Here is a 121,896-nt window from a genome sequence, read left to right on the forward strand (position 1 = left end):
AAAGGCACAAACATACACATAAATAAAAATAAATAAATGTTAACAGAGAGCTGGAGAGATGGCTCAGCAGTTAAGAGTGCTAGCTCTCATTCCAGAGGACACTGCTTTGGCTCCTAGCACCCACGTGGCTAACATCAGACAATAACTCCAGTTCTAGAGGATTCTACACCTTCTGAACTCCTCAGAACCTGCACATGCATGGTCCACACACAAACATGCAGGGGAATCAACCATACACATAAAATAAAAATAAATTTTAAAAATGATAAATAAATGAAATAAAATCTCAAAAAAATCTTTGTTTTACATGTATGCATGTTTTGCCTGCACAAATTTCTTCTGTGCGCTCTGGTGTGTGTGCAGTGCCCACAGAGGCTGACAGATCTCTCAGGACTGGAGTTAGAGATGGCTGTGAAGCATCATGTAGATGCTGGGAATCAAACCTGGATGCTTAGAAGAGCAGCCAGTATTCTTAACTACTGAGCCATCTCTCCAGGCCCACAAAAATTTTTAAATAGAATGACATATGATCACTCTCATTACTGAGTGAGATTCCAAAGGACAGGAAAACAGTACATCAAAGAGATATGTGCATTCTTCTCTTTGCTGCAGAATTATTCACAAATCACCAAGATATGGAATTGTGGCAGCATAGAAGAAAATGGTCCCCAAAGAGAGAGGCACTAATGGGAGATGTGGCCTTGTTGGAGTGGGTGTGGCCTTGTTGGAAGAAGTGTGTCACTGTGAGGGTGGGCTTTGAGGTCTCCTTTGCCCAAGCTTCACTCAGTGTGACACTCAGACAATTTCTTGCTGCCTGTGCAAGACGTAGAACTCTCAACTACCTCTCCAGAGCCATGTCTGCCTGCACACTGCCATGTCCCTCCATGATGATAATAGACTAAACTTCTGAAACTGTTAACCGCCACCTGAACTAAACGTTTTTGTTTATAAGAGTTGCCATGGTCATGGTGTCTCTTCACAGCAATAGAAACCCTAAGACAGGCATCAATATCAGAGCCCATCAAGAGACTGCTGGAGAGCTGGCAAAATGGTTCAGAGGGTAAAGGTGATTGCTGCTAAGGCTAATGATCTGAGTTTAATGCCCAGAACCCACATGGTAGAAGAAGAGATCTTAATCCCACAAGTTGCCCTCTCACCTCCACATGCATGCTGTGGCATACACACACACACACACACACACACACACACACAACACACACTTCTCAGAGACCACATGCTAAGTATTTTCCTGTGAGGTGATGCATGTTAAATCTCTTGACTCAGCCTTCCACAGTGCATAAATGTACCAAAACATTGTGTCATACACCATAAATGAACACAATTTGTACTTGTCATTCAAATAAAGTTAACGGGACATAGTAGTACACATCTGTAATGTTATCACTTGGCAGGTAAAAGACAGGAGATCAGGAGCTCAAAGTCATACTCAGCTACATAAGGAGTTTGACACTTAAAATAGACGCAGTCTCAAAATAAAGGAATAAAACAAGAAAAGTCATAGACACTGAAAAGAAAGTTACAGAAATTATTGGCAATTTGATCATTTTAGTCAGAATAAGCTTCATTTTGGACCTTTGTTTATTTGGTTATTTGTTTAATAAGTGTATATATTCCTTTTACAATCAACAAGAAAGCCTGGGTGACACAGTAAGACATGGATTACAAACTCTGTAGAATCCTAGGAGCACAGAAAGACCCAGTACAAAAGATGCTGTCACAAATTCACGCCAGCCTTGGGAACATGAGTGAGGCCATGTCTCAAAACATAGACAGGTAGCAGGGCATGATGGTACACACCTTTAATCCAGCACTTTTGAGACAGAGGCAAGCAGATCTTAGTGAATCCAAGGCCAGCATGACAAGTGCGAGGGAGGGAACTCTGCGGTCACTATGGCCAGCAGAGTAAGGAACAATCCTCAGAAGGCAAGAAAGTATTTCAGTTCAACACAACTAAATAGCCCATGTTGGTCCTTCTGGTCTGGGGATTATGCTCATTGTTAATAAAACGCTGATTGACTGATAGCCAAGCAAAGAGCATAGGCAGGGTGATCAGATTGAGGACGCTGGGGGAAAGAAGAGTGGAGTCAGGGAGGTGCAGGCAAAGTAAGCAGAGCATGTAGAAAATGAGGTAGTAAGACACAAGCCACATGTCAAAACATAGATTAAAAGAAATGGGTTAATTTAAATTGTAAGAGCTAGTTAGTAATAAGCCTGAGCTATCAACCAAGAATTTATAAATAATATAAGCTTCAGTGCGGTAATTTGGAAGTGGCTACTGAGACAGTAGAACTCAGTCTACACTTCTGGGTGAATTACAGCGTGTGCATCCCTTCCTTTAAAGGAAAAACCCTGAGCATTGAATATTCCAGGTTCCCCTACAGGGAAGGAGTGGCAACAAATCACTGGAGGCCTAGTGGTTAAAAGTACTCACTGCTCTTGCAGAAGGCCTTGGTCAGTTCCCAGAATCTGTATTGGGCTGCTAACAACCAACTATAACTCTAGTCTAGGGATCCAACACCATCTCCTGGTCTACACAGAGAGTTCCAGAACAGCTGGAGTACAAAGTAAGACCCTGTCTCAAGAGATAGATAGATAGATAGATAGATAGATAGATAGATAGATAGATAGATAGATGACAGAAGATAGAAAATAATGCTGTCAGTAAGTTACCTAAGAATATCTCTAAATTTCTAATGCATTGCTGAAAATATTTTAATTTTTAAAAATGAGAAATTTGCAGCTCTGGAGACAACTCAGTAGTTAAGAGGCCAGGGTGATTACCAGAACCTGCATGGTAGCTCACATCCATGTTTCACTCCAGTTCTAGGGGATCCAAATCCCTCTTTTGAACTCATACACATAAAATTAAATAAATGTAAATATTTTAATAAATAAAATTGGGAAATTAGAATTTGAATTATGAGCTTTCCTGTTTAAAATCCAATAGAACAAGTCATGTCTCAAATTGTTTTAAAGAAAAGCTAAGTGTATTTATTCAACTCTCCCTCCCTCTCTCTCAACAAGTGTCCTCGTTTGTCTTCTGACACTGTGATAACCATCAATTTCAGACAGTTAAGAGTTTATTTGGCTTACAAGTCTGAATCACAGTTCATCACTGAGGGTGGCCAGAACAGGAACTCAAAACAGGAACCCAAGTCAAGGACTGAAGCAGAGGCCATGGAGAGATGTTGCTTATTGACTTGCTCCCCATGGCTTACTCATAGTATAGTACCCAGAACCGTCTGCCCAAGGGTGACCCTGCCCAGTGTGGACTGGGCCCTCCCACTTCAATCATTAATCAAGAAAATGCCCCCATAGACTTGCCTACAGACTAATCTAATGGAGCCAATTCTTTAACTGAAGTTCCTTCTCTAACAACTCTAATGTGTATCAAGTTAACAAAAACGAACCAACACAAGGGGATTTCCTTTCTTCCTTTTATTTTTTTTATTTTTGATTGTGCTAATTTTTTAATTTTTATTTATGGATTTCCTTTCGTCCTAATTTTCTTAATTTTTATCTACACGTGTGTCTATGTGCAGCTTCTTGTAGAGGTCATATGAAGGAATCAGTTGCCCTGGAGTTAGAATTATAGGCAATTGTGATCTACCTGACGTAGGTGCTGGGAACTACAGGATCCTCTTAAACACTGAGACATCTCTACAACCTATCAGTTTCTTTAAAGCCAGGATCACCACTGACACCAACACTGGTGTCAAGGGGGTGAATTACGCTGTTAACCCTCCCAAAGAAGCAAAACCAAAGAGAAAAGGTCTGAGCCAGGTGTGATTTCCTGCATTGGTAATCCCAACACTTGGAAGTTGAAGCATCAGGAGTTCTAAGCCAGCCTCAGCTCCATAGCAAGTTCAAGGTCACCCTGAGCTACAGAGCCTGACTTAAAAATATAAAATAAATAAAGCAAAGGACCTACCCATTCTAAAGAAAAAATGGAAGCCCTCAAGAAGAGACACATATGTCCTATGTGTTCTTAAATTAGGATCCCCGCCCTTAATTCCATCTTATTGCTTAGTTTCTTTTTGCATTAACAAAGAAGATATCTTTGTAAGCCTTTGGCACCCTCTTTTGGACAACCTGGTTATTGCAAAACTGAAATGTTTCATTTCAGACTATTCTGCCTGCAAATTGAAATTAGGCACCTGGAGACAGATATAGTTGTAGATGATATAGATAGTGTAGATATAGATGATATTATAGTTATAGATTTGGGGGGTTTTATTAAACTTATATTTACAAGAGTTTTAGATTTGCAGAAAAAAAAACAAATAAAGATTATAGCCAGGCAGTGGTGGTGCATGCCTCTAATCCCAGCACTCGGAAGGCAGAGGCATGTAAATCTCTGTAAGTTCAAGACCAGCCTGGTATACAGAGTGAGTTCCAGGACAGCCATGGCTACACAGAGAAACCCTATCTCAAAAAAAATAGATTTGTAGAAAGACTAAACAGTACAAGGCCCATCTATTTCTCTCCCTCAAGTAATTTCCCCTATTATTATTTTTTTATTTTAGAAGTACTCTTATTTACATATCAATCCCCCCATTCCCTCTTTCTTGTATCTGGGCTGCAATAGTATCCCTCCATAGGGAATGTGCTACCAAAGTCCATTTGTGCTCTAGGGATAAACACTGGCTCCCCTGTTAGAGGTCCCATAGACTGCCCTGGCCTCCTAGCTGGCACTCACATTCAGAGGGCTTGGTTCGGTCCCAACTTTACGACTTGGGTCTCCGTGCTCTCACTAAGTCAGGTCAACTGTTTCTATGGGTTTCTCCAGCACAGTCTTGGCTCCTTTGCTCATCCCTCATCCCTCTCTGCAACTGTATTCCAGGAGTATGGCTCAGTGCTGAACTGTGGGTGCCTGTTTCTGCCTCGATCAGCTACTGGATGAAGGCTCTAGGAATGGCAACCAAGGTAGTCGTCAATCTCATTACAGGGGAAGGGCTTCAAAGGCAGACTTTCCACCACTGCCTACATTCTTAGTTGGGGTCATCCCTGTGGGTCCCCTAACTTTTCCCCTGTGCCAGACCTCTCTCCAAACCTATACTGGCTCCCTCAACCAAGGCATCTCCTTTCTTGCTCTTCTCTATTCCTGGCCTGCCTGGGACCTCCTGTTCTTTCCTGTTCTCTCCAGTTCACATCCCCCATCCCCTTCTGCCCCACTCCCTTTCCCACCTCCCTCCTCTCACCCCCACATGCTCCCAGTTTGCTTATGGGTTCTTGTCCCCTCCCCTACTTTGTGAGATCATGCGTTCTTCTCCTAGGGTCCTCTTGTTTCCTAGTTTCTATGGTGGTGTGGATTTTAGGCTGGTAGTCCTTTGTTCTATGTCTAAAATCCATATATGAGTGAGTCTTTCACACTGATGTCTTTCTGTGGCTGGGTTACCTCACTCCAGATGTTTTCTTCCAGTTCCATCCATTTGCCTGTGAATGTCAAGATTCCACTGCCCCTCCCCCCCAGTAATACTCCATTGTGTAAATGTACCACATTTTCTCCATCCATTCTTTGGTTGAGGGACATTTAAGTTGCTTCCAGGTTCTGGCTATTACGAACATAGTTGAATATATGTCCTTTTTGTGTGAATGTGCATTGTTTGGGTATATGCCCAAGAGAGGAATTGCTGGATCTTGTGGTAGACTGATTCCCCTTTTCCTGAGAAACCGCCATACTGATTTCCTAAGTGATCATACAAGTTTGCACTCCCACCAGCAATGGAGTAGTGTACCTCTTTCTCCATATCCTCTCCAGCATAGACTGTCATTAGTGTTTTTGATTTTACCTATTCTGGCCGTTGTAAGATGGTATCTCAGGGTTGTTTTGAGTTGCATTTCCCGGATGGCTAAGGATGTTGGGCACTTTCTAAAGTGTCTTTTAGTCATTTTAGATTCCTCTATTGAGAATTCTCTGTTTAGTTCTGCACCCCACTTCTTAATTGGATTTTGTGGTGGTTTGGTGGCTAGCTTCATGAATCTTTGTATGTTTTGGAAATCAGCCCTCTGTCAGATGTGGGGTTGGTGAAGATCTTTTCCCATTCTGTGGGCTGCCTTTTTGTCTTGCTGACTGTGTCCTTTGCCTTACAGAAGTTTCTCAGTTTCAGGAGGTCCCATTTATTAATAGTCAATCTCAGTGTCTGTGTTACTGGTGGTATGTTCAGGAAGCTGTCTCCTGTACCAATTTGTTCAAGGGTACCTCCCACTTTCTCTTCTAAGAGGTTCAGTGTGGCTGGATTTATGTTGAGGTCTTTGATCCATTTGGACTTAAGTTTTGTGCATGGTGATAGATATGGATCTATCTGCAGTCTTCTACATGTCGGAATACAGTTATGCCAGCACCATTTGTTGAAGATGCTTTCTTTTTTTCATTGTATAACATTAGCTTCTTTGTCAAAAAATCAGGTATTAGTAGGTGTGTGAATTAATTTCAGGGTTTTCAATTTGATTCCTTGGTCTGCTTGTCTGTTTTTGTGCCAATGCCAAGCTGTTTTCAGGACAATGGTTCTATAATAGAGCTTGAAGTCAGGAATGGTGATGCCTCCAGAAGTTCCTTTGTTGTACAGGGATGTTTTGGTTATACTGGGTTTTTTGTTTTTCCATATAAAGTTGAGTATTGTTCTTTCAAAGTCTGTGAAGAATTGTGTTGAGATTTTGATAGGGATTGCATTGAATTTGTAGATTGCTTTTGACAGGATTGCCATTTTTACTATATTGATCCTATCTATCCAAGAGCATGGGGAGATCTTTCCATATTATGGTTTCTTCTTTAATTTATTTCTTTAAATACTCAAAGTTTTTCCTATAGAGGTCTTTCACTTGTTTGGTTAGCATTACCCCAGGGTATTTTATACTGTTTTGTGGCAATTGTAAAGGGTGATGTTTCTCTGACTTCTTTCTCAGCCCATTTATGGTCTGTATATAGTAGGGCTACTGATTTTATTTTTAGTTAATTTTGTATCCTGTCACTTTGCTGAAGGTGTTTATCAGCTGTAGGAGTTCCCTGGTAGAGTTTTTTGGGTCACTTATGTAAGCTATCATGTCATCTGCAAATAGTGAAAATTTGACTTCTTTCTTTCCAATTTGTATCCCCTTGATCTCCTTTTGTTGTCTTATTGCTCTTGCTGGAACTTCAAGTACACTATTGAAGAGATATGGAGATAGTAAAGAGCCTTGTAAGGAATCCCCCTTGAATTTCTCTCCATTTAGTTGGATGTTGGCTGTTGGTTTGCTATTTATTGCTTTTCTTATGTTTAGGTATGTTCCTGTTATTCCTGATCTCTCCAAGACCTTTATCATAAAGGGGTGTTGGATTTTGTCAAAGGCTTTTTCAGCATCTAGAGAGATGAATTTTCTTTTTCAGTTTGTTTATATGGTGGATTACATTGATAAATTTTCATATGTTGAACCATCTCTGCATCCCTGGGATGATGTCTACTTGATCATGGTGGATAATGGTTTTGTGTTCTTGGATTCGATTTGCCAGTATTTTGTTGAGTATTTTTTGTATTAATGTCCATGAGGGATATTGGTCTGTAGTTCTCTTTCTTAGTTATGTCTTTGTGTGGCTTGGGTACCAAGGTAATTGTAGCCTCATAAAAAGAGTTTGGCAACATCCCTACTGCTTCTATTGTGTGGAACAGTTTGAGGAGTACTGGTATTAGCTCTTCTTTGAATTTCTGGTAGAATTCTGCACTGAAACCATCTGGCCCTGAACTTTTTTTGGTTAGGAAACTTTTGATGACTGCTTCTATTTCCTTGGGGTTATAGGTTTATATACGTTGCTTATCTGTTCTTGATTTAATTTTGGTAAGTGATATCTATCCAGAAAATTGTCCATTTCCTTTAGATTTTCCAATTTTGTGGAGTACAGGTTTTCAAAGTATGCCCTGATGATTCTCTGGATTTTCTCAGTGTATGTTGTTAGGTCCCCCTTTTCATTTCTGATTTTGTTAATTAGCATGCACCCTCTCTGACTTTTGTTTGTCTATCTTGTTGATTTTCTCTCATTGATTCTTTGTAATGTTTTCCAGGTTTCTACTTTATTGATTTCAGCCCTCAACTCGATTATTTCCTGGAGTCTACTCCTCCAGGGTGGGTTTGCTTCTTTTGTTCTAGAGCTTTCAGTTGTGCTCTTAATTCTCTAGTGTAACTATTCTCCAGTTTCTTCGTGTGGGCACTTAGTGCTATGAACTTTCCTCTTAGCACTGCTTTCAAAGTGTTCCATAACTTTGGGTATGTTGTATCTTTATTCTAATTAAATTCCAGAAGTCTCTAATTTCTTTTTATTTCTTCCTTGACCCAGGAATGGTGCAATTGTGCACCATGAGTTTGTAGGGTTTCTGCTATTTGTGTTGATGGTGAATTCTAACTTTAAAGTATGGTGGTCTGATAAGATACAAGGGGTTAATGTTTTTGTATCTGTGGAGGTTTGCTATGTTTCTGGGAATGTGCTCAATTTTAGAGAAGGTTCCATGTGGAGCTGAGAAGAAGATATATTCTTTTTTGTTTGAATGGGATGCTGTAAAGATGTCTGTTAATCCCAGTTGGGCCGTAACTTCTGTTAGTTCCTTTGTTTCTTTGTTAAGTTTCTGTCTGGCAGTCCTGTCTAGTGGTGAGAGTGTGAGGTTTTATGTATAATTTGAGCTTTAGTAATGTTTCTTTTACGAATGTGGGTGCCTTTGTATTTGGGGCATAGATGTTCAGAATTGAGACTTCATCTTGATGGACTTTTCCTGTGATGAATACGAAATATCCTTCATCATCTCTTTTGATTAATTTTAGTTTGAAGTCTAATTTGTTAGATACTAGGATTGCTACCCCCGCTTGTTTCTTGGGTCCATTTGATTGGAAAATCTTTTCCCAACCCTTTACTCTGAGGTAACGTCTGTCTTTGAAGTTCAGGTGTGTTTCTTGTATGCAGCAGAAGGATGGATTCTGTCTTTGTATCAATTCTGTAAGCCTGTGTCTTTTTATAGGCAAGTTGAAACCATTGATATTGAGGGATATTAATGACCATTGATTGTTGATTCTTGTTTGTTTTGGATTTATTGGTGGTGGTGTTATTGTGTGTGGATTCCCCACCCCTTTTTTTCTTTTGGTGTTTGGTAAAGTGGGATTATCTATTGCCTTTGTTTTTGTGAGTGTAGTTATCTTCGTTAGGTTGGAGTTTTCCTTCCAGTACTTGCTGTAGGACTGGATTTGTGGATATGTATTGTTTAAATCTGGTTTTGTCATGGAATATCTTGCTTCTTCCATCTATAGTAATTGAAAGCTTTGCTGGGTACAGTTGTCTGAGCTGACATCCATGTTCCCTTAGGGTTTGTAGAACATCTATCCAGGACCTTCCGGTCTTCATAGTTTCCATTGAGAAGTTGGGTGTAATTCAGATAGATCTGCCTTTATATTTTACTTGGCCTTTTTCTTTTGCTGCTCTTAATATTTTCTCTTTATTTTGTAGGTTTGGTGTTTTGATTATTCTGTGGCAAGGGGGCTTCTTTTTGTGGTCCAGTCTATTTGGTGTTCTGTGAGCTTCTTGTACTTTCATAGGCATATCCTTCTAAGTTTTCTTCTATGATTTTGTTGAATATGTTTTCTGTACCTTTGAGCTGTATTTCTTCAGCTTCTTCTATATCTATTATCCCCCTATTATTAATACCTTCCCATATGGTCATATGTGTTAAAGTTAATGAAACAATTCTAACCCATTATTATTGACCAAAGTCAATAGTATATATAGTATAAAGTTGCATGCTTTCATGAGTAGTAAAGAATTTCATGTATCCACCATTATAGTATCATAGAGAAGAGTTCCACTGCCTTAAAAATCACCTCCCTTAGGCTGTAGAGATGATTAAGTCAGTAAAGGCACTTACCATGCAAGTCTGGGGTCCCCAGAGCCCACATAAAGGTGGAAGAAGAGAACAAACCTACAACATTGTACTCCAAAAGCCACACATGCACACATATGCATTTTCATACACAATAATAATAAAGTTTCAAAACAATTAGTCACCCATTTTATGTCTTCACTGTCTCTTATTTCTCCAGAAGCTGACAATCATCACTTTTTACTATCTTTTTAATTTTGCCTTTCAAATTTTCATGTTGTATAATAACAAAATATATCTTTATAAAATTCATTTCACTTAACAAATCCATTTAAGAGTCCTTCATGAGAAGACAACCATCACTTCACAGCATGGGTAAGCAAATATGTGGTAGTAAGAAGGGAGTTCACTGTGCAAGCACTGTGGAGAGAGACAAAGCTGGAGACATGAGAGCAATGAGGAGCAGGCTGATCTGAGTGGCCTGCACTGCTACCTGAGGCCATGATGACATCCGGGCCCATGCTGCTATGAAGGTTTATGTCTGGGTCCCTGGTTTTGCCGCATCAGGAATCTGTGTTGGTGTCCATGTCTCATGTTCCCACGGAAGTCCATGTGGATGTCTCTGGTCTGGGCTGCTGCCTAAAGCCATGTTGATGTCCATAGGCAGTGCTACCCCCAAGGAACCATATTAATATGAGTGAAAAGTGATACCACCTGGGGCCAGGTTGGTGTCTGTGGTCTGGGCTGCCTCCAAGGGTCTTGTCTGAGTCAATGGTCCCACTGATGCATAGGGCTGTGTTTGTGGTCTTTTCTGTTACCAGAAAACATGTGGAAGCCCACAATCCATGTTTCCACTGATGCACAATTGAGAAAGAAGTACATGGAAGATTCCCATGACAACCCCTACACCCACATTTTGTGGTCTCCAAGGCAATCCAGGCTTCACATTCACAGCTTCATGAAATGGCCTCTCTGGGCTTCCATTCAGGGACACCCCTAACACATGCCTGACCTCAACAGCTTTCCTTAGTCTTGTATGGAGATCCCATAATCCCTTTCTTTTATTCTTGACTCTAAAGCCAGAACCACATGGCTTAAGCTGCCAAGTTCTGATGCTGTTTTTGTCCAGAACATGGCCCTCTCACTCAATTAAATCTTCATTGTATTTCTGTTTTTGATGGTTTCCCTCACTGCCTAATCTTGGCTGTCCTGAAACTCAATCTGTAGGTTAGACTGGCCTTGAATTCAGAGAATCATTTGCCTCCACCTATGGCATGCTGGGGTTAAAGGCATGCACCACCACACCTGGCTCTGAGCTTTCCTTTAATCCCTTCTCACAAATTGGAAACTTGACGGCGTAGGATCTTGCCTTGAGGTCTCCACTCCCTTTATTCCATTTCTTAATCTGTTTATCTCCTTGAACACAGGTTTTAGCTCCATTCCACTTCTTGGTGCCCCTTTCTCCCCAGTCTGTACATTTTGTATTTTTACTTGTTCAGCTTGCTCCTTTTCATTATATATCTGCGTAAGAATGACCGCTAATAACCACCTGACAAAGTCTATAGTTGGCTGTTTTGAGATTTCCTTTGCCAAAGCAATTAATCCAAAGCTCTCTGCTTTAGCCTCAGGAAGACTTTTCAGACAAGGTCAAAAAGCAGTAACAGTCTTTGACAAAATATGACAATAAAGATTTCTAAGCAGCATTCTAAAATTTTTCTCCTCCGAAACCTCTTGAGTCTGGCCCCCACAGTTGAGTTCACACTCAGCACATCTGTCTTCCATGCTCCTACTAGCATGGCCCATCAAGCAGTGCTTAAAGCATTCCACAGTTTTCCTAACCCAAACTTCCAAAGTCCAGATTCCTCCAAACAAAAGTGTGATCAGGCCTATCAGAGCAATACCCCAGTCCCTGGTACCAACTTCTATCTTAGGGTTTCTATTGCTGTGAAATGATGCCATGACCATGGCAACTCTTATAAAAGGAAAAATGTTTTCCTTGGCTAGCTTACAGTTTTGGAGGGTTAGTCCATTATCATCGTAGTGGTAGCATGCAGGCAAGACATTGTGCTGGAGGAGGCAAGAGTGTTACATCTTGATTCACAGGCAGCAGGAAGTGAACTGTGTACCACACTGGGCATAGCTTGAGTATGTAAGACATCAAAGCCCACTCCCACAGTGACACACTGCCTCCAACAAGGCCACACCCAATCCAACAAGGCAACACCTCCTCATAGTGCCACTCCCTATAGGCCAAGCATTCAAACACATGAGTGTATACCTATTCAAATCTCCATATAAACAGCATAGTAGTAAATAAATAGAGAAGCCGGCTGTGGTGGCACAAGCCGGTAGGATTTGCTGTAGAGGCAGAGGCAGGCGGATTTCCAAAGAGAAACCCTGTCTCAGAGAAAAAATAAATAAAGTAAAAGAAATAAAGTAATAATAATAGATAAATAAATAAGCCACGTAAAGATGGAAAATACAGAGAAAGTCTGGATACTGTATGCTATTGTGTTTTTCAGTTTTTTGATTGCTCAGGAAGGAACAACTGCTAAAGTACACTTGATTATAAATGCTGCTAAATTAATTCAACTTATATCTTTTGAAAATGCCTTGACTTCAAAATTTAAGTATAAGGATATGTTACTTTTGAAAGGAGTTATTGTTTATGTTTCTACAGAAAATGAAAAGCTGAGGATTCCTTCCAGGCTTCTGTGGTTTGATGAACCAAGACCCCCGGAAGCAGTGGACCAGGTGTTCCAACAATTGAAAATTGAAACAGCTAAGATGATGCAGTCTTTTTTTTTTTTTTGGTTTTACGAGACAGGGTTTCTCTGTTTTGGAGGCTGTCGGTCCAGCCTGGCCTCGAACTCACAGAGATCCGCCTGCCTCTGCCTCCCGAGTGCTGGGATTAAAGGCGTGCACCACCAACGCCCGGCACTTTTTTTTTTTTTTTTTGGTTTTACAAGACAGGGTTTCTCTGTATTGTTTTGGAGGCTGTCAGTCCAGCCTGGCCTCGAACAAGATGATGCCATCTTACAGACCCGAAAATATGGACTTGTACAGGTTTCTGAGTTTTGTCATGATCCCCATGGTATGAACAGTGCCCTCTTCCAGCATGAAGCAGTTTGGAATGAGCGACGTCCTAATTCCCATCTTGTTTATAAATCTTTGTTTTCATTTAAACGGGGTTGTTTATAATTGGCTAATGATCACAGCCAATCTCTTTTTAATGGTAAAAAGGGGAATTATGGTATGGGTATGGTTTTTCATTTATTGATACAAATTCAAGGTCAATTTTGTGATGCATATATTTCTTCTCTTGATTAAGTATTGTGTTTATACTAATCTTTTAAAACAATGCATAATTAAATACAGATTATAGTTACTTATAATAGTCAGAACTTGTAGTTAGGTAAGTTATGTTTTCTAGATATACAGAGATATATTTGAGATAGATAGACAGTCTTCAAACCTTTCAAAGACCTTCAGAAAATGGCATTTAAAATGGTTTAGGGTTTTTCTTGACAATGAGAAATGTCTACTCCTGGCAGCACTAATTATGTCTGAGAGGAAGATGGGCATTGAAGAAACTCATTATGGAGTTTGCTTTCAACATGGCAAGATTAGCCATTTGGGCAAGAAACTGCTCTTTCCTAGACTGCTTGACTGTTGCTGTATAAACTGGACATGCAGGACCCACAGGAAAGTGACTACTAAACTCAAACAGTCCTTCAGGGTTCCTGACTCATGGAAGAGTCTACGAGACTTTCTGCAGGACACGGAAAAATGACTGACAGACTGCTGATGCAGATGGACAGTTTGAAATTTCCTGCTTTGCTGAGAAATCTTCCAGACACACTGTGGACTATGGGCTGAAGATGGATGCCCCGACAATACAGAGGAACTTCAGGTGACTCTACAGGTAGCAAGATGTCTGTCAATTCTAGTGTTTATATATTATCCTTCTGTGGTCTTTGATGGAGTTGAAGACAGATAATTATAGATTTCCTTAGTTATGATAAAAGATAAGCTACATATAGAACTTTGGACTCACAAGGATAGGATGGATGATATTTTCTTTAAATCTTACTGAATGTTGATAGACAAAGTATTGTAACTGTGTTCTTGCTTGATAGCTGTTCTGTTATATATAATTTGACTATGTTAAAGTTAAGACCTTTCTTAACAGAAAAAAGGAGATGATGGGGGAAGTCCTGTGTATATGTCAATAAAGCACTGTTGGCCAATAGGGAACCAAGATAGGTGGGACTAGGAGTCCAGGAGGACTCTGGGAAGGAGAAACACAGAAGTCAAGATGTAACGCCATGGGGTAGGAAGCCCGGAAACCTCTCCGGTAAGAGAAATGCTTAGAGTAGCAATTATGGGATAAATACTTAAGTCAGAGCTAGCCAGTAAGAAACAATTAATATAGCCTCCTGTGTGTTATTTGGGACTGATGTGGCGCTGGAACCAGGCTGGCGGGAAGGCTTCTCTTTACAGATATGAATGGAGACCATCGCATAATCAATTAAGTCAGTCTCAGAAAGACAAATATCGTATGTTGTTGTGGGATTCCCTCCCAGGTCCCATCGCCACTTTAGCCCCCAAAATGACTCTATTAGTTACAATGCCAATGTCCAGTACCTTTTCTCCCTTGGGGAGCTCCTTGACTTTTTTACAGATACATAAAAGTGTGTGTGTGTGTGTGTGTGTGTGTGTGTGTGTGTGTGTGTGTGTGTGTGTGTGTGCTCACCCATGCATACATATCTGGAAGATACAGGTCAATATTGAGTATCTCCCTGTATTTATTCTTATTTTTTTGAGATAGGATTTCTCACTGAACCTGAAGTCCACAAAATTGGCTAGACTGGATGGCCAATATATTCCAGGATCTGCCCAATTCTGTCCCCAACACTACTAGAGTTACAGTTGGTTGCTGCCACACTCAGTCTTTACAAGGGTGTTAAATATCTAAACCCGGGTCCTGGTGATTATGCAACAAGTCTTTTATCCACTGAGCCATCTGCCCAGCCCTATCTCTGTTTCATTACTATTCCACTGTGTGGGCATACCAAAGTTTATTGATCTGTTGAAGAACATCTTAGTTGCCTCCAATTTGGAGCAATTATGATTAATGCTGCTATGAACATTTGTGTTACGGTGTTTTGTGAACAAAATTTTCAATTCATTTGGATAATCAGGAGTGTAGTTTCTGCACCATATGAGAACACTATATTCATCTTCATAAAAAAACTGCCTGTCCTGGTTTGATTTCTGCTGCCGTGATAAAACGCTGACCAAACCAGCTTGAAAGAGGAAAGATTTTGTCTAACATTTCCACATCACAGCCCATCCCATCACTGAGGGCAGCCACAGTAGGACTCATGAAGGAACCTGGAAGCAGAGGCTGAAGCATAGAGAGACCATGGAGGAAAGTTGCTTAGTGACTTCCTCCCCTGTCTGCTGCTACCTTTCCTATGTAGCCTAGGACCACCTACCTAGGGCTGGCACTACCCACAATGGGCTGAGCCCTCCCACATCAATTAGCAATCAAGAATGCCTCCCTGACACGCCCACAGGCAACCTGATGGAGGCATTTCCTCAGTTGTGATTCCCTCTTCCTGGGTATGTCTAGTTGACAGCCAAGACTGACCGTCACACTGCCAAAACAAAGGTTCCACCACAATGAATGAGAAGCTCTGTTCCATATCCTCACCAATGTTTACTCTCCTGGGATTTTAGCCATTCTGAGACGTGCATACTGGTATCCGTCTGTCTTAATTTATAATTCCCAATGCCATAGGCTGTGTGTGCTCATAGGCTCATTGCCATCTTCGCATCTGTGTGGTGTCTGCCCAGGTCGTGGCGCATCTTTTTTAACCGAGTTGTTTACTTTCTTTACGTTAAAAATTCTCTGCTTATTTGGAAGCAAGTCCTTTCTTCGGCCTGGGAGCTGCAAATATTTTCTCTCAATGTGTGGCTTCTCTTAGTCTTTTACATCGTTTTACATTTATGCACTGGAGGAGTGGGCACATGCATGCCATGGATGCAGCACGGAGTTCAGAGGACAGCTTACAGCAGTCAGTTCTCTCCTTCCACCATGTGGGACCAGGGATCAAACTCAGGTCATCAGGCTTGGCAGCAAGCACCGTTACCCACTAAGCCATCTCATCGGCCCGAGGCCTCTTTTTGTTCTCCTTGGGATGTATTATGTGAGAGAAGAATAAAAAGAAAGGAAAAGAAAAGAAAATGTTTTTAACAAAAGAGAGAATTTTAAACAAGTCCAATTTGCTTTCAGTGACCATACTTGTACCGTTGTATTTAAAGACTTGGTGTCAAATGCAAGCTCTCCTATGTACTCTATTAGAAGGCTTAGAGTTTTACATTTAGGTCTCTCACCTGGTTCAATTTCTGTTACAGTGGTCTAGAGAGATGGCTCAACCATTATTGCCCTTCCAGAGACCCAGGTTTGGTTGCCAGCACCTATATTGGATGGCTCACAACATCCAAGACTTCAGCTCCAGAGGATCTGATGCCCTCTGCTACTCTTCTAACCGCTACAGGCAGACAGACAGAGAGGGAGAGGGAGAGATAGAGGAAGAAAGAGAGAAAGAACATATAGACATATAAGCATACACAAAAATAATTTTTAAAAATTAAAAGAAACCAAAGTCTTGCAGAATGAGACAGTGTCTTACTACATAGCCATGGCTAGCCTGGAAATCACAACAGTCCTTTTGCCCCTACCTCTCAAGTGACAGGACTACAAACATGTACACTAACACTGGCTATTAATTGCAAAACTACTTCAAATCTTACATGTCTGTCTGTCTGTCTGTCTGTCTGTCTCTCTCTCTCTCTCTCACACACACACACACACACACACACACACACGAAACACATTTTAAACACACAGTCTCGTTCTCTGCACTCAGTTCTGGTCTCTTTCTTGCTGCTGCTATTATTCCGTTTGAAGTGACTATTGGGAGCGTGGACCTACACACCAAGAGCAGCTTCAGTCTTCATTAGGATTTCACAACCTCCTGCTCTTCCGCGGCACAGATGAGCAGCGAGCCGTGGTCCATCTTAGTCCGTTGATTGACACCGAGGCAGTCTCCGTCGGCGGTGTGTGCACACCTGCGGCGTGAAAACCAACGGCACCCTCCAGAAGCTCATGCAAAGCTTTGGCTCTACGGGAGTCTGACCCTGGAACCTACTTTGCGTCTTCATAGGGGTGTGCTTTGCTTTGGTTTGCTTTTCTTGCCTTCCAGCATGGCTGCTAGACTTTTGTTGATGGAACCGAGACAACCAGGCTTTCAGCATGAGGTTTTATGATGATCAGACCAGGAGTTGGACTGTGGGTTGTGTCCACTGTAACCACGCATGTCGCACTCGGGGCCTTCATTTCCTCAGACTTTTCTGCTCTGTTGTTCACATCTCCCCTGTGTCTTGGGGTTTCCACGAAGAACATCTTTTTAAATAGAGTGTGTGCCTCGAGGCTCTGGCTGTCGCTATGCTTGGAGCCCTGGTGATGGCAGCAAGGTGCTGAGGTTGGAAAGCCTCTGTCATCATATCCGTCGGTTCTGAGAGCCTGAGTCCCAGGACTGTGATGACCAGAAGCATTGCTTTAGCCTTTGCTTCTGTCTTTATGTGGGGCAAAATGGCTAGAAAGCCAGGGTCATTTAATGACCCTTCCAAGACAGGCAAGGCGCTGGTCTAGTAGTGTTCTTTGGATGACAGGTCCTTGTACAGAATGTTCTAGATGTGTTTCGACATGGTCAGTTTCCTTTTCCCTATGCAGGAAGCACTAGAAATTTTCCTCCAGCTGACAACCTGGATGGAGCCTTGGAGGCAAAACTCACCAGCATGTGCCCTGCTCCCGAGGACTTAGTCATCAGGAATGTTGGGTTGGTTTTTGTTTGTTTGAGATATGGTCTCTTGTAGCTCTGGATGACCTGGAGCTTGCTACTTAGACCATGTTGACCTCAAACTCACAGAGATCTGCCCCTGCCCCTGCCCCTGCCCCTGCCCCTGCCCCTGCCCCTGCCCCTGCCCCTGCCCCTGCCCCTGCCTTTTGAATGCTGGGCTTAAAAGCATGTACCACCATGCCCAGCTACCATGAAGTTTTTGACTCTTAAACTAGTCCACATTCGGCCTCTAAGTAATTGGCTAATTATGCAAGCAGCCCTACTGGTTAGCAGCTCTCTTTGAATCAGATATTGGCTGGGTTTCCTGTAATCGCCTGCCTCTGTGGGTTGTGAATATGCCATGGAAGCAGCCGTGAACTTGGCTGTCACAGGTATGATCTGCGACATGGCTGGGTAGACAGATGCTCCTGTACTATTTAATTATTCATCGATCCTTCCCATTCTAACACTGTTAAGAACTAAAATGTATCTCCCAAAATTCGTATTACAATCCTAACTTCTGGAGCTACGTAAGTGCTTTTGGAGATAGAGCCTTTAAAGAGGTGGTATAAGACCTGGGAGGGGAAAGCAAGGTCATCGGTTCAGGGGCATCCTCAGCTACACAGGCTGAGGGCAGCCTAGGCTAAAGAGACCCCATCTCAAAACAAACAAAAGAGGAATGTTCACATTGAAATGAGGCTATTGGGGTTAGTATAATCCAGCATGGCTGGTATCCTTGTAATAAAAACAAATCGGAGCCCAGTGGGGATGGCGGCACACACACCTTTAATGCCAGCATTCTGGAGGCAGACACAGGTGGATCTCTGTGAGTTTGAGGCCAACCTGGTCTACAAAGTGAGTTCCAGGACAGCTAGGGCTACACAGAGAAACCCTGTCTCAGGGGGAAAAAGAAGAAGAAGAAGAAATTTGGACACACTTTGTTATAGAGAGAAGGTTTTGCAAAGACAGTTTGAGAAAATGGCCAGCTACAAGCCAAGGAGAAAGGCCTCAGAAGGAACTAATGTGATACTTGGATATTGAGTTTTAACCTCAGAATTACAAAAAAAAAAAGATATATTTTTGTTACTCAGGCAACCAGTATGCAGAATTTGGGTTTGGTTTCCTTAGCTTGGGTTTGGTGGCGGAATTGAGACAAGAACTCACTTTGAAGCCTTGGCTGGCCTGGAGCTTGCTTTGCAGACCTGGCTGGCCTTCACCTCTCAGTCATTCTCCAGCCTTCACAAATTACAGTCAGAAAACGTGCCTAAGGGCTTGCAAGTGAGTGCTTCCAAATGTTCACTTTCAATTTCAGTTCAAGACTTTAGGGTGTGTGTGTGTGTGTGTGTGTGTGTGTGTATGTGTGTGTCTGCCTGTCTGTCTGTCTCTGTGTGTGTTTGTGTCTGTCTCTCTGTGTGTGTGTGTGTGTGTGTGTGTGTGTGTGTGTGTGGTGAACATGTATACTCTAGCTTATGTGCTGGAATTAAAAGCACACTCAACTGTGTCCATATTTCCCTGTGGGTTCTGGGGATTGAATTCAGGTTTTTGTGCTTGCATGGCAAACACTTTACCAACTGAACTATGTCCTCAATCCCCAAAATCTTTATTTTTAAACTATCATTTTCCCCCCAGGGATATGCAGAAGCCACCTTTGAGGCCATCCTACCGGGCATGGTGTGCTAACAAACTCAAGTGTGCTGCTGCCAGAGCCCGAACTTCTGGCTGCTCCTGCAAGGCTCTCCTCAACGTGCCCATTAAATCCACACCATGACCAGCCCTGGGGCTGTGTGGGAGGTTCACGGTGTCTCCTTGCTTCCAAAGCCCTGGAGACTGGTCCACAAGCCCTGACGTGAAGAAAAGCACTGAAGCTGGCCAAGCAGCTCAGAGGTAGAGCACTCGCTACACACAAGGCCTTTGATTTAATCCCCACAGTGCAAAATAGGAAAGGAAACAGCGGGGAGAGATCGTGTCCAGTGGGCTAGATGGCCTGCCAAGTAGTATGTGAGCATGGCCGATTTATAGAGCTACCGCCTGCATTCAGACCCCGCCCCTCCTGCAGCCTCAAACTCCTAGCCAGAGAGAAGAGTCAATGAGGGGTCTCACCTGGTGAGGGGGTGCCAGTTTTCTTGTATAGAATGAAAGGACAGATCACAATCTCTAAATCCTATCATTTCTGACTTAGTAGGATTTCTATTGCTGTGAAGAGACACCAGGTCCAGGGAAATTCTTATAAAAGAAAGCATTTAATTGGTGCTGGCTTGCAGCTCAGAGGTTTAGTCCTTTATCCTCATGGCGGGAAGCATGGCGGCATGCAGGCAGACATGGTGCTGGAGAAAGAGCTGAGAATTCTACATCTAGATTGGCAGGCAGCAGGAAACCAGGCCTGGCTTGAGAATCTGAGACCTCAAAGCCTACCCCCAGTGGCACACTTCTTCCAACAAATCTGCATCTCCTAACAGTGCCATTCCCTATGGGCCTATGGAGGGCATTTTCATCCAAACCACCATAGCTTCCAAAATTATAAATGCTGAAGGATGGACAGGAGTAGTGGCACACATCTATAATCCCAGCACTTTCTGAGGTGGGGGCAGGAAGATCAGGAGTTCAGGACTACCCTTGGCTACATATTCACCCAGGACATCCTGGGCTACATGAGACAAGAAAGGAAGGAAAGGGGGAGGGAGGGAGGAAGGGAGGGAGGGAGGGAGGGAGGGAGGGAGGGAGGAAGGGAGGGAGGGAGGGAGGGAGGGAGAGTAAGGGAAGGAAGCCCGAAGATATGCTATATGATGAGATAATTCTGTCTGTGATGATGGACTTAAAAAATGCTTATTGTGCTGGGCAGTGGTAGTGCACACCTTTAATCCCAGCAAGGCAGAAGCAGGCATATCTCTATGAGTTCAAGGCCAGCCTGCTCTGTAGAGTGAATTCCAGGATAGCCAATACTACACAGAGAAATCCTGCCTTGGAAAGAAAAAAAAATGCTTATTGCAGACTAGAGAGATGACTCAGAGGTTAAGAACCTCTTCCATACCTCCTGAGTTCAATTCCCAGCAATCACAAGGGGGCTTACAAACATCTATAATGAGATCGGGTGCCCTCTTCTGGCCTGGAGGAGTACATGCAAGCAGAACACAGTACATACAATATGTAAATCTTTAAAAAACTGATTGTTAGGACTGATGACTCAGCAGTTAAGAGTGCCTGCTACGTTTCCAGGGGACTCAAGTTTGGTCCCCAGAACCTATAAAAGGCAGCTCACAGCACCTGTAACTCCAGATCCAAAGGTTCCAATACTCTCTTCTGGCCTTTTAAGATGCACATATCCACACACTTAAACATAATCAAAAATAAAATAAATACTCAAAAAGAAAATATATTTTTTGCTGGGTGTTGGTGGCACAGCCTTTAATCCCAGCACTGGAGAGGCAGAGGCAGGCGGATCTCTGTGAGTTTGAGGCCAAGTCTGATCTACAGATCCAGTTCCAGGACAGCCTCCAAAACTAGAGAAACTGTCTCAAAAATCAAAAAAAGAAAGAAAGAAAATATATTTTTAAAGATTCTTGTCAGTCTTCCCATGATCTCCACAGTATTAAACCAAAATAAAGTACACCCAGATTCAGTCACCCAGTGTGATATAGGGACAGTTATCAAAGACAATGTTAGCTCAGGTGTCAAAGCCATAACCTGAACAGGTTTACCAAGCCCTCTGAAAAGCCATGAAGAAAACTGACAAAAGTTGTCAGAATCAACTCTTTCAGAACTTACAGATTAGCCAAAGGCTTATCAGAGTCGAAGAAGTAATTATTCAAAAGAAAAAGAAAAAAAAACAGCTAATATTCACAAAAGCAAAAGCTCTTTGGCAGGTGTGGTGGGGGGGAGGGGAGGGAGAGGAGAGGGGGAGGAGCGGCTATGATTTCATTGTTTTGAGTACATGAAAATATTCTAAAATAAATAGTCATGACAGTTACATAATCTTATAAAAAATACTCAAGGTCCAAATTGTGTACTGTAACACGGTGAATTTTAGAGCAAGTGACCTGTATCCCAGTTTTTAAAATACTTGCAATTTAGTCAAATATTGCTACTGACTCTAAAACCTTCAGAATGAGGCCACCAGCAGTAAGAACGAGAAAGCACAAACTCCCCTAATTTTGGCACACATTTCAATTCTTTAGAAGTCCAGTATTGCCATCAATGAAGTATTTTCATTTTCAGCTCCATGATAAGATGGGCCGTGGTTGTCATCAGTCCTCAGCTGACATGTGATTTGCTTTTATTTCCACAACACAGTGAATTTTGATAGATCACAGTAATTTCAATCCAGAAGGATCTTTTGACTGTAGGAGTGAATTAGAAAGATATTTTTATATCGCCTATTTGAGATAACAGGTCTTAGCACCACGCTTCAGGCAAAATACATCAAAAGAATGAACTGAAGGTTAAGTTTCCTTTTAGATCTCGATTTTTATAACATCACAAAAATTCTTGCCTAAAAGCAGTCGAATTATTCAACGGTGAGACATCCTATATTCACCACGCTCAGCCAGAGGGAAAGAACAAAGCCAGCGCTGAGATACCTCGAAGGTGAGGAGTATTTGTCTCCTCATTGCACCCTCCGAGGTCTCTGTTCCTGGAACACCACACCAGAACCCTGCCCCAGCAAGGCAAGGAGAAGCTTTCTGCTCTTGTGCCGTGTGTGTGTGTGTGTGTGTGTGTGTGTGTGTGTGTGTGTGTGTGTGTGTGTGTGTGTGTGTGTGTGTGTGTGCGCGCGCACGCACACCCCGCACAAAAGTAATTCCCACATGAAAAGAAGCGATACAAATTCAAGTAATGAAGTGTAATTTGTGTCAAACAATTATTACCATTTTATCCTACCCAAATCAGTCAATTAAATATAACTGTGTGTCTAAATTAGTTTTAGATAGCTCTTAATCCCAACTTGATTTTTTAATTATCTTGTGCATATGCTTATTTCTATGCAGAAAGTTCTTCTCTTTTTAATGCTGTTTGTTGTAGAGCAGTGTTTACACACGGTTTAGGGAGAGTCCGTGGGGTTCTCTACCCCAAGATGTCTACTTACTGAACTACTCAGAGATCCTCACTGTAAGATGATTTCCAACCTAAGGGAATCCACTGACGTGTTACCCAGAAGCAAACTGTTGGCAAATCTGTTTGATCAGTTCTTTCTTTGCTTGAACCTCTTGAATTCAGGGCTTCTTCCTACACCACACAGGAGAGGCCGCTGGGAGCCTGGTGAATGCTCCTTGACACCGATGATAATGACCATGGTCTTGACATCAAAATCTTCTGGGAATATTCATTTAATCACACAATCAGTGATTTTGTATTTGATCATTCAATGTGTACCAGGGCTTCTCTGAACACCTGTGATACAATGATGAATGTAGAGATATTGTTTATGATTTAATAAAGCTTACCTAGGAATCAGAATGCAAAGCTAGCCACACTAGTTAGCCATAGATGCCAGGCAGTGGTGGTACATACCTTTAATCACATGACTCAGGAGACAAAGGCAGATGGATCTCCGTGAGTCCAAGACCACCCTGAGCTACATGAGAGTGAATCAGTCTGAAAGAGAAACAGAGCTCACACCTTTAATCCCAGCACTAGAGAGGTGTATCAGGAAGAAGCAAAGGGTCTCGCCTGAGATTTGGTTTCCAGTCACAGGGAAGACAGGATCTCCATTTCAGACTTGGTAGAGATAAGAGTTACTGGCTGGCTGCTTTGCTTCTCTGATCTTCAGCTTGAACCCTAGTATCTGTCTCTGAGTCTTTATTATTCATGCTACAGATGAACAAGAAAGACTAGGTCCCTGGGCTGGGATGTAGCTTGCTGCTGGAGTGCTTGCCTAGCATACGTAATCTCTAGTGGCATACAGAGAGGGAAGGAGGAAAGGAGGCAGGGAGGGAGGGAGGGAGGGAGGGAGGGAGGGAGGGAGGGAGGGAGGAGGAAGAAAGAAAGGAGTAGGTAAAGAAGGGAAGAAAAGAGAAGAGAGAGAGAAAGAAGGGAAAAGGGAAGGAAGAGAAAGAGAGAGCCCCTAGTCTCAAGCAGGCATGCATTTTGGTGAAGAGAAATGGGTTGACTAGTTTTATGTCAACTTGACACATGCTACAGTCATCTGAGAGGAGGGGACCTCAATTGAGGAAATGCCACTATTTTGTAGCCAAGCCTGACTTTAGGGCATTTTCTTATTTAGTGATTGATGTGGGAGGTCCCAAACCATTGTGGGTGGTGTTATAAGGAAACAGGTTGAGGAAGCCAGTAAACAGGATCGCTCTGTGGCCTCTGCATCAGCTTTTTTTGGGTTTTGTTTTGTTTTGTTTGTTTGTTTGTTTGTTTTTATTTTTACGAGACAGGGTTTCTCTGTATTGTTTTGGAGGCTGTCGGTCCAGCCCGGCCTCGAACTCACAGAGATCCGCCTGCCTCTGCCTCCCGAGTGCTGGGATTAAAGGCGTGAGCCACCACTGCCCTGCCTCTGCATCAGCTTTTGCCTCCAGGTTCCCATTCAGTGTGAGTTTCAGCGTTGGCTTCTCTCAACTGTGATTCAAGATACGGAGCTCAGGCCTAGATATGAGATCCAAGCCAAACAAACACTTTCTTCCCAAGTTGGTTTTAGTTGCTTTTTTGTTTTGGGTTTGTATTGTTTTGTTTTTCATTTGTTTTTTTGTGGGGTTTTTTTTGCTTGTTTGTTTGTTTGGTTGGTTGGTTGGTTGGTTGGTTGGTTGGTTTTGGTTTTTGTTTGGTTGGTTGGTTTGGTTTGGGTGGGGTTTTTTGTTGTTGTTTTGTTTTGTTTTGTTTTTTGGAGGGAGAGGAAAGGGTTTATTTGGCTTACACCTTCACACTGCAGCTCATCACTGAAGGAAGCCAAGACAGGAACTTGAGTAGGGCAGGAACCTGGAGGCAGGAGCTGATGCAGAGACGTGAAGGGGTGCTACTTACCCACTTGCTCCCCATGGCCCAAGTTGCTTTTGGTCATGGTGTTTCATCACAGCAACAGTGATGTTTCTAGAAACAGACAAAGCAAACAGCATGAGCAAATAAGATAATTTCAAAAATAGTCAAATGCAGGGGGAAAAAATGCAGATGGCTGGGCAGTGGTAGCCCACACCTTTAATCCCAGCACTTGGAAGGCAGGCAGGTATCTATGAAGTCTAAGCCAACTTGGTCTACAGAGTGAAATCCAGGACAGCCAGGCTACACAGTGAAACCCCGTCTTGAAAAATCAAAGAAATTTCAATGTAATCCCCATCAAAATATCAGCACAATTCCTCACAGACCTTGAAAGAACAATAGTCAACTTTATGTGGAAAAATAAAAGACCCAGGATAGCCACAACAACCCTGTAAAATAAAGAAACTTCTGGAGGCATCACCATCCCTGACTTCAAGCTCTATTACAGAGCTATAGTCCTAAAAACAGCTTGGTATTGGCACAAAAATAGACAGACCAATGGGGCCAAATTTAAAACCCTGATATTAAGCCATACACCTGATCTTTGACAAAGAAGCTAAAATTATACAATGCAAAAAAGAAAGCATCTTCAACAAATGGTGCTGGTATAACTGGATGCTGGAAGGTAGAAGAATGGGCATAGATCCCATGCGCAAAACTTTAATCCAAATGGATCAAAGACCTCAACATAAACCCAGCCACACTGAACATCTTAGAAGAGAAAGTGGGAGGTACCCTTGAATGAATTGGTACAGGAGACTGCTTCCTGAACATAACTCCAGTAGCACATACACTGAGATCAACAATTAATAAATGGGACCTCCTGAAACTGAGAAGCTTCTGTAAGGCAAAGGACACAGTCAGCAAGACAAAACGGCAACCCACAGATTGGGAAAAGATATTCATCAACCCTACATCTGACAGGGGGTTGATCCCCAAAATTTACAAAGAACTCAAGAAGCAAGTCTCCAAAACACCAAAGGATCCAATAAAAAAAATGGGGTACAGAACTAAATAGGGAATTCTCAATAGAGGAGACTAAAATGGCTGAGAGACACTTGAGAAAGTGCTCAACATCCCTAGCCATCAGGGAAATGCAATTCAAAACAACTCTGAGATACCATCTCACTCCTGTCCGAATGGCTAAAATCAAAAATACCAATGACAGTTTATGCTGGAGAAGATGTAGAGAAAGGGGAACACTCTTCCACTGCTGGTGGGAGTGCCAACTCATACCGCTACTTTGGAAATCAGTATGGAGATTCCTCAGGAAAATGGGAATCAGTCTACCACAAAATCCAGCAATTCCACTCTTAAGCATATACCCAAAAGATACACATTCATACAACAAGGACACCTGTTCCACTATGTTCATAGCAGCATTATTTTTAATAGCCAGAACCTGGAAGCAACCTAGATGCCCCTCAATTGAAGAGTGGATAGAGAAAATGTGGTACATTTACACAATGGAGTACTACTCAGTGGAAAAAAACAATGGAATCTTGAAATTGGCAGGCAAATGGATGGAACTGGAAGAAAGCATCCCGAATGAGGTAACCCAGTCACAAAAAGACAAACATGAATTTTAGACATAGAGCAAAAATTTACCAGCCTATAATCCACACTGTCAGAGAAGCTAGGAAACAAGGAGGACCCTAAGAGAGACATGCATGGTCCCCTGGAGAAGGGGAAAGGGACAAGATCTTCTGAGCTAATTGGGAGCATGGGGGAAGGGGAGTGGGAGCTATGAGAAAGAGAAGGGGAGAAGAGAAGGGGAGAGGAGGACATGAGGGAGCAGAAAGGTTGAGTCGGGGGAAGAATAGAGGAGAGCAAGAAAAGAGATACCATAATAAAGGGAGCAATTATAGGTGTAAAGAGAAATCTGGCACTAGGGAAATGTCCAGAGATCTACAAGGATGACCCCAAATAACCATCTAAGCAATAGTGAAGAGGCTACCTTAAATGCCCTTCCCCAATAATGAGATTAATGACTACCTTACATGCCATCCTAGAGCCTTCATCCAGTGCTGATAGAAGCAGAAGCAGACACCCACAGCTAAACACTGAGCTGAACTCTTGGAATCCAGTTGCAGAGAGGCAGGAGTGATGAGCAAAGGGTCAAGATCAGGCAGGTAAAACACGCAGAAATAGCTGATCTGAACAAGGGGGAGCTCACAGACCCCAGTCTGACAGCTTGGGAACCTATCCCTAGCATGCAATGGACTTTGGAAGCCCACTCCACATAGATACCCTCAGCCTAGACACGTGAGGGAGGGCCTAGGCCCTGCTCCAAATGATGTGACAGACTTTGAAGATCCCCCATGGAAGGCCTCACCCTCCCTGGGGAGCAGAAAGAGGATGAGATTAGGGGGTTAGTGGGGGGGGGCAGGAGAGGAGGGGAGGGAGAGGGAACTGGGATTGACATGCAAAACAAGTTTGATTCTAATTTAAATAAAAAATAGAGAAAGGGAAAAAAAGAAAAACCAAAAAAAAAAAAAAAGAAAAGAAAAGAAAACACAGTTGAATAGTGAAATGTCAGGGTTGTTTCCAAATGTTCAGTAAAGAACAAGGAAAGAACAGCCAGACTGTCGGGGCAATCATGTGCCTCCAAAACAAGTGTTCACCTTATACTGAAGAGCCCCAACAGTTAGCCCCCCAGTAGGTGGAAAATTACTAAGCTATCCCGTCCTTGGATGTGAGCAGCTACAATTAAACATCTTCCCCTGGTGGTCCTCAAGGACTTGAAAATATTTCCCAGACTTCAGTCCTCAAGGGCTTGGGAACATTCTCCAGACCTCAAGGTTCCAGGCCAGTCACAAAGTTCAGCCAGGGCACAAACGTTGCCTGAGACAAATAATGAGCCAGTCAGCCAGACAGTCACAAGCGTACGTGATTCATGAAGGTCTGGCACCAATTTCCAAACTCCTCTTGTACCCCCACCACTCCATTTGCAGTTTTAGGCTTTAAAAACTTGCTGTAATTTCTGCTCGGTGTTCACTCCTTCCCAAGGCTGCTGAACCCTGGTGTGCCTGCTTAATAAAAATCCTCTTGCATTTTGCAACAAACTTCAGCTTCCTGGTGGTCTTTGGGGAGAGGGTCCTGAGAGAAAGACTGAAGGGTCTTTCAATACTTGGCAGGCATCCCTTCTAGTACACCCTAGATTCATCAAGTTCTACCTTCCCCTGAATTCTGGGTGTTATTTTATTATATACCTCATGGTTTCTACAAAACCCCACAGCACAGTTAGCTACAATGAGAGTCAAAAGAGCAACTCAAAGTCTAGTACTGTTGTTAAAATAGTATTTTAATATGGTGGCACACACCTATAATCCCAGAATTTGGAAGGCAGAAGCAGGATGGCCACAAGTTCAAGGCCAGCCTTGTCTACATACTTAGTACCAACCCAACCAAGACTCATAGAGAAACCTTATATCAAAAAGCATAGATAGAACCGGGCGGTGGTGGTGCACGCCTTTAATCCCAGCACTCCGGAGGCAGAGGCAGGCAGATCTCTGAGTTCGAGGCCAGCCTGGTCTACTTGAGTTCCAGGACAGCCTCCAAAGCTACAGAGAAACCCTGTCTCAGCAAAAAAAAAAAAAAAAAAAAAAAAAAAGCACAGATTAAAAAAAAAATCCCAATATTTGGGAAGTAGAAACAGGCGCATCAGGAATTCAAAGCCAACCTGAGACCTTGACCTTGTATCCAAAAATAATAACTGAAGCCTAACTTCTGGCAGCCTGAGCAGAAACACCGGAGACCTGAGGACTGCACACAACAGGTCCGGATCCCACACCGACCAGATTCAGCCTGCCCAGAAACTGCCAGATTCCAAGTCCATTCTCCACCCACAGGACAGGTGAGGTAAGTGTGGATCTGTCTCCAGCCTGCTTTCCAGTGGCCTGAGCAGAACCACCAGAGACCTGAGGACTGCGCACAGCAGACCAGGATCCCAGCCCGACTGGATTCAGCTCACTCAGAGACTGCCAGCTTCCAAGTCCCAGTCTCCACCCACAGGACAGGAACTCATACAGGGCAGGAACCTGGAGCCAAGAGCTGATGCAGAAGTCATGGAGGTACCATGGCTTATACCTGAGATTGACTTCTTATATTCACCCAGGCCAACGTGCCCAGGAGTAGCACTACCCACATCAATCATCAGTCAAGAAAATCGACCACATACTTGGCAACATATCAAATCTCAACATGTACAAAAAAATGAAATAACTCCGTGTACCCTATCAGACCACCATGCATTAAAATTAGAATTCAACAACAACACAAATTGCAGAAACCCTACAAAATCATGGAAGTTGAATAATGCACAATTGCACCATTCCTGAGTCAATGAAGAAATAAAAGAAGAAATTAAAGACTTCCTAGAATTCAATGAGAATGACGACACGACACAACATACCTAAACTTATGGGACACTTTGAAAGCACTTTGAAAGCAGTGCTACCAGGGAAGTTCATAGCACTAAGTGCCCACGTGAAGAAACTGGAGGATAGTTACATTGTAGAATTAACAGCACAACTGAAAGCTCTAGAACACAAAGAAGCAAATTCACCCAGGAGGAGTAGACACCAGGAAATAATCAAATTGAGGGCTGAAATCAATAAAGCAGAGACTAGGAAAATAATACAAAACATCAATGTAACAAAGAGTTGGTTCTTTGAGAAAATCAACAAGATAGACAAACCTTTATCCAAACTTACAAAACGACAGAGTGTGAACATGCAAATTAACAAAATCAGAAATGAAAAGGGAGACATAATAACGGACTCAGAGGAAATTCAGAGAATTTCATCAGTTCATACTTTGAAAGCCTGTACTCCACACAATTTGAAAATCTAAATGAAATGGACAAATTTCTGGATAGATATAATTTGCCAAATTTAAATCAAGAACAGATAAGCAATTTAAATAGACCTATAACCTCTCAGGAAATAGAAGCAGTCATCAAAAGTCTCCCAACTAAAAAAAAGTCCAGGTCCAGATGGCCTCAGTGCAGAATTCTACCAGAAGTTCAAAGAACAGCTTATACCAATTCTTCTCAAAGTATCCCACGTAATAAAAGCAGAAGGGTCTTTGCCAAACTCTTTCTATGAAGCTTCAATAACCTTGATACCCAAGCCACACAAAGACACAACTATGAAAGAGAACTTCAGACCAATATCCCTCATGAACATTGATGCAAAAATACTCAATAAAATACTGGCAAATTGAATCCAAGAACACATCAGAAAACTCATCCACCATAATCAAGTAGGCTTCGTCCCAGGCATGCAGGGTTGGTTCAACATACAAAAATCCATCAGTGTAATCCACCATATAAACAAGCTGAGAAACAAAAATCACATGATCATCTCACTGGATGCTGAAAAAGCCTTTGACAAAATCCAACACCCCTTCATGATAAAGGTTTTGGAGAGATCAGGAATAACAGGAACTTACCTCAACATAATAAAAGCTATATACAGCAAACCAAAAGCCAACATCAAACTAAATGGACAGAAACTCAATGCAATTCCTCTAAGATCAGGAGCAAGACAAGGCTGTCCACTCTATCCATACCTCTTCAATATTGTACTTGAAGTTCTAGCTAGAGCAATACGACAACAAAAGGAGATCAAGGGGATACAAATTGCAAAGCAAGAGGTCAAACTTTCACTATTTTCAGATAATATGATAGTTTACATAAGTGACCCAAAAAACTCCACCAGGGAACTCCTGCAGCTGATAGATGCTTTCAGCAAAGTAGCAGGATACAAGATCAACTCAAGAAAATCAGTAGCCCTACTATATACAGACGATAAAAGGCCTGAGAAAGAAATCAGAGAAAAATCACCCTTTACAATAGGCACAAACAACATAAAATACCTTGGGGTAACACTAACCAAACAAGTGAAAGACCTGAATAGCAAAAACCTTGAGTCATTAAAGAAAGAAATTAAAGATGACACCAGAAGATGGAAAGATCTCCCATGCTCTCGGATAGGTAGGATCAACATAGTAAAAATGGCAGTCTTACTGAAAGCAATACACAGATTTAACACAATCCCCATTAAAATCCCAGCACAATTCCTCACAGACCTTGAAATAACAATAATCAACTTTGTATGGAAAAACAAAAGACCCAGGATAGCCAAAACAACCTTATTCAACAAAGTAACATCTGGAGGCATCACCATCCCTGACTTCAAGCTCTATTATAGAGCTGTAGTCCTGAAAATAATTTGGTATTGACACAAAAATAGACAGGTAGACCAATGGAATCGAATTGAACATCCTGATATTAACCCATACATGTATGAACATCTGATTTTCAACAAAGAAGCTAATGTTATACAATGAAAAAAAGAAAGCATCTTCAACAAATGGTGCTGGCATAACTGGATGCTGGCCAGTAGAAGAATGCGGATAGATCCATGTCTATCTCCATGCACAAAACTTAAGTCCAAATGGATCAAAGACCTCAACATAAATCCAGCCACATTGAATCTCTTAGAAGAGAAAATGGGAGGCACTCTTGAAACAACTGGTACAGGAGACTGCTTCCTGAACATAACTCCAGTAGCACACACACTGAGATCAACCATTAATAAATGGGACCTCCTGAAACTGAGAAGCTTCTGTAAGGCAAAGGACACAGTCAGCAAGACAAAAAGGCAACCCACAGATTGGGAAAAGATATTCACTAACCCCACATCTGATAGAGGACTGACCTCCAAAATTTACAAAGAACTCAAGAAGCAAGTCTCCAAAACACCAAAGGATCCAATAAAAAAAATGGGGTACAGAACTAAATAGGGAATTCTCAATAGAGGAGACTAAAATGGCTGAGAGACACTTGAGAAAGTGCTCAACATCTCTAGCAATCAGGGAAATGCAATTCAAAACAACTCTGAGATACCATCTCACTCCTGTCAGAATGGCTAAAATCAAAAATACTAATGACAGTTTATGCTGGAGAGGATGTGGGGAGAGGGGAAGACTCCCACACTGCTGGTGGGAGTGCCAACTTGTACAGCCACTTTGGAAATCAGTATGGAGATTCCTCAGGAAAATGGGAATCAGTCTACCACAAGACCCAGCAATTCCACTCTTAGGCATATACCCAAAAGATGCACATTCATTCAACAAGGATATCTGTTCCACTATGTTCATAACAGCATTATTTGTAATAGCCAGAACCTGGAAGCAACCTAGATGCCCCTCAGCTGAAGCGTGGATAGAGAAATATGGTACATTTACACAATGGAATACTACTCAGCGGGAAAAACAACAGAATCTTGAAATTTGCAGGCAAATGGATGACACAAGAAGAAACCATCCTGAGTGAGGTAACCCAGTCACAAAAAGAGAAACATGGTGTGTACTCACTCATTTATGGATTTTAGACATGAATCAGGGAAGTGTCAGCATACAACCCCACTGCCAGAGAGTCTAGGAAACAGAACCTTCATCCAGGGACTGATGAAAGCAGAGGCAGATACCCACAGACTAACACTGAACTGAACTAGAATCCAGTGTCAGAAAGAGAGAACTGATGGGCAAAGGAGTTAAGAGTGGGCTGGTTTAACCCACAGAAACAGTTGACCTGAACAAGGGGGAGCTCTTGGACTCCAGATTAATGGCTGTGTGGAAAGCATGGGACTGACCCAGACTCCCTGAATGTGGGTGTCAGTGAGGAGGCTTAGGCAATCTATGGGGCCTTGAGTAGTATTTACCCCTGGAGTACAAATAGACTTTCAGTGCCATGCCACAATATGGGAAGCTCTCTCAGCCGGGACTCTTGGGGGAGGGCCTAGATGAAATGACAGTTACTGGAGATCCACCATGGAGGGCCTCACCCTCCTTGGTGATCAGAGTGGAGACTGGGTGGGGGACTGGGGGACCTCCTGGAGAGGGTGGGGGAGGAGGGGAGGGAGAGGGAGCTGGGATTGACATGTGAAACAAGATTGTTTCTAACCTAAATTTTAAAAAAGGAAAAAAAAATATGCACACATACAAAATAAAAATAATAATAATAGTAACTGGTACTGGAGAGATGACTCAGCAATTAAGAACACATATTGCAGCCGGGCGTTGGTGGCGCACGCCTTTAATCCCAGCACTCGGGAGGCAGAGGCAGGCGGATCTCTGTGAGTTCGAGGCCAGCCTGGTCTACAAAGTGAGTTCTAGGACAGCCTCCAAAGCCACAGAGAAACCCTGTCTCGAAAAACCAAAAAAAAAAAAAAAAAAAAAAAAAAAAGAAAAAAGAAAAAGAAAGAACACATATTGCTCTTGTTTGGTTCCCAGCACCCACGCCAAATGTCTCCCAACCACCTACAACTTCAGCTCCAAGGGACACCAACACCTGCACATGTGTACACACGCACACAGAGACACACACATACACACATACTTTTTAATTTTATTTAATTAATGCATGTGAGGTTTTGCCTGCATATATGTCCATATGCTATGTACATGCCTAGTGCTCTCAGAAGCCATAAGAGATTCACCTGGGACTGAAGTCACAGACAGTTGTGAGCTGCCATGTGGATGGTAGGAATCCACCCTGGGTCCTCTGGAAAAAAGCCACTACCTTAACTTCTGAGCCGTCTCTCCAGCGTCCATAAATACATAATTAAAAATAATAAAAATACATTTTTTTTGGTTTTTCGAGACAGGGTTTCTCTGTGGCTTTGGAGGCTGTCCTGGAACTCGCTCGGTAGACCAGGCTGGTCTCGAACTCACAGTGATCCGCCTGCCTCTGCCTCCAGAGTGCTGGGATTAAAGGCGTGCGCCACCAACGCCCGGCCATAAAAATACATTTTTAAAAAGGAAAAATATATAAAGGAAAGTGGTTTACTTTGCTTTGTTTTTGTTTTTTCAAGACAGGGCTTCTCTGTGTAACAGTTGTGGCTGTCCTGGAAACTCACTTTATAGATCAGGATGGCCTCAAACTCGTAGAGATCCTCCTGCCTCCACAGTATTTTATTTTAATAACTAAAAGGAGGCTGAAGTGGTGCATTTTTGTTACTTATCATAGTCCTAACTGGCTGGTTTTAGACAAAGCTTCTCCCTCCTGCTGGCCCCATGAGCTGTCTTCCCTTGTATTAACTGCGATGGATGGGTGGATGGGTGGATGGATGGATGATAGATGGATAGATAGATAGATAGATAGATAGATAGATAGATAGACTAGACAGACAGACAGATAGATAGTTTTAAGTGTAAGTGTAAGGGTCCTATGTTACCCAGACTGACCCCTAAATTCTGTACTCAAACAGCCCTCCCCCCTGTAGCTGGGCCCACAGGTGCATATAACCACACAGCATCAAGTCCCTTCTCCCTCTGTGTGACACAAGCATCCTTAGGAGGGACCGCCACTACTTTGTTGTCTTCGGGCTAAGATCAAGTGTAGAAAAAGACTGTTATCCATCAGTTTTCTCAAGTGGAAAATGTCTTCCAGACCTTGCTCTATGGTTACCCACTCTCAGCAGCTTCCACACTCCTCCAGACAGTTGTGTTAATGTTGCCCTCAGGGGCCCACTCATGTGTAGTGAGAGATCTCACTAGGTACCGGAGGTGCTGACCACGCCCGCTTGGCGTGGTCACGGGTATGTAGGTGAGTGTGTGGGATTTAGGTCTGTGGGGAAGGACTGGCTGGGTTTCCTTGGCTCTCGGAGTGTGGATCCTGGGTTATCAGTTTCTCCTGTAAGTGATTTCTCCCCAATAAAATTAACCTACTTCATCTGTATCCCGGGTATCATAATTTTACTGCACACTTCTGTCTCCCAGTGAAGACAGGAACCTGATTGGGGCATGGGACACTTTTTTTTTTAATTCTGTATGTGTATATGCTGGAGGGGGCTGGGGGGAATTGAGTGCATTCTTTGGCATGCATACATGTGGAGGTCTGTGGAATCGGTTCTTTCCTTCTATCCTGGGGTGGAATCAGGTTGTCAGGCTTGCATGGCAAGAGCCTTTTACCTGATGAGCCACCCGGCCAGCCCAAGAGACTAGACACTTACCACTTAGCACTCTTCCTTCCGTTAGTCCTATGTAACAGATCAGTGCCCTTGTAAATAGATCTCAATCTCTTTGAAGGTTGGAATTTTCCCTAGCAACTGAATCATTTCTACTACTGAAACCTAATGAAGAGTGAGCCATAAATCATTTCCATCTACAGTGTATATTATTTTAGGCAAAATATCTTAATAAATCTTACACTGACATTACAATTCCACAGACATAGCAATAAAACGGAGCTCAGCGAAACAGACCTGGGTACCCAAACCGAAACCAAATCTATCATCTTGCCCACAGTATCTCTTAACCCAGAAACGCTCTTGCCACTTCCGTTTTTTTATCTCAGCTGTACAACACTACCACCTAGTGGTCAGTCTTCAAAGCAGGGTAACGCAAACCAACTTTCCGGTTACAAAGACGGAGATTTAAAATAGGACTTAGCTACTTAGCCTCTGTCCTGACAAAAAAGCCCCAAAAGGGAGTGGCACTATTAGGAGATGTGGCGTTGTGGGAGGAAGCGTGTCGCTGTGGAGACCTCATATATGCTCAAGCCACACCCAGGTCACAGACCACTTCCAGTTGCCTGCAAGTCAAGATGTAAGACTCGCAGTCACTACTCTGGCACTACATCTGCCTGCATGCCACCGTGTTCCTAAGCTACCCCAACTAAATGTTTTTCCTTTATAAGAACTGCCATAGCCGGAGCCAGGTGGCACACACCTTTAATTCCAGCACTAGGGAGACTAAGGCAGGCATGATCTGGCCAGCCTGGTCTACAGAGTGAGTTCCTGGACAGTCAAGGCTACACAGAGAAACCCTATCTAGAAAAAGCAAAAAATAACAGAAGATAAAAAGAATTGCCATAGCCATGGAGTCTCTTCACAGCAATAGAAACCCTAAGACAGAAGTTGGGACTGGGATATTGCTGTGACAAGCCTGACACGCTTTTGTTTGGAGGAATTTGGGCTTTGGTACTTCGGGTTAGGAAAACAGTGGGACGCTCTGAGGGCTGCTAAACAGACCATATTAGAAGAAGCATGGAAGATAGTGAGTTGTACTAAGAGTGATTTGAACTGTGGGGGCTGGCCCAAGAGAGTTCAGAGGAGAAGAATGTTAGTATGTTGTCTAGAAATGGTTCTTATGATATTTTGGTAAAGAATGTGACTGCGTGCCGGGCGTTGTTGGCGCACGCCTTTAATCACAGCACTCGGGAGGCAGAGGCAGGCGGATCTCTGTGAGTTCGAGGCCAGCCTGGTCTACAAAGTGAGTTCCAGGACAGCCTCCAAAGCCACAGAGAAACCCTGTCTCAAAAAATAAAAAAATAATAAAAAGAATGTGACTGCATTTTACCCTTGTCTGAAGAGTCCTCCTGAGGCTAAACTGGAGTTTTGGGTTAATTCCCTTGGCAGAGGAAATCTCAAAACAGCCTAATAGAGATTTAGTGGTCATTCTTACACAGATTTATAATGAAAAGGAGTAAGCCGAACAAACAAAAATACAAAATGTACAGATTGGGGGGGGAGGGGAAAGGGGCACCAGGAAGTAGAATAGAGCTAAATCCTGTGTTCAGGGAGATAAACAGATTAAGAAATGGAATAAAGGGAGTGGAGACCTCAGGGCAAGATCCCACCCAGCCAAGTTTCCAACCTGTAAAAAGGAATTAAAGAAAGGTTAGAGCCAGGTGTGGTGATGCATGCCTTTAATGCCAGCACTTGGAAGGCAGAGGATGGCAGATCTCTGAGTTTGAGACCAGCATGGTCAGCAAGCTCTAGGACAGCCAAGACTAGGCAGTGAAGAAATCCATGGAAAACAGAAAGCTGGGGAAGATGTAACTGAAGGAGCCCCAGAAAGAAGCAGAACTTGACAGCTTTGGCCCATGGTTCTGCCTTTGGAGTCAAGAATAGAAGAAAAGCATTGTGGAATCTCCCTCTGAGATAAGGAAAGCTCCTGAGGCCAGGCATGTGTCAGAGGCGGCCCTGAATGGAGACCCAGAGAGGCCATCGTGTGAAGCTGTGAAGGTGAAGCCTGGATTGCCTTGGAGACCCCAAGATGGTGGAGACAGCAGAGCTGTGGGATGCCTGCTGAGGAGAGCTGCTAACAGGGAGAGGAACCAGCCCAAGAGGAAGCCGTGTGTTGCAGTCAACAAAGCTGAAGGAGTTGGAGATCTGAAGACATGACATCAGACATGGAGATGCAGAGCTTGGAGTTTGCCCGGCTGGTTTTCAGTCTTGCTCTGGTTCAACGTTTCCTCGCTGTGCTCCCTTCCCTGAATTTTGGAATGTTAATGTATATCCTATGCCATTTTATTTTGGAAGTATATGACCTGTTTTTTTATTTTGATTTTAAAGGCGATTACAGTTGAGAGATTGCATGAATCTCAGAAGAAACTTTGAACTTTGGTCTTTTAAACATTGTTGAGACTGTGATAGACTATGGGGACTTCTGAAGTTGGGTTGAATGCATTTGCTCTCTGCCATGACAATAATGGACTTAACATTTGAACTGTAAGCGAGCCACCATAATTTAATGTTTTCCTTTATAAGAGTTGCCATGGTCATGGTGTCTCATCACAGCAATAGTAACTAACTAAGACAGGTGAAGAAACACCATGACCAAAAGCAATTCAGGGAGGAATGGGTTTATTTGGCTTCCTTCCATGTCATTCATCATAGAGGGAAGTCAGGACAGGAACTCATACAGGGCAGGAACCTGGAGCCAAGAGCTGATGCAGAAGTCATGGAGGTACCATGGCTTATACCTGAGATTGACTTCTTATATTCACCCAGGCCAATGTGCCCAGGAGTAGCACTACCCACATCAATCATCAGTCAAGAAAATTCATTACAGGCTTGCCCCTAGGCTAATCTGGTAGGAACATTTTCTCCTTTTTTTTTTTTTTTTTTTTGGGTTTTTCGAGGCAGGGTTTCTCTGTATTATTTTGGAGGCTGTCCTGGAACTCCCTCTGGTCTATAGAGCGAGTTCCAGGACAGCCTCCAAAGCCACAGAGAAACCTTGTCTCGAAAAATCAAAAAAAAATGGTTTCATAAAATTGGAAAACAGATGGCAGAACCAAGTAGCGCACATGGTAGAGAGAAGCAGAACTAGGCTCAGGCTTCTTATTGCCTAGCTCTCTCTTAATTATTAGCCCATTTCTATCATCTGTGTATCTCCACATGGTCTTGGCTTACCTGCTGTTGCCTGAACATCTTGTTTTCTCTGCAGTTACTTGGCGTCTCCTTGACTCTGCCTACTACCTTTCTGTCTCCCTGTTTGGATTTCCTCCTGGCTAAATACTGCTGTCCATTGGCTGAAACAGTTTTATTCATCAACCAATAAGTGAAACATATAGTCACAGCATACAGAAGGACATCCCCCATCACCAGTGAGCCAGTGGGGCTTGGGTTTTTTTTTTTTCTTGTGGTTGGTTGGTTGGCTGGTTGGCTGGTTGGTTGGTTTTTTGAAACAGGGTTTCTCTGTATTGTTTTGGAGCCTGTCCTGGAGCTAGAGCTGTAGACAAGGCTGGCCTTGAACTCACAAAGATATGCCTACCTCTGTTGCCTGAGTGCTGGGATTAAAGGTGTGTGTCACCAGTGCCCTGCTTGAGGTAGTTGTTTTGTTTTGTTTTGTTTTTTGAAAAGGTTTCTTCTGTACAGCCCAGGCTGGCCTGTCATTTATTATATAGCCCAAGCTAGCCTCAAACTTGTGCTTCTTCTGCCTCAGCCTCCAAAGTGACCAGATAATAGGCATGCTGGAACACAATAAATAAAAGACCCAGAGACAGACATTGAGGTTCAAGCTTAAAGCTGAAGATCAGAAAAGCAAAGCAGTCGGTCACTAGCTTTGACCTACACTCAGGTCAAAGGGGTTACCCTCAGACTGCTCCCGACTTCACTGCTCCTCAGATTCACTCAGACTGATAGGCTCACCTCAACATGGCTAGAGACTACTGAGACTGAATGCCTCTACCTTTTGTACCTCTCAAATCCTGGGACTAAAGGTGTAAGCTCTGATTCACTCTCCAGGAGCCCAGGGTGGTCTTGAACTCAGAGATCCATCTGTCTCTCTCCTGAGTCCTGAGATTAAAGTTGTGTACCACCACTGTCTAGTTTCCATAGCTAACTAGTGTGGCTGGCTTTGCAAACTGATCTCCAGTGGCTTTATTAGATCATAAACAACATATCACCACAGCATGCACTAACATGTCCATCTTGGTTTTGAAACATGACTCGCCATCAACACGGAGCCTTAAAGAAAAGATACACTGGTTCCAGGCCTTTCAAGAGACTTGCTTAATGGTCAGGTGACTATTAAGCAGATTATTGAGCAGAGACACCATTGCATACATGTGGAGTCAATAGGCCGAGTGGCTCATGCTTGTAACACTTGCACTGAGGAGGCTGGGGCAGGAAGATCCCAAGTTTGAAGCCAGCCTGGGCTACATTGTAAGAGCCTGTCTCCAATCAACAACAAAAACTCAGTTGACTCACTGGTGACTGTTTGGGTCACTCTCATCTGTACACAGTGGCTTTGACATGGAACTGGAACAATGAAATAGAAGTTTCACTCAGAGTTATGGCCTTACCTGGGTACAAACAACATGGCATTCTAATGCATCCTATTGTGCTCTGCAGAGACACCTGTACAGTGCAGGGGTCTCTGGGACGTCAAGGTGCAGCCAGAGCTTTCACTAACATCTCAATGGAGCTGCCATTTGATGAACAGGCCTGTTCTCAAACCACCATGTTGGTCCTGAAAGTTCTACGTTTGGTCAACCAACTCCTTCCTCATGTTGGAAACAGTCTCCTAATTCCCAGAAAAACCCCACAAATGTGTACAAAGGTTTAGGTAAGATTTCCCTTCATCTCATGAAAACCCCAGCTCCCTAAGAATCGGGGATCTTGGCTACACAGCAGACTGCCCTCTCCCCAATCCCACTGGGAGAGCATACAACACCCTCTTCTGTCTTCCTCAGGCACCAGGGCCCACGTGATGCAATACATACATACAGGCACAAAAAAGAAAACATCTGCATTAAATAAATACAAGTTTTTAAAAAGATAACATTTTGTCGTGGCCACAGTGTTGATGCATTCTTAAGAGTTGTCAGGACAATACAGGTGGAGTTTATTCTGTAGAACTGAGTTAGGGAGAGGCGTAATGGAACCTCATTGTGACTGTCCTTTACCATTTATATGAAACTTGTTCTTTCCTGCGCTCGGTTTCCTGCTCTTATAACCTGCAGGTTCTGTTGCCATTTTATTGTGTTAGCCATGAAGTCTGCCGTGTAGGAGAAGACACAGCAGTGTGTTCATGTCCTAGCACATACTATAGTCACTGAACAAAATCGCTGGAGACAGCAAACGATTACCTCCCCTGCACCCCCCTCAAGAAAAAAAATAGTTAGCAACCACTGAAGCTAGCATATACTTCATCTTACATAAATGGGCTATAGGGCTATTTATTTCATGTCACTAAGTCTGAATTATCAAGTTTAGAAAGAATAGTACATCAAAGGCTGATTTTGCAACTGTGTGGCTCATTTCATAGAGAACCAGGGAACTGGAACTAAAATATAAATGAGCTTCTTAACCCAAATGTCACAGCTCGCCAAGTCAAGTAGAAATGCATAGCTTCACATGTCCAAAGAACAAGAACAACGACAAAAAAAAAATGTATATTTTCAACTCAAACTCAGGAAGCATCAGCCAGTATTTGTCAAGCTGTGCTCACAAAGAGAAAACAACTCCTCTTTGGCTCGGCTTCCATAAACATCTGAATTACACAGGACCTGGCTGGCAACATGGTTCAGCCGGTACAGATACTTGATGCCAAGCCTGACAACCTGAGTTCGGTACACCCAGGACCCTCATGGTGGCAGGAGAAAACTGACTCCCACAAGTTGTCCTCTGACCTCCACACAAGCTGTGCCATGCTGCTCAGGTCCCAACTCCCGTCCATCACCCCCTCCTTCTATCTTCCTGGGCCTGCTCCTCGAATTGAGTGGACCCACCCAGACAGGAAGGACATGAGTCCTGCCACACCCCATTCTTGGCTCGCCCTGAAAAACCTCAATACACACCCCCCTTTTTGAGAAGGTCGCCTCAGTGGAAAATTCCCCAAGGTCCCTTCCCCTGGACAGGGAACGAGGTCTAATTAAAAGAACATCTGGTCCAGAGTGCTAACGAAGGAAACGAGCAGGCTGTAGAGATAAGTGTAAATCTGACCTTGTGGTTTCTCCAGGGAGGATGAGTTATGCCCGCGCTTCTGACAATCCCCTATTGCTTGCCCAGATCTGAACCTGCAGTAGCTCCGCTCCTTACAATACCCCTATTACTTTGCTTGCCCAAATTATGTATATAAAAAGAAAGCTGTCCTAGGTCCTGGGCGTGTTCAGTTAACTGAGCTGCTGAATCGCCCAAGACGCCTGTGTAAAAAAATTAAACCTCTTGCGGTTGCAGCCAACGGTCTGGTTATTGAGCTCGGGACGTCACCGGGGTATTCAGCCTGAAGCCTGCTTACTTCAGGTCTTTCAGCCCTTCATTAACCAAGCTCTGCTTGAGTGAGGAGAATGCCAGGAGAGGTCAGACCATCTAGACTTGTAGACACTGAAGTCTTGGCCAACATACAACACCAGGAGACCAGTGGAGACGGAGAGACCCCCACCTGCACCCACTAGAAGAAGGGATGGGAAGGAGACAATACAAAAACACACTCAGCAACAGAAAGACAAATATGACACCACCAGAATCTAGAGACTCCACACCAGCAAGACCTGAAAAGCCCAACACATATGAAGCAGAAGAGGACATTAAAAACAACTTCATGAAAATGATAGAGGCCCTCAAAGAGGATAAGAGAAAATCCCTTAAAGAAATGGAAGAAAAAAACAAACCAAAAAATGCAACAAATGGAGGAAAAGACAAAGCAAAAATTTCAAGAAACAATTCAAACAGTGCAAGGGTTGAAAACTGAAAATAACAAAGAGTTGGTTCTTTGAGAAATTCAACAATATAGACAAACCTTTATCCAAACTAACCAAAAGGCAGAGAGAGAGAGCATGCTAATTAACAAAATCAGAAATGAAAAGAGGGACATAACAACGGACACTGAGGAAATCCAGAGAATCATCAGGTCATTCTTTGAAAGCCTGTACTCCACAAAATTGGAAAAGCTAAAGGAAATGGACAATTTTCTGGATAGATATCACTTACCAAAATTAAATCAAGAACAGTTAAGCAACTTATAACCTATAACCCTTAATGAAATAGAAGCCGCCAGGCAGTGGTGGTGCACACCTTTAATCCCAGCACTCCGGAGGCAGAGGCAGGTGTATCTCTGTGAGTTGGAGGCCAGCCTGGTCTACAAGAGCTAGTTCCAAGACAGCCTCCAAAGCAATATAGAGAAACCCTGTCTCGAAAAAAAAAGTCGTGGAGAGATCAGGAATAACAGGAACATACTTAAACATGATAAGAAGCAATATACAGCAAACCAACAGCCAACATCAAACTAAATGGAGAGAAATTCAACGTGAATTCTCTACAATCTGGAACAAGACAAGGCTGTCCACTCTCTCCATATCTCTTCAATATTGTATTTGAAGTTCTACCTAGAGCAATAAGGCAACAAAAGGAGATCAAGGGGACACAAATTGGAAAGGAAGAACTTTCACTATTTGCAGATGATATGATAGTTTACATAAGTGAGAACTCCTACAGCTGTTAAACACCTTCAGGATACAAAATTAACTCAAAAATTAACTACTATATACGGATGATAAATGGGCTGAGAAAGAAATCAGAGAAAAATCACCCTTTACAATAACCACAAAGAACATAAAATATCTTGGAGTAACACTAACCAAACAAGTGAAAGACCTGTACAGTAAGAACTTTGAGTTTCTAAAGAAAGAAATTAAAGAAGATACCAGAAAATAGAAAGCTCTCCCATGCTCTTGGATAGGTAGGCTCAACATAGTAAAAGTGGCAGTATTGCCAAAATCAATCTACAAATTCAATACAATATCCATCAAAATACTGGAACAATTCTTCACAGACCTTGAAAGAACAATATTCAACTTTATATGGAAAAACAAAAACCCAAGATAACCACAATAAGTCTGTACAATAAAGAAACTTTCAGAGGCATCACCATCCCTGACTTCAAGCTCTATTATAGAACCATAGGCCTGAGAAAATCTTGATATTGGCACAAAAATAGACAGGTAGACCAATGGAATCAAATTGAAAACCCTGATATTAACCCACACACCTATGAACACCTGATTTTTGACAAAGAAGCTAAAGCTATACAATGGAAAAAAAAGAAAGCATCTTCAACAAATGATGCTGGCATAACTGGATACGGACATGTAAAAGATTGCAGATAGAGGGCCGGAGAGATGGCTCAGAGGTTAAGAGCACTGACAGCTCTTCCAGAGATCCTGAGTTCAATTCCCAGAAACCACATGGTGGCTCACAACCATCTACAATTCAATCTGATGTAGGCATATGTGCAGGCAGAACACTGTATATGTAATAAATAAATACATCTTTAAAAAAAAGATTGCAGATAGAGCCATATCTATCACCATGCAGAAAACTTAAATCCAAATGGATCAAAGACCTCAACATAAATCCAGCTACATTGAACCTCTTAGAAGAGAAAGTGGGAGATACCCTTGAATGAATTGGTACAGGAGAACACTTCTTAAACATAACATCAGTAGCACAGACACTGAGATAGACAATTAATAAATATGACCTCCTGAAACTGAGAAGCTTCTGTAAGGAAAGGACACAGTCAACAAGACAAAAAGGCAGCCCACAGAATGGGAAAAGATCTTCATCAACCCCACATCTGACAGAGGGCTGATTTCCAAAATATACAATGAACTCAAGAAGCTAGTCACCAAAACACCAAACAATCCAATTAAAAAGTGGGGTGCAGAACTAAACAGAGGATTCTTAATAGAGGAATCTAAAATGGCTAAAAGACACTTTAGAACGTGCTCAACATCCTTAGCCATCAAGGAAATGCAACTCAAAGCAACTCTGAGATACCATCTTACATCAGCCAGAATGGCTAAAATCAAAAACACCAGCCGGGCGTTGGTGGCACACGCCTTTAATCCCAGCACTCGGGAGGCAGAGGCAGGCAGATCACTGTGAGTTCGAGACCAGCCTGGTCTACCGAGTGAGTTCCAGGACAGGCTCCAAAACAATACAGAGAAACCCTGTCTCGAAAAACAAAACCAAAAAAAAAAAACAAAAAACAAAAAAACACCAATGACAGTCTACGTTGGAGAGGATGTGGAGAGAGAGGAACACTCCTCCATTGCTATTGCTAGTGGGAGTACAAACTTGTATGACCACTTAGGAAATCAGTATGGCGGTTTCTCAGGAAAATGGGAATCAGTCTACCTCAAGATCCAACAATTTCTCTCTTGGGCATATACCCAAAGAATGCATATTCATACACCAAGGACATATGCTCAACTATGTTCATAGCAGCATTGTTTGTAATAGCCAGAACCTGGAAGCAACCTAGATGCCCTTCAATTGAAGAATGGATAGAGAAAATGTGGTATACTTGCACAATGGAGTACTACTCAGTGGAAAAAAAAAAGAATGGAATCTTGAAATTCACAGGCAAATGGCTGGAACTAGAAGAAACCATCCTGATCGAGGTAACCCAGTCACAAAAAGACAAACATGGTATATACTCACTCATATATGGTTTTTAGACATAGAGCAAAGGATAACCAGCCTACAATTCACACCACCAGAGGAGCTAGGAAACAAGGAGGACTCCAAGAGAAAAACGCATAGTCCCCCGAAGAAGAGGAGTGGGACAAGAACAAATTGGGAGCATGGGGGGAGAGAGGAGGAGATGGGAAGGGGAGAGGGGGAGAAGTAGGGGAGAAGAACAGGAGGACTGAGAAGGGAGGAATTGAGGAGGATAAGAAAGGAGATGCCATGATAATGGGAGCCAGTACAGGTTGGGAGAGAGGTCTGGCACAGGGGAAATGGTAGGGGATCCACAGGGATAACCCCAACTAAGAATCTAGGCAGTGGTGGAGAGGTTGCCTTTGATGCCCTTCCCCTATAATGAGATTGATGACTACCTTGGTTGCCATTCCTAGAGCCTGGACCCAATAGCTGATCAAAGTAGAAACAGGAAGCCACAGCTAAACACTGAGTCATACTCCTAGAACCCAGTTGTGGAGGGGGAGGAGAGTGCCCGGCCTGCAGCGCTGGAGAATGTGCGGAGGGTGTCGGGATTAATGACACAGAGACCAGTCGGTGGTGCAAGAAAGCTTCTAGAAGGCTTCCAGAAGGCCCCAAGAAAGCTCCTCAAGAAAGCTTCTCTTATCCTTACCCTGGCTGGTTATATGCCCTGACACCAGATGCGTTGGTGGGGGGTCCGGAAGAGGTGGTTAGTCATTGGAAAGGTCAAGGTCAGGGTGTTCCTGTGGGCGAGCCCTTCCAAAAACATCAGGAATTTATTGTTCCAGTAAACATGTTTTCAGGGACACCGGATTGTTTTTTGGTAAACATGTTTTCTACCGGTTACAGCTGCCTGCTCCCAGGCTGATGGGGAAGTGGGCCTCTGGCCAAGGTCTGTTGTTCCCACAGGAGAGATGAGCAAATGAACCAAGACAGAACTGGAGATACCACAGAAACAGTTAACTGCCCTAATGAGAGCACACAGACCCTAGTCATAAAGCTGGGGAACCAGCATTGGACCGAACCAAGCCCTCTGAATGTAGGTGCCAGCTAGGGGGCCAGGACAGTCTATGGAACCTCTAACAGTGGAGCCAGTGTTTATTCCTAGGTCACAAATGGACTTTGGGAGCCCATTCTCTATGGAGGAATACTATTGCAGCCCAGATACAGAAAGGAGGGCCTGGGCCCTACTCCAAATGATGTGATATGTTTCTTTGGCATCATCTATATTCTGTAAGCAAACCTTATAGGGGATGTCCTTCTGTATATATGTTTGTCTTATTGGTTGACAAATAAAACACTGATTATCCAGTAGCCAGGCAGTATCCAGTAGAAGTATAGGTGGGGCTACCAGACAGGGAGAATTCTGGGGAGAGGAAAGCAGAGAGGAGCTACCACAGAGATGCCAAGGAAGAAAGGGGACCAGGCATCACTGGTAAGCCCAAGACCATGTGTAGATACATAGATAAACAAAAATGGGCTAATAATTAAGACAGAGCTAACCAATAAGAAGCCTGAGCCATTGACCAAAAAGTTTATAATTAATATAAGCCTCTGTATGTTTACTTAGAACTAAACAGCTACAGGACCTGGCAGGACAGAAAACTCCATCTACACAAACCCTTACTCATACTGTGTAAGTAAGCCAAGTAAACCCATGTAAATAAACTTAACTACCCACATCACTGGCCTTCTACATAATTGGTTCACTTGGCAGCCTGTCAACCCAAGACTCAGCTAGGCTCACAGACAAATGTAAGATACTTTTCTTATAGAACTATATCCAAATGCATGTGTCAGACAGGGTTCACATAAAGAAACAAAATTGTTATAAGAGGAACTAGTGTGTATACGAATATGTGTGTCTTTTCTTTTTTTTCTCATTAGGCAAGGGTGCTATGGATCTGTTCTAGTCTTGTTCTAGTTGCTGTGATAAAATTCTCCAACTAAAAGCCACTTAAGGAAGAAAGGCTATAGTCATAATTGCTGGGAAATCAAGGCAGGAACTCAAGACAGTTAGGCATACCACCCAGGAGCAGAGAGAGAATAAATTCATACATGCTAAGAACTCGCTAGCTTTTTCCACTCTCGCACATCCCAGGCCCCAAACCAGGGAACAGTGCTGCCCATTTTCAGGCTAAGTCTTTTCCACCTCAATCAACACAATTAGGGGGAAAAGAAATCCCTCCCAAGCACGTCCTGAGGTCAACGTGAACTAAGGCTATTCTACATGAAAACTCTCTTACTCCATTGTATAGAGTCAGAATGACCTTGACTTCTCATCTTTCGATCACTGCCTTCAAAGAACTGGGATTATGGGTGTAGGCTGCCACACCTGGTTTTTGTAGCTAACCACATATAGAACATATACATGAGGGTGTTTCACTTATACTCTGTCCTAGTTTTAGATGTGATAAAATACCCTAAAAAAAACTAACTTAAGGGGAAAAGTTGTTGGAAGCTGTCTTTGTGGGGCTGCAGTCCGAGCCAGTGGAGCAGCCCGAGGTTCGGACCCTTTCGTGGGAGTGTGGATGACAGAAAGGCCAGCTGAAAGGGGTTAAGAGTCCAGGACAGAGACACAGGAGAGCTGTCAGGAGGGCCATTCAATCCACACTCAAATGCCGCCTTAGTTTATTCTTTCACGATCTTATGTGTTCAACCAAAGGTGAGGGCAAAATGGCAGAAGACTTCTAGTATCATGTATAAGGGGCAAAGAGATTTACTTCCCTTAATTATCCAGGTATCTGGTAGCCACACCTGCCATCTGGCCTTCAGAGTTGAGAGTAAACACACCTGGGCCCAAGTGTATTGTTATCTAGATAAGAGACATGGACCACCAAGGCCAAAACATCCTGTAGCCGCCAAGTCAAACTAACACCTTATGGATGATAATGAGCTCTCTGAACTTGGGTGCTGACAGAAAGTCAGGACAGGTGCCAGGGGACTTTAAAGAGGTCATCATCGGAGCCGGGCTTTGGTGGCGCACGCCTTTAATCCCAGCACTTGGGAGGCAGAGACAGGCGGATCTCTGTGAGTTCGAGACCAGCCTGGTCTACAAGTGCGAGTTCCAGGGCAGCCTCCAAAGCCACAGAGAAATGCGGTCTCGAAAAACCAAAAAAAAAAAAAAAAAAAAAAAAAAAAAAGAGGTCATCATCGGACTGCAGTCAAAGTCAGGAACCCGAGGGATGTGAGTGCTTGCCTGCTGCTCAACTCTCTCTCTCCGTTGTTTACAGTCTAGGATCCCCACTCTCAGAATGGTCCTGCCACAAGTGGGTCTCCCCACATCAAGGAAAGTAAGCAAACTAACCCAGCACGGGCACTCCCAGACGCCCATCTCCCAGTCATTCTAGGTCCTGCCAGATTGGCGATTGTTCCTTCTTCTTTGCTTTTCTGTTACTGTAATAAGCGCCATGACTTAAAGCAACAAAGGAGAGAAAAGTTCATTCCACTTTACACTTCCAAGTCATCGTTCAGCATTGAGAGAAGCAGGGGCAGGAAGTGAAACAGAAACCATGTAGAAATGCTGGCTTGCTCACGGGCTCATGCTCAGTAAGTATTACATACAGCCCAGACCACCTGCCTGACTAAAAATAATAATAAGGAGGAAAGGACTGGTCGGGCATTGGTGGTGCACTCGGGAGGCAGAGGCAGGCTGATCGCTGTGAGTTCGAGGCCAGCTTGTTCTACAAAGCAAGTTCCAGGACAACCTCCAAAGCCACAGAGAAATCCTCACAAAAAAAAAAAAGGACTGGTCCTAGGTATGGTAGAAAAGAAAGTTTGTTATAGATATGGGGGACAACATAGCCAGAGGCAGAGACTTCTGGGAGAATCCAGAGTGGACATGACCCTGAGCCATTCGAGGAGAGTCAGGAGGAGATGGGGGGGGAACCAGGTACAGCAGTGAGCACAAAAGAGAGGGGGATAACCAAAATGGTTGGATTAAATAGGGAAAGGCAGTTACAGAGGAGGGAAGCCCAGCCCGAAACCTGAACTGAAAAAGTTTAGGGTTGTTGTAGGATATTTTGTCTGTGTTCTGACAAATAAAGCTTGCCTGGAGATCAGAGGGCAAAGCTAGACACTAGTTAACTACAGAGGCCAGGCAGTGGTGGCATTTACATTTAATCCAGCTCTTGGGAGGAGGAAGCAGTGAAAGACCTCAATATACCCCCCCCCTTGAGACTCAGAAGGTTGCCTTAGTGGAAAATTCCCCAAGGTCCCCTAGGCAGGGAACAAGGTCAGATCAAAAAGAACATCTGGTCCAGAGTGCTAACACATGAAACCGCCCTGCTGACATAAGCTTAATTTTGACCTTGTGGTTTCTCCGGGAATGCCCGCGCTTTTTTACAATACCCCTATTGCTTGCCAAGATCTGCACCTGCAGCAGCTCCACTTCTTACAATACCCCTATTGCTTTGCTTGCCAAGATTATGTACATAAAAAGAAAACTGTCTTAAAGCCTGGCGTGCTCAGTTAGCTAAGGCTGCTGGAGTGCCCGTAGATGCCTGTGTGAACAATAAACCTCTTGAAGTTTGCATCCAACTGTCTGGTTATTGAGCTCCGGATGTTGAGATGCTTTGGACCTGATTACCCTAGGTCCTTCAGCAGGAAGCTCAGTAATTCCAAACCACCTGGGGCTACACCGATTGAAACATTGTAAAAGAGAAACAGAGCAGGGTGGTCCTGGCTCACACCTTTGATTTCAGAATTTGAGATCTCATCCTACTACCCAGAAGGCACACGCCTTTAATCCTAGCACTACGGAGGTGGGAACAGAATATAAAGTGAGTCGAGACAGGACCTTGCCCAATCAGTCTGAGAATTCATAGGGACAGGATGGCTGCCCCACCGTTTGGTAGGAAATTTTGTAGAGGTAAGTAATCACTGCTCCTCTGATTTTTCAGCTTTCACCCTAAGATCTGACTCCAGGTTTCTATTGTTAAGACTAATTAGGATCGTGCTTAATATAGGGTACAAGGCATGGTATGCCAACCAGGAGGACCCTGTAATTGGTAGCCACTGAGGGATGCTGGGAGAACCTGGCAGCTAGGTCCACTTTGATTTGTTAAATAGGCACCTCAGCCATTTGGTCCCAAGGTGTGAGACTTAACACTGCCTAGGGACAGGACTGCCCAGTGCCACACTGTCAGTCAATATTGTCTCTCACAGACTGGCCACAGGTCTACAGGATTAAGACAATACTTCAGTTGAGGTTGCTCATCCCTGGTAATTTTGGGTTGTGCCAAGATGACAATGTAACCAGGACAGGGATGAACACTAACCAGTAGCACATGTATGTTTTTATGATTTATTTTACGTGTATCTGTGTTTTGCCTGGGTGTATATCCTTTGGAACCCAAGCTACAGGCAGTTGTGAGCCACCATGTGGGTGCCATGAATGGAGCCAGGGTCCTCTGCATGAGTGGTCAGTGCTCTTCATCACTGAACCATCTCTCCAGCCCCAACAAACCAGCTAGCTTCTACTTAACCAAAGGTAGGAAGGGGTCTCTACCTTCTGGTCTTTCTTTCTCTCTTTCCTTCTGGTCTTTCTGTACCTTCCCCCACTCTCTGCTTCATCTTCCCCAACTTCCTCTCTGGGTTTGTCTCTTTTCCCTTTTGTTTTTATTAGTATCACTTCTTGCTTTTCAATAATTTTCCTCTTGTTCCTATTGTTCCCTTGTGATTTATTTGTAATTTTGTGTGCTTCCTAAATCCTTGTCATTTGGTTTTTCAAGACAGGGTTTTTCTGTGCAGCCTTGGCTGTCCTAGAATTCACTCTGTAGACCAGGCTGGCCTTGCACTAACTCTTATCTGCCAAGTACTGAGATTAAAGGTGTGCACCATCACCCCTGGATCACATTAATATTCTTATTTGAATAGCTCTACAGAAAAGGAATTTGGAAGCTGGAGATATGGTTCAGCAGTTAAAAGCACTTGCTGCTCTTGCAGAGAGCCTGAGTTCAGTTTCCAGCATTTTGGAAGCTGGAGATATGGTTCAGCAGTTAAAAGCACTTGCTGCTCTTGCAGAGAGCCTGAGTTCAGTTTCCAGCATCTACATGGGGTGGCTCAACATGGCCTCTAGCTCTAGTTCCAGAAGAGCTGAACCCTCTTCTAACCCCTGAAGACATCCACATGCACACACAAACACACATTACACACAAATAAAAAACAAACCGCCCTTTTAAAAAAGACTACTGCAGTCTTCAGAACAAAATTTATTAGCCAGGTGTTGGTGGTGCACACCTTTAATCTCAGCACTCGGGAGGCAGAGGCAGGCAGATCTCTGTGAGTTTGAGGCCAGCTGGTCTACAGAGCGAGGTCCAGGACAGGCTCCAAAACAATACAGAGAAACCAAAAAAAAATTTTTTTTTGGTTTTTTTTCGAGACAGGGTTTCTCTGTATTGTTTTGGAGGCTGTCCTGGAACTCGCTCAGTAGACCAGGCTGGCCTCGAACTCACAGAGATCCACCTGCCTCTGCCTCCCGAGTGCTGTGATTAAAGGCGTGTGCCACCAACGCCTGGCACCAAAAAAAATTTTTTATTAGTACCAAATTCTCAACTCCACTAGCTAGAGACCTGAATGATAGCCTCATTTCCCTTCCGGTATCTCCTTAATCTCCTGTCTTCCTTTCCTGCCTTACTTTCTATATATTTAAATGTCTATGTTCAATTTAACATGACTTAACTATATGACTAAGGTAAAAATATAGAACAATAATTGAGCCTAAAGTGGTTTGGCTGGTATTTTGAGACCAAGTCTCACTACATATCCAAGTGAGCCTAGAACGTACTGTGTAACACAGGCTGACCTCAAACATATATATCCCCATGTCTTCCAAGAGCTAGATTTGTATTCAGACACTACACCGCCTGGGTGGATCCACAGGCTTCAGTCTGGAGTCAGTATAAGACACGTGCTCACACTGTGATTTTTAACTTCTATTTTCTTTGCACTTCTCCCCATCTCTCTGTTCTTTATCTGGTATACCACAAAAAGAATCCTTGCAACCAAGAGTGACTTACACCCAGAGCCAAAAGAATATCCTCCAAGAATGGTATGAACACAACCCATATCCTGATGCAGATACCCTGAAACAACTGACCAAAATTCTTCATGTTCCAGGATCTAAAATAAAGGTAGGAAGCCAAGCAAGAAGATGGTATATGACAGTAATATCTGTGTTTGGGATGTTGCAGCAGGAATTAGGAACTCATTAAAGAGTTCTAGGTCACTTGGGACTACATAGTGAATTCTGGACTAACCTGAGCTACAGAGGAAGTCCCTGTCTTTAAAAAGAAAAAAAAAACAGACAGACATGTTGGTTGATGTGGGACTGAAAACAGGAACACTGTCGATAGTTGAGCCAACTTTTGACTTCACAGTGAGCTGAAGGCCATCCTGGGCTACACAATGAGACCTTATCTCGAAATATAAACTAATTAATTAGTCCAGGTAGACATTGGATCTCTATTGTCAGAATCAACATAAAGACAAAGGTTGGGCTCAGAAAAAGGTGGTGTCTAATATCTGGACTTCACTGAGCAGGCTTTTCCAATTAACTGGAATTAAAACAACCTGCTTCCTTCACCAGAGATGTGTGTGTGTTGAGGACACAAGGGAGACTACACTGGTTCAGGCTGGCTCAGTTAGATCATATTTTGACACAGTGAAATATGTCTTAAGATTTAGCAAATACAAGAAATGTGCTCACCATAGTGACAATGGTATAGCAAAGTAGTAGAATACATACTGCAGAGTAAAGGCTTAATATATAACTGCAAGGGAACTGTGAGCACACTCCTAATTTGGGGGGGGAAGGGTCATGTTTCAAGGCAGGTTTTCTCTGTGTAGCCTGGCTGTTCTGAAACTTGGCCTTGGACATCTCTGGCCATCCTCCCTTCCCCTCCTCAGAGCTGAAATATTAGGCATATATCACCATGCCCCTTTTTTGTGTACTGGGGATTGAACCCAGAGCCCTATGTATGGTAGGTAAGTGTATTCTACCAAGTGAGCTCTAACCCCACCCATAAATTACCAAGTCTCAAGATAGTGGGTTTGATAAGAATTACTTATGTGAAAATGAAACTAAGTTAAATTTCTTCACTTACCAAAAAGAATATAATTAGGTGCAAAAGCCATGGCTCAGCCATTGAAAAAAAAGCACACTGCCTCCGAGGAAAAACCCAAATGTGGTTCCCAGTAGCCCGGAACTCTAGCTCCAGAGGAGTAGACACTCCCTTTTGGCATGAGGTACATAGGTACACATACCAGTACACATAATTACATATAACTAATAATCTTGAGAGGTCTAGTCTCATCTACTGCCAACTCTGAAATAAAAACAGCCAGCTATCTTTTTCTACTTAGATTTGGTTTAACAACTACAGAAAGAAACAGAAGATCTTGGAGCAAGTCCATTCTGAAGGTAAGAACTCACTGGACAGGCATAGTCCCAAGGGTCCCACTGAGAGTAAAAATGACTCTGTCATCTAATTCTCCTAAAGATTTCTCCATTCCTGAGCCTGTTACAGCTTGTTCTGGGCACTGGAATTTCAAAGAAAACATTAATTATGGGGCATGGCGGCTCATACCTTCAATAGTGGCACTCCTGCATCTCTGTGAGTTCAACCACAGCCTGGTCCATGTAGCAAGTTCCTAACCAGCCAGAGCTACAAAATTAAGGCCGCCATCTCAAGAAACAAAACAAATCCCAAACAGTGTTCCCCAGTTGTGTGGAACAAGCAGATTCTTAGCAAGCAAGACTTGGGATTACCAAAGAAGCCTTCTTTTCTACCACCCCAGGGAGATTCAGGGAATAACTGTTGTGGGCATGTTCCTGTATGAACGTGAACCTGAAAGTCCCCTTTTTTTGTTCCTGTAATCTTAAGCCAGACCACACCAAGCACCCTTCACAAGAGCTCAAGAGAGCTTCCTGAGGAATGCCTTTCAGAAGAACAGGCTCCCTGACCGTGCTGCCAGGAAAATAATGGCTATTAAAATAGGCATCAAGGAATCAAAAATTAAAGTAAGTTGCATTGGAGTAGGTGGTACTGAGTCACTGTTGTAAGAAACATTGCTCCTAAAGATGTAACTGAAGCTTTGGGCTATCTTGGGTGTACACAAAGATGGCAAGGTTCTGGGTGTAAACACACAGCAATGAATGTCACATCCCAGCAAAGGAAGAATTTTCAAAACTGATATGCATCCATACAGAATCTCAAGCAAGGGAGCTGGAAAATATGTAACTTATCTCTCCCTCCTTTTTTTCTTGCCAGGGCCAGGTAACTTTCTTTTTTTGTTTGTTTGTTTGGAGTTTTTTTCTCCATTTTTTAATTTAAATTAGAAACAAGCTTCTTTTACATATCAATCCCAATTCCCTCTCCATCCCCTCCTCCCCTGTTCCCCACTGACCCCCATCCCATCCCCTTTCTGCTCCCCAGGGAGGGTGAGGCCTTCCATGGGGGATCATCAAAGAAAATCATATCATTTGGAGCAGGGCCCAGACCCTCCCCTGTGTATCTAGGCTGAGAGAGTATCCCTCTATGTAGAGTGGGCTCCCAAAGTCTATTCATGCACTAGGGATAAATACTGATCCACTACCAGAGACCCTATTTTGAGGGTTTCTGTTGTGTAATAATTTCTTTTTAAGATTTATTTATCACGTATACAGTGTTCTGCCTACATGCCAGAAGGGAATACCAGATTGCATTGTAGATGTTTGTGAGCCACCATGTGGTTGCTGGGAATTGAACTCAGGACCCCTGGAAGAGCTGTCAGTGCTCTTAACCTCTGAGCCATCTCTCCAGCCCATGGAATAATATTTTAACTAGGCAAAGACGTTTTACATTTATTTATGCTGCAAAATATTACTTTAACTGTGTAAGAGTGTGTTACTTTTGTTATACTGCCATATTATATATGAAAAGTATTTTTAAGGTTAAAAAAAATGCCCTGACAATATATTCTGAGACAAAGATGCCACTGAATTCACCGTGTGCAGGCCATCTACTGATAGGCAGGCCATCTACTGATGGGCAGGCCATCTACTGATGGGCTCTTTTTTTTTTTAATTTTATTTTTATTATATGTGCACTGGTGTTTTTTTGTCTGTGTGAGGGTGTCAGATCTTGGAGTTACAGACAGTTGTGAGCTGCCATGTGGGTGCTGGGAATTGAACCCGGGACCTCTGGAAGAGCAGTCCGAGCTCTTCACCACTGAGCCATCTCTCCAGCCCCTACTGATGGGCTCTTAAGAGTGGTTTGTATCCCCAGTGAGACCCACGTTGAAGAAAACTAACTTTTTCATTTGGGAGCAGTTATGAATTGGAGATAACTTCTGGGTTGGGGATGGGGACTTGGGTCCACTTCACCTCTTAGTGCTGGGACCCCATCTGGCACAGGCCTGTGCGTGCTGCACAGTCTCTGTGAGTTCATGCGTGCATTGGTTCTAATGTGTTCAGAAAGCCTTGTTTCCTTGGCGTCCTCCAACCCTGAAGACGGTGACCTCTGGGCTTGTGGGATAGCATTTTGCAACGTTAGAATCACTTGTTTTATGATGTTTATATCTTGTTTTCCTCAGACATGGTTTCAGAATCAAAGAATTCTAAATCCCGAGCATAGAGAAGAACCCATGAATTTATCAGATGGGACAAATGGAGTACCACATCCCACTGCTCAAGAACAGCACATCCGTCTGGTCCCTCCCCCAGCCTGTTGTTTCCCTTCCTCTAAGCCCTGCTGCAACGAACAGATGTCCCTACCTGCCCCACTGGAATCCCAGGCATTTGTTCCTCCGGGTTCCGTTGGGGTCTTTGGGAGCCCAGAATCAGGCACTGCAACCCTGCAGGCCCCAGAAGCTGTGCAGGAAGGACAGAACCCCGATGCCCCTCTGACTTACACGAATCACTTGCCAGAACAGCCGATTATAGGACAGGGTTCCTCAGGTGCCCAGGCTCCGTTCTGTTCTCAGCTTGATGCAGACCATGGTAGACAACAACCTGAGGACCCAGACCACATTGACGTATCTTACGTTATGCAGTGGTGGGACAAGGGCCGCCTGGATCTCATTGCAAAGTGGGAACCTCAGAAAGAGACCTAAGTTTGCTCTGTGAGGTTCACCAAAGCCTTACGCTCCTATAGATCCTTTCTTTATGTGTAACCCCAGAGCACCTGAGAGATGTTTGTGTTAGTGCCACAACGATTATTGAAAGGGGTAAACTAAACTCAAGGGCTTTGCTTCTTTTTTTTTTTGGTTTTTTGAGACAGGGTTTCTCTGTATTGTTTTGGAGGCTGTCCTGGAACTTGCTCTGTAGACCAGGCTGGCCTCGAACTCACAGAGATCCACCTGCCTCTGCCTCCCGAGTGCTGGGATTAAAGGCGTGCACCACCAACGCCTGGCCACGGGCTTCACTTCTAATAATTTAGAAATAAAGGGACCAGACCCTCACTCAGCCCCCCCCCCTGCCTTAGTGCTTAGTGTCTTGACAGGCTACAGAAAAGACACATAGACCTCTGACACAAGGAAACTCCAGACACCTCACCACCCCAGCCTCCTAGATGCTTGGTTTCTGGGAACTATTTGGCCACAAAAGAAATTCCAGGGGGATCAAAATATCCCCTTTAGTCTCCAGGATATAGTTCTGAAAACTATTGGTATCTGTGTAACAACGCCATAGAAACCACAGAATGTTCCCTCTCAGCACTGACCAATGAAAATAATTGGTACACAGGTATTTCATGACAAAATATGACTGAGAAATTCTCCTGTTTCCAAATGTCAACCAATCAGAAACCAGCCCTTACCTATTGATGTCTATAAAACCTAGCAGTAGACAGGGAACCTAACTCCCTCTGGGATCTGCTTCGACAGCTAGCCAGACGGGGGTTCCTGTCATGGGTGGATGAACAATCATTAGACCTTGCTTTTGCAGTTTAGTGGGTCTGTCTTCCTGGGGACTTTACAACTTGGGCACAACAATTATTACTATGAACATTTGTACACAAGTGTTTACATGGATGTGTTTCATTATTATTTTTTATTATTGTTATTATCAGACATATGTAACCAGAAGCGTGAATGTGGCAATTTAGTATGTGTTGCTGAGGGTTGGATCTAGGGTGGCAGTTTGGTTTTGTCAAGCTCTCCAGTTGCTGAGATTAAGGATGTATATCACCATATTGTGCTCTTAGTTTAATCTTTTACTAGTTTGAAAGTTTCATACATGCCCCTCCAATAATGAATTATTTTTAATGAATGTTAGTTCTTTCTTTTCCTTCCTGAAAAACACAAATGGCACTTTTAATTCAAGAATAATAATCAACTAGCTGGGTGGTGTAGGCGGTGGTGCACACCTGTGTTTCCATCGCTCACACTGGAGGCAGAGGCAAGTGGATCTCTGTGAGTTCAAGGCCAGCCGCCCTGGGCTACACGAGAGTGAATCAGTCTAATGATAAACAGCTCACACAAGGTTATCTCAGCATTTGGGATTCCTTGTCTTTAATCCCAGCACTAGAGAGGAACATGGGGCAGGAGGAGACAGGAGCTGAGGGCAGTCTGAGGCTCTGTGGATCACCTTTTCCATCTGAGCATTGGCAGAAGTGAGGACTCCCTAGTAGCTGGCCACTTTGCTTATCTGTTCTTCAGGCAAGCTTTATTTGTTAGATCATAAACAAAATATCACCATAAAACCAGCCTTGGATACATGACACCCAGCCCCAACCAAAACAATACTAATTAAAGTAAAGAATAATGAATTTAGCTGATGTTTTAGTTGCATTTCCATTGCTGTGGTAAAAATACTCTGGTAAATGCATCCTTAAGGAAGAAAGGATTTACTTGACTTAAAATTACAAGTTATAGTGTGTTGCCAGGGGATGTCTGAATAGGAACAATCAAATCATGTCCATAGTCAAGAACAGAGAGAATACATACACGCTTACTTGTGCTCAGCATCCCTCTCTAGACTCAATAAAGAATAGGACCCAAACCCACGAACGGGATGGTGCCGCCCACAGTGGGCTCTTCCCTACAGACATTGTCTAGAAGCCAACCTGGTCTAAATGATTCCCAAAGGAGTCATGGCTGTGTCATGTTGACAGTCAAAACTAAGAGTCACAACACAGCTTCACATCTTGTCCCAAAAGTATCACGCTTCTCTCACAATGTAAAATACAGTCCATAGTTTAATAAAATTACAATACTTTAAAAATCCAATCTCTCGCAGGGCGATGGTGGCACACGCATTTAATCCCAGCACTCGGGAGGCAGAGGCAGTGGATCTCTGTGAGTTTGAGGCCAGCCTGGTCTACAGAGCAAGTTCCAGGAGAGGCTCCAAAGCTACAAAGAAACTCTGTCTTGAAAACAACCATTAAAAAAAAAATTCTGTCTCTTAACTATGAGCTCACTCCTAAACAAACAAAGTTATGTGCTTCCAAAATATAATAGCACAGAATAAACATTCTCATTTCAAAAGAAAAGAACAGAGAACTAAAATGACCACACAAAGCAAAACCAAACCCCAGCAGCAGCAACTGTGTCGAGCATCTGGGCCTCATCATACAATCTTCGGGTTCCAGAAGGTTTGGGCAGCCCCGTTCCTCCATCCCTGCTACCTGCAGCTCACACAACTTCTCTCCCAGGCTACACCTTGGTGGTCACATGTCCCCATTGCCACAGAGGCCTGGCCTTCACTGCTTTACTGGATGTCTCTTAGAGCTTCCAGCCCTGCCACATGGAGCCCTGTCTCCGCAGTTCCCCATGGCATCTTCAGCCTTACATCTTTCATGCTTTTAAGATCAGTGTCCTAGGGGCAATGCTTAGGACATTGCCAAATCTTGCTACCAGCTGGAGATGTAGCTCAGCCCTCTTGGCCCACGGCTCCATCAACTCCTGGGTGCTGACTGGAGGAAACACTTTCATTCGCAGTTGCTTCTGAAGAACAGGGACCCCCCCCATTCATTAACTGAAGACCCCAAAGAGGCATCCTTCCTTTTGTTCCAGTGTAGCACGGATATTCTACTTCAGTGGTGCTGATCTCTGCGGGCGTGAACGCCAAACAAGCTAGTTTATCATCTCTCAATTCAGCTTTTCCCAGTTTTTCAGGACACAGGCAGAATGAAGCTAGACACACAAATTCACACTCTAACCCAGTTTCTGATACAGCTCCCCCTTGCTGCCCCCCTTTCACAGCAATGACCCTACTTCTGGTAGCAATTTCTGCATGAGTTTTATTTCTGTTGCAGTGAAAAAATACTCTGACAAAAAGAGGCTTAGGAGAAAAGGGGGTTATGTTCACCCATCATTCATCATACAGAGAAGTCACAATAGCAGAAGCTCTAGCTAGTCTTATCAGTTGAAAATATAAATTGTATGTATAGCAGGGAGGTGGGGATATGAGCTAATTTTTTTTTAGACTAGATCTCATGTGCACTAGGCTGGCCTTGAACTCAAGAAGTAGCTGAAGATAATCTTGAATTCCTGATCCCTCTGCTTCTACCTCCTGGGATTCTACCTCTACTGGGATTACAGGGTTAGCACCAACCATACCAGATTTACTTGATACTGATGAATGAACCCAGGGTTTCATGCACTCTGCTCTGAGCTACGTCCTCAGTCATATGGCCTAACTTCCTCGCCCCCAAGACAGGGGTCTCTCTGTGTAATAGCCCTGGCTGTCCTTGAACTCAACCAGAGATCTGCTTACCTTCAGTTTAGGGATTAAAGATGAAAGCCATTACACCTGGCTGATATGGCCTAATTATTGATGAAAAGCCCAATTAAAAGATAAGTGGCTGGGTGTGGGCTTTAATCCCAGCTCAGCACTTAGGAGGCAGAGGTACACTGATCTCTGTGATCTTGAGGCCAGCCTGGTCTACAAAGTGAGTTCCAGTATAGCAAGGGCTGTTACACAGAGAAACTCTGTCTCAAAAACAACAACCACCAAAAAAAAAAAAAAAAAGATAAGGCACCTTAGTTATTTTTCTATTGCTATGACAAAACACCATGACCAAGACAGCTTATAAAGAAAAGTGTTTTTCTATGAACGAAAGCATTTAATTTGATTTACAGTTTCAGAAGGTGGAGTGAATGAGTAGCTGAGAACTTAAATCTTAAACGAAACCACAAGGCAGAGACATGGGAGTGTTACAGTTCCTTTGAAACCACAAAGCCTGCCCTAGTGACACCTCCTCCAACAAGGCCCCACCTCCTAGTCCTTCCTAACAGCTCCAACTGGGGACCACATCCTCAAATCTGTGAGACTCTGGGGACCATTCTCATTCAAACAGCCACATGTGGTGAGAGAGCAGCTTTGTTTGCACCAGATTGTAAGGCACCAAGCAATCCATGACTTTGAGTTCTCTCCTGCCCCGCCTTGCTGCCCATCTTCTCCTTCACATCAGAGGGTAACATCAGAGGGTAACATCAGAGGTCTGAATCCATAGCTCTAGCAGAGCTCTGAATTGACAGGTCAATGTCAAGGGCCAACGAGTAAGTGAGCCTTCCAATGTGCAAGTCTACTTGAACCCTTAGGTGACTGTATTTGCCTGTACATCCAGGAATCGGTTCTCTCACCATATGGGTCCCAGGGATCAAAATCAGGTCATCAGGCTTGACAGGAAGCAGAATTATTACAGAGTAAAAGGGGGATGTTCTCCAGGGATAAGAGTGGACCTTAGCATAGACGTTGTCATGGAGGAAAACATTCTCATAGTGTGGTGTCCCCTTTTCCCTCCCGGAGTTTGTTGGCCACCAGTCCACAAAGACAATGGGGCAGAAGCAGCCACAGAGAGCTTCGTGCGGCCTGTAAGCAGGGCAGAAACGGTGACAGAGAGCTTTGTGCAGCCTGCGAACATGACAGAAACATCTTTCCAGGAGACAGCTTCAGTGAGAAAGCTCAACGGTGGTGATACATTATTTATGATTTATTAAAGCTTGCCCGAGGATTCAGAAAGCAAAGTCAGTCACAAGCCATAGAAGCCAGGCACACACCTTTAATCCCAGCAGCCAGAAGCTAGGAGGTGGTGGTACACATCTTTAACCCTAGGACTCAGGATTAAGAGGTAGATGGACCTCTGTGAGTCCAAGTCCACCCAGATCTCCACAAGATGGATCCAGTCCTAAAGAGAAACAGCTCACACAAAGATGATCTCAGCACCTTGGATCACAGGTCTTTAATTCCAGCACCAGATGGGTATCAAAGATAAGAGCAGGGTCTTCAATAGTCAGTATCAAGCATTCATTCTCCAGTCACATTAAGGACAGGAAGACATTGAAGTCTCAGGATTCTCAAGCCACGCTGAGGAGAGGCAGCAGGATCAGCCCATTCAGCCTGAGGTAGTGGTAAGAGCTAGTGACCCACTACTTTGCTTTTCTAGTCTTCATCTTGACGTCTGAACCCCAGTATCAGTGCCTGGGTCTTTTATTTATTTGTGCTGCACTCAACTTTATTCCAGAGTGAAGGGAGCTATAAGTGATGGGGACAGAGGCGAGGGCATCATCTAAGTGCGTTAAACAGCATGCTCCTATCATATGACTCCTAGTACAAATCTAATTACCATGGGCAGCAAGGGGAAAGCTTCTGCAGGAGACTGTGTCAACGGTCACAATAGAAATAAGTCAGGCATCTGGGTTAGAGACAGACATTCTCCAGACAAGATCAGGTAGACAGCAGGAAGCCTCCCACCCCGCCCAGGGGCAAGGAGTCCTCCATGTTGCTGAGCTCAGAGAGAGCTGCCAGATCCTGGTGACTGCAGGGCCTCCCAACAGGAGTGGTCAATGACCATAGATACTGTAGTGCCAATACCTTTTCAGGAAGGTTTTCTTTTTTTCTTTTTTGGTTTTTCAAGACAGGATTTCTCTGTATTGTTTTGGAGGCTGTCCTGGAACCTGCTCTGTAGACCAGACTGGCCTCAAACTCACAGAGATCCACTGGCCTCTGCCTCCAGAGTTCTGGGATTAAAGGCATGTGCTACCAATGCCTGGCTGCAGGTTTTCTTTTTTATGAGTATTAGTGTTTGCCTACATGTATGTCTATGATATGTCTGTGCACCACATGTGTGCCTAGTGCTTGCACAGGCCAGAAGACCCCACTGGATCCCCTGGAACTGGAGGGACAGATAGATGGTTGTGAACCACCATGTGAGTGTTGGAATTAAATCTCAGTGCCTTGAGAAAGTAGCCAATGCTTTTAACTGCTAGTGTGTGTGTGTGTGTGTGTGTGTGACAGAGAGAGAGAGAGAGAGAGAGAGAGAGAGAGAGAGAGACAGCGCACTCATAGTGATTAGAAGACAACTTTAGGAAACTGGTTCTCTCCTTCCACCATATGGGTTCCAGGGATCGAAAGCAGGTCGTCAGGCTTGGCAGCAAGCACCTTTATCTACTGAGCCATCTTACCCTCCTCAAGCCTGCTAATTTCTAACAGCTTCCTAACAGTAGCATGGCAGCTTTGAGGTGCATGTTGATAGGACTTCCTGGGAGAGTGGGAGAAGTTGACAGCCAAAGATTCCTCTGGGGTAGAGTCCTGGGGCACTGCAGAGGGGGACTTAGTGCTTGGGCACCCAACGGCAGATTCCCAGTCTCCTTCCACAAAATTCCTCTAAAACAGTCATCTACACGAACTCTAATTGGGAGGTCTTGTCACTGCACAAGCAGTTCCCACGTCTGGGACACTGGGGAGTAGGTATTTAGTGAAGAGCTGGCCAAAGCAGAAAACTAGTACACTTCAGACAGCATTTTGGTTTAGCTAGATTTCAGTCGGGCATGTTCCTTACTAACCCATACCTTGCTTTATATATGCAAATAGTGGAGGGTGTGGTGGTGGAATTCAGAGTAACCAGATTCACCTACACAACCATTCCCACTCACCATAAACAAAAGCAACTTGGAAGAGCAGGTTTATTTTAGTTTACAGTTTGTAGTCCATCATCCAAGGAGGTCAGGGCAGGAAAAGGAAGCAGGAACTGATGCAGAGACAATAAAGGAGCGCTGCCTAGTGGCTTGCTCAGCCTGCTATCTTATACCATCCTAGACCTGCCCAGTGGGGTGGTACCACCCACAGTGGGCTGGCCCTCCCACATCAATCATTAATCAAGAACGTGTCCAACAGACTTGCCTACAAGGCCAATCCGATGGAGGCATTTTCTCAATTAAGATTCCCTCGTCACAGATATGTCTAGGTTGTGTCAAGTTGACAAAAGGTATCCAGCGCACGCACCAGGAGACCTAACTAATTCTTTCTGGCTGCTTCCTTGGAACTCTGGTGCCTGGGAAGCACAGATATGAAGAGTCAAGAATGAAGCCCACAATTTGGCAGGCTAGTTCCAGTCCTAGTCATGTGGGTTGTGGAGTGACACTAATAGCAATCAAGGGGATTTAAACATCAGATTAAACCCAAATTAGCCCTTGGAGAAATGCTATGGCCTCAAGAAAAAAAGAAGAAGAAATCAGAGCATTTCATTCCCAATTCATCTGTTGAAAACCCTTAGGGCCTCCAAATGTCATTGCATTGTTTTTAAAGCAGTGAATAATGTAAAATGAAGCCATTAAGGTAGGCCCTATTCCAGTCTAACAGATGTCCTTAAAAGAAGAAACCAGAGTCTGGAGAAATGGCTCAAAGCACTGGCTGCTCTTCTAGAGGTCCTGAGTTCAAGTTCAATTCCCAGTAACTGCATGTGGCTTAAAACCATCTGCAATGAGATCTGGTGCCGTCTTCTGGCAAGAAGGAGATGGAGCAGAAGCAGAAGCAGAAGAAGAGAAGAGGGCCAGGCGTTGGTGGCGCACGCCTTTAATCCCAGCACTTGGGAGGCAGAGGCAGGCGGATCTCAGTGAGTTCGAGGCCAGCCTGGTCTACAGAGTGAGTTCCAGGACAGCCTCCAAAACAATACAGAGAAACCCTGTCTCGAAAAACCAAAAAAAAAAAAAAAAAAAAAGAAGAGAAGAGGAAGAGGAAGAGGAAGAGGAAGAAGAAGAAGAAGAAGAAGAAGAAGAAGAAGAAGAAGAAGAAGAAGAAGAAGAAGAAGAAGAAGAAGAAGAAGAACCAGAGGAGACAAAGCTAGAGGGCATCTAACAGTTCAGAGACAAAAATCAGAGTTTTCACAACTTGATCCTGGACTTCTAGCCTCCAGAACTGAGAAAACAAATTTCTACTGTTTAATCAATCTAATCTGTAGTAGCTTAGGCATCACTTAGCAAACTAAGACAAGGGGAAATGACAGGCAACATCAAAAGACACAACACAGATTTAGGGGAAAGACTGGAGGGGGCGCTTATTACTGGTGGGAGGGTTTCCACCATATTCCTAGAGGAAGGAAGGACATGAGCAGAAATCCAGCACTATACCTGTACTAATCAGGGTTCTCCAGAGGAACAGAACCAAGAGGATGAATGTGTATTATTCAAGGCAATGTATTAGCTAGATAATCGAATGCCCAGCACCCTGTCTGTAGACGATCAGTCCATAAACCTGGATCTCTTAGCAGTCCCTGTCTGAAGCTGAAGGCCTGGAAGATTCCTTGAAGAGCTGGTGGTCTTCAGTCCACCTTGGAAGGCTGCAGAAGCTGAGTTCAGGTGGCAGCAGCAACAGCAACAATGGGATAGATTCACTCACCAGCAAGAAGCCAAGGCAGGCTAATGAGCAGCACTGCTTGTCTTCTCTGCAAACCTCTTTATATGCTAGCCACTTTGGGGGAAGGTACTACCCACTCTGAGGCCTTTTCCCTTCCATTAATCCTTCCTGGAAAAGACCTCACAAACCAGCCCAGAGGCATGTCTCTCAGTTGATTACAGATGCAGTTAAGTTTTTTTTTGTTTTGTTTTGTTTTGTTTTGTTTTGTTTTTCGAGACAGGGTTTCTCTGTATTGTTTTGGAGACTGTCCTGAACTAGCTCTGTAGACCAGGCTGGCCTCGAACTCACAGAGATCCGCCTGCCTCTGCCTCCCAAGTGCTGGGATTAAAGGCGTGCGCCACCAACGCCCGGCCAGATGCAGTTAAGTTGACAATCCAGATAAACTGTCGTAGTATGCAATATATAGTAAGCTGTAAACTGCTTTGTGTTTCTGTTTAAATGTCTTTTGAGACTCGGGGTATAACAAATTAGATCTCTGTATAATATTTAACAAGACTGGAATTCTAGCTCTGTAAAACCAGCAGATAACAACTTTACTAAGGTATTGACATCCTAAATGACATATCTAAAGCAGTAATTTTTAACCATTTAAGAGTTCTATTAAGAGAGTACATATGGGGGCTGGAGAACTGACTCAGCAGTTAAGAGCACTGGCTCCTCTTCGAGAGGTCCTGAGTTCAATTCCCAGCAACCACATGGTGGCTCACAACCATCTGTAATGAGATCTGGTGCCCTCTTCTGGCTTGTAGACATGCAGGCATACAGGCAAAACACTATATATAATAATTAAAAAAAAAAAAAGACAGTAAGCCCGGGTGGTGGTGGTGTATGCCTTTAATCTCAGAACTCAGGAGACAGAGGCAGGTGGATCTCTGTGAATTCGAGACTAACCTGGTCTACAGAGCTAGTTCCAAGACATTCTCCAAAGCCAGAGAAACCCTACCTCGAGAAACGAAAGGAAGGAAGGAAGGAAGGAAGGAAGGAAGGAAGGAAGGAAGGAAGGAAGGAAGGAAGAAAGAAAGAACACCTTTTTAAACAAATTCTATCGTATAACCTCTCTTAATTGCCACCTAACAGTCACTACTGTAGTGAGAATTATATTCCTGGAAGCATGTCATATGCCTGAAACATCCTCAGAAGGGGGGTTAAGGTTAAACAGTTCATTTACACCATACTCTACCAGAAGTAAGTTACTATATGGGAAATATTTGAGACACAAGCTCCTCTTTAAAATAATAAAAAAAAAAGCTTTTTTCAGTGCAGCTGATTCCAACATACCTCTAGGTGGTAAACAGAGTGAGACCAAGCTGCGTGTATATATACTACATTGTCTAACGGCCAGCATAGAGAACATTATCTCTACAATGCTTCAAGTAGAAAGGATCACGCAGATACAGACTCCTGTTGGTGGAAGGCATTACAAGTATGAGTAATGGACAGAGACAATAGACAGGGCCCTCATCCCTGCTACACACACCTCTGGTTCTCTTCCCTTTGACCCAGTATTCCAACCAATTCTGCCACTCTCCATAGTACTAATGCTCCACCCAGAAGGGTCATCTTTTCATGATTCATTAATTCTAATTGAAAATTTACCTAAACCATTTCCTGTATAATAGCTAAGGAAACACTTGTTGATAAGACTCAACACAACCCAGGCATTGGTGGTACACACCTTTGATATTAATCCCAGCACTCAGGAGGCAGAGGCAGATCTCTCTGAGTTTGAGGCCAGCCTGGTCTACAGAGTGAGTTCGAGGACACCCAGGGCTACACAGAGAAACCCTGTCTTGAAAAACAAAAACAAAACAAGACAAAACTCAAACACAAAATTTTATTTTGAATGCTAAAGGCAACACAAAAGTAGACCAACCTACTAACTTTTAAGTCTAGCATAATTTTCAGCAGAAAACTTATGTTTGATAAAATTTAAAAACAACACATCACAATTAACAGCATCCAACCAGCAGCCTGCATATGGCTGAGGATAACTACAAAAGAGAAACAAGAGCCATAAACTTACAGCACAGAGGTTTTTCTGAGGTGTGTGTGTGTGTGTGTGTGTGTAACTTGATGTTTTTTTTCTTTGATTCTTGACTGAAGTTTGTATATGACACCTGTTATAATGTCAAAAGACTGGACATGCCCACTAGTCTAGAGTTTTATTGTACACAAAACTGAGTGGTAAGTAAGCAAATACGTACTAGCGATTTGACCTAGAGCACAAAAAGCAATAGCCAGGGAAGAAGCAGAGTTTCCAAATACTGTTTGCAAAATGAATATGGGATTTTTCAACACAGTAAAAATCAGAGCCCCCTAGGATAGAGAGGATGGTTTAGAGCAGTCCATGTTATAAGCTTTGCAATTAAATCTTATTTCGAGACTCTTGGTTTGGGATTTTTTTTGTTTTGTTTTGTTTTTTCGAGACAGGGTTTCTGGGTAGCTTTGGAGACTGTCCTGGAACTCACTTTGTAGACCAGGCTGGCCTCGAACTCACAGAGATCCGCCTGCCTCTGCCTCCCGAGTGCTGGGATTAGAGGCGTGCGCCACCAGCTGGTTTGGGATTCTTTATCTAAAACAACTTCTACCAAAAGACAAGGTCATTTACTCATCAAGAGTGGAAAGACCCATGCCTTTCATTTCCAACTTTGATTTTGTCGCCAGGCTCCTGTCACAATACAACAGTGTACAATCACTACTGTACAGACCAGCCTCTCTGGTTTTGATTTCCCTATCATAAACACAGAGATACTTGCCATGGACCACCCTAGATCCAGTTTCTTTTGTTTCATCCTGCTACATAACACTGCTTGGCTACAAAATCTGGGGCTCACAGAACAGCAGCACTGGTCAGTTTCCATGGTCACAAGATGTTTATATCATCATCTGCCACACCTTTTTCATTATCTTGTTCATTATTTCTTTCGGAATTCAATCCTCCGAGCAACATTCTGAGCTCCAAATTTTTTGACCAATGCATTTCTAGTGTCTTCATCATCCTTTTGCAAATCTAAGTCATCTTGCCGGGACCAAATTGGATAGCCATCAGACCTCCTACCACACTCTAAGAAGGAGGAAGTGGCCTCCAGCTCACCACTGTTTTTCAGGAAGGCCTGTGTAACTGTTGACAGATCCAAGTTAAACTTTTCCATTAGTTGCCGGATGATTTTGATGGCAGTTCCCACTTCTTGTGTAGAAACCTTTGGTTCCTCTTCCTCCTCATCTGGCTGTGTTTCAGAATCTTCCTCAGGTGTGGGAGGATCATCATCACACATGGTTATATGTATTTCAAAGTCAGAACTCTCACCCACCTATAAAGATGGAGAAGGGAGACCAGTTTATATTTATTTAGCCTTGAACTATTACAATGTGTAACTTCCCAAATACCATTCCCTGGCTCTTCACACAGCATCACGCGGGCATGCTCCCTTCCATTCCTCTCATACAGCTTTACTCATGCTGACTTGTGCACATACATATATGTGGATAATATATAGAAGAGAAGTATGTTGGACACACACCTATACCTATATATTTAACTGATTAAAATTTGGAACGTATGTGTGAGAGAAAGAGCATGTGTAACCTGTACGATAGTAGATCCTGATTTTACTTAGAGATGGATGTGGTGTTATGTACCTATAATCCCAGCATTCCTGACAGAAGGGCCACCCATAAATTCAGAGCAGTTTTGGCTATGCATTGAGACAATGTTTCATGTAGTTCATTGGGTCTTAAATTTACTATTACCTTTTTTTTTTTTTAATTTGAGACAAAGGAGCCCAGGGTAGCTTCAGAAATAATATAGCCAAGGATGAACCATAACCATGTCTTTATTTTTGTTTTGTTTTTCAAGACAGGGTCTCACTATGTAGCTCTGGCTATCCTGCTACTCATTATGTAGGACAGGCAAGCCTGGAACTCACAGAGATCTGTATGGCACTTTCCATAACCACTTTCTTTTGTGCTAATAGCCAGGTTAATTGAGGGCCAGCAAGATGGTTGGGCAGGTTAAAGCACCTGCCACCAATCCTCACACCTGAGTTCAGTCTCCAGGAGCTACATAGTGGAAGGAGAAACAGACTTACTATCCAATAAATAAAGTTGTAAGAAAACTTTTAAATGTTTGTTTTGTTTTTTGGGGGGAGTTTTGTCATTTGTTTTTTGTTTGTTTTTTTTCAAGACAGAGCACTACCACCACCTGGCTTAAATGTTTTTAAAAAGTTAATTCACAAGATATTCATTCCTAGAAAAAATACACAAATAAAATTTAGATTAAAAAACTAGTTACCATCATTATTTTGGTGCTCAAAAGCTATTATTGTGGGATTCCAATACAGTAATCTAAGGCAAACTGAATATAAAAGAACAAAAATATTTCCAAAGAGCAAGGCAGTGGTGGCACATGCCTTTAATCTGAGCCGGGCGTTGGTGGCGCATGCCTTTAATCCCAGCACTCGGGAGGCAGAGGCAGGCGGATCTCTGTGAGTTCGAGGCCAGCCTGGTCTACAAAGTGAGTTCCAGGACAGCCTCCAAAGCTACAGAGAAACCCTGTCTCGGAAAAAAAAAAAAAGAAAAAAGAAAAAAAAACATGCCTTTAATCTGAACACTCGTGAGATAGAGGCAAGTGGATCTCTGAGTTCAAGGCCAGCCTGGTCTACAGAGCAAGTTTTAGGATGGCCAAGGCTACACAGAGAAACCCAGTCTTGAAAAAACAAAACAAAACAAAATTTCGTTTGGAAACCTAAATGTTTAAACAAAATTACTAGAAATGTTTTGAAAGTTAGCTTTATGCTCCTGGGCACACACTAAGATCAAAGTGTTCAAAGCAGAGTACTTTATACCGTTAAAACACAACTATTCCTTGGCACGTCTTTTAAACCCAGCACTCAGGAAGCAGAGGCAAGTAGGTCTGTCAGTTCAAGGTAGCCTGGTCTACATAGCAAATTACAAGTCATCAACGGCTATGTAGTGAGACCCTATCTCAAAGCAAAACAAAAGAAAAAAATAATAATTGTCCCTATTTAGTGTGATTTTTTCCCCTCTACCACTCATACTATCCTCCAAATACTGAAAGCTTTGTGAAGCCTAAAGCCAGATCACATCTATTCTCTCTCTTCTATCTTAGAACTTCTCTCTTAAGTTCTTGGCCTCAGGTGAATGAAAAACATAGTTTCATAACCAAACGAGGATGGAGGCAAGAGGGAAAGATGAGTAAATTGAGCTAACATACCACAGCTTCTTCAAACTCCCGAGTGGCTTCCTCAAAGAGTTTTTTGACTGACTCGTCATTCTCCTTGGTCTCTCCCTTCACACACTCTTCTTCAGGCAAGTCTGGTGTTCTCTTGTTCTGTGGTTCTAGTAAAGAACAGAACAGCAGGTCAGCATGGCTCACCTGCACAGACCATCTCTATCAGTTCTGTGCGTGCAGATTTTTTCTTTTAGAAAATACCTGTTTATTATTCAGTATGAAGAGCACAACATGTGCATACCCAATAGTTCTCACTTGCTTCCAAAAATAACCTACAACCCCAACACTCAGGAGCCTGATGAAGGAAGATTAGGCTACCCTGGAGGACTATAAAGTGAATGAGGACATGATAATTCTAGGTATGGAGAAGGAGGTTTATTGTAGATATGAGGGAGAGCACAGCTAAGGGAATGTGGAAGGGACCAAACTGAACCAGGCCATGGGGGGACCTGGGGGAGCAAAGAGAGTACCTGGGAACCCAGAGGCCGGCATAGCCAAAATGGATTATATAAGAATCAGAGAAGGGGGGGCTAGCTAGCCCAGACTATGGGCCGAGAGGTCGAGGATAGGAAGTGGGATAGGGGCGATGCCAGCCAGGATGACTCTGTAACAGGTAATGAGAGATGTTGGGAGAACCTGGAGGTCAACATCTGCTTTGATGTGCTAAATAGGCATCTACATTAGCCATTTGTCCCAGGTTTGAGACCTAACATAGGCCAGCCAGGGATGAACTGCATGACCCTACCAATAAAATAAAATTCTGACAAATGCTACAACATATATTGTGCTACATGATGTAAGCCAGATACAAAAGGACAGATTGTGATTCCATTCACATGAGGTATATAGAGATTGTACCATAGCAGAGCTGAGATGAGGGAATAATGAAAATTCAGTGTTTAGTGTTCTGAAGAGGGCTAGTGGTAATACAGCTGAGTGTACTTACTGCCACAAAACTGAATACTGAAAACAACTCAATGATAAATTTCACATGCTTTACACTAAAAAATTCTAAATTACACAGCAAAAATTCAATTTTACTCTAAAATTTCAATATAGCAACTAAAACATCTTTTACAGATATGGGCTTAAATGGCTACAATGACACAATATAAAACAAAATAGCATATATTGATGTAAACATAATTATAAAATATGGAAGATAAAAATGGCTGAATTTCGGGGCTAGAGAGATGGCTCAGTAGTTAAGAGCATTTATTCCTCTTACAGCAGTCCCAGGACCCACACAGCAGGTCACAACTGTCTGGAACTCCAGTTCTAGGATCTGATGCCCTCTTCTGATCTTCACAGGCACCAGGCGCATGGTACACAGACATACAAACAAGTCAAACTCAAACATAAAATAAGTATGAGAAGGTGCTTTTTAAACTGTCTGACATCTGTTCCATAACCCAGTAAATTGGGAAGAAGGGTACAGATGACAACAGTGACCATGAACTATAAACACGCAATACAGTAAAACTATGATGAGTACATGTGGTGTAGCTCATCACACTATTCTATCTCTATAAATGTCTAGCTTTTCTAGAGTAAACAGGGTGGGGAGCATAAGCACAGAGCTTGTGTTCAATATGCACAAAGTCCGGGCCGGATCCAAGAAGGAGAAAAAGGAAACCCATTATGCTGCATTCACATAAAGGAATAAGATGCAAATGATGGGAAAAAATAAGGAAAAGCTATATACAGACACACAGAGTTCAATTAATTAAAAAACAAGTTTGAGGCAGTGATGCATACCTTTAATCCCAGCACTAAGGGAGGAACTGTGGAACAATCTTTTGTACACTGAATATTTGTTGCTCTCATTTGATTTCACAGAGATCTAAATGATCAACAGCTAGGCAGGTGGAGGTTAGGTAGGACTTTCACACAAAAAGAGAGCACAGGGAAGAAGTCGCCAACAAGAGGCAAAGGAAGCAGGAGATAACATGCTGAGCACAGATAAGAAATACGGGTTAATTTAAGTTGTAAGACCTAGTTAGTAACAAGCCTAAGCTACCAGCTCAGCATTTATAATTAATAATATGTCTCTGAGTGGTTATTTGGGAGCTAGGTGGTGGGACAGAAAAGTCTGCCTACAGGGAGGCATCTATATATCTGAGTCTGAGAATAGCCTGGTCAATATAGCAAATTCTAGGCCAGCCAGGGCTACATAGTGACACTCTGCTTGAACTGTTATCTAGTTGCTAGTATTACTGTGAGTAAAAGATCCCCAGGGGACAACAGCAGTTACTCCCAGGACAGCAGCCAGGAGAAAGGCATTTAGCAGGAGACTAACTTCACTATGCGCCAAGTTTAGAACAAATGCCTCAAAGCACAAATATTGTTGAAGAAAACATTTTTTAGCCGGTTGGTGGTGGCTCACACCATTAATCCCAGCATTTGGGAAGCAGAGGCCAGCCTAGCCTACATCATAAGTTCCAGGACAGCCTGGGCTACACATAGAAAACCCTGTCTTGAGAAAAAAAGACAAAAACAAAAACAGGAAAGAGAGACAGAGACAGAGAACATTTTAAATATCAAGTACTGTCAAAGTATCCAGCAAAGAATATAAAGTCCCTTCTATTAACAACACAGAAATACACTTGCTTTCTCGGGTATTACCAACTTCGGATATTACTAATTCTGATTTTTAAAAATAATTTTATAGATTAAAAACATCCAGGATTCCTTGCTATGATTTATTTACTTATTATTTTGGTTTTTTCAATACAGGACTTCTCTGTGTAACAGGCCTGGCTATCCTGGAGCTCACTCTGACCTGGCTCTGCCTCCTGAGAGCTGGGATTAAAGGTATATGTCGACACCACCCGGCTCCAATTTTTCTTTAACAACCCCCCGTGTTCGACCCCCGTACGGGCCAGCAAACAAACATTGCCGGGCATTGGCGGTTCAAGCCTTTAATCCCAGCACTCAGGAGGCAGAGGCAGGTGGATCTCTGTGAGTTCGAGGCCAGCCTGGTCTACAGAGCGAGTTCCAGGACAGCCTCCAAAACAATACAGAGAAACCGTGTCTCAAAAAAACCACCCCCCCAAAAAAACCCAAACATCTTTTTTTTGGCGGGGGGGGATGAAGGGGGATTATTCAAGACAGGATTTCTGTGTAGCCCTGGCTAACCTGGAATTTCCTATGTAGACCAGGCTGGCCTCAAGATCAGAGATCCTCCTGCCTCTGCCTCCTGAGTGCTGAGATTAAAGGTGTGTACTACCACCCCAGCTAAGTGATTTTTAATAAGAGGGTCCTAAATGATGACCACCCACATACATGGTCCTAACCTCATAACTAGAAGTATCTTTTAAGTCATTCTAACCAGGCTATTTAACACTCTGTGGCCCAGCCACACTCCCGCATCAGGGCCCCTGCACCTGCTGTATCTTTTGTTTGAAATCCTCTTCCCACCGGGCGGTGGTGGCACAGTCCTTCTGAACACAGAACCGTTATTATAAACTCGTTACTGTCCGGCAGTCCCAGTCACTCCGGAGGCTGAGGCAGAAAGATTTCGGGGACAGCGTGAGCAACACAGAGAGACCTCAAAGTCCCCGCCCTCCCAAACCCAAACCAATCAACAAATAACATCCAGTCAATGGGAAGGAAAAGTTAGGGAGAAGGTAAATGAAAACCAGAGAGCAAGGGATAATAGAAAACGGTGCCCTTTCTCCCGGACCTCAACAAAGGAGCGGCTGAGCTATGCCAGGGCACAAAAACGGACGCTGATTGACAGGCAGCCCGCCCCCAGGTCCCGGGGAGTGCAAGCCTCACCTCCGCTATCGGCGGCCTCGGGGTCCTGCTCCGCCTTCCGCTTGAGCTTCTGGGAGGACGGGCTGACCGGGGCGTCTCCCAACAGGTACTTGTGCTCCTGGCCCCGCAGGTGCTTGAGGTAGCGGTCCTTGAGAGACTGCCAGGAGTGCTGCGTGAGCGAGCTCTTCTCCATCGCTTTCCACAAGGCGTTGCCTGTGACCGAGTTGGGCGAGCGGGCGTTTTCCTTCACGTAGGTCAGGATGGCCACGTCGTCCGCGTCCGTGTAGGCGAGGCGCCCGGTCAGAGGCTGCGGCTCCAGCTCCGTGGAGCCCTCGGTGGAAGCCCCGGGCTGGGCGTCCGGAGCCTGCTCGGTCAGCCCCAGCCGGTATGCCTCCAGCTCCAGCCTCTCGTTGCGCTCCACGCAGTCCAGGATATACTGCGTGGAGATGAAGTCTCCCGAGGCTTCGGCCAGCGCCTCCCCGGGCTGGGCCAGCAGCACGGCCCCGGGCTCCTGCACCCGGCACACGGTTCCGCCACCGTGCAGGATGAGCGTCGACAGCCGGCGCTTGACCGGACTGGGCCGCACGTAAAACGACATAGCGCTGCCATCTCCCCTCACGAACAGAGTGGAGGAATGAGTGGGCCCATTGGGGTCTTTGCCCAGATCCATTGCCTCCGCCATACCTGTCACTCCGCCACACGACAACCGGCCACAGACAGCGAGCCGAGAACGCCTACGGCAGTGACACTCCAGGGGACGGAGTTCAGCACCGCGCTTGCGCGGCGAGAGCCAGCCCTCCTCCCCGGAAGAGGCGGGACTTCGGGCCCTGACCTGGAAGTTCTAGTTCTACGCTGGTCACTTTTTTTTCCCCCCAGGACGGGCGGTGGGAGAAGATGGCCACGCTGCAGGACAGTGAAGTAAAAGTGGATGGCGAGCCGAAACTAAGCAAGAAGTAAGTGTCGCTGGAGGTCGTTAAGTGTCCCTGCCGCAGTGGCGTCTTTTCCCCAAGGCGACTGTGCCTGGGGCCTCTCTGCCCTCTCCGGGTGGTGAGCACATGTTGGGGCGGACATGCAGCGCCCTGGAAACCGCAGCCTCCCGGGTGCCCTGCGGTCACCCGGCCTGGCTGGTGGGTTCCCCGGTCCCAGCGACAGGGACGAACTTGAGGAGCGGAAGCCGGCACAGACACTGGGAGAAGTCAGGAAGGAAAAGCGAAACTAACTTTTCCTCTGCCTTTTAAGAAATGCTTTTTGCGTGTTTTTTTTAATTGAGCCACTCCCCCAATGGATAGATTAGAAAATGGCCAGATATCTTAGCTCTTCAAAGAAGAACCTGTTATGTCGGCTGTTCGGTTTGCGCGGGTCGGTGGAAGAAACGAGGCGGCCGTGGGGAGTCAGCTTCTGGTGAACTGACTATAGCTCCTTTCAAAAGGCTTTTATTGTTATACAATTTAACCCTAGCAGGTCAATTTCCGCAGCCTCTTATCGGAAGCTCCCCAAAGAGACAACTGCCAAAGCCAAATGTCCCAGTCCCAGGACATCTCGGTTTTTTGTGTCCTCCCACAACCAAGTTTTGCGTAGGCCCTGAACCTTTCGGGAAGCACCAAGTAAAGATTCACATGCTTCCAACAGGACTCAGACCAGCTGCAGTGCTCTGCGGGAACTCCTGTTGCAAGAACCTTAATTTTTTTTTCTTGCCTATCTAAGGTATTCTGCACCTTATTTGTCAAAAGGGGGTCCATTCTGAAACTATGGTGCACCTACTCATAGGAGTCTCTCAAAGGATCGGAGGCAGAGGAGCAAATGGTCCTATTCAGCGGGATATACACCAGGCTCCCCTTTGCACTGATGGATGATGTGTCTTCATAAACCACTCCAGATCTGAGAGTTGTGTAGGTGAATATGGGCAGACAGATCAACCTCCCTTTAACTGGCTGTTTGTAGAGTCTAAATACTACACTTTCTCTAGTCCAGAGTTCCTCCCTTGTACCGCAGAGCTTGACTGTCTGCCTGGAAGTAAGTGCCCTCCATAACTGTAGGACAGAAACTATTACACACCGTAGCTGCTTTAGTTAGTGCACTGTCAACCCTCTTGTTGAGCCCGGAGGGAAATACTAGAGACATTCTAGGTAAGAACTGATTTTTTCCTTTTACAGCAAGGTTTGGCTTTCAAGGGAAATGTTTAAATATGTGGCTAGCTCCCTAATAGGCTGTTGAGAGTGATTTGATGGATTCCTTAGAGGAAGTTGGGTGGGGCTTATTAAATCCTAGTTGAAATTTTGGGCAATCAATGAAAGTACCTCAGTTTTGAGGTAAATGAAGAAAGCCTTACAGCCCTTTTCAAATGTCTTTTCCTCGTGTTTGGGGACACATTTACCTGTTAAACACCATGCTGACACTATATAAACTCTAATCTCAGTAGTAGTCATGCAAGAGAAATATTAGTGTCCACTTTTCAAATTCACAAACTATGCCCTGGGTGATCATTTTTATGTAAAAATGTGTGTTCCTAGGGGTTGGGAGGGTGGCTTAGTGGTAAAATGCCTGCTTCCATGCACAGGGCCCTCATAAAAAGTGTATGTTCCTGATGTATCTCCTAGCACCGTTGTGAAGCACCGGAACACAAGTCCAAATTGATGTCTGTGTCAAGCTTGTGATTCTCAATTGTCTAAAATAAATCAGATGGTTTTGTTTGTTTAGGGGGGATTTTTTTTTTTTTGAGATAGGGTTTCTCTGAGTGTCCTGGAACTCTGTAGACCAGGTTGGCCTCAAACTCAAGATAAGCCTGCCTCTGCCACAACCACCTAGCAAAATAAACCAATTTTGATGTATGTTCCTGGAATTATAGGTTAAAATAATTTTTTGTGATTAACATTCCCTCTTTTTCCTTAATTGTTTGGAATTTCTTGATCTGAAACCTTGACTGAGGACCATTTTATGCCTGATATTGTCCCCAAAGTTAAATATTGATGGGCTATCTGCTCAAATCATTCATTGTCAAATGAAAGATTCCTCTTCAAATTATTTAAACACAGAGTGTGGTCCTGATAGATCTGATGCCATCTAGTGTTAATGATACATAAACGTGGTAAGGACCTATCCTTTCTTTCCTCTTTGTTCTAAAACTGTGCACACCGATCTTTTCTTTGACTTGGAGATGCTTTCATGTAGCTAGTGTTTGTGTGGTCTATTTATTTTCTGGGATGCGGTTTCACTATTTGCCAGGCTGTTCTCAAACAGGCTAAAATGATCCTTCTCGACCTGCCAAGTCACTGGGACTGTCTAAAATTTGCATTTCTTGTTTTCGTTGTCCTCCGGTAGCCAGTATTCCATCCTAGGGGGAGAAACCACCCTTCTGATCCCCACATTTCGCCTTCTACTTTAGGGTGTTGTCAGCATTTTTGAATAGAAGCTGTTATTGGCTTGCCTTTGAGATTTTAGTCCCAGACAGAAGTTTTCTGTTTTCCATAGTCAGGACTGAGAGCACTGCAGATGTCAGTCAGGAGGGCCTGAAGTGCAGAGGGACACTGGACATTAGTGCAAATCGTGGCTCCCTCCTCAGGAGTGCAGGTGGAGTGGGTGTGTACTGTTTGTCCCCTCTGACTACACATCTCTGTTTCCTGCTAGGTGGTGGTAATCATTAGTTCCAGGGTGCCATGTTGATGCAAGCTGCTGTCAGGCTTGTTAGGGGGTCCCTGCGCCAAACCTCGTGGGCAGAATGGGGTCAGAGGGAACTTCGACTGGGTCAACTGGCTCCTTTCACAACGCTCCACAAGGACAAGCCACTTTCTGATAGAAGAAGGTTGGTGCCATTACCTTCTTTATTGCTCTGGGAGCAGAATCTTTCCTTAGATGTCTATAGCTGACTAAGTCTTTGGACATGTTAAGGAAACAGAGCTCTATTGCCCAAGCCAAGAATCCCTTCCTACTTCACAGGTTCAGAGCCCCTCTCCTTGTAGTCCCTTCTTTCTTTTTCTTTTTATTATATAGACAGGCTGTCCTTAAACTCACTGTGTAATGAATGCTGGCCTTAAACCAAAGGTCTTTCTGCTTTTTATTCCCATTACAGGATTAGAGGCATGTGCTACATCACCCTACCTTAAATAAGGGATTTCCAATGCTAGTTTTTCTCCCTTTTCTTTCTGGGGTTTGTTTATCAACTTTGTCCTAGTTTTGATGCTACCATTAGGGTCTTTTGGGGCTGTCCTTAGAATCTACAAGAGCAAAATCTGAGTGAAGTAGAAAACAGATTTGTCTTAGTATTGGGGGAGGGGAGCCTTGTTCAATGAATTACAGAATGATAGACTTAGCAGATTGTTAGAAAGAAAACAACTTACAAGACATATTGTATCTAGAAATAGTTATCTATTTTGAAACCATCACAATTACTTTGCACTTACAAGTTCTTTCCCCTCTCTCCCAGAACAGGATTTCTCTGTGTAATCCTGGCTGTTGTGGACCAAAGCTGGCCTCAAACTGAGAAATCCGCCTGCCTCTGCTTCCCTAGTACTAGGATCAAAGATGTTTGCTGCTGCCACCACCTGACTCCCAAGTTCTCTCTCTCTCTCTCTCTTTTTTTAATTTCACTAAATCCATATTGAAAGTGAAGGATACAGCAAAGAACAATGTTGCATATCTATAATACCAAGAACTCAGGAGGCCAAGGTTGAAGGGTGCAAGTTCAAGTCCAATTAAACAATTTAGCAATCCCATTTTAAAATAAAAAAGGAGCTTGGGGGTATTTAGTGTTAGACACCTGGCCATACTGGTGCAGACCTTTGATCCCAGCACTTGGGAAGCAGAGGCATGCAGAACTCTGTGAGTGCAAGGCCATCCTGATCTACAAAGTTCCAGGTCAGTCAAAGCTACACAGAGAAACTCTATCTGGAAGAACAAGACAACAAAAAAATGAAGCCAGATATATGCAAGCATGGCTTAGAATCTTTTAACATGAATCACTATTAAAGAGTTATCAGTTGGGAAGAATGATCCATGAATTCTCTTTGAATAATGAAGATGTTCTTGTCTATCCAAATAAGTTTGTTTGTATGTTTTTCCTGGATTAAGATAAGAGGTTCAGATCATAAGGTCACAGAGTTTCCCCCATTGTTTTGGTTTTTGAGTTTCACGTAACATGTATGAAGTTTAGATAATGAGAGACTTGATGAGAAATACATCCACATTTGTCTGGTTTCTGTCCTGGAGTTAAGTAGTAAAAGATTCCAGAGTTCACTTTTGAGTGCTAGCTAAGCTCTGGGACCAGATGATCCCTTTTTAACATCTCAGTCCTCAACAGCTGGTGAGAGGACATCTTATTTCCTTTTCCTAGATGATAAGGGGTCATTTGCTCAAGGCCACTCAACTGGCTAGTGTTTTAGAATTTAGGGAGAGGCAGTTTGATTGCAAACACAGCACAATAATGCTGCTTTGTATAGTATCCCATTTGGTTTGAAAGTCAGAGCAGTGTTTTGTTTTGCTTTATTTTGGGCTGGGTCTCAGGCTGGCCTCAGATTCACTATATAGCTGCAGATGACCCCCAGTCTCCAGATCAGTCTTTTGTTTGTTTTTGTTTTTTGTTTTTCAAGACAAGGTTTCTCTGTATTGTTTTGGAGGCTATCCTGGAACTGGCTCTGTAGACCAGGCTGGCCTCAAACTCACAGAGATCCACCTGCCTCTGCCTCCCAAGTGCTGGGATTAAAGGCATGCACCACCAACGCCAGGCCCAGACCAGTCTTTGACAGCTGCTCTGGATGAAATTGTTACTAGGGAATCTCCTCAAGCTAGGAAGACCAGCTCTCTCTCCACAGCCAAGCTCCCTTCTCTGGGACAGCTGTGGGCTGACAGGGCTGGAGACTGGGGACTTCATCTTCTTCCAGGGACACCAGACTACCAAGATGAAGTTTCTAGTGTCAGAAAAGTTTATCCTGAAGACTTTTTGGGAAATCTCTGTTCCAGGACTAACCTTTAATTGTTACATCCAGGCCTCTTCACCCTTATGCATCTGGGTTCTACTTAGTTTCAGGCACCAAGCTGAGGCTAGAAATGACCTGTCCCATCTTTGTTCAAAGCTTAGGTTTTCTCTTTGTTCGTTTTTCTTTTCAAGACGGGTTTTCTCTGTAGCCTTAGCTACTCTGTAGCCCAGGCTGGCCTCAAACTCACAGAGATCACCTGCCTCTGCCTCCTGAGTGCTGGGATTAAAGGCGTGGGCCACCACCTGGCCAGGTGTTTGTTTTGTCTTGCTCACATACCTAAGTTTAGTGACTAACAGGTTAGCATTGGGAAGTGACATTATATAAGGGTGTGGAACTGAGCAGAAACATTTCCCACAGGCTGTAGAATCTTTTGAAAAGTGACAGTGGAGCTTCTGACAGAGGGCTCCTTGGGCAACTTTCACATTGGGTGCTGTCATCTTCCCAACAGTGAGCTAAAGAGACGTCTGAAAGCTGAGAAGAAAGTGGCAGAGAAAGAGGCCAAGCAGAAAGAGCTCAGTGAGAAACAGCAAAGCCAGGCTGCTGCTGCTGCCGCCGCCGCCAACCATGCTGCTAACAATGGCGTGGGTGCTGAGGAGGAGACTCTGGACCCAAACGTGAGTGCCCCTGGGCCACTGCAGTGACTCCACACAGGAGAGACCGAGTAACTAACAAGACAAATAAGAACTTGAACCAGCAAGGGTCACTGCCCCTGGATTGGTGAGGGTAGTGTCTGCCCTTTTAATTGATTAAAGGCATGGACCCTAGATATTTTTTTTGTTTGTTTGGTTTTTTTTTGTTTTTCGAGACAGGGTTTCTCTGTGGCTTTGGAGGCTGTCTTGGAACTCGCTCGGCAGACCAGGCTGGTCTCGAACTCACAGTGATCCGCCTGCCTCTGCCTCCCAAGTGCTGGGATTAAAGGCGTGCGCCACCAACGCCCGGCTGGACCCTAGATTTTTAATATCAACTCCAAACAGACAATTTGGAGAGGCCAATACTCCTGAGTAACTATTTAATATCTTCTTGGAAGTAGCTGAGCCTGTTGCAACATCAGAGGAGGTATCTTCCCTCGGGATAGACTAGAGCATATATTAGTTGGCAAAATCCATGCCTCCTGCCAAATCCAGCTCTCCACTCCCTCACTTCATCCTCCCTTCCTGGTTTTGTACATAAACACAGTCATGCCCATTTGTAACACTCTGGGGCTGATTTTCCACTATTAACAGTAGAGCTGGGACTGGAGGAATGGCTCATTGGTTAAGAGCTTTGGCTGCTCTTCCAGAGGACCTGGGTTCAATTCCCAGCATCCACATGGCAGCTCACAACTGTCTATAACTCCAGTTCTAGAGGATCCAGCACCCTCATACAGACATACATGCAGGCAAAAACATCAATGCACATGAAATAAAAATAATAAATAACTATTTAAAAACAGTAGAATTAGAAAGTTGCATCAAAAACAAGGTTGTTAGCACTGAAGAGATGTCTCATCAGTTAAGAGTGTATCCTGCTGTTCCAGAGGATGACCACATCAGGTTGCTACAACCACCTGTTGCTCCAGCTCAGAGGATCCAACTTCCTCCCTGGCCTCCACAAGCATCAGCAAGTGTGTGCACATAGATACACATACATACACATGATTAAAAGTAAATTTTATAGGAAGCTGGAAAAATGGCTCAATGGTTAAGAGCACTGGCTGTTCTTCCTGGGGTCCTAAGTTTAATTTCCAGGAACCACATGGTAGCTCACAACCATCTGTAGTGGGATCTGATGCCCTCTTCTGGCATAAAGTTGTACTTGCAGATAGACCACTCATACATTGAAAATGTGTGTGTGTGTGTGTGTGTTCTAAAAGAAGGATTGCCAACCCCTGTGGTAGAATACTCCATATTTGTACCATATAAGTTCCATGAGCCTGCCTAAGCAAAGAGGCCACTGTGTGACCAGAGAGTAATTAAGAAAGCGACTCTATTAGGAAATGCAGTCCTCAAAAAAGACTACCTGTGGCAATTAGCTTTTATTATGTTAGATGAACCCCACTTTTTTTCATTCTGTTGAACCTTATCATTTGCATTTATTCTGTGGCTCTACATATTTTTCATGCAAATCCTATCCCATAGTCAGTCCTATTTCAGGGGTGCGCGGGACTTGGTTAGGGTTACAATTGTGCCTCCTGCAGGCCTACATGTCCTCTAGACCCCAGATGTGCTGCTGCTTTGGAAGGTTTGAAGGTTGTGGAAGCTTGAGGAGGTGGAGCCTACTGGAGGAGGTGGTCTCTGATGGTGGGTCTTCATGGGTTATGGTTCAGCCCCATTCGTCCCGACCTTCTTGTCTCTCTTGCTTGATGCACAGAGATGAAGTTGTTCCAAAAGTCTCTGATGGCCTGAACAAGCTACTCCAGCTGCCATGCCTTCTTTGCTAACCATATCTTCTTCAACTAGAATAACACCTCCTTCCTCCCTTGACTTGTTCTGTAAGGTATTCTGTCACAGGGAAAGTCATGAATACAGTACTCAGCAAGAGGTGACACAACCTACCGTGTTCCGCTTCTGAGAACTGCTTCTCTTTATTTAACAGCAATACTACAAGATCCGTAGTCAAGCAGTCCACCAGCTGAAGGTCAGTGGGGAGGACCCGTACCCACACAAGTTCCATGTGGACATCTCACTCACTCAGTTCATCCAAGAGTACAGTCACCTGCAGCCCGGGGACCACCTGACTGACATCACCTTAAAAGTGGCAGGTAGGGAGATCACTGGCTGTTCTCATCTCAGGACAGACAGCTTCTTTTCTAGCACAAAGGAAGGCTTTGGCTGGTCTTGTTCCCTCTGCCCCTTTTGCTTTTTTAGCGTTAGGATCTTGCTGTGCACCCTAGACTGACCTTGAACTTGGATGCCCCTGCCACACTGTCCCCGGTTGGTGTTGAAGCTGCTTTACTGGAGACAGACAGTACCTTCATATCTACTCACAGGAAGCAGAGCCATGGGCTGCATCCCAGATAAAGTGATGGAAGGGATAATCTCTGAGGGACCTCTGGCTGGATACTGCTGCTAGCTTATAATCCTAAAAGAATTCCTCTTCTCCCCCAAGGCATTTCGTTTTTTGTCTCTACTCTCAGACATTCTAGAATATTGTCTATGGATTTTTGAGATTTTTTTAATGTCTTTTTCTTGCCTTCTTCCCAAAATAGTAAAAATACTAGTTGGAGAATATGTAGGACATTCACAGAAAATAAAAAGGGAAGAAAAATTACCTATAATCCTACCACAGAGGTAGAACCTTTGCTATAGCAAAATGTCAAAGGCCCATTGATTTTTCTAACGTGTGTGTGTGTGTGTTCATGTGTTCAACTCAAGTGCGCAGATGCATGTAGAGGTCAGGGACAACTTCCAGTGTCGTTCCTCAGGCTCAGGGGCTGTCCTCATTTTCTTGATAAGACCTTTCACTAGCCTAAAGTTTGTTGAGTAGGCTAAGTACTGGCTGACTGTCCAGCTCCTCAGCACTGGGACTACAAGTGAGTGCCACACCTAGTATTTTTTAAATTATTCTTAAGATTTACTTTTTATGTGTGTGTATGTCACTATGTGTGCAGATGCCCACAGAACCTAAAACAGAGTGTCAGATCCCCTGCAGCTGAGATACAGGCAGTCATGAACCACCCAGTATGGGTGCTGAGAACCGAACTCAGGTCCTGGAAGAGCAATGAGTCTTTGTAACTGCTGAGCATCTCTCCAGTGTACCCTTCCCTCCTCTCATGTGATTTCTAAGTATTGAATTAGGTCCTCATGGTTGTAAGGCAGACACTTTGTAATCTAAGCTTTCTGTCTCTTTAGGCTACGATACTATGTTTTTTGGTTTTTGAAATGGGGTCTGATGTAGCTCAGGCTAGCTTTGAACCCTTATGAATGTTTTGCCTACATATGTGTGTGGGCACTATGTGCATGCCTGGTGCCTGCAGAGGTCAGAAGAGGGAGTTAGTTCACTTGGAACTGAGCTACAGATGGTTGTAAACCATCGTTTGGGTACTGGGAACCAAACCCAGGTGCTCCGCCTCCCCAGCATTCTCCTTGCATTCACCCCCTTCTTACTTCAGGTATTTTTCTTGGATATAATTTTAGGTTTTAGGGTTTTTTGTTTGTTTGTTTGTTTTGTTTTTTGCTTCTTGATTTGGATTTCTTTTGAAGATGGTAGATTGTCAGTTCTTTAATTGTGATTTTGTCATTTTTTAAAAATACATTTATTTTGTCTCATAGAGTTAGAGAATACCTTTTCTAGAGTTCCTTCCTTCCTTCCTTCTTTCCTTCCTTCTTTCCTTCCTTCCCTCCCTGTTTGAGACAGGGTCTCCCTTGTTTCCTCACTGTACTGTGTACTATAAGCCACCTGACTCCTACCTCTGCTGCCTCCCATTGAGCCACCAAATCCTGCTTTTTATGTGGGATCTTGGGTTCAAATTCCTGTCACCACCCTGGCATGCTGAGGTGTTGTCACTACCACTGCCCGTCTTTAAATGAGATCTTCCTGTACAACCTGACTGGTTTAATGAAAATCACTGACATGAAGAAGAGGGGAGAGCATAGACCTCAGTCACATTCAGATTGTTGTGATTGGTATTGCTCAGGGAGCTTAAAGAATCTCATTCCATCCGGATCTTTGCTGTTTTCTTTCTAGGTCGGATCCATGCCAAGAGAGCGTCTGGGGGAAAGCTTATCTTCTATGACCTTCGAGGAGAGGGGGTCAAGTTACAAGTTATGGCCAACTCAAGGTACATAGAAATAGCCAGTTAAAGAAGAGTAACAGAGGACAGTTAAAGACACAAGCCAGTGTGATCCTCTTTTCCCGTTGCTGTTTAGAGTTAAGGTAGCAAGGAATAGGACATGGCTGGGTAGGGTTGAGTACAAGGTGAGAAGGCCTACAAATGAATGACTGTTCTTACGCATAGGACAGTAAGCATAAAAAGAATCCAGCAGTTGTCCCAGATGCAGGGACTCCTCTTGGGCTCATAGTAACAGTTAGTGAGGGTCTCCTGAGTAAGCCAGTAGTCTGTTTTAATCTGAAGAACTGTGCCCTAAGTTACTTTTCCTTTCACTCAGGAATTACAAATCAGAGGAAGAATTTGTTCGTATCAATAACAAACTGCGGCGGGGAGATATAATTGGGGTCCAGGGGAATCCTGGGAAGACCAAGAAGGGTGAGCTGAGCATCATCCCCTATGAAATCACACTCTTGTCTCCCTGCTTGCACATGTTGCCACATCTTCACTTTGGCCTCAGAGACAAGGTGAGTTCCGCAGTTGTGCGGGCTGTTCCCTAAGATGCATGCCACTGTTGTATCACGCTGTCACATAAAACTGATTCTAACTGCTGCTTCTGGTGTAGGAGACAAGGTATCGTCAGAGGTACTTGGACTTGATATTGAATGACTTTGTGAGGCAGAAATTTATTGTCCGCTCTAAGATCATCACATACATAAGAAGCTTCTTGGATGAGCTGGGATTTCTAGAGGTAACCAAGGGCCAAGGGTTTTTACCTGGGATGGTGCCTGCCTTGTGATGCTTGTCTCTCACTGTCCATCTTTCTTCTACACAGCACATCCTGCCTTGTCCTTCATGCCTTAGGCAAACACTGCCTTAGCAAGTATCTTTGTTCCATCTTGTTTAGTGCTTCCTAAACCCATGTGCTAATGATGCTGTTTTCAATAAAAATAGTCTCTAGAAGCCAGGTATGGTGACACACCCTTAATACAAGCACTTAGGAGGCATAGGCATGCATATTTCTGAGCTCAAGGCCAGCCAGAGATACATAGTGAGATCTGTCTCAACCCAATCTCCTGCCCCCCTAAAATTCTTTAGAAGTTAGTTGTGGTAGTGTACCCCTTTAATCCTAGCATGGGAGCCAGAGGCAGGCTGATCTCTGAATTCAAGTCCAGCCTGGTCTACATAGTAAGGCTATCACACACACACACACACCTACCCCTTTTAGTTGTATGGTACATGTAGTGCACAGACTCGGGTAAGAAAAAAATAAATACAAACAAAACTGACAGCACTGTGCTTTTTTTACATGACTTCCCCTCCTAAATTAAAATCTAATAAATGCCCTCCCTCACTATTTACTATGCACATATATGCACACACAAATATACTGCATACATATCGTATGCTTGCTACATGTAAATGTTTTGGAGTTTTATTTTATTATACAAATTGTAATCATGCTGTGTGTACTGTGATGTGTAGTGCTTTTTGATATATTCTGTAGTCACACAGGTATTTCTTTTGTTTTTTGTCATTGTTTTTATGGTGCGTGTGTGTATGTGTCTGTGTATTGTATATGCACATATGTGTGCAGGTGTATACATCTGTGTACAAAGGATAAAGGAAGATGCCCAATGTCCTCTATAACTCTTGGGCTGGTGTTTTTTTTTAATTGTGGGTATTATCTGTGTGTAAGTACCAGTGCCTTTGGAGGCCAGAGGACTGGGATCCCCATAAAGCTGCAATTATAGCTGGTTATGAGCTACCTGACATGAGTCCTCTGCAAGAGCAGTATGTGCTCTTAACCGCTCATCATCTCTCCAACGCTCTACTGTTTGTTTTTCTTTTTTAAAGATTTTTTTATTTATTCACCATCACCACCAAATAATACAGGGTGAAAAAAAAGATTATTTATTATGCACACACTGTTCTGTCTGTGTGTATCTTGCAGGCCACAAGAGGGCACCAGATCTCATTATAGATGGTTATGAGCCACCATGTGGTTGTTGGGAATTGAACTCAGGACCTCTGGAAGAGCAGCCAGTGCTCTTAACCTCTGAATCATCTCTCCAGTCCCCTGTACTGCTTCTTAAAGAGTATACTTGTTTCCTGTATTGATATTTTGGATTATTTCTGGTTCTCTTTTTGTAATGTTTCAGTGAATATCATACATATGGGCTAATATTTTTAATTCGAATTTCTATATATAACATTTATTCTATATGTCTGTTTTTCAGCCCTGTCCGTCCTGGAACTCACTATGTAGACTAGGCTGGCCTTGAACTTGGAGATCTGACTGCCTCTGCCTCCCGAGTGCTTGGATTAGAGGCGTGCACCACCACCTGTCATCGATGCTGTGTTACTAATAAAAATAGCAATGCAGTTCTAGAAAGTCAAGCAGGCTGTTCTTTGTCAAGCACATTATGAAGTTTTACTTTGGCATATGACAGGCCTAGACTATGTTACATATAAAGAATGAACTGTCCTCAAGGCCTCTGGTTATCTGAGAACTGTTTGTGTCTGTCTGTTATAGATTGAAACTCCCATGATGAACATCATTCCAGGAGGAGCTGTGGCCAAGCCTTTCATCACCTACCACAATGAGCTGGACATGAACTTATACATGAGAATTGCTCCAGAACTCTACCATAAGGTACTCACTAATCATATACTCCATTTCCTTCCAGTAGCAGGAGGCCGGAAGTTTCTGGCTAACTTTGTACAATGAGAAATCAAGAACATCAAAGACAGAGCAGCCAGGACAGTGTGGTGCTTCTTCAGGTTGTTGGTTGTGATTCTTGCAGAATCCCCTTGTGAGCAGCTGAGGAGTGTACACACATTTCTTCTTCGGTTCCCCTAAGAGCTTTAGTTTTAGTCTTCCTTGGATTAGATCTAGTTTTAGTTGTATTGTTTTGTTTTTCTTCAAAAACTGGCCCGGCATGGCAGCAAACACCTTTAATGCCAGCATTTGGGAGACAGAGGCAGACGGATCCTGTGAGTTTTGAAGCCAGCCTGGTGTACATAGTGAATTCTATAGGCTGGCCCTATAGAAGGAGGAGGACTTGTTGGTTTTGACTTTCAAGAAATTAAAAATAAATCTCTTCAAAATAGCAGTGTAAATACTAAAGGCTGTCATCCAGGATTCTTAGTTGCAGATATTAAAGCAAGATCAAACTTTCTGTGGTAGGAAGCCACAGTTACCTTGACAGTCACAGAATCATGCGTGAAACCAAGACCAAGAATGATGCCAGCTCCTGTCACTGGGCTGTTGTCACAGGACATACTGCCTACTACTAGGCATAAGTCGCTGCACTGGGATCTCTGTAGCCTGCTCGAAAGATGGCCACCTCTGGTCCTCTTCACCAGAATGAATTCTGTGTAATACCTATGCCTTCTTTTAGTGGCTTCTATAATATGACACTAGTGTGTTTGGCCGGTGGAGCAGAGTCACTTGCCTGTAGCCTAACCCCAGAAGAGGCTTTGGAGCAACTCAGATCATCAAATAGGAAATAACAAAGACATTAGAGACTCAGGAGTCCTGCACAGCCAAATAAAGCCCAAATGATGTCTACTACAGGAGTCTAAAGACATCAGGGTACTAGCTATGAAAATCACTTAGTGTACAGGAGCTTATCGGGACCATTAACAGGACTGTGGCCCTGTGTTTTTGGTAGATGCTGGTGGTTGGTGGCATTGACCGAGTTTATGAAATTGGGCGCCAGTTCCGGAACGAAGGAATTGATTTGACTCACAACCCTGAGTTCACCACTTGTGAGTTCTACATGGCCTATGCAGACTATCATGACCTCATGGAGATTACAGAGAAGATGCTGTCAGGTGAGTCCTGTCTGCAGCTCATGTCTGCTGCTTTCAGAGGAGAGCTTCCTGCTTTCAGTCCATGAGATGACTGCTTTTTCTCCCAGGGATGGTGAAAAGCATTACAGGCAGTTACAAGATCACCTACCACCCAGATGGGCCAGAAGGCCAAGCCTATGAGATTGACTTCACCCCACCTTTCCGAAGAATCAGCATGGTAGAAGAGCTTGAGAAAGCCCTGGGCGTGAAGCTGCCAGAAACCAGCCTCTTTGAAACTGAAGGTAAAATACTACACTCCACTGTGTGGCCTTCCTTCCTGTCAGCTCTGAATTTGTTGGGTCAGAGCTGAAATGTCCCACATGTTGTATTTGTAGACATTTCCCTAGACCACAGTGATGTTCCCTGTCCTAACTTGTACATTTCTGTCACAGAAACTCGAAAAATTCTTGATGATATTTGTGTTGCAAAAGCTGTTGAATGCCCCCTACCTCGGACCACAGCCAGGCTCCTTGATAAGGTGAGATGCCACACTTGTGCTCATCCAGTGCTGACCAGTTCCCTGAACCCTAGGAAATGGGTCCCACCGAGAGAATTCTTTCCTGTAGCTTCACAGGAATATCTTACAGAGGAACAGAATTAAGAAACTTTGAACTGGAGTTGGGAAATGTAGCTCAGTGGTAGAGTACTCACCTAGCAAGTCAAGACCTGGGAAGAGGCTGCTTCACTCTCCAGCCCATGAAACCCAAGCAAAAAGAAACTTTGAGCTGTCATATGCTCTGTGCCCAGAAGTTCATGTCTATTAACTTAGTTAATACTCTGTCCCATCTGCGACAGACCTAAGGCCTTCCTTTGGGCCGGGGCTGTCAGAGTGATATTCATATACCATAACTAGTTGTGCTTTGTTTTCTCACTAAGCTTGTTGGTGAGTTCCTTGAAGTGACGTGCATCAATCCTACCTTCATCTGCGATCACCCACAGATTATGAGCCCTCTGGCCAAATGGTAATATACATTTTGTTGCTGCATAAAAATCCCTCAAGTAGGGCTGGGACTGCTGGGGCTATACCTACACAGCAGAACATTTAGCTAACATGGCTCAGGACCCTGGTTCAGTCTTCAGTACTGCTGTTCACAAACAAAAACAGAAGTGAATGTGGGAAGTGACAGTTTTATGATGTTCTGCATTGACTTAGTGGTCTTTTTGCACCATGTATTGATACAATAACTCAGTCTGGCTTTTATCTGCATGGTGGTTGGGTTCACAGGGCAGGCGTTCCAAAAGAAAAAGTCTTTAAAAAAAAAAAATCGGGCGTTGTTGGTGGCGCACGCCTTTAATCCCAGCACTCGGGAGACAGAGGTAGGTGAATCTCTGTGAGTTCGAGGCCAGCCTGATCTACAGAGCGAGTTTCAGGACAGTCTCCAAAACAATAAATAGAAACCTTGTCTTGAAAAAAAGGAAAAGAAAAAGTCTCAGCAAGCAAACATGCTAGACCTTTGCTGATACCTCCTTGATTGACCAAAGCAAGTAGGCACCTAGAGAGAGTATGAGAGCAAAGCAGAAGGCTTGATTTCAGTCAACTGCAAACCCTCTGGCCTCTCTCGCCTTCACTCTGGTGATAGGTGGGTGCTGAGCACTGAGAGGCTTCACATTTCAATTTTTGAGTCAGGTATTACATTATGAGGGCCCTGAATATTCATCCACTGTGGTCTCATGTTCCCAGGCACCGCTCCAAAGAGGGTCTAACTGAACGCTTTGAGCTGTTTGTCATGAAGAAAGAAATCTGCAATGCCTATACTGAGCTGAATGATCCTGTGCGGCAGCGGCAGCTGTTTGAAGAACAGGCCAAGGTAATGAGGGAGAGTAAGCAATTTTGAGTATATAGGTGTTTTGCCAGTATGTGGATCCCTATACCACGTGGACACAGTACTCAAAGAAGGGTAGAAAAGGGAGTTAGATCCCCTGGAACTAGAATTACAAGTGGGCCGGGCAGTGGTGGCGTACACCTTTAATCCCAGCACTCGGGAGGCAGAGGCAGATGGATCTCTGTGAGTTCGAGACCAAGCCTACTGAGCAAGTTCCAGGACAGGCTCCAAAACAATACAGAGAAACCCTGTCTCGAAAAACCAAAAAATAAAATAAAAATGTTTTTTAATTACTGTATATTATTTCTATAAAATGACGATACCTGCTCCTGTTGGCTTTTTGAGACAAGATTTCATTGTTTAGCCCTGGCTGGCCTGGAATTAGTTGTGTAAACCATACTAGTCTCCAATTCCCGTCAGTCCTTTTACCTCAGCGTTCCAAGTGTTGGAACTACAGGAATGTAAATCACATTCAACTTAAAAATGGCTTTCATCCGTGAGATAGGTTTCGTCAGTCCTAACATAGAGTTTCTAGGAAATCAGTTCCCAGCAAGTCTTGAATGCCAGGAGCATCTCTGGTACCTCTTTTGACAGTTTGAATGTGTCTGTATGGATGCTGAAATGACCTAGAACAGCAGCTTTCCACCTGTGGGTTACAGCCCCTTTGGGGTCACATCAGATATTTATATTACAGTTTATAACAGTAGCGAAGCTGTAGTTCTGAAGTAGCAATGAAAATAATTTATGACTGGTGGTTACCACAACACGCGGAGCTGTTACATTAAAGCCATGCAGCGTAAAGGATGCTGCCTAAGGAAGGTTGAGAGCCACTGGCTAGAGGATTATTACACTTGACTCTATTTATTCTAGGCCAAGGCTGCTGGTGATGATGAAGCCATGTTCATAGATGAGAACTTCTGTACTGCCCTGGAATATGGGCTGCCCCCAACAGCTGGCTGGGGCATGGGCATCGATCGAGTCACCATGTTTCTCACAGATTCCAACAATATCAAGGTATGTGAAAGGTTCAGGCATTACTCTGGCCTGCCCTGTTACCTGGCAGGATGCGCTCAGGCAACACTCTGGCCAGCCCAGAGTTCTGTGAGAACCAGGCAGGTGCAAAGGACCCCTTTAAAGGACTGACTCCTGCCTGTTTACGCTCTCTTACTCTCTTGCTCTTTCTCTCTTTCTCTCTCTCTCTCTCTCTCTCTCTTGCTTTCTCTCTTTCTTATTCTCTCTCTCTTATCTCTCTCTCTCAGCTCTGCACGGGTTGGTTACCTCTCACCCCACTTTTCCCTCCCTGTCCACCAATAAACTCCACGTGGGATCGTTGAGTCGCAGTTTGTGTCTCCTTACTGGATAAACCTAAACATTTTAACAACAGTATGCACAAACCTCCCAATACATGCTTCCCCAGAACTCCACTGCACTGGAGGCAGAGCATGGAGCGCCTGGGAAATAAGGAAACGCTGAAGAAGTTCCATAACCCACTCTACAGTAGAAGACTAAAGGGTATCTGACCTTACAGGATTTTAGTTTTTCTGACTTGAGACAGGAGGGATACTAATAAAAGTTTGCTTTTCTTTAATATCCAGGGAAATGCTAAGTCCTCTCAAATGTATTGCCTCGTATCAGTCAGTTGTGTAAGGTGTGAAACTGTTTATTTACTTTAGAGAAGGAAATCCATGTGTTGCTCATTTATCATTGCTGTTGTCGAGACTGTCTCAGGTAGCTGGGCTCGTCTGCCTTTAGTCACATGGCTTGACACCTCGTCTCTCAATTCTGCCCACCCTACTTCCTCTCTACCTGGAAGTCCTGCCCATACCTCCCGCCTAGCCATTGGCCATTCATGTTTTATTACACCAGTTACAGCAGCATACAGTGTACAAATATCCCACAACAGGGCTCTCTTGGAACTCCATATGTAGTGTACCTTGAACTCCTGATAGTCCTGCCTTTACCTCCAGAACTCAGATTGTGTTGATGTATGCCTAGGAGGAAGTTCACATTTTAAAAAACTAGTAATAGGGGCTGCACTTCCAGAGGTCCTGAGTTCGATTCCCAGCAACCACATGGTGGCTCACAACCATCTGTAATGAGAGCTGGTGCCCTTTTCTGGTGTGCAGGCATACACACCAGCAAAACACTGTGTACACATAATAAATAAATAAATCTTTTTAAAAATCTAATAATAAAGTTTTAAAAATTATGCATATTATTATTTTATACTACAAGCGTACCTTGTGCCTGCAGAAGCTGATTGTCAAATCCCCTAAAACAAGGTAGCTGCTTGTTTACAAATGGCTATAAACCACCAGGTAGCTGCTCAGAACTAAACCTTGGTCCTCTGCAAGAACAGCAAGTACTCTTAACGGCTGAGCCACCTCTAGCCCTGAAAGTCAATTTTACTGGAACCTGTGTTGATTCATTCTCTTGACAGGGAGTCCTAGGAGGTTTTGTGCAGGTGGTTTGGCTAGGGTGTGTAGATCTCTAGATTTGGTCTGTAATAACAGAGACAAAAGGAACAGTAGAACCAGGGGTTAGTAGCGCACACCTTTAATCTCAGCACTTGGGACGAAAAGGCATGCAGATCTCAGCTCAAATCAAGTGCCAGGACAGAGAAACCCTGTCTCAAAAGATAGATAGATAGATAGATCAATAATAGAATAGCTGTAAAAAATTCTTTGTGTCTTTTGTTTTGGGTTTTTTGTTTTCATTTTTGTTTTTTGAGATACAGTTTCTCTGTAGCTTTGAAGGCTGTCCTGGCACTCTCTCTGTAGACCAGAGTGGCCTTGAACTTACAGAGATCCGCCTGCCTCTGCCTCCCAGGTGCTGAGATTAAAGACTTGTGCTACTATTCCACGCTCATGGTGCTTCTTAATCTCAAAGTATGTTTTGCTCTCCTATAGGAAGTACTTCTGTTTCCTGCCATGAAGCCTGAAGACAAGAAGGAAACTGCAGCGGCCTCTGAAACCCTAGAGAGCACAGCAGCCGGCCCCTCAGTCTAGGAGATGAATGGAGCTCTGGCCTCTGCACTCCAGCGGGTCTGCTCTAAGGGGTTCCTGTGCTGCCATCCATCTGGGCACTGCAGTTCAGCCCCCAGAAGAGAGAAGACTTAAAGAATTTCTTTTTATTCCTATTACCAAATAAACCATTTCTCTCTTTACCTATGTAATGTTACGTTTTTTCCCCCACACTGCTGGTCTAATGAATGTTTAGGACTCTGTTTTTGTACATTTGTTTTGTTTGTTTCATTTTGGTTTTTTGAGACAGCAGTTCTCTGTGTAAGAACTCTGGCTGTCTTTTAAGATTTATTTTTGTTTTTAACTATGTGTGTGCGCATCATAGTACAGGTGCCCTCTGAGGTCAGAGATGTTGGATCTCCTGGAGCTGGAGTTGCGTGCAGTTGTTAAGTTGTCCAATAGGGATGCTGTGAACCAGTTCTGCGAAAGCAAGATGTGCTCTAACTCCTGAGCCAATTCTCCATCCCATCTGCAGTCGTAGTCTTGAACAAAGTTATAGCCAGTTCATACTAGGCATTGTTCTGAATGCTGGAAACAGCAGCAAACAAAAACCAAATCACTACTTCCATGAAAATTACCTTCATTTTCTTTAGGGCTTGAGTAGGAAGTTGAGGGTGAACAAGACATGTTCTTTTTTATGGAGGCACACACCAAGAAACAACACTGATGGGGTAAGAGGACTGTGGTGCTGTTTTACATACAATAGACAAAGGGCTAGATATGCATTCATATATATATATATGGTAACAAGGGATGTTACCCCTGAAAAGGAATGAGGAGCCATGTCATGCAAGCCTATGACAGTCATGCAGGAATTGTTCTGAGTGAGGTGGGAAATGGTCAGAGAATCTGATCATAGTCATGTTCAAAAATCAGAGCTAAGTCGGGTTTTGAAACCTTACCTTACTGCACATCTTGACTAGAACTGAGCAGAATCGACTCCCCTCCCACTCAAGGACTTCAAAGACCAGCGTGCTTCGCGGGCGGAGTTTGAGCGAAGCTGTCGTTTAGCGTCACTTCCGCTGTACAATCAGGTTCTGTGGCAGTAGCGGCTGGTTCGTGTGGAGGCTGTGGTAGAAGCGTGGGCTGTGGCGCGTGGATAACAGGATCTCGGGGCCAGGCCTACACAGCTGGCCTTGTGTGGGAAGGAGCTGTGAGGACACGCGTCCTTGCTCCCGCGGGGAGGGGTCTCACGGTCCCGCTAGGCGCTCCTGTCCCGCGGAACCCCACCTCCGGGGTAGGAAGGGTGGGAAAAGAAGTGGGTTTTTCAGCCTTTTGCGACTGTTATTTGTCAAAGAGATGCCTGTTGGAGTTGCTTCGTTTGAAGGAATTTTTCAAGGTCTTTAGATGCGAGTTGTAGACAAGAATTACAGCGGACCCAGAATATGAAACTGAGCAACCGCGTGCGTGCTCCTTCAGAAGGCTTCCTGGATGATGTGATGTAGTTTGGCTGCTCCCTCCCCTTGGCTTTTGTAGTTTGTAGTATGTACCTCTAATTGCAGGATGATGGCAGATTTCTAACTCCATAAAATAAACTGTTCTGTGCTGCCTTCCAGGAACTAAAGATTCTAGAACCTCCCATGTTAATGTTCTTAGAACTACAAGACTTTCCCAGCACTTGGGAAGCAGGGGAAGGCAGGTCTCTGTGAGTTCCAGGCCAGCCTGGTCTACAGAGCGAGTTCCAGGACTGTTACACAGAGAAACCCTGTCTCGAAAAACCAAAAGAAAGAAAAATACAACACCTCTCTGCATTAAACTTTAACTTTCTGTCAGTCTTTGCCAGAATAATTATTACCATTTCCTGCAAAAACGGGCCTTCGACTGCGGAAAATGTAGAAATACCTCGCAGAAACATCACTTCTGAGCTCAGTAAAACTACTCTGTTGTTTATGCTTCAAATGCTCTGCTGTGTCTATCCACACGAGCCCATAGAATCAGGTGGAGTAAAGATATACCCAGTGAGCACTGACAGCCAAGAGTAGGAGACTTTCTGCAAACTGTCTCAGGCCTCTTTCAGATCTGATCCACTTAATGTTTTGTTTGTTTTTATGTAAGTGGGGCAGAGGCAGGTGAGTTTGAAGCCAGCCTGGTCAACAGAGCTAGTTCCGGGACAACCAGGGCTGTTACACAGAGAAACCCTATTTTTAAAAAACCAAAAGGAAAAAAATGTTACGTCCTATTTATTATCCATGTTTTTTGTGAGTCTTGTTTTTGTTTTTCTAAGACAGAGTTTGTGTAGTGTTGGCTGTCCTGGAACTCTGTAGACCAGGCTGGCCTTAAACTGAGAGATCTGCCTGCCTCTGCCTCCTGAGTGCTGGGCTTAAAGGTGTGTGTCACCACTGCCCAGCTATTATCCATGTTTTAACAAATGTGAAAATTAATCTACCCAATAATCACGAAGTTAACCAGTAAAGCTGGAATTGAAACCTAGAAAGTACAACTCCATGCCCACACCCTTAAGTACACTGTTGTGAAAACATCCAGTGAAAGACTGGAAATTTGCTGGAGTGAGGTTGACTCTTCTGTTGGGGAAAAAGGAGGAAAAGAACATCGTCCAGAAAGTAACTTTGTAGGGTGAAGACCTGCCCAAAGCAAGGTAACATTTGAAAGGACAGTGTAAACAGTAAATCCCGATTCATTAACTGTCATAGCATAACTTGTTTTCATCTCGAGGCAATGACATGTCTTGTGGGAGTTGTGGTTCTCTCTTTATTAAAGACGTGAGGGAAGGGAGATTGGTAGGGGAAAATGAGCCTTAGTCTGAGCACTCTGCGGCTACGTTCCAGTCTGCTGAAGCACTCGAGTGGGGCTCTGTCTTACACTGCTTTTCCCTTTATTCTGATAGTTTTGGCTTTGATGGGGGCCTCAGCTCCAGGTATGTGGACGGCAGATGAGATTGCTCGGCTGTGCTACGCACACTATAGTGTCAGACTGCCCAAACAGGGGAAGCCTGAGCCAAAACGTGAATGGACTCTGTTGGCAGCCGTGGTGAAGATACAGTCTCCAGCCAACCAAGCTTGTGACACCACCGATAAGGGAGTGCCAGGTGAGACAGTGCTGGGCTGGCTGGCTGGGAACTATGGTGTTAGGTGTTTCCCATGATGTCCACCAGGTGGCGCACGACTCCCGGTGGCGACAAACCACCCCAAGGGGCCTGCACTCCTGGTTGAGACCACCTGTGGGAGTCCTCCAGAGAAAGAAGAAATGTGGACTTATTAAACCTGAACACTAGGAAGCATTCAGCCTCTGAGAGTTCACTTGATGATTTGTTTTTTTCCTCTCAGTGACAAAGGAAGTTGTCTCAATGGGAACAGGAACGAAATGTATAGGCCAGTCCAAGATGAGGAAGAGCGGTAAGCAAGGAGGGGCTCTCAAGAGTTACCTCTGTGCGGGTGTCCATGCTGACCTCCAGTCTCCTTGTCAAGGAAACGGGCCGTGCTGGTTGGAGTGGCTGACACCCCCCCACACACACCCCACCCCCGTTTCCTACTGTCCATTCTTTAAAATGAAAGTTCAGAGCTGAACTTGGTGGTGCAGGCCTGTAATCCCAACACACTCCAGAGGCTGTGGCAAGAAGTTCAAGAGTAGCATAGGAGATGGGAGGGGGTGGGTTTACAAATCAGAGCAAAAATGTAGGGACCATGCTTCTGCAAGTCAGTGAGGGTTCCCTGAGTTTAGTTGTTCCATGTTGTATCTGGAGGGATTAAGACTGAGTAGCAGCAGCCCAACTGGTTTCTGAAGCCCCACAAAGCAGTCTTGAGTTAAATAGACCTTTGGCATCATCAGGAATGTGGAATTCCCTTCCGTTCTCCATGCTGTGTCTCCTGTATATGAGGGAACTATCTCGGACCCACTATGGAAATGTGTCGCCAAAAGCATGAATACAATACCATGGTCTGAGATATCGCCATCCCTGGTTTACAGATGCAGGATTTCTGTAGCCAGGTGGCACAAGCCTGCAATCCCTGCGGCTACAGATAGAGCTGAAGAGCTTAACCAGCTTGGAGAGTCCCCATGTCAGGGTTGGTGGCTCATGTTTTTAATCCAGCAGGAAGCAGAGACAGGTGGATCTCTGTGAGTTCAAGGCCAGCCTGGTCTGTAGAACTAGTTCCAGGACAGCCAGTTACACAAAGAAAGCCTGCCTCAATAAATAAATACATAAATAAAGTGTCAGAGTCGATGGTACATGCCTTTAAGCCCAGCATTTGGGAGACGGAGTCTGGTAGATCTCTGTGGAGGAGCCCACACCAGTCAGAGCTGCACAGGGAGACCCTGACTGTCACCTGAGTTTGATTCCCAGGAGAAAACTGACTGCTTTAAATTGTCCTCTGACCTCTATCCACATGAATGTTGTATCACATGTGCACACATGGCACATATATACAGATTAAATAAATGAAAATATAATAAGATATCTTTTTTAAAAAATCAAAAGAATCTGGGGAGATAGCTCAGGGGCAGTACACTTGCCTAGCTGCATAAGGCACTAGATTCAATCCCCAATCACTCAAAAAATTATCTCAATAAATCTCAACTAGAGATATTTTTTGTTTTGTTTCATCTATTTGGTTTTTGTTTGTTTAGTATTTTGAGATAGGATTTCAATATGTAGCCCAGGTTTATCTAGAACTTTCTATGTTGTTCAGACTGGCCTCAAACTCATGGTATCCCTAAGCCAGGGACTACAGGCACTACCATGAACCTATCAACCAAAAGCAATTTTGTACCCAAGGTACATTTGGCATTGTCCAGATTATTTTTGGTCATTACCACATGAGATGGGGTATTCTTGGAATCTTCTGGATAAAGGATCCTGTACAGGGTCTCTCTATGTAGTGTGTTTGTGTGTGTGTGTGTGTGTGTGAGAGAGAGAGAGAGAGAGAGAGAGAGAGAGAGAGAGAGAGAGAGAGAGAGAGTCTAGCTTTGAACTCATAGAGATCCACCAGCCTATGCCTCCTTAGTGCTGGGTAAAGACATGTGCCACCACATACCCTCATCCTATATTTTATAGGCTTTCCCCGACAACAAAGAATTTTATGGTCCCTGATGTTGAGAAACTCAAACTGCAAGTTCATCGCCACTAATGACTGTCACACCCTCTCACAAAGCCCTCCATGAGGTAGCATGGCCATCCTGAGTGTTGGCCAGGTACTGCTATATCCTGCCAGCCTCTACAGATCCCAGTCCTCATTCACTCCATATCTCCTGTCTTTGCCACAGGAGACATCCTCAATGACAGCCATGCTGAGATCATAGCCAGAAGGAGTTTTCAGAGGTAAAAGCATAACCCCCAAGAGTCTTGGTTGAACGTGTCTGGGAAGTGGGGTTCGATTTCTAATAAACTCAAAGCTAATGTAGATTGCGTCTCTCTCTGAACTACCAGAGTCCAGATAGTGGTTCTTCAGTGTGCCTCAAAATCACCTGTTAACACCCAGGTTTCTTGTCAGGTGTGCTGAGACACCCCTTTAATCCCAGCACTCGGGAAGCAGAGGCAGGTGGGTCTCCATGAGTTTGAGTCCAGCCTGGTCTACAAAGCGAGTTCCAGGACAGCCAAGGCTGTTAGACAGAGAAACCCTGTCTTGACAAAAAAAATCAAACAAACGAAAAACCCAGGTTTCTGTGGGCAGGGTGTAAGCTTAGTAATGGAGTCTTGCCTAGCACATCAGGCCTCTGGGTTCAGACCCCAGCACAGGGCTGGGATTGTGCAAGATGGCAGAGCCTGAGATCTTCCTGACCTTTACAAAGGACCCATTTCTGTCATCATGATGCCAGGTCACTACCAGTCTCGTCGCTCTACTGTAATCACCCAGCCAGAGAGCTCTCTTTACCACAGAAATTTGTTTATTCTTTTCCCTCCATTTAACTAATTTGATGGTGCTGGGAGTCAAGCCAAGGGTGGCATACGCTAGGCCTGCAGTTTGTATGTAAAGTAACCTGAGCTCCGTCTCCTATCTTGCACCCTCAGATACCTTCTCCACCAGCTCCATTTGGCAGCCGTCCTGAAAGAGGATAGTATCTTTGTGCCAGGAACTCAAAGAGGACTGTGGAAGCTCAGACCTGACCTGTCTTTTGTGTTTTTCTCCAGCCACACACCCTGTAAGTAGAGTCAAGCCTTAAGAGTAATGTTGCACTGACTGCTTTCTTATGCGTATCCTCCCCCCCCCGTTTTTCTGAGACAGGGTTTCTCTGTGGCTTGGAGGCTGTCCTGGAACTAGCTCTTGTAGACCAGGCTGGTCTCGAACTCACTGAGATCCACCTGCCTCTGCCTCCCAAGTGCTGGGATTAAAGGCAAGTGCCACCACCGCCCAGCGCTTGTCTTTTATTTATTTATTTGTTTGTTTGTTTGTTTATTATGTACACAGTGTTCTGCATGTATGTCTGCAGGACATAAGAGGACAGCACATCTCATTGTAGATGATTGTGAGCCACCATTTGGTTGCTGGGAATTGAACTCAGGACCTTTGGAAGAGTAAGCAGTGCTCTTAACCTCTGAGCCATCTCCCCAGCCCTCTTATGCTTATCTTGCTCATAGAGAGATTTCTTCAAAAATTTCTGGCTGAATATAACTATAACTAATGGTGGTGGTTATATACATAATCACATTTCTCCTGGGGGAAAGCAAGGGAGGGGTGAAGTCTCATACTGTTAGTTCTCAAAATCAAGATTGGGCAGTTTCAGGTTTAACCCCTACAAAATACAATGTAATTAATGAGGTTCAAAAGCCCAAAGTCTTACTACAGTAAGTAATCCTAAAGCCCATTTCATTCATTCATCTATTCATTGGAGACAGATTCTTTAAATTTATACATTTAGAGAGAGACTGTGTGCATATACATGTGCCCCCGTATTATATGTGGAGGTCAGAGGACAACCTGTACTAGTTAACCCTCTGCTTGCACTAGGTGGGGTCTAAAGGTAGAACTCACAGCTCTTTCGGCATCAAGCACCCTTACACACTGAGCCATATCAATGGCCTGTGAGACAGGTTTTGCTAAGTTGCTCTGGCTGGCCTTGAACTTAGTATGTAGCCCATGTTGGCCTTGACCTTCAGCAAACTTACCACCTTGGTCTCCCAAGTACTAGTAACGTAGGCATGCTCCACAACCCCCCCAGAGATTTTGTGTTTTTAAAGATGCGCCTGTCTTGCCTTGAACTCTCAAGGTTACAGGAGTGTGCCACCATGCCTGTCATGACCAGGTGCTCGTTGCTCAGACAGAATAGGGCCTGCTAAGTATAAAGCAGTGAATAAGGGGCTGGGGAGAGAGCTCGGTGGCAATGTGCTTGCTTCAGGTGAGTGAAGACCTGGACCACATATCCAGGGTGCCAGCCGGCTAACAAACGACACAGTCTGGGAGCTCAGGGATGTGCTGATCTGTGAACATCTGCACAGCAAGGAGAAAGAAGACTGTGTAGTAGATATTTAAAAGTAAAGCTCAAGAGAGGTTTCTTTTGTTTCTAAGTGGCAGAGTGATGGTTTGGGGGAGGGTAGAGGTCATTAATGAGATAGACAGCTGAGTGGATGTGAGAGAGATTTAGGGGACAGTTGCTCAGACTTCACGGTTGTGGAGGAGGAGGAGGACACAAAGATGACTTCCAGGTTTCCCCTTTGGAAGAGTGATGACGCTGTGTGCTAAGAAGTGGGAGGAAGAATAGCTGTGGAGTGGGTGGAGGCTCTTCCTTTGCTAATTGTGGTAATTGGCTTTCGTTTTTAAAGATCTTAAGCAGTTGGCAGCCCTCCGTTAGTCTTAAAAACTCTGGAAACTGTTTTGCTAGAAAAAAGTCTTCAGTCACTGATATAACTCCCTTCGTTCATGAGTAGTCTTTCACCATGTCCCCCCACCCCCCACCACGGTTTGTCTGTAGGATGGAAGCACACTGCAAATGTGACTCTGGCTCCCTTGACATCCACTTCTTATTACTAATTCATAATCTGGTGTCTTGGTTAGCTACTTTAGATTCTTACTGTTGTGTTTTATTAGTGTGAGTCAGCCTCTTGCACTCAGTTGTTTTGTCAAGATCACATCTCCGAGCCTACAGAGTAGGAGGTGGACCCCAGTGAATTCTGCAAAGTTGCTGTCACCTTGTAAGGTCTCTGGAAATCAGCCAGGCAGCCTCTCCTGTGACATTTCTCCTTCTGTATCTCTCTTGCCTTTCCCACTCTCTGGTTATAAAGACTAAAAGTCTATTCTTTCCACACTGGAACAGCAGCACACATTGGGTTGGTGTTTGAAGAAATACCTCCCTTCTCCAGGGAGCGCTGTGCTTTCCCTGACCTCGGGTTTTCTTTGTTCCAGTGGGCACAGAAGAGATCAGACATCTGTAAACCAGCAAAGGGAAATGCTGGGGGTTTTAGAAACACTGGTGTGGACTGAACTTCGACTGAACTTTGAGGTTTTGTGTGTGTGTGTTGGGGCAGGGGTTTACTGTGGGAATATACATCATAAAATCCCTAAGATGATTTTGAAGAATGTTTGTCAGATTTACTCAACCATGAGATAAGCCACTACTGTTTTCCAAGGCATCTTCCAGCATACTAGTCCACACAATGCCTCAGGAAACTTTTCTCATTGCAAATCAGTCGTTAGAAGGCTGGGGGTGCCTCAGGCTAGAGTGCTTGCCCAGTACCCAAGATTTGCTTGTGCCCTCAGCTTCACAAGACAAGCCTTTGTCCAAGGCAGGGGGAGGGGCTCATGGTTAAAGACACTTACTGCTCTTCTAGAGAGTACGAGTTCAGTTCCCAGCACCCATGTTGGGCAGCTCAAAATTGCCTGTCAGTCCCGTTTCATGGGATCCAAGACCCTCCCTCTTCTGGCCTCTGTAGACACCTGCATACATGTGAATGTGAGACAAACACACTTACTTTTTTTTTTTTTTTTTTTGGTTTTTCAGAACAGGGTTTCTCTGTATTCTTTTGGAGGCTGTCCTGGAACTCGCTCTGTAGACCAGGCTGGCCTCAAACTCACAGAGATCCACCTGCCTCTGCCTCCTGAGTGATGGGATTAAAGGCATGAACCACCACCTCGTGGCTTGACAACACACTTTTTTAAAATGCCTTTTTTTTTTAAAGATTTCCCTTAAAACTGTAGTTCTTAGCTGAGGATAGTTTCAGTAATTACATGTGTGTGCAGCCAGACTGGCTCTGGAAACACTTGTTGTCCTTTGACCTCCACACATGTACAGAGGTATCATAGTGGCTGTCATACAGGATCGACTCCTGCTAATAATTACCTGGCTCACAGTTTAATTGTCCCCAGGCATGGTGACACACCTGTAATCCCAGGACTTAGGAGGCAGAGACAGGAGGTTCAGGAATCTGAGGCCATCCTCACCTAATAGGGAGTTTGAAGCCAGTGTGCATTACAGACTGTCTTGTCTCAAAAGAGAAAACAAACAAAAATTTCATGAGTGTGGAGATTGGAAAACCCTGGTCTAAGCCAGTGTTTGTGGTAGAAGTTACCTGAGACCTTTGTTTAAATATTCAGTTTTCTTTAATTCTCTCATCAAGAAGTTTTAACTCTAGGAAAGGGGTGCTGGTTTTGTTTTTGGCTTTGTTTTTTAGGTTGTTTGTTTGTTTTTGATTTTGGGTTTTTTTGGTTTTTGGTTGTTTTTTTTTTTTTTTTTTTTTGGTTTTTTTTTCGAGACAGGGTTTCTCTGTGGCTTTGGAGGCTGTCCTGGAACTCACTTTGTAGACCAGGCTGACCTCAAACTCACAGAGATCCGCCTGCCTCTGCCTCCCAAATACTGTGATTAGAGGCATGCTCCATCACTGCCTGGGTGACCTCAGCAATTTTTATTAGAACGTTAGCACAGGCATGGGATTTTGTTTGTTTATATATGCATATCTAGTTAATGTTTTAAGATGTATTACTTATTGTTGTGCGAATATGTGTGTGCTTATGTGAGTTTATGTGTACCACATGCATAAAAGTGCCAGCAGAGACCAGGGTGTCAGATCCCCTAAACTAGAATTATAGGAGGTTATAAACCACCTGATATGGATGCTTGGAACTGAACCTGGGCCCATGGACGAACAGCAAGTGCTATTAACCATCTCTCCAGCTCTAGTGTTAGTTTAGTATTGAAGAAAGAAGGGTGTCTGTGGAGGTCTCATGTGCAAAGTGCTTGCCATACAAGCATTCAACCTAAGTTTGCATTCCTAGAACCCTCATAAAGCCAGACACACTAGCACACATCTGTAGTCTTAGCACTCAGGACAAAATGGATTGCTGGCATATGCAACAGGGAACAAGAGGAAGGCACCCACAGTTGTCCGTTGACCTTCATACATGTACCACAGTATGTACATATCTGCATGTGTGTGCAGTTTTTGGTTTTGTATTTACTTGTTCCTTTTTTAATGGTGGTTGCAATCAAGCCTGGGCTTTATGCTCATTGACCTGTGCTTTACTACTGAGCTTAGGCCTCTTACTTCATCTCAGTTCAGCAGGGAAAACAAATTGACCTCAGGTTGAGGCAATGATTCAGAATGGCCTACTCAGCTTAGTAAGTCAGACTTCTGGGCCCCACCTTCAGAGTTTCTGATTCAGAATGTCCATTATTACACACGGTGTTGAAGATTGAACTCAGGATGTCCTGCATGCTAGGCTATCACTCTGCCACTGAGCTATCTCCAGCCTCACAGTTTGCATTTCTACTCCCTGGGGGACATTAGTGTCACTGGTTGGGAAGACTCATTCTGAGAATTACTGGTTAAAATGTGCCTTCTCATGCAGGTGGGGATGCCTCCATCATTCCAATGCTTGAGTTTGAAGAACAACCTTGCTGCCCTGTCATCAGAAATTGGGCCAACAACTCACCTGTAGAAAAGAGTGATAATCTAGAGGACTCCAAAAAGAGTGATAATCTAGAGGATTCCAAAAATAAAAGGGACTGTGAAGACCCTGGCAGTTCTGTAGCCAAGAAGATGAGGCTTGGAACCTCCTCCATGATGCTGTCCAACTCCATAGCTCACCACGGGACACAGGAAAGTGGTACAATCAAACCAGATGTAAGCAGCTCCAATCTCACCAAGGAGGAACTGGATACTGCCAATGCAGTAGCTCCAGGTAGTTTCAAGGTGGTGGATGTGTATAGGACAGGCGCCAAGTGTGTTCCTGGAGAAACTGGAGACTTGAGAAAGCCAGGTGTTGCCTACCACCAGGTGGGGCTGCTTCGGGTAAAGCCCGGCAGGGGAGACAGGACATGCTCCATGTCCTGCAGTGACAAGATGGCAAGGTGGAATGTCCTTGGATGCCAGGGTGCACTGCTAATGCACTTCCTGGAAGAACCCATCTACCTGTCAGCTGTGGTCATTGGGAAGTGCCCATACAGCCAGGAAGCCATGAGGAGAGCATTGACTGGCAGGTGAGAGGCAGTGGGGAGGGCAGTAGAAGGTGGGCAGAGAACCAAAGAAGTCCCCACCCTGGACTCGGCATAATTAAGAAAGTATAGGTCTTCTGTTTAGTAAATACAGTAACTAAAAAGAAAAGGAAACCAGAAATGCTCTGCAGTTGGAAATTAAGTTATATCTTTTGTTAAAAATAGTACTGATGAATATTTAATGTATAAAGATGTTTAAAGAGCAATTTAGAAGATGAAGTGAGCTCCATCTTGGTCTTAAAATATGTATGTGCACAGAGAGCTGTAGGAGGCTGTGTATCGATAATTATCTCTGAGTCATGGTGTTGTGGGCTGTTTTTCTTCTTTGTTAATGTTGTACACTATCATTTTTCTACTGTGGACTTCTACAGTAAGCAGAATAATTGCCAGGGCTGGGGAATGTATCTCAGTTGGAAGAGTGCTTACCTAATTTGAATGAAGTCCTGGGCTGAATTTCAGCACTGCATAAAACTGACCATGAAGACATAGACTTTTTTAATCTTAGCATTTGTGAGGAGGAAGCAGGAAGATCAGAAATTCAAGGTAACCCTTAGCTACATAGGGAGTATGAGGCCAGCTTAGGTTAAATGAATGCAGTCTCAAAAAGAAAAAAAGCAAGAGATAGGTGGATCTCTGTGAGTTCGAGACCAGCCTGGTCTACAAGAGCTAGTTCCAGGACAGCCTCCAAAGCCACAGAGAAACCCTGTGTCAAAAAACCAAAAACCAAACAAACAAAAAACAGAAACAAAGCCAGGCGTTGGTGGCTCACGCCTTTAATCCCAGCACTCGGAGCCAGAGACAGGCAGATCTCTGTGAGTTTGAGACCAGCCTGGACTATATAATGAGTTCAGGACAGCTTGGGTTACACAGTGAAACCCTGTCTCAAAGAAAAAACAAACAAAAAAAACAAATATTAATTTTAATTCCAATACTCAGGAAGCTGAAAGGGGGTTCTGAGTTCAAGGCCAGTCTGGGCTTCATAGCAAGATTCTAAATCTTGGCAAAATAAACAAAGATCCTGTCTCAAAAATCAAAAAAAAAAAAAAACAAGAATGGATGACCACTCTGATGTAGGCTGTAGTAAATGAGGGTTAGAGAGATATCATGGGGACATGAAAGCCTGGGAAGCAGCTTCCAAAAGTGGCACCCCTGACGGGACCTAGTGTTCCCACTCCTAGGCAGGCACCCAAGAGAAGTGAAAAAGTACATTCCCACAAAAACACACAGATGTTTATTGGCAGCATGCTGGAAGTAGCCCCAAACAGAAGCTGCCCAAATGTTTATCAATATTTACATGAGTAAGATTCAATGTATCTCTGGGTGTAACAGCGCAGGTCTTTATTCCCAGCACTTGGGAGTCAGATGCAGTTGGATCTGTATGAGCCTGTTCTACAAAGTGAGTTCCAAAACAGCCAGAACTGTTACACAGAGAAATCTTGTTTCAAGAAAACAAAAAACAAAAAAAAAGAAGGAAAGAAAGGAAGGAAGGAAGGAAGGAAGGAAGGAAGGAAGGAAAGAAGGAAAAATAAAGAAAAGCAGTGTATTCAAACAAATAAGTAAATACTGTTCATTGTTAGAAAGGATTGGAGTACCAAACATGGTGGTGCTCAGCCTGTAATCCCAACACTTGGATAGTAGGATCAGAAATTACATTAAGGTCAAGGCTACATGAGATCCAATTAAAAAGAAAAAGACTAGTGTGCTGTGAAAAATAAATAAATAAATAAATAAATAAAAGACTAGTATGCTGATTCATGCCACAGCATGAGTGAACCCTTAAAAACCATGGTAAGTGAAATAAGCCGTGCATGTTTGATGTGAAATAACCACAAAAGGCAAGCACATCGAGATGCATGGTGGTCGGTGGTTGCCGGGGCCTGGAAAAGGGAATGGAGAGCCGTGGAAGCTGCTGATGGTTATAAAGCTCTTGAGATCGATCGGAAGTTCCTGTCTGTGCATTGAATCTGCATCACTTGAACAGCTGGCTTGTTCAGGGGAGGGGGGAGCCAACTTACAGTATGGGGTGATTTTAGCTTGGGGTATGTTTGAAGGATTTCTTAGCAAGCCTGTGTGAACAAGGTAAAGTTTAAGTTTCTGAAGTGAAGAATGAAGCTTGAGGTTTCTGACACCACAGGTGGGTATTAACTCCGTTTTTAGTTATGTCTTCAGACCTGGTAAGGTGCGATCTTTTTCCGGACATTCCTGCAGGGGTTGGGGATATAGCTCAGTTGGTAGTGACTGCTTGCTAGCAGGCATAAGGCTCTCTGATCCCCAGCACCTTATAAAGCAGGGTAGGTTACAGTGTACACCTGTAATCCCAGCACTCAGGAGGTAGAAGCAGGGGGATCAGAATTTCAAGGTCATTCTTTGCTGTATATCAGGTTTAGAACCACACCAGGCTAGCTGGGATCCCGTCTCAAATAAATAAATAATAAAATTAAAGGTTTCTCCTGTGTGGTATCCTGGCATTCTTTGCTCCCCACTTCAATAAGTAAACAGATTCACTCGGCTCCAAGAGCCTTTGTCTCTCCTAAGGCTTAGGGTACATCGGAACTGACTGCATTTCCCCCATATCTAGGTGTCAGGAGGTCTTGGCTTTACCCAGAGGCTTTGGAGTTCCAGAACTGAAAATAGAGCAGTCGGGTTTACTGTTTGAACAGAGCCGCTGTGCAGTGCAAGAGCAAAGAGCTGCTGACACACCAGGCCGCCTCGTTCCCTGTGGGGCAGGTAAGGGGTTCATGTTGGTTGACCCTGGAGTAACTGTTTTGACAGACAGTTCTAGGCGGTCAGTGGTAACTCCAGTGTGTTCCTTGGAAGATACCCACATAAGGGGAAGTGTGTGCCCTGTGAGATCCTGGCCAGGTTAGTTACCCTGTCTTGCCTTCTTTATTTTCAGAATACAAGAATATTGCTTGTCATGGCTATTATGAGAATTAAGAAATTATATTTATACACTTATTCTGTGTCTAGCATGTGATACATTTTCGATGAAATTGTAAGCTAGGAGCCAGTGAGATGGCTTAGCAGGTAAAGGCACACTTGCCAACAAACCTGATAACTCAAGTGGAGTCCACATAGTCAAGCAAAGAAGCTAACTCCCCTAGGTTGTCCTCTGTCCTCCACATATGCACCCTGACATACACATGCCTCCCCGATAAATAAGTATAATAAACATCGAGTGATGAGCTAAATAATAATCATCATCATAAACCACTGCGTGCTGGTGGCACAAGTCATTAAGTCCAACACTCGAAGGCAAAGGCAGGAGAATCTTCCAGTTCAAAGCCAGCCTGGTCTACAGAGCCAGCTCCAAGACAGTCAGGACTACACAGAGGAACCCTGTCTCGAAAAAAAAGAAAAAGAAAAAAATCACGAGCCATTTGATATCATTGAACTCTGAGGAACCAAGCACCAGACTCAACTTGTTTTTGATGTCATATCCAACTTTCATGGTGCTGTAGAGTCAGAGAAATACTTTTGTGAAAGTGTTGTAACATTCATAGGAAAATAAACAGGTTTTTATCTTTTATTTTGACCCCAACTCTCCCCAGACACTCCCAACATATCACCCTCCCTGTTTCATTTATGTGTTTATGTGTTTGTCCTCTCTCCTCCCTCCCTCCCTCCCTCCCTCCCTCCCTCCCTCCCTCCCCCCCTCTCTCTCTCTCTCTCTCTCATTCTCTCTCTCTCATTGGCTTGGTTTGGGTTTTTTGTTTTATTTTTGTTGTTTTGTAGCCTTCTGAGTTCAATCAGTGCTGTCTGTTGAAATGTTGGCTCATCTTAGCTGGATCTTTTGCAGGTAACCATAGCTACAATAAGCTCCTGAGTGCAGCAGCCATCAAATGTCCAGAGAACAACATTTCACAGCACTCCAGCTCTCTCATTCATTCTACCTCTTCTGTGATGTTCGATGAGCCTTGGGGGTGGGGATTGATACAAGTGTCCCACTAAGGGATGAGCGCTCAGTAGATACTTACTCTCAATGTGGTAACCAGTTAGGAGTCTGTACTAATTGCTGCCCACTTCAGAAAGAAAATTCTCTGGCCAAGGTTGAGGGCAGCACTGATATATGAGTTTTAACCCCAGGATTCCTCTCTTCATAGCTATCAGCTGGAGTGCTGTTCCTGAGCATCCTTTAGATGTGACAGCCAATGGCTTTCCACAGGGAACAACAAAGAAAGAAATCGGGAGCCCTAGGGCCAGGTAAAGCTTAATAGGGCTGGGGAAATGGTATCTATGAACTCACTCCTTCCTATCCAATTCTGAGACTTCTTCATTTCCCCCAAAAGGAAACTGCCTGTTCCTCCTCCCTAGCCTTTGGAAATGCCTCATTTGCTTCATTTACTTCCTCCATATAGTTCTGTCTTTGGATACTTGATATAAATGAAATCATTTACTGTGCCCCTTTGTGTCTCCTTCATCCACTTAGCATGCTGAAAAGGGACGGAGCCTTTCTCCTCCCGCCTTACCACCTCCTCTCTGCCCAGCCATCTCACTTCCTGTCTGTCTGTATAGAACTCCAGATCTCTATGGTTAACTAGCTCTGCCCTCTGATCTTCAGGCAAGCTTTATTTGTTATAGTATAAACAAGGTATCACTATAGTGTGGATTGGTATTTCCTTCATGTGTAGCTGAGTAGGATCTACTATGTAGCTATGCCTTATTTGGCTCATCTTCCCATCAGTGATGGCCTTTGGGGGTGTTTGCTTTGTGCTATTATGAACAGTGCTGTTGTGAACAACTGGATGCCTCTTTTTGTATACTTTAATTTCTCTTAGGAATGTACATAGAAGGGGATTGCCAGGTCATGTGGTAGCCACAGGATAGCTTTTTAGAAATGAGTGAACCATTTTCCTAGCAGCTCTGCCACGGACAGGTCCCAGGAGCGGCTGCCGTACACCCTGTCTGACACCTGTGATGCAGATCTGTTAGGCGTGCTGTGCCCTCTCCTTGTTTCACTCTGCACTCCCCAGTGGCTGACAGTATGGGCATCATGCTCTGTGCTTACCAGCCATCTGTGTACCTTCTTTGGAGGAATATTTTTTCTCATTCCTTGCCCATTCTATAATTGGTTTGTCATTATTTTAATTTTTAAATTACGTTTATGTATTAGGTCAGAAGACTTTATATAATTGGTTTGCCATTATTTTTAATTTTTAAATTACATTCGTGTATCAGGTCAGAAGACATTTTATGGGATTCAGTTCTCCGCTTCCTCCGTGTGGGTCCCAAGGACCAGACTCAGGTCTCTATGGACCAGGCTGGCCTTGAATTCACAGAGACCCAACACACCTAGGTATGTGTCCACCATACTTTTTTCATTTTTTTAAGGTTTTGTTCATTTTATTTTATTTGTATAGGTGTTTTTCCCCACATGTATGTCTGTTCAGGGCTCCCAGAAACCAGAAAATGGGACTAGAGTTACAAACAGTTGTGAACTGTCTTGTGGGTGCTGGGAATTGAACCTGAATCCTTTGGAAGATCAGCCAGTGTTCTTAACCACTGAGCCATCCCTCCAGCTCCTTTTTTACTTCTGATGAAAAGGTTTTAATTTTAATGAAGTCAAAACTTGGTTGTACTTTTAATATCTTACCTAAGGAATCTTGTGTAATTCAGTTACAAAAGTGTACTCAGTGTTTTGTTTTGTTTCCAGCCATCTTTTGTACTTGTTAGGAGACCTGCAGTCAGCCTGAGAGTAGGATGTGTGAGCAGAGCAGGTCACAGGAGATCAGGCGTGCAGGGTTCCTGCTGCTCTCTGGCTCTGTGGGAACTGACCCCACTCAGCTGACTGTGGCTTCCACTTGCTGCTTTGCTCAGAATGGGGGCGGGGTAGTCTTTGCTCAGCGTCTTTACCCTTATACTTTAAAAGCCCAGCTCAACTCTAAATTCCTCCTGAATCAAAAGCTTTGATTCTCTCTAGATTCCTGTCACAGTATGTCTGTTCCCGGTGTTATCTCTAGTGCCTCAGGTTCTAACCCTGGCTCTGTCTCCAGTTGTCAGTGTGACCTGGGGGCAAGGCCAGCTGCTCTGTGAGCTGCAGCGTACTTTTCCCTGTAAAGTGGGGGCTTCTGGGTAGACAGGGTCTCAGTTTACATTTCTACCAAGGCGAGAGAGAGAGAGAGAGAGAGAGAGAGAGAGAGAGAGAGAGAGAGAGAGAGAGAGAGAGAGAGAGAGAGAGACAGAGAGAGAGAGAGAGACAGAGAGAGAGAGACAGAGAGAGAGACAGAGAGAGAGACAGAGAGAGAAAGAGAGAGACAGAGAGAGAGAGAGAGAGAGAGAGAGAGAGAGAGAGAGAGAGAGAGAGAGATTTCTCCCAGGTGAAGCAAACTCAACTTCTCTTATTTGAAGTTATTTGCCAACTGTAAAGTAAGGTTAACTGATGTGAGAATTGAGTAACGTAGATACGGCTTGAAATGGCATCCTGCTACAATTGATTTCTCTTTGAACATCTAGTGATCTCTGTAACGTTATTGTATGCAGGAACTAGAGCTCATTTTATACTAAGACTACCAGCTGCTGGGAACAGCAGGCTCACTGCTCATCCCTTAGTGGCTGCTTTGTGAGGCCACCTCTGGGAAACTCTGGGGATCTCAGATGGTGTGAGAGACACAAGAAGGGTGTGTTTGTAAACACTGGGATAATAACAAGAATCACATAAAAGATGCTCGTTTTAAGAAGCTTGATTTTTTTTAACTCCACCCCATAAAGGCTAATTCTCTTTATCCTGAAGAAAAAATCCTCTGTGTCAGTTGAGATACTAGAATATCCTGGAAAGATTAAGAAACAGCTCACTGAATTGAAAAGAAAATGATAAATAGGGTTTTTTGTTTTGTTTTGTTTACTTATATGTGTATCTTTATGTGAGTCGGTACACTTGAGTGAAGATGTCCACAGAGGCCAGAAGAGGGTATTGGACCCCTGGGAGGTGGAGCCACCATGTACAGGTGCTGGGAAGCAGACTGTGTCCTCTACAAGACCAGGCTAAGCGACAGGCACCTTTCCTACTGAGCCATCTCACCAACCCGGTGAGAGATGTTGTGTTTGGTTTTGTTTTCCAGACAGGGTTTCTCTGTAGCTTTGGAGGTTGTCCTAGAACTCATTCTGTAGACCAGGCTGGCCTCAGACTCACAGAGATCCACCTGCCTCTGCCTCCTGAGTACAGGATTAAAGGCCTGAGCCAGCACCACCCAGCAAGAGATTTTTTTTTAAGCTAATCAACTATGGATGTGGGGGGAGATGATGTCAAACAAGGAATTTTTCTGTTGTTTTGGTTTGGTTTTTTGGAGACAGGACGGGTATGTAGACCTGGCTATCTCACTACAGAACTTGCTCTGTAGACCACCAGACTGACCTTGAATTCAGAAATCTGCCTGCCTCTGCCTCACAGACTGCTAGGATTAAAAGCATGTACCACCATACCCAACTAGGTTTTTTTGTTTTTTGTTTTTTGTTTTTTTTTGGTTTTTTGTTTTTGTTTTTGTTTTTTCGAGACAGGGTTTCTCTGTGGCTTTGGAGGCTGTCCTGGAACTCGCTCTGTAGACCAGGCTGGTCTCGAACTCACAGAGATCCGCCTGCCTCTGCATCCCAAATGTTGGAATTGAAGACATGTCACCAACCACCCAGCCTCACTTTGTATACTTTATGGCAATGTAAGCTACTGAGTTTTGGAAGTCCACAAGCTCTAAGTGGAACTTTTCTGGGGGGAGTGTCAAGACAGGGTTTCTCTGTGATAGTCCTGGCTGTCCTAGAACTAACTCTGTATATCAAGCTGGCCTCTGCCTCCCAAATGCCCAGCCAAGCAGGATATTTGTCAAATCCAGGAACCACACAAAGTTACACAGATACACACACATGCACACACACCTATTCTATTCTGTTGTCCTGTTTATCCCTATAGCAGAACTACTCTTTATGCTTTTTCAGGTTTTAGATAGGTCTCTCCCTCTCCCCACTCCTCTCTCCCTGTCTTAGATTGTCCTTGAATACACAGTCCTGACTCAAAAAACATACTCAACTCTAGGTTTAAATAAGATGGTATCTGTCAGAGAAAATCTCCATGGCATGTCCTTCAAGAGTGTCTTGTCTTGGCCATTCTTGGATTTTAAATCTAAAGATCAATTTGAGAAAAATAGACTTTTTCAGTATTGTCTTTCAGTCCAGGAACATGGAAGTCAGCTGTGCTAACCACTATAGGAGCATGGACAGTATATTACACTCCTGCCAGGTCAGCGGTTTGTTTCCCAGAGTTGACAGAGAGATGGGGTTTCTATATATAGCTCTGGCTGTCCTGGAACTTGTTCTGTAGACCAAACTGGCCTAGAACTCACAGAGATCCATCTGCTTCTGCTTCCCAAGTTCTGGGACTAAAGCCGTTCGACACCACCACCGGCTCTCAGGTTTATTTTTAATTATTTGTATATGTGTGTGTTTCTGTTTGTGAGTATGTGCACATGAGTGCAGGTGCCTGCAGAAGAGCATGGCAGATTCCCTGGAGCTGGAGACAAGGCAGTTGTGAGCCACCTGGGAACCAACTCCAATTCCCTGCAAGAGTAGCAAGTGCACCAACTCAGGTTCCTTCAAGAGTAGCAAGTGCACCTTACCATTAAGCCATCTGTCTAGCCCCTGTTTTTTCTGTTTTCCTTTTTTTTCCCCTAGCAGTACTGAAGATTAAACTTAGAACCTAATTCATGTACAAGGTATATGCTCTAACCATGAGCAATAGCCCAGCCCTCAATAAACCTTTATAATTTCAGTTTATTACTTTAAATTATTTTTATTTTTTATAATTCCCTTATATACATCTTTCACATCCCCATTAGATTTATTCTATGAAAATACATTGTTATCGGTTGATGCTTAACAGATTATCTACAAAATAGCAGCTTTAAATAACAATAAATCTCTTTCTTCAGAGTTTCTGCTGATTTGGAATAAAAAATGAATTTAATAGGCAATTGTACCTTGGGATTTGAGAGGTCAATAATTATGTCATCTGGGGTTGTAGTTCCCTGAAAGCTTGGAGTGGGAGGACTTAATTCTAAAAGTGCTCAGTCTGTGACTAACAGGTCAGTGTCACTTACAACACAGATCTCTAGAGAGGTAGGATGTGGTGACCCATGCCTATAATCTTAACACTTGGGAAACTGAGGCAGGAGGCTCATGACCAGCCTGGGCAATATAGCAAGATGTTTAGTCAGGGGAGTAGGGAGGAGGAAGAGGAAGAAAGAAGGAGGGAGAGGCCGGGCGGTGGTGGCGCACGCCTTTAATCCCAGCACTCGGGAGGCAGAGGCAGGTGGATCTCTGTGAGTTCGAGGCCGGGCTGGACCGATAGCCTCCAAAACAATCCAGAGAAACCCTGTCTCGTAAAAACCAAAAAAAAAAGAAGGAGGGAGAGACTGATGAGACATTTCAGGTCAGTCTACATTTCTCCTTGATAGCTGGAGGCATGGGACATCTGGCACCCTCGCACCGGAGCACCATGATGAGGCCTGGTGTCTCTGGTAGTGGCCTGGCACCTAGTTATTAGTGATGTTTTCTTTCTTTTTCTGAACAGATCCCAAATCAGCAAGGTGGAACTCTTTAGATCATTCCAGAAGCTGCTGAGCAGCATTGCAGAAGACAAGCAGCCAGACTCTGTCAGGTGACTGTCCATCCCTCTGTCCTCCTGTCTGTAGAGACTCTGGTTCTGGCTTGCGCATGGTGAGATGTCTGGGAGGTGACTCATCCACTCAGCAAGCTAGTGGGCGCTTACTGCTACCACAGAGAGTGGGAATTTGTAGGTTTGTGTCCAAGTCTTACCTGGGTTATAGAGGAGAGGCTGTTGTTGCAGTAAACACAAAGGGGTAAGAGGAAGGTTCGGTTTTAGCTTTACTTACTCATTTATTTACTTACTTTGCAATAGGGCCTCACTGCCCAGGCTGGCCTGAAACTGAAACTCACTGCACAGGACAGCTTAAGCTCAAACCCACAGCAGTTCTCCTGCTTCAGCCTCCCAAATGCTAGGTGACAGGACTGGGTTTTTGGTTTTTTGTTTTTTTTTTTCCATTTGACTGATTGGCTGACTTTTGACACTGGCAGTAGGACCCAGGGCCTCTGTTGGGAAGCTACACCTGTTTTCCAGGAGCACAGGACTCAAATACAATTTAAAATTATCAAGTTCATGGATCCCACCTCTTTACTAACAAAAAAAAAAAATGGTTAAAATAAAACTTAAATCAGCCGGGCAGTGGTGGCGCACACCTTTAATCCCAGCACTCGGGAGGCAGAGGCAGGTGGATCTCTGTGAGTTCGAGGCCAGGCTAGACCAACAGCCTCCAAAACAATACAGAGAAACCCTGTCTCGTAAAACCAAAAAAATAAAATAAAATAAAACTTAAATCAGTATTTACTGCAAGCAGCATTTTGTCTCTTATACAGATGCCTGTGGATTCCACAGCACTTTACTCTTACAAATGCATGTGAACATGTGCGGGCACACACACACACACACACACACACACACACACACACACACACACACACACACACTGAAATCTCAGAAAAATCTGACGCCCTCTTCAGGCGTCCACAGGTACTGCATACACATGATACATAGGCAAAATAAATGACCTTACACATGAAATAATTAATAATAATAAAGACCAGGAATGAAAACAGGATAAAATTGAATTAGTGAGACAAGTCTCTGTATTAGTTATTTTCTTGTTGTAACCAAAAAAAAAAAAAAGGACTGGTAAACACAGCGTAAGGGAGAATGTATTTTGGTTCACAGTTGGAGGACGTAGTTTGTAGCCGCAGGAGGATGAAGCGGCTGCTTACCTCGCGTCCAGAATTAGGAAGCAGAGAGAGGAATATCACTTTTCCTTTTTGTTCCGTCTGGGACCCTGGCCCGTGTATGCCACTGCCCATGTCCAGGGTGGGTCTTCCCGCTGCAGTCAACCTTCCTGGAAAACACCCTCGAGGACACGCCCAGAAGTTGGTTTCCCTGGTGATTCTAACTATAACTCCAGTCTAGTTGACAATGAAGATATAGTCATTACAGTCTTGATTTGTTTGATGGTAAGAATAGTAACATTAGCCAGGTCATAAGCTCTCTAAGAAGATGAGTGAAAATATTGCATATAAAAGTGCTTGGCCCAGGCATGGTTTATACTTGGTTTTGATAACCAGTAACTAATTTTATTTGATAAAATCTATGGGGGTGGAGCTGAAGAGAAGCCTCAGTGGTTAAGAGCACTTGTTCCTCCTCTAGAGGTCTGGAGTTCAGGTGGCTCACTCCAGTTCTCGGGGATACTATACCCTCTTCTGAGCCCCATGAGCAGGAGCACACACATACTGGTGTGCAAAACACTCATACATAAAATAAAGGTTTTAATTTAATTTTTTATTTTTATTTATTTATTTTTGGTTTTACGAGACAGGGTTTCTCTGTATTGTTTTGGAGGCTGTCGGTCCAGTCCGGCCTCGAACGCACAGAGATCCTCCTGCCTCTGCCTCCCGAGTGCTGGGATTAGAGGCGTGCACTAGTTTAAAATTTTTACATTTTACACTGTGAATGATATATATGTGAAGCAAAGTATTTAAGGAAGAACTTTTTGGTTTTTTGGTTTTTTTGACACAGCATTTCTCTGTGTAGCCCTGACTGTCCTGGAACTAATTCTTTAGACCAGACTGGCCTCAAACCCAGAGATCTATCTGCCTCTGCTTCCTGAGTGCTGGGAAAGTGTGTGCCACCACTACCAAGTTAAGGAACAACTCATTTAGACATTTGTCAAAGACAGTAAAGAAAACTATTCAGGAGATGTTGTAGGGAAAGAAACTGTGCTCAAGTCCCAAGTATAAGCACAATCAGAGACTTATAGCTAGAAGCAGAGTTGATTGGGGTGGTCTGTGGATAGAAAATTTCTCAATTGATTTCAAAGCTAGGCTACAGGAATTCTTTTTTTTTTGTTGTTTTTTTTGTTTTTTGAGACAGGGTTTCTCTGTAGCTTTGGAGGCTGTTCTGGAACTCACTTTGTAGACCAGGCTGGCCTCGAACTCACAGAGATCCGCCTGCCTCTGCCTCCCGAGTGCTGGGATTAAAGGCGTGCGCCACCAACGCCCAGCAGCTACAGGAATTCTTATGACCTATACTACACAGGATTCCTGCTGAAGGCAGCCAGGGTGATGAGTTGGAAAGTGTAGAAGTAAAATTGTTTTTGTTTTTGTTTCTGAGATAGGGTCTCATATAACCGAGACTAGCCTCAAACTTGCTATATAGTCAAAGATGACCTTGAACTTTCTGATCCTGTTTCTGTCTCTCAAGTGCGGAGATCACAAGTATGCCACCACACCTGGCTTGCTCAGTTCTGAGGATCAAACCAGGGAGGGGTTCGTATAAACTAAGCAAGCACCCTACGTCCTGAGCTACATCCCCAGCCCACAGTGAAGAATTGAATTCATATTGAAGGTGACCAAGGGACAAGGGCAGGGAGCTTTGCCTAAACTTACTCAGGAGAATTCTAGTTGAAACTGGACTCAGAGCCAGGGCAGAAATCAAAGCCAGGTCAAGAGGAGGATTCAAGAGGACTCTGACCCATATTTTAGTTCTAGTCTTTATCCAAAGGAAATCTCATGAGAATTACTGTAGTTATCCAAGCAGTGGTGGTGTACACCTTTAGTTCCAGTATATGGGAGGCAGAGGCAGAAGAATCTCTGTGAGTTGGAGGCCAGCCTGGTCTACAAATCAAGTTCTAGGATAGGCTCCAAAGCTGCAGAGAAACTCTGTCTTGAAACCTGTCCACCAAAAAGAATAACTGTAGTTGTTTCTTTTTTTTTTTTTTTAATTTACTCTTTGGCTTTTGGGGGCCTGCTACCCAGCTCCCAAATAAATACATGGAGGCTTATTCTTTCTTATGAATGCCCAGCCTTAGCTTGGCTTCTTATTTGTTTGTTTATTATGTATGCAGTGTTTTGCCTGCATGCCAGAAAAGGGCACCAGATCTTATTATAAATGGTTTTGAGCCACTATGTGATTGCTAGGAATTGAACTCAGGACCTCTGGAAGAGCAGCCAGTGCTTTTAAACTCTAAGTCATGTCTCCATCCCCCAGCTTGGCTTATTTCTATCCAGCTTTTCTTAACTTAAAGTATTTTATCTACTTTTTACCTCTGGGCTTTTCTCTTTATCTATCCTATATACCTTTCTGTAATGAGAAATGAGTCACACCAAGGATGTGGGGGTGGGGTGGGGAGAAAGGTATTTGGATATTTATTAAGATAGAGAGAAGTAACTTACATGAAAAGCTGAGAACTGGTCAGTGTTTTGTGGTCTCTGAACTTCGGCCGGAATCAAAGAGAACAAGCTTTCCTTTATTTTCCCCTTTTATCTCTCGCCTTTCCCAGGTCCCTCTGTCCACGCCCCAAAGGGGCATGGTCAGTATCTCAAGTATGTGAGATCTCCCCTCCAACTCCCCTTTTAGTCTAAATAAAAGATTTAGACTTGATACAAAACTCAAACATATACAGCATATATACATAAAAGATAAGCAAATTAATATGTTAAGTGTACTCTTCCCGCCAGCCTGGTCCCAGAGCTGCGTCAGTCCCAAATGAACACACAGGACACTATATTAATTATGGGGCTGTTGCCCATTTGCTTGGTTTCTCATCAGCTAGCTCTGACTTAATTATTAACCCATAACTGCTAATCTGAGTATTTCCACGTGGTCTTCTCTTACTGGAGAAAGGGTCCGGATCTCTCACTCCTCTGAATAGGTCTCAGTTTCCCAGAATCCTCCTTGATTCCTAGTCCTACCTCCCTTGCTTCCCTATTGGCCAACAGTGCTTTATTTATACCAATCAGACAAACATATACACAGAAGGACTTCCCCCGTCACCTTTCTTTACATCTTACTCCAGGACTTGCTGTGTAACTAGGTGGCTAGCCTCTGGCATCCTCTCTCCTCTTTTTCTTCATCCTTAATCTTCTCTTTTTCTCCTTCTATTTATTCTCCCTGCCTATCCTTTCCTTTCCTTTCTCCTGCCTAGCTATTGGCTGTTAAAATCTTTATTAGATCAGTTCGGTGTTTTTTTTTTTTTTTTTGATTTTTCGAGACAGGGTTTCTCTGTATTGTTTTGGAGGCTGTCGGTCCAGCCTGGTCTCGAACTCACAGAGATCCGCCTGCCTCTGCCTCCCGAGTGCTGGGATTAAAGGCATGCGCCACCACTGCCCGGCCAGTTCGGTGTTTTAGACAAGCAAAGTAACACAGCTTCACAGAGTTAAACAAATGCAACATAAAAGAATATAACATATCTTTGTATCACTAATTAAATGTTTCACAGCATAAACAAATATAACACATTGTAAAATAATATTCCACAACAAATTACAACTAGTCAGAGTGTCTGGCATTTTTCTTCAGCTGTCAGACTAAAGGGTATCAATTGGCAGTATATAGCAGGAGAGTGTGGATGTTACATGTTTTTCTCTTTGTTTTTTGGCTTTTCAAGACAGGATTTCTCTGTGTAATAGTCCTGGCTGCCCTGGAACTCACTATTTAGACTAGCTGGCCTTGGATTCACTGAAATCCGCCTGCCTCTGCCTCCCAAGCGCTGGTATTAAAGGAGAGCACCACCACTGCCTGGCACATAATGTTCTTATAAGAAACAAAGCCAAGCCGGGCGGTGGTGGCACACGCCTTTAATCCCAGCACTCGGGAGGCAGAGGCAGGTGGATCTCTGTGAGTTAGAGGCCAGCCTGGTCTACAGAGCATGTTCTAGGACAGCCTCCAAAACAATACAGAGAAACCCTGTCTCAAGAAAACAAAATAAAAAGAAACAAAGCCATCTTTGTTTCTTAATTCTAGATCCTCTGGTGGAAACTTTAAGTCAGGACTGGGGTAGACAGCTCAGCAATAGTAGGAGGAGACTGTCCAGCACATATGAACTCATGTATGATCCCCAACACCACAAAGGAAACTTTTATCTGATTGTACAGGAGCCATACAAAACTAGTGTTCTGTAATTCCAACCTGCTTAAACACATATTACTTTAACATGAATTCCCTATGGAAGGAGCAGAGTGCTCCTCTGCCCCTGCTCTGCTGTTTGAATCTGTCCAGTTGCTCTAAGGGCGAGCGAGCACTCCAGTGAGAACTGTGTTTGATGACATGTGTGCACTAGGGTGCAGAAACTGGACACCTATCACGAGTACAAGGAGGCTGCATCTGCCTACCAGCAAGCCTGGAGCGCACTCCGGAGGAAACCACCGTTTGCATCCTGGATCAGAAACCCACCTGACTACCACCAGTTTAAATGAATGCTTGCTGCTACCAGGACCCTTCATATTGATCTGCCTTCTTCCAGAGTGCTGCACCTCTTTGGTGTCATATAGATGGAACTTGGAACCTCATCAATCTGTACTTGATTGGAGTAGCCCCTTGCTAAAATGGCCTCCCAGTAATGACTGTGGTATCTGCCTTGAGTTATGTTTCATTGGTTCTCAAATACAACATCAAAGTTTGGAACATGACGCTTTAAAAGTAATCTGCCACCTTTAATCCCAGGACTCAGGAGGCAGAGGCAGGCAGATCTCTGTGAGTTCGAGGCTAGCCTGATCTACAGATCGAGTTCCAGGACAGCCTCCAAAACAAAACAAAGAAACCCTGTCTCGAAAAACCAATAAAATAAAATAAAAGTAATCTACAGCAGTTTCTGTAGTCTGACATTGATTCGGCAAGTATGTATTGGGCTGAAATTTGTTAGAGTGTCTGGATACTTTGCAGCTCCTGGAGTAGTGAACATGTATTTCATATTTCCAGCCTGCCTTTGGGAACCACCATTTCCCAGTCCTCAGCAATCAGACGTGGTTGAAATTCACTGCACTCTCAGGCTCAGCACAGGACTAGCTTCGGGAAGCTCTGTTGTCAGACCTGTCAAGAAAGGTGGGTTAGTGGTTTGATTTGTTTGAGATAGTCTCACTATCCTTGACTTTCAGTCCTGCATTGTGGGGACAACAGACCTTGGCCAGAGACCCACTTCCCCATCAGCCTGGGACCAAGCAGCTGTAAGACAATGTTTACTAAAAACATGTTTACTAAAAACAATACAATGCCCAGGGCAATAAGTTCCTGAAAAGGGCTTGCCCACTGGAATGCCCTGACCTCGACCTTATCCAAAGACTAACCGCCTCTTCTGACACACCCAAGTCAGTCTCTGGTGTCAGAGCAGAACCAGCCAGGGGTAAGACAGGGAGCAGAAGCTTTTCTGGAACGAAGCCTTTCTTGGGAAGTTTTCTTGAGCCTTTTTGGGGCCTGCTTAAAGTTTTCTTTACATCGTTGACTGGTCTCTGTGTCATCAATCCCGACACCCTCCACAGTCTCAGATACAGGCTGCGCAGCAGGCGCGGCACTGCATCAACCTTCCAAGTGCCAAGATAATAGGCATAAGCCACTATCATAACTAGCCCAAAATATTCTCCTTCTCTCTTTCCCTCTCCTTCCTCTTCTTCCTACCTCTTCTTCTTGAGACAGGATCCTTGAACTCACTATGCAGCCAAGGATGACCTTGAATTCTGATCTTCCTGTCTCTGCCTCCAAGTGTGACACAATACTTAGTTTCCAGGAATCTCTTCCGATCAGGGTTGTAGGGACATAATCTTGAAACTGCCAGTATGACTTTTCCCACCACATAGAGACCCCGCTGAGAATGAAGGCAACCACTGCTGCTTGACCAAGCTCCAGCGTTTCAGCAGTGCAGACCACACTTCTCCAGCGCCTTTCCACTTTCATGTTTAATGATTCTCAATATCAAAGCCTTTCCCTTGGGAAATTTTGTTCAGGCTTTGGTAAAGGATAAACATGTGTACAGTGTAACCTCTCTAAACAAAATAATTCTTTGGGAAAAAAAAATCCTCCCACAGTGGAACCAGGAATTCCATTGTGCTCTCCTAATTAACCAAGAAAAGAAAGAGATTTACTAGACATACCTATTCCCGAGGATGAAATGTCTACAATTCAGATCCGGAGCCTGAGGCCAGTAAGGGCAAGAGTTGAGTAAACAAAAATATAGAAAAATCAGGATGGTACTATATACTGGGAAAAGAGTAGGACATCAAGTCCTTCATTTTTGGGATTGTGTGAGGGGAACAGGCCCATATAGTAAGACTAAGAAATTGTAGTATAAGCCAGGTGTTGGTGGTGCACACCTTTAGTCCCATTACTCAGGAGGCAGAGGCAGGTGAATCTCTGCGAGTTCAAAGCCAGCATGGTCTACAAAGTGAGTTCCAGGATAGCCATGGCTGTTACACAAAGAAGCCCTGTCTCAAAAAAGAAAAGAAATTGTAGTATAGTGTCTGCTTCCCAGAAGTCCTTTTCCCAAGGTCAGGCATTTGGATAAGGATCTCCTTTCCTTTGGGAGCTTGAGGAAAGTTCCTACTTAATGAAGCACTCCTTATCTATAGCAAGCGGAATTTGTGGTCCTTCCATTAAGATATGGCCGGGCTTTGGTGGCCCACGCCTTTAATCCCAGCACTCAGGAGGCAGAGGCAGGTGGATCTCTGTGAGTTACAGGCCTGCCTGGTCTACAGAGCGAGTTCCAGGACAGCCTCCAAAACAATACAGAGAAACCCTATCTCGAAAAACAAAAACAAAAAAAACAACAACAAAAAAAACCAGATATGACTGGTTGTCAGAGACCTCCAGCCATCAACCAGGTACGGCTGCCTCAGGTACTCATAAGAAAAGACCCTCATAGAAAGTACGTGACTTGGGACCACCTTGCTACCTGCCAAATTCCAGAAACAGACCTGCGGCTTATCTAGGGCGTAGGCTTAAACAACAGTAGGTGGATTGGGAAAGATAAAGTTAGAGTCTGCAGTTAGGTTACCAGAGGACACAGGATGCCCTAGCCATCCACTGACCTTCCGCTCCACCAGGTTCATCGCAGCTACAGCACATACCCCACTCCTTCCCCTTCCCCTATATAAATCCCTTTGGGATGAATAAAGTTGTCA

General features: G+C 43.9%; 4 protein-coding genes across 10 annotated transcripts; 3 read left to right on the forward strand and 1 right to left on the reverse strand.

Moving 5' to 3' along the window:
• Positions 1-49,108: 49,108 nt before the first annotated feature.
• Positions 49,109-55,696, forward strand: Duxb (double homeobox B). The gene is made up of 5 exons (XM_040737302.1): positions 49,109-49,348; positions 51,472-51,611; positions 52,843-52,900; positions 53,364-53,500; positions 55,054-55,696. The coding sequence occupies exons 1-5, from the start codon at positions 49,312-49,314 to the stop codon at positions 55,570-55,572; spliced, it is 891 nt and encodes a 296-aa protein (XP_040593236.1). The 5' UTR covers positions 49,109-49,311; the 3' UTR covers positions 55,573-55,696.
• Positions 55,697-65,916: 10,220 nt separating this feature from the next.
• On the reverse strand, positions 65,917-73,896 carry LOC101827761 (TERF2 interacting protein). Its single transcript, XM_040736590.1, has 3 exons — positions 73,128-73,896; positions 69,330-69,454; positions 65,917-67,407 (listed from the first exon to the last, which is right to left on the reverse strand). The coding sequence occupies exons 1-3, from the start codon at positions 73,786-73,788 to the stop codon at positions 67,012-67,014; spliced, it is 1,182 nt and encodes a 393-aa protein (XP_040592524.1). The 5' UTR covers positions 73,789-73,896; the 3' UTR covers positions 65,917-67,011.
• A 7-nt stretch (positions 73,897-73,903) lies between these two features.
• Positions 73,904-92,669, forward strand: Kars1 (lysyl-tRNA synthetase 1). 2 transcript variants are annotated; one of them, XM_040736575.1, is made up of 15 exons: positions 73,911-74,059; positions 76,731-76,905; positions 79,524-79,689; positions 81,650-81,815; positions 83,741-83,834; positions 84,163-84,349; positions 84,448-84,573; positions 86,359-86,478; positions 87,500-87,662; positions 87,749-87,922; positions 88,073-88,158; positions 88,557-88,642; positions 89,362-89,488; positions 90,374-90,517; positions 92,413-92,669. In XM_040736575.1, exons 2-15 carry the CDS (start codon positions 76,760-76,762, stop codon positions 92,509-92,511), a joined length of 1,884 nt encoding a protein of 627 aa, XP_040592509.1. In that variant the 5' UTR covers positions 73,911-74,059; positions 76,731-76,759; the 3' UTR covers positions 92,512-92,669. The 2 variants fall into 2 exon arrangements, with proteins under 2 accessions (XP_040592515.1, XP_040592509.1); XM_040736581.1 differs by lacking the exon at positions 76,731-76,905 and having other exon boundaries at positions 73,904-74,059.
• An 883-nt stretch (positions 92,670-93,552) lies between these two features.
• Positions 93,553-119,946, forward strand: Adat1 (adenosine deaminase tRNA specific 1). Of its 6 annotated transcripts, XR_005873451.1 has the most exons (11): positions 93,553-93,763; positions 95,372-95,572; positions 95,811-95,879; positions 97,747-97,801; positions 98,492-98,622; positions 103,260-103,890; positions 106,484-106,632; positions 108,009-108,108; positions 109,084-109,201; positions 113,459-113,545; positions 119,067-119,081. XR_005873451.1 is itself a non-coding variant. In XM_040736617.1 (10 exons), the coding sequence occupies exons 2-10, from the start codon at positions 95,383-95,385 to the stop codon at positions 119,200-119,202; spliced, it is 1,548 nt and encodes a 515-aa protein (XP_040592551.1). In that variant the 5' UTR covers positions 93,553-93,763; positions 95,372-95,382; the 3' UTR covers positions 119,203-119,348. The 6 variants fall into 6 exon arrangements, 5 of the variants coding, with proteins under 5 accessions (XP_040592551.1, XP_040592555.1, XP_040592539.1 ...); XM_040736617.1 differs by lacking the exon at positions 109,084-109,201 and having other exon boundaries at positions 119,067-119,348; XM_040736621.1 differs by lacking the exons at positions 108,009-108,108; positions 109,084-109,201 and having other exon boundaries at positions 119,067-119,204.
• Positions 119,947-121,896: the final 1,950 nt, after the last annotated feature.

Source organism: Mesocricetus auratus, unplaced genomic scaffold (assembly GCF_017639785.1).
Source record: "Mesocricetus auratus isolate SY011 unplaced genomic scaffold, BCM_Maur_2.0 Super-Scaffold_6723, whole genome shotgun sequence".
NCBI classification, from domain to species: Eukaryota; Metazoa; Chordata; class Mammalia; order Rodentia; family Cricetidae; genus Mesocricetus; species Mesocricetus auratus.

What these genes read in the sequence shown, in the direction of transcription:
- Duxb (XM_040737302.1), top strand. Translation starts at nt 49,312, where the DNA reads ATGGCTGCCCCACCGTTTGGTAGGAAATTTTGTAGAG. An exon ending in TGGTAGGAAATTTTGTAGAG is followed by an intron (nt 49,349 to 51,471) that starts GTAAGTAATCAC and finishes TACCACAAAAAG; the next exon opens with AATCCTTGCAACCAAGAGTG. An exon ending in TTCCAGGATCTAAAATAAAG is followed by an intron (nt 51,612 to 52,842) that starts GTAGGAAGCCAA and finishes TTTTCTACTTAG; the next exon opens with ATTTGGTTTAACAACTACAG.
- LOC101827761 (XM_040736590.1), bottom strand. Translation starts at nt 73,788, where the DNA reads ATGGCGGAGGCAATGGATCTGGGCAAAGACCCCAATGGGCCCACTCAT. An exon ending in CGAGGCCGCCGATAGCGGAG is followed by an intron (nt 69,455 to 73,127) that starts GTGAGGCTTGCA and finishes GTTCTTTACTAG; the next exon opens with AACCACAGAACAAGAGAACA. An exon ending in GGGAGTTTGAAGAAGCTGTG is followed by an intron (nt 67,408 to 69,329) that starts GTATGTTAGCTC and finishes CCATCTTTATAG; the next exon opens with GTGGGTGAGAGTTCTGACTT.
- Kars1 (XM_040736575.1), top strand. Translation starts at nt 76,760, where the DNA reads ATGTTGATGCAAGCTGCTGTCAGGCTTGTTAGGGGGTCCCTGCGCCAA. An exon ending in AGGAGACTCTGGACCCAAAC is followed by an intron (nt 79,690 to 81,649) that starts GTGAGTGCCCCT and finishes TTTATTTAACAG; the next exon opens with CAATACTACAAGATCCGTAG. An exon ending in TGTTTGAAGAACAGGCCAAG is followed by an intron (nt 89,489 to 90,373) that starts GTAATGAGGGAG and finishes TATTTATTCTAG; the next exon opens with GCCAAGGCTGCTGGTGATGA.
- Adat1 (XM_040736605.1), top strand. Translation starts at nt 95,383, where the DNA reads ATGGGGGCCTCAGCTCCAGGTATGTGGACGGCAGATGAGATTGCTCGG. An exon ending in GTCCAAGATGAGGAAGAGCG is followed by an intron (nt 95,880 to 97,746) that starts GTAAGCAAGGAG and finishes TCTTTGCCACAG; the next exon opens with GAGACATCCTCAATGACAGC. An exon ending in TTTCTCCAGCCACACACCCT is followed by an intron (nt 98,623 to 103,259) that starts GTAAGTAGAGTC and finishes CTTCTCATGCAG; the next exon opens with GTGGGGATGCCTCCATCATT.